The 109,535-nt window shown below is 43.7% G+C and overlaps 2 protein-coding genes across 3 annotated transcripts; both read right to left on the bottom strand.

Annotated features, from left to right (window-relative positions):
- Positions 1 to 10,629: 10,629 nt before the first annotated feature.
- On the bottom strand, positions 10,630 to 69,459 carry LOC137561652 (chromosome-associated kinesin KIF4). Of its 2 annotated transcripts, XM_068272965.1 has the most exons (14): positions 69,373 to 69,457; positions 59,261 to 59,335; positions 55,911 to 55,993; positions 53,451 to 53,549; positions 51,606 to 51,728; positions 41,406 to 41,536; positions 39,849 to 40,060; positions 27,440 to 27,517; positions 23,825 to 23,981; positions 19,767 to 19,858; positions 17,087 to 17,227; positions 13,944 to 14,111; positions 12,397 to 12,547; positions 10,630 to 10,740 (listed from the first exon to the last, which is right to left on the bottom strand). In XM_068272965.1, the coding sequence occupies exons 1-14, from the start codon at positions 69,421 to 69,423 to the stop codon at positions 10,712 to 10,714; spliced, it is 1,590 nt and encodes a 529-aa protein (XP_068129066.1). In that variant the 5' UTR covers positions 69,424 to 69,457; the 3' UTR covers positions 10,630 to 10,711. The 2 variants fall into 2 exon arrangements, with proteins under 2 accessions (XP_068129066.1, XP_068129067.1); XM_068272966.1 differs by lacking the exon at positions 59,261 to 59,335 and having other exon boundaries at positions 69,373 to 69,459.
- A 20,098-nt stretch (positions 69,460 to 89,557) lies between these two features.
- On the bottom strand, positions 89,558 to 106,187 carry CD14 (CD14 molecule). Its single transcript, XM_068272964.1, has 3 exons — positions 106,146 to 106,187; positions 105,311 to 105,390; positions 89,558 to 93,332 (listed from the first exon to the last, which is right to left on the bottom strand). The coding sequence occupies exon 3, from the start codon at positions 93,317 to 93,319 to the stop codon at positions 91,913 to 91,915; it is 1,407 nt and encodes a 468-aa protein (XP_068129065.1). The 5' UTR covers positions 93,320 to 93,332; positions 105,311 to 105,390; positions 106,146 to 106,187; the 3' UTR covers positions 89,558 to 91,912.
- Between the last annotated feature and the right edge of the window lie 3,348 nt (positions 106,188 to 109,535).

The following is a 109,535-nucleotide window of genomic DNA, read 5'->3' as shown; positions in this document are numbered from 1 at the left end:
ATTCATCACATTGTGTGTGCGCAGACTAAATGCCTAAGGCATGTATGATCAGTTGTATTAAGGACTGCAGTATACAGGTATGGCCTGCATTGATTCACAAGTTTAGACCACACCACATGGAAGCCCAACTAAGCCGAAAAGTGAACAAGGAAAATCTGAGGGTCTTTTTATACTATGTCAGTTGTAACTGAACAGACAACTGATGGGCAGTCCAGTGTTCATGTTTCCCTATGGCCTCTTTCACACTATAAGCTGAAAATCTGAAGCAATTTCACAATGCACTGCTATGGAGAAAAAAAAACCGCGTAGCAATGCATTAAGTGTAAAAGGGCCCTAACTAATCACGATAACCAAATATCAACAGTGTAAAGAAGCTAAGTGTTGGAACAGAGACAGTTCTGGTGTACTTAAAAGGACCCCAAGGTGTGAGACCTATAGAGGCTGCCATACTTATTTCCCTTTAATACCAATTGCCTGGCAGTCCTGCTGATCTTTTTGGTCAGTAGAGTCTAAATCTCACACCTGAAACAAGCATGCAGCTAATCTTGTCAAACACATCTGTTATGCATGCCTGTTCAGGGTCTATGGATAAATGTGTTAAAGCCAGGGGATCAGCAGGACAGCCAGGCAATGTGAATTATTTAAATGGAAACAAACATGTCAGTCTCCATATCCCTCTCGCCTCAAGGTACTTTTTAAGGATGAGCAAGCACAGGTGCCCATATGCAATTCACGTTCTCTCCTGAGTTTTCTCCTAGAAGATAATTTTTCATCTTCTATATAAAGTAATTTTTTAGCACTAAGTAATTGAAAAAGTACCAAAAAGTAGGTGAAAAGTACTGTCAACATATTTTGAGTAACTTCTTGCTTGCTGGTGGCTTAAAAGGCCTTTTGTTTTAAGTTTTGAAAATATCACCGAGCAGAAAACTCAGGTGAAAAAGTGAATTGCATATGGCCCCGGGTCTCTTTGTATCCAAGGTAAGGGTTGCCGCAGAGAGGGTTAAATCACTAGGATGATGTCTTCTTGCTGTGCAGCAGGAAGTGTTGGCAGGATGAGGATGATAACCAGGTAAATGAACCCTCTCTGCAGTGGCCTCAGACATGATCCGGTACAGTTTTGCTCCTTGTAAAATGGTGCTCACTCCTCTCTACTCCTAACCAGGTACTCCAATCAGCCAATCAAGATGCTTCTACACCGATACAAGCAAGCTCTGCTGCAAGCCTGTACCCATATACAAAACGCAAATGTGTTTTCAATTGCGTTTCATGCTAATCACTTGGAAGACAACAGAAAGTGGAAATACATTACAAAACTATTTGTTGAAAAGAAATGCATGGAACATGCATGAAAAACGCATATAATTGTGTTTCCATTGACTTTCGTTATGTGCGTTTTTGAATATTATGCAACAAAACCTGTGTTTTTTTTTAAACCGCATGTTTGAAACTGCATATGCGTTTCTTTCCTGCAGCCAATAGACTTCCATTGGCAGCAAAAAAGCAGCGTTTTCTGCAACGCTTGCGTTTCTGCTAAGTGTGCACCTAGCCTTAACCACTTGAGGACCCACCCTTTACCCCCCCTTAAGGACCAGCGCTGTTTGATGGGATCTGTGCTGGGTGGGCTCTGCAGCCCCCAGCACAGATCAGGGTGCACGCAGAGCGATCAGATCGCCCCCCTTTTTTCCCCCCTATGGGGATGATGTGCAGGGGGGGTCTGATCGCTCCTGCTGGTGGCATGTTGCGGGGGGGGCACCTCAAAGCCCCCCTCCGCGGCGAAATTCCCTCCCCCTCCCTCTCCTACCTGTCCCCCCAGTGATCCGGGCTGCACAGGACGCTATCCGTCCTGTGCAGCCAGTGACAGGACGTCCTCTGTCACATGGCGGCGATCCCCGGCCGCTGATTGGCCGGGGATCGCCGATCTGCCTTACGGCGCTGCTGCGCAGCAGCGCCGTACAATATAAACAAAGCGGATTATTTCCGCTTGTGTTTACATTTAGCCTGCGAGCCGCCATCGGCGGCCCGCAGGCTATTCACGGAGCCCCCGCCGTGAATTGACAGGAAGCAGCCGCTCGCGCGAGCGGCTGCTTCCTGATTAATCAGCCTGCAGCTGGCGACGCAGTACTGCGTCGCTGGTCCTGCAGCTGCCACTTTGCCGACGCACGGTATAAGCGTGCGGTCGGCAAGTGGTTAAACAATACCAGTTGCCTGGCTATCCTACTGATCCTGTTTCTCTAAGGGCCAGTGCACACCAAATAGGGCTAGCGTAAAAGCAAAAAGCATTTTCTAATCATGCCTAGCGATTTTGGGAGCATTTTGGTGTAGCAGGTTTTTTTTTTATATTTTGTTACAGTAGAACTGGAACTGAACAGCTTCTACAACAAAAATGCTTGGAAAATCGCTCTGATCTAGCGCTTTTAATGCTGCAGGGCCAGCTTTTGCGTTTGAGGAAAAGCACATCACTCTGGTGTGCTCCATCCCATTCAAATACATTAGCTAACCGATTTGATTTTTGAAGCGCACGTGTTTTTAAAAAGCGCTCTGTAGCTCTCTTGGTGTGCACCAGCCCTCATACTTTTAGCCATAGACCCTGAGCAAGCATGCAGCAGATCATGCACAGTTTTTCTGGATTAGCCATATGCTTGTTCCAGGGTTTTGATTCATACACTACTTATGCCAGAAGATCAACAAGGCTGCCAGGCAACTGGCATTGTTTACAAGAAAATAAATATGGCAGCCTCCATATCACTCTCACCTCGGGTTCCCTTTCAAGGACAACTGAAGTGTGAGGGCTATTGAGGCTGCCATATTTATTTATTTTTAACCAATACCAGTTGCCTGGCAGTCTTTTTGATCTATTTGGCTGCAGTAGTGTCTGAATAACACGAGAAACAAGCATGCAGCTAATATTGTCAAAACTGACAATAATGTCAGAAACACCTGACCAGTTACATGCTTGTTCAGGATCTATGGCTGAATTTATTAGAGGCAGAGGATCAGCAGGACAGCCAGGTAACTGGTATTGTTTAAGAGGTAATAAATATGGCAGCTTCCATATCCCTCTCGCTTCAGTTGACCTTTAGCAGTCTATTGACAGTTGTGCTATACAGACGGTATAACACCAAATGAAGACACTGTTTTTACCCACTGTAGCCTTAGTGGCCTATACTTCACATCTTCCTCACTCTTTTATGAACAATACATCTTTGCTGCCGTCTCATACAGATCTTTTGTCAGAGACAAATAGTGTTTAATAAGCCTGTGTTCAAATTTTACTGCAAAAGCCAAATCTAGTACTGCAACGTTATGTCTGCAATAAAGCTGCGTGAAGGAAATGGATTTTCCTATGAGAATGGGCACTTGCCGAGGAGACTGACGCTATATTTCCACTGTAGTCCTCTGGAGGGATATCGTCTCCAGTGATACACAGAGATGAGCTGTAAGGAAAGCATTCTGGAAGCCGGGCCTCACATCAAAGTTTAAAAGACATCCGAGGTGAGAATAAACTAATGAGATAAACAATTGTATCTATCCTCCATCTTCTAAAAATGACTTTTGTAGTTATCCCACAGTTTTATTTTAAATTCAAATCTACTTTTTAGGTTTTTACAGTTTCATGGCCTCTTCTCAATGGCACATTCATTGAAGCATGCCAGAGCTAAAATCTATGAACTATTGACCATTTTTATCTCTTTCATGCTAACAAAAGCCATTTACCACCAGGAAAGTGTTTTATGGCTGCAATTCCTTATCAGTGAGGGCTACGCTATAGTCCGACCCGGTCCCGACAGAAACTGTCGTTTGCATAACTGATTTTTAACTCTTTCAGGCAAAGAAAGAAAGAAAAGGAACACAGCATAGTTCTTTGTGTGCTTGGCACTGTACATACACGTCTTTCTCTGATGTCACTGGTCTTTTTTTGTTGGTGAGTTGGCCCTAGAGGGGATGTTTTGTGTATCCATATATACTGGTATATATATTTCGCTTGATGAAATGTGTTCTCACACTTTTTTTTTTTTACCTCTTAGATATGGATTGGGGCTTCCCTTTTTTTCAATATTGTTGCACCCCGTCCTGGGCTTCATTCTTTATTTCTTAGTGATTCCCATCACATACACCTTTTTAGCTTGGCTGGTGCCTTGACAACTGTCGGGTAGTGTGAGCCTCCCATCATGGTGCTTTGCCACACCCCCGGCTTTCTATTGGCCCATACTATAGTCAGGGCTGCAGCACTATATAGCGCTAGTAGAGTGGGATTGGTGGCGCAGTCATTGCCTTGGTGTCTAGAGGCTCCCACCCTCCCCTATACAGTTCCATAGTGTTTAGTTATTTTGCAATATAGTGTCCCTGGTGTTCTAGGGTTTAACCTCCAATATAGCTACCCTGGTGGTCTAGAGCAGGCCAAACATAATGTAAAGTGGGGAAACCACTTAATGGCTCGGAGGGCCAGATTTGGCGTGTAGGTTCTATTCCCTTCTCTACCCTCACCCACAAAATGATTATTACTGGATGGAAAAAATGTACTTCCTCTTTGCTTAGCCAGGAGGAACAGTTTGATAACACCTGGTACTCATCATATGTTCGATTCTCTACTACCTACCCTATGTTCCTTATTTGTACTACCCTACTCAGGTTTGAAAACGTATCTATATATGGCTTCATTGGGCCTATTTTTCTTTTATATTATGGCTCCTGAAGGCATTTTATGCGTGTCTTGTATATGGTTCTACTTAATCCTGTTGGATCTCTCAGCGGCTTTTGATACAGTTGACCATGAAATCCTGCTTAAAGAGACTCCGTAACAAAAATTGCATCCTGTTTTTTATCATCCTACAAGTTCCAAAAGCTATTCTAATGTGTTCTGGCTAACTGCAGCACTTTATACTATCACTGTCTCTGTAATAAATCAATGTATCTTTCCCCTGTCAGACTTGTCGGCCTGTGTCTGGAAGGCTGCCAAGTTCTTCAGTGTTGTGGTTCTGCTATGAACTCACCCTTCCAGGCCCCTCTCTGCACACTGCCTGTGTGTTATTTAGATTAGAGCAGCTTCTCTCTTATCTTTTACAAGCTGGATAAATCGTCCTCTGAGCTGGCTGGGCTTTCACATACTGAGGAATTACAAACAAGGGCAAAGCTGTTTGCAGGAAGAAAAGAGCAGCCTGAAACTTCAGTGCATGGGGGAAAGAAACACACAAATGATCTCTTGAGATTCAAAAGGAATGCTGTATACAGCCTGCTTGTGTATGGATGTATTTTTCTATGTGTGGACATACTGTACATCAACCTACTTCCTGTTTTGGTGGCCATTTTGTTTGTTTACAAACAAACTTTTTAAAACTGTTTTTAACCACTTTTAATGCGGCGAGGAGCGGCGAAATTGTGTCAGAGGGTAATAGGAGATGTCCCCTAATGCACTGGTATGTTTACTTTTGAGCGATTTTAACAATACAGATTCTCTTTAACAGACTGCAGGAGTACTGTGGCATCAGTGGATCAGTCCTTCAGATCATTCCTGACTGACAGAACACAGAGAGTATCCCTAGGTCCTATAATGTCCAAACCTGCACCTCTACAATTCGGAGTGCCACAAGGATCAATCCTATCCCCTCTGCTGTTTGCAATCTACATGTTGCCACTCGGTACACTTATCCTACGTCATGGCCTGACGTACCACTGCTACGCCGATGACACACAGCTATACCTGTCCTTCAAACCTGGTGGAACAGACCCTACCCCAAAAATAAACTCTTGCTTAGCTGAGCTACAGGCATGGATGAATGATAACTGTTTGAAACTGAATGCTGACAAAACTGAGGTCCTGTTTGTCCAAAGCCAGCACTCGTCATCAAAACAGCTCTATCCTAAAGCAACACCAATCAGGATTGGGAATTCAGACATAAACAGCTCCAACCTTGTGTGCAGCCTTGGAGTACTGAATATATAAAGTCAGCGCAGGTCTATAGTAATACAGCTTTCATCATTTTTTGGTATACAGGATCTTCGAACAAAAGGGTAAAGAAGCAAGGCTTACCAGATTCCAACAACCCACATTATAAGGTTGTAAACGAGTTTGATAGGTGGTCCGCAGAACTTTCAAATGGTGTCGTTTCACCAGCGATGTTGCACACTACAGATTCCTCCGGAATATAGTAGATATCCTGAGATCGCAGAGACTCACCAAAGGGGAGTCCAGTAGGATAGTGACATGAAAGAGATGTACGGCACATCTAAGTGTAAACCGTCTTTATTACATAACAAGTAAAACAATTAAAAACAAGGATAAAGGAAAACTCACATACGGGGCCCGTGCACTGGGAACCCCGAAAAAGTAGCGCGCATAAAATGGTCAATAGAAGACCTCAAATAAAATGGTGCCGCCTGTCGCCTTCCCGGGGAAGGCGACAGGCGGCACCATTTTATTTGAGGTCTTCTATTGACCATTTTATGCGCGCTACTTTTTCGGGGTTCCCAGTGCACGGGCCCCGTATGTGAGTTTTCCTTTATCCTTGTTTTTAATTGTTTTACTTGTTATGTAATAAAGACAGTTTACACTTAGATGTGCCGTACATCTCTTTCATGTCACTATCCTACTGGACTCCCCTTTGGTGAGTCTCTGCGATCTCAGGATATCTACTATATTCTGGAGGAATCTGTAGTGTGCAACATCGCTGGTGAAACGACACCATTTGAAAGTTCTGCGGACCACCTATCAAACTCGTTTACAACCTTATAATGTGGGTTGTTGGAATCTGGTAAGCCTTGCTTCTTTACCCTTTTGTTCGAAGATTCTGTATACCAAAAAATGATGAAAGCTGTATTACTATAGACCTGCGCTGACTTTATATATTCATTGCTTGTGTGGACTTTTGGACATTGTCCTTCTCGGCTGCGGTCGCCTTCTGCCTTGGCGCTGACACTTGTTGTTTATTTTAGCCTTGGAGTACTAATCGATGGGGAATTGAGTTTCAGAAACCAAATTGGTACTTATCCGTTAGCCGGGCGCATCCGGCAGGTGGCGCTAATTACTATTCCCCCTCCAGGCCGACATGGATAGTAGGGAATGATGTAACTCTGGTGGAGTTTTGTCGCCACCTAGAGGATGCGCCCGGCTAACGGATAAGTACCACCAAATTTCATCTGTAGTTAAATCAGGGCCGGGCCGAGGCATAGGCTGGAGAGGCTCCAGCCTCAGGGCGCAGTGTAAGAGGGGGCGCACAATTCATTCAGCTGTCATTCCTAATTGTGTTTGAAGCAGAAAGTAATAAGAAAAGGGGATACATAGCAGTGACTGCAAGCCAGATAACTAGATATTAAGGTGTTGGGGAGGTTGTGGGCCCTGTGGCACCTCTTAGTCTAATAGCAATCAGTGTGTGATGGCTGGGGTGGCAGGGATGGAGGGGCGCACTTTGGTGTCTCAGCCTTGGGTGCTGGAAGACCTTGTCCCGCCTCTGAGTTAAATCTTCCTTCTTTCATCTGAAGAACATTGCAAAGATTAAACATCTGATTCCCCCAGGGGATCTTCCAACCCTAGTCCACGCCTTCATCACATCACGGCTGGACTACTGCAATGTCCTTTATGCTGGCCTCCCCAAAAAGGACCTGCGTCGCCTGAAATTAGTGCAGAATCAGTGGTCGAGTGGGGCGTGAACGCGGGTGGACGACGTTCACAAACCTTTTCTTCAACGTGAACGCCGTCCACCCTGTCCCCATTTCCTGGTTGGCGGCGCTGGCAGTTGGGCTACACTATGCAGAACAGCCGCAGCGGTCATGTGACCGCTCGGCGCGCTGGGCACTTCTCTCCCGGCTTCTCCCCTCCTCTAGTGGGCGGAGCCGGAGTGGCAGCTGAGCTGCGGTCATGTGACAGCTTAGTCACATGACCGCTCGGCGCGCCGGGCATTTCTTTCCCGGCTTCTCCCCTCCTCTAGTGGGTGGAGCTGGAGCCGCAGCGTAATGACGGCCGCTCGCGTAATGCGGCGTGACGTCTTACCTCCCAGGCCCAGCCCAGCCCAGCCAGGCTAAGCCCAGCCCAGCAGCCCCCAGCGCCATTTTAGCCACACAGGCAGAGAGAGCAGACAGACAGAGAGAGACAGTCTGCTGCTCCTGAGCTCTAGTGCGACACTGCGACTGCGAGTGATCATCTGTTCATTCATTACCTGCTACTAGGCTAGCTAGCCTGCCCTATTTGCTCCCTGAGACGAGTCACTGTCTCTGAGTCTGAGAGTGACCCAGTCCACACTCCTCCAGAGAGTCTTCTTACCGGACTGACTGACTGCAGCACTGTCAGTCACAGAGACAGTGTGTGTGCCAGGCCTGCTAGTACAGACAGGACTCAGCAGGAGACTTAATTTAACTCTGCCTGCCAGTGCCAGTCCAGCCAGATATAATACCAGACCAGTCCATTACCACCCACCAGTCAGACCAGTGTCAGTGTAATTATTTGCCTGATAATATTATTGACCTCCTGCTACCTGCTTTCTCCAGATATTTTTGTCTAAAAAGTGACCACCTGTGACCTGTCACCAGATATATTGTCTAAAAAAGTTACCTGCTGCTGCTGTCTCCAGATATATTGTCTAAAAAGTGACCTGCTGTCTCCAGATATATTGTCTAATAAGTGACCTAATTTCTCCACAAATTTTATCTAAAAACTGACCAGTTGTCACCAGATATATTGTCTAAAAAGTGACCAGTTGTCACCAGATATATTGTCTAAAAAGTGACCTGCTGTCTCCAGATATATTGTCTAAAAAGTGACCTAATTTCTCCACAAATTTTATCTAAAAACTGACCAGTTGTCACCAGATATATTGTCTAAAAAGTGACCAGTTGTCACCAGATATATTGTCTAAAAAGTGACCTGCTGTCTCCAGATATATTGTCTAAAAAGTGACCTGCTGTCTCCAGATATATTGTCTAAAAAGTGACCTAATTTCTCCACAAATTTTATCTAAAAACTGACCAGTTGTCACCAGATATATTGTCTAAAAAGTGACCAGTTGTCACCAGATATATTGTCTAAAAAGTGACCTGCTGTCTCCAGATATATTGTCTAAAAAGTGACCTAATTCCTCCACAAATTTTATCTAAAAACTGACCAGTTGTCACCAGATATATTGTCTAAAAAGTGACCAGTTGTCACCAGATATATTGTCTAAAAAGTGACCTGCTGTCTCCAGATATATTGTCTAAAAAGTGACCTGCTGTCTCCAGATATATTGTAAAATAAGTGACCTAATTTCTCCACAAATATTGTCTAAAAAGTGACCTGCTGTCTCCAGATAGCACCACCTTGCTCTTGCAGGCCAGGCCTGCTAGTACAGACAGGACTCAGGAGACTTAATTTAACTCTGCCTGCCAGTGCCAGTCCAGCCAGATATAATACCATTACATTACCACCCACCAGTCAGACCAGTGTCAGTGTAATATATTGCCTGATAATATTATTGACCACCTGCTTTCTCCAGATACTTTTGTCTAAAAAGTGACCACCTGCTGTGACCTGTCACCAGATATATTGTAAAGGTTTTGGAATGAGTAAAATGACATTAGTGTCCAAATTTATGCACCTGCCTAATTTAGTTTAAACAATTACTCCACGCTTTCTGTAAATCCAATAAACTTAATTTCACTTCTCAGATATCACGCTTTGTGTGTCTCCTAAAGTTTAAAGCTTTCAAGGTTTATATCTAACTGACATTTTTTATCGTATCTATCAACCAATGATTTGTACAATAAAATCCTGACAATTAACAAGGTTGGCCAAATTTTCGAATCCCACTGTATATATCCTTTTTTTGGGGGGGTGGGGAGTATGGGGGGTGGCATCCGTGGCTGGGGTGAGCCCACTCACTACTTTTTCCAGGACTATGGCCCACCCATGACCACGCCCATGACCACGCCCACATTCTGCTGCATGGCCACGCCCATTTTTAGTGTCGGGGTAGAGTCCACCCACCTTTTTTCCCAGGACTAGACCCCTGTGCAGAATGCTGCTGCCAGATTGCTAACAAACCAGCCTCGCCACTGTCACATTACACCGATCCTTCGCTCACTGCACTGGCTACCAGTAGAATGGAGAATACTCTTCAAGATTGGACTGCTGACATTCAAATCACTGCACAATCTGGGCCCCGGATACATGAAGGACCTGCTGAAGCTGCACCACACCTCTCACAACCTCAGATCAGCAAGTTCTATAAACTTGGTCACTCCCAGAGTGCACCTCAAAAAATCTGGAGATAGAGCCTTCTGTCATGCTGCCCCTACTCTTTGGAACTCCCTGCCACACCCAGTAAAGACAGCACCATCCCTGGAGCTATTCAAATCCAGACTGAAAAGCCACCTGTTTAGCCTGGCATTTCCAGACTTATAAAATTCTTTCTCTGTACTACGATGGTCGGAGCCATGCTGATGCGCTTTGAGTCCCATGGGAGAAAAGCGCTTTACAAATGTTATTTGTTGTTGTTGTTGTAAATCATACAATTGGCAAATTTGTATTATTTGTGGATTTTGATACGCTACTCAATAAAACCTTTGTTGAAAAATAAAAAAGACAGGAAATGATTATGGTAACTCCATTACCGAGTTCTTTGTTGGTAACTCTCCAATGAAAATACATACTGATACTAAAAGTCAGATTATAATTCTGCTGGATTTATTGTGACATGTAAATTGTACATGTGAAGCACTGGAACGTGTCTGCCATGGTTTTCTTCTAGTCTTCTCTCCTCAGCTCTGTGACAGCTGCAATCAGAAAAGTATTTACAGATTAGGTCCAGGTGAAGGAGGTTACTAAGACAGTAATATGAGTGACTTCCAGTATAGGAACACAATATAGAGGTAGTAGGTATCACAGACGGTCAGTGAGATGCTAGTAATTCCAGCTCACATGCATATTTTATGTAAACTATATACAGTTTGAAACTGGGCCAATCTTAAGCCTGATACACACATATTTGATTGGACTATTACTGGCTAATTTTTCTATCTATTATACTCCCATAACATGCCGCAAAGCAGAGCCGGGACAAGGTCCTCCAGCACCCAAGGCTGAGACACCAAAGTGCGTCCCTCCATCCCTCCCACCTCAGCTGTCACACACTGATTGCTATTAGACTAAGAGGCGCCACAGGGCCCACAACCTCCCTAACACCTTAATATCTAGTTATCTGGCTTGCAGTCACTGCCATGTATCCCCATTTCTTATTTCTTTCTGCTTCAAACACAATTAGGAATGACAGCTGAATGAATTCTGCGCCCCCTCCCTCTTACACTGCGCCCTGAGGCTGGAGCCTCTCCAGCCTATGCCTCGGCCCGGCCGCAAAGTCACAGGGAACCGACGCCAGCGAGGATAGGGGCAGAAGGACACAGGAGGGAGCGTGACAGCCAGACAGGTAAGTGTGCTCTGCTGCCCCTAGTACTCCACAAGGGTCCCAGAAGGGGGGGGGGAGGGGGGGGGTATTGTGAACAACATACCCCATGCAAGTGTGTCCAGGTTCCTCTAGCCCTCAGATCAGCAGGAAGAATCTTTGTTTAGGTACTTTTTGATGTGTGGCTACAGTACCATTATACTCTCTACAGGGAGCTTATATGACAGCCTTCCACTTGTGGGTTACCAAGTGTTACCATCACCCAAAGCTGTATCCCACAATGGTAAGCATGCCTCTTAAAGCCCTTAGCTAAGATGCTATCATATATTATTGAGAAACACATTGTGGAAGTGCCGATAAATACCCTTTAACACATTAAACGTCCTATTTTTGCACTTTTTAGTGCATCGGTTAAGTGACACCAGCGGCTGTGGGGGGGCTACCCCCCACACCTAACCTTAACCGCTCACCCCCCCCCCCCCCCCAACTAAACCTTAGCTGCCTCCTACCACCAATCTCACGCAATTCCGATAATCTTATGGTGCTGCCATTAGCTCCAATATAAACTACGACTAAACTGTGAAATTTGGGCGCCCCAGTTGCTTGTTAAATAGCAGACACCCACTACATATCGGCCGACACAGGCACCCCAATTTAACAGTTTAGCCGCAATTTGTAATGGCGGCTATGGGGGCAGCCAAGTTTCTGCCGATAGCAGGCCTCCGATTGTCTCCCCCTCAGCACCCTCACTCCACCATCCCAGCCTGCAGTTTGGATTGTGACTGGAACAAACTAAAGACCTCAGTGGGGATAGGTTTCCTCAGGTGATAAATCAGTTGCAGTCGTTGCAATGAGAGTTGTATCCAACCACATTAACTCACAAAAGGTTTTTTTATGTGCTACCCATAATTGGCTTTTGCTTCCCGTTTCTTTTTCCTCTCTCCCCTCTCTAAGGTTCTCCAAATGAAGGGATGAATACAATTTGCAATGCCCTTTGTATTAAACACTATTAAACTTTTTATCTAATTACTTTTCTGCAGCTGCTTGTTCTCCGCCTCCAGCTCCTGATTCCGGGCCGAAAGCTGAATCGCGTCCTGAATGGTTTCCTCGAGGAGTTTCCGGTAGCGATGCTCCTGGGCATCTATCTGTTCCTCCAGCAATCCCCGATAAGCGTGGAATATCTGATCACAGAAGAATTGGGATTATATTGTGACCACAAAGCCAACCAACTGTATTCATCAGTGTTGTTTCCATGTGTTCCCTCCTGTGTCATTGCAAACATTAAAGCACTACTAAATAATATACTGTCCATATAGCCTAAGACCTCTTTTCCTTGGACAGCTGAACTGCTTGTTTGTTGAGCAGTTCAGCTGTCTGGTTGCCATCCATAAGCCCCGTTCAGCAGCAATTACATGCATCCGAATGGCAGCATTTGGTAACATATGATATATCTGGTAATGTATGATACATCCCTGCATGCTTTACTTCAGTATAAAGCTCTAACTTGTTATACTGGCTGTCTATCTGCGGTTACAGAACACACTGCTCCATCAGTATTTAGTTTCTAAGTATAAACATAAAATCTAAATATACAGCATAGTAATAGATCGCATCGGTAGGGTGAACAGAAAACACCCTGGAAGGAAACAAAAAGACACAGACAACTGAAGCCCCGATGGTGAAGTAAGTCACAACAATGGACAATTGAAGTAGAGTAGGTTGAGGCACTCAACAAGGGAGGTTGCAGGGGGCAACCAACCACTGTAGACAGGTGGAGATGCACAAACCTGACTCTTGGGAGTCCAGTCAAACTGGATGCGGTCGCTCTCTTGATGCAAAAGATTCTAGATGGTTGTAGGGGTGGTGTCAGCCACCTGGCCAAATAGAATACCCCTCCTGAGGAAGGGTAGGTAACACAAAGTGGGGGGGAAAGGTGCCCAGGGTATGATAAATCTGCATTAAAGACAGCTAACATGAAAAAAAAATTAGGTAGCTTACCTCATGGATGACAAATTCAAATGGTAAACAATAAACTTTAACATGCAGTTGACTTGATTGATGGTATCGGAAGCTAAAGGTGGCCATACACTGATAGATTTGCATCACATTCGGCCATCAGATAGATTCCTGTCAGGTCAAATCTGACAGGAATCTATCTGATGTGTGCCACACACTAGGAACAGATTTCCAATAGATTTCAGAATGAAATGCATCATTATATCCAACTTTACCATTAAATCCAATGCAACTCTATGGGCCATCCATCTGATGCCAGCACCAGATCGACCTAGATTTTCCATCCTGTCAGATAGATCAAATTGATCGAAATAGGCCACAAATTGATCGATTGGCCGTTTGATCATGCATCAATTTGCAGCCGATCGATCGATGGCTGAAATCAACCAGTGTATGGGCCCCTTAAGACAGCGTTCCCCAACCCTATCCTCAAGGCCCATCAACAGTGCATGTTTGTGGTTTTCTGCAAAATGCGTACTGTTGGTGGGCCTTGAGGACAGGGTTGGGGAACTCTGCCTTAAGACATTTCTGGTCCTGATAGTATGTGAATGTATATCATACCTCCAGTATATGCTGTTTATGAGCCTGTGTTTCTTCCTTATAGAACTGACAAAGTAACTCCAGATCCTTCTCTGCTTCATTTCTTTCTCTCCTCAGAGCTTCCAGCTGCAAAACCAGGAGAGACTTCTCACTTTTCAGCTGCTGTAGTTCCTCCTCAGGACTGATGTACTGCAAGAGAAAATTACATTAGCAATGGTTAAAATTGTGAGAAAATATAATTTGTATTCAAAGTCTCAGTTCTTCTTCCTGGTGTTTACCTTGCTACTATTGCTATTCGACTGCTCATGCTATTATCATATTTAAAGGGGAACTGAAGAGAGAGGTATATGGAGGCTGTCATGTTTATTTCCTTTTAATCAATACCAGTTGCCTGGCAGCCCTGCTGGTCTATTTCTCTGCAGTAGTATCTGATTAAAACCAGAAACAAGCATGCAGCTAGTCTTGTCAGAACAGACTTATAAGTCTGAACCACTGAAACACCTGATCTGCTGCATGCTTGTTCAGGGGCTATGGCTAATAGTATTAGAGGCAGAGGATCAGCAGGGCTGCCAGGCAACTGGTATTGTCTAAAAGGAAACAAACATGACAGCCTCCATATACCTCTCTCTTCAGTTCCCCTTTAATGCAGCTGGTCCAGAAAAGTCAGTCATGTGACCCTGGAGTTCCATGCAAAAAGTATACAGCTTCACTTGACCCCACCCCTTTCCTCCCTCTGCTACTTACTGTGAGAGGAGGCGGTAAGGACCGGTAACAGTAAAAAAGGGCGCAGGAGGCTAGTGGACAAGTCGGGCGCTGCCATTCACTCCCATAATAAATATCGTTTAATGGGCGCCCAACAGGAAAAAAGGGCGCCGGAGAAAAATAACGTTTTAAAAGCGGCGCCCGGAGACTTTTAATGTTTTATAACTGCTTCTCATGATTACACATCATTTAATGATTTATACATTTTTTAATATTATTTTTAAACGAAAAACAGTACAATATTTTTTTTTTACATTATTTTTAAACGAAAAACAGTACAATTTTTTTTTTTTTTTTTACATTATTTTTAAATGAAAAACCGCACAATATTTTTTTGAAACGTTATTAATGCTTATCACAGGGGGGGGTCTTAGGTTTAGGCACCACCAGGGGGGTCTTAGGTTTAGGCACCACCAGGGGAGTCTTAGGTTTAGGCACCACCAGGGGGGGGTCTTAGGTTTAGGCACCACCAGGGGGTCTTAGGTTTAGGCACCACCAGGGGGTTCTTAGGTTTAGGCACCACCAGGGGGGTCTTAGGTTTAGGCACCAATACGGGGGTCTAGGGGTTAGGGGTAGGTACAGGGAGGGTTACTTACTAATTTTTTTTTTTAAACGTTATTATACGTTTCACTTTTTAAACGGAAGATTAACGTTTTCACAATTGCCGATTTCATGAACATTATTTAATGATTTATAACTTTATAAAACATTATTTTTAAACGAAATATAGTACATTATATTTTTAAACGTTTTCCATGTTTATCGTTTAAAACCCCGCGCCCTTTTTTCCCAGCGCCCCTTTTTAACGTACGCGTAAGGACCTGTGCTCAGAGGAAAAGACTGGCTAGAGGTCCCTATCAGTTCCTCCCTGACTATTTCCTGTCAATCATGATGAAATATGGGGAGCAAGTCTCACAGATTGTTCAGTCCAGCCAAGCACCATCTGAAAATACTACAGGAATTTAGAAATTAATAATATATTCCACACAATATGAAAAAAAAAGTCTGAACTAGGGCTTTAAGTGGCCTTGCAAATCTATGATCATGAAAGAAAATCAGCTAATATTTCAAGGAAAAAAAGTACCATACTTTTTATGGCTCAGATGGTAATCCATATTTCCTCAGTAATTCCGAATTTATCAAGGTCTGAGCAATGCCGCTCCCATTCACAGTACTGAGGTAACAGTGATCATTTTATTCTTATATAAGCACATGATGAAGGAAAAGAATGTTTGCCGCCTGCAGATGGGGAATAGGAGTGCACCTTGTAATCTGCCTGTTTTGCTTTAAATTATACCTGAGATGGGCACAATAAAATATTGTGTCCTTACCCGGGGCTTCCTCCAGCCCCATGAGCACCGATGCGTCACTCGCTATCCTCGTGAGTGCCTCGGTTCTCCTGGTATCGCTCCCAGTAATCTGGCTCGGTCGCGCCAGTCGGCTCTTCTGCACACACGCAGAGGAGTCCGACTGGCACGGCTGAGACAGTTACCGGGACTGATACCAGGAGAACTGAGGCACCTGGGAGGACACCAAGGGAAGCATCGGTGCTCAAGGGGCTGGAGGAAGCCCCGGGTAAGAATAAAATCTTTTATTGTGCTCATCTCGGGTTTACTTAAGTGTAACTATATTAAACTGGAGGTCTTTTTTGTGCAAAGGTTCTTCTTTCCCAATCTTACCAGGATTTGGATACCAATTAACAAAAATAAATTGTGGCATCACTACACAGCATAAGGCCTTCCAGCAAAACTTTGATGGGGCTTCCCTATGTTCACACCCCTTCTCCCGTCCACTGTATTGAGCACCGTAGCCATGGTGCCCTTCTGCTAGAGGTCGTATGACAAGTGAGGCCACCGTAACCCCTCCTCATCCACCACACTTGCAGCCACAACAATACCTACTCTGCTGTGGATGTCTCTGTATTTGGAGGAAGAAATTGTGCAAGAATGGGCCAAAAGGTTGAATGTCATCTGTCCAGTGATCTGCCCAGTGTTACAGTTACACAAACAAGAACAACACAGGCTGTACACAGTACCCGAAGCTCGGGTACAAAATCACATACTTACCTAAGAAGAAGGAAGTGTCTGGACCCTATAGAGGCTTCCCGCAGTGTCCTCTGGTCCACCGTTGCAGCTCGTGAACCCTCAAAAGGGCTTGTTGGTAATCTAAGCGGGGTTGCACTCCTCTTCAAGCATGCCACACTCGTGTCAGAAGAGGAGCGCGACACCGATCAGCTGGAGGGTCCTGTGAGTGGCAGGAAGATCGAGGAGGACCCAGGAAGCCTCTATTGGATCCCCAGGTTTCCCTCTCCTTAGGTAAGTATGTGTTTCTGAACCCAAGCTTTGGCTCATGTTCTCAGGATGTATTCCTTTTATATAATGACATGGTGATAGATGGCTTACCTCTTGTTTGCTCTTTTCTTGTTCCAGATTTGTCATCTCTTTATGAATCAGAGCTTTGTGTTGTTCCTTCATCCATTCTCGTCTTGCCCGTGCCATGGAGAATTCCAGCTCTAGGCCTAACCCATCTGACTGCGTTCTTTGCTGAAATCACCATTTACATTCCATAAGATCGTAATACATTGTCACTAGCAGAATGACAACAGTGTGTGCAGGGCTGTATTCATGCCACCCCCCTCCCCAAACACAAAGACAAGACATTTGCCATAACCTGCCCCAGTCCCATGAATACAAAACAAATACCACATCATCACTCATCATGTACGAGGGTCATATGGAAAGTAACAATACAGCCATTTTCATTTAATGAATTATAGAGTACTTCCAGTGTAAAATAGAGAGACTATAGGATCGGTGGGTGGTAGGGTTAATCACTCACCCACTCCCCTGTAATTCATTAATGACAAAAACTCAGAAACCCTCTTACACATTTTTTCTAGAGTCTTCCATAGCTCTGTAGCCACTGCTTGGTGCAGCCCACTGAGTTTCGGAAGACTTCAGGAAACATGGCTGTGACTAACAGATGGCAGGGGGCTGAATTTCTTACCATTAATGAATTAAGGGGGAGCGGGTAAATTGATTAACCCTACCACCTGCCGATCCTTCCAGCAATAATAAAGAGCATTACATTGCAGGCTCTTTAAGTAGTCTTTAAAACCTGTGAGGTTTGCAAACAAACATTTTCAATACTTACCTCCAGAGGCTTCCCCCATCCTCCTCCTCCAGACCATTCCAGCGCTGAGACCCCAGTGCGCTTGCACAGCAGCACGGACCCATTTAGGCTTTGGCGAAAAAAGCCAAGCTCCATCAGGTCTGTGCTGTTGCGCAGGTGCAGATGGCTCGTGCAGTAGCATGGACCTCTTTGGGTGAAGAAAGCTGAGCCCGATCGGATCCAAATACACGAGCAAGCCCTTGTCTTTGGGGGGACACAACGCTGGTATGGCCTGGTGGAGGAAGAGGGGGAAAGTCTTTGTTTTATCCAGAGGCTTCAGGTGAGTACCCATTTGGGGCACTTTTTTCCCTACAGATACCCTTTAAAGAGACATTTTATTTATTTTATTTTAGGCATGCTGGCCTTTATCCAATCAACGTTTTCTCCAGAATTTTCTCCCAGGAGGTCATTCTTCATCTTATCTAAACATAACTTTTCAGTGCTTAGAACTTGAAAAGTAGTAAAAGCTAGGTAAAAAAGTACCGGTATTACCAAACTTCTTTTGAGTATTTTTTTGCATGGTGGGAATCCAGCCAGCTCTTTGCCCACATGAGCGGTTGTGAAAAGTTTGGAATTATCAGATAATGGGAAAACACACAAGTGCGGCCCCAATCTTGAGGGGAGCCATGCTCAGTGACAGGGGACACTGAGGGAAGCTTCACTGGGATCCTGAGGCTTCCCTCTCTTCAGGTGAGTATCTTATTTTGATCCTGAACTTCGGCTTGGGATTACTTTAAGTGGTCCTTTAAACTCAAACATGCATTTTAAAACCTGGTATATGATGGCCGGGTCAAAATTCTGAGGGTTATATTTACTACTTAAGTACCACAGTGATTGAAATCTACGCCCTGTTTTGGTGGGCTCCTGGCTGGCAGGAGCCCACCAATTACTGCCCACAGTGTGCATCCACCATTTTCGTCGCTCCCCGCCGATCGCGCCGCTCAAACCCGATGTCCCGACGTCACTGGCTCTGCCTGTCTCTATGACAGCAGAGCCATGTGAGACGGTCAGGAGCCAATTTCATTGGCTCCTGGCCGTGTCTATCAATGTAAGTCGCTCCCATTGGCTTACATTGGTAGACAGTCAGGAGCCAATGAAAGCGGCTCCTGACCGGCTCACATGACTCTGCACTCACAGAGACGGCAGAGTGGATGTCAGGATGGTCCCGGCAAGAGGCGATGATGGCGATTGCGGCAGGTATGCGCGGCGATTCGTCGGGATTCCGTCATTCTTGTACCAGCGGTCTCTGGTCCTCAAGGGGGCAGAGACAGCTGGTACTTAAGTGGTTAAACAGAAGGCTGTAACAAGACACACACATAACCATTTGCACTTTCCATGCATACGCCTATCTGACCTATAGCCCACAACTTCCCCTAATTTCTCTAAAGATGACACAACTGCCAAAAGTCCTACGGCTAATTGTCTCTTTGCAACAATGATGGCTCAGGCTAGCAACATGCCAACAAATAACAGCAGTACTTGTAATTGTCATTGCTCAGACTGGCGGAATATACTATTTTATTGATGAGGTTTGAAAATATCTCCTAGAAATAAAGGGAATAGGATATGGATCAGTGTATCTTCCTATAATTTCTCCACATAACATAATCACCTCCTTTATTTAAGCATTTTTCATATTTTTTTTAAAGATTTTCAATCCCTTTATTGATGTAGCATCACGCTCCTTATCTATGGGTTGGAAGTATTGAGGAAGGGAAGGGGGGGCTTCATGCTAATGTTGCTCAACAAACAGTTCCCGGCGTTCTGCAGTCACATCTCAAATGGAGCAGGGAGAGAAGAGGTTAATCTGACACATGCAAGTTAAATTACACTAAAAGAAAACCTTGCATAGCAGATAAGAGCAAACAAATGTTACTTTCTGGATGACCCTGGTACTTAGTAGAAACTCACCTTACTGTTACCTATTGGCTGGGCGTGGTGAATTTTGCAGTTGAAATTCTCGGATTCAGTTTCACCACTTTTCGGACTTGAACTGGTTTCCCCTTTGAGAAGAGATTATTATAAACGTATGTATACAATGGATAATGTTTAGACTTGTATCCCAGATTAATTAGTGTGCCATCAGATGGAATGACATGAAGATCTTCATCTTGGTTACATTTATGATCACCAACTATGGCTGATGTTAATGTCTTTTATACAATGGACCCACATATTTGAAATAGAGTGACTCATGTCCAACAGTTTTATGGAGTCAGACTGAGACCAAAGTTTTTAATGATACTCACCCCTTCCTGCCTCACAGAGTTGCTCCTACTGGTCAGTTTTGGCGTACGTTAAAAAGGGGCGCTGGGAAAAAAGGGCGCGGGGTTTCAAACGATAAGCATGGATAAGGTTTAAAAATGTATTGTACTGTATTTCGTTTAAAATTAATGTTTTATAAAGTTATAAATCATTAAATAATGTGCATTAAATCGGCAATTGTAAAAACGTTAATCTTCCGTTTAAGTAGTGAAACGTATAATAACGTTTAAAAAAAAAATTACTAAGTAACCCTCCCTGTACCTACCCCTAACCCCTAGACCCCCCTGTTGATGCCTAAACCTAAGACCCCCCATTTTGGTGCCTAAGTAACCCTCCCTGTACCTACCCCTAACCCCTAGACCCCCTGTTAGTGCCTAAACCTAAGACCCCCCTGTTGGTGCCTAAACCTAAGACCCCCCTGTTGGTGCCTAAACCTAAGACCCCCCTGTTAGTGCCTAAACCTAAGACCCCCCTGTTGGTGCCTAAACCTAAGACCCCCCTGTTGGTGCCTAAACCTAAGACCCCCCTGTTGGTGCCTAAACCTAAGACCCCCTGTTGGTGCCTAAACCTAAGACCCCCCTGTTGGTGCCTAAACCTAAGACCCCCCTGTTGGTGCCTAAACCTAAGACCACCCTGTTGGTGCCTAAACCTAAGACCCTCCTTAGTGCTCACTGTATTGTGTGTAGAATAATGTTTTAAAAACAGTAAGGGATAAAATATATTACAATTTACATTACGTACTGATCGCTTTGTTTTGTGAATAATAATGTTTTACAAACAGTAAGGGATAACATTTAAAATAATGTTTTATTGAAATAAGAAACGTAAATCATCACAAGCAGTTATAAAACATGAAAAATCTTCGGGCGCCGTTGGAAAACGTTATTATTCTCGGGCGCCCTTTTTTCCTGTTCGGTGCCCATTAAACGATAATTATTATAGGAGTGAATGGCGGCGCCCGATTTGTCCACTAGCCTCTTGCGCCCTTTTTTACTGTTACCCAGTTTTGACCATGTCTAGTCATGTGATATTGGTAAAAACATTAGTTGGCATCAATCTCGTGACACTTAACGTTTACCCGAGCCGAAGCTTGGGTACAAAATGGGATACTTACCTAAAGACAGGGAAGCCTCAAGATCTCATTGAGGCTTCCCTCGCTGGTCTGATGTCCCCCGTTGCTGAGCACGGCCCACCGAAGATTAGTGACAAGGCATTGTAGCTAATCATATCGGGGCCGTGCAGCTCCTCTTCCTTATTCAGGGATGCGCAGTAGACGCGCAGGACTATGCATCTTTGCTTATGCACAGTTTTATCTCACATGCACAGTTTCTTGAGACTCATTGTGGGATTACTCTGGGTAGTCATTTCATACAGTATGTACCATCTTTATGCACAATTGCATATGGCCATTTACCTTGAAATAACTCATTTTATCTGGCCTGGCTATCAGGCCTCATTGGATGTCTATGTTGTATAACATTTTTTTGTGACTATACATACCCCGTTTCTTGTTATCTGTGTCTGGGCTTGCATTGCATCCATTTTTATTTATCTTAATTACTACATTACAGTTTGGATGCAATGTTGATTATTGGGCTAGACCTTAACAGACCAAGAACGTACCAGGTAGTGACTTGACTCTAAGATTTATTTTTGTGCAACTTTTTGTGATTACACATATTTTTCATAGATATATTTTGTGATTGACTTTTTGAGCCCCGCCTCTTGTGTTCCGTTTCTGGTCTTGAATTGCATCCATTTATAAACATGATTATTCATAGATCGTTTTGGATGCAATACCAATTTCATGCAAGACCTCAACAAACCAAGAATATTTACGGTAGGTCATTTAAACAACTGTAATGACTATAAACAAGTGTTGTATGTTCACCATTATGTGGCTACACATTGAGCCATAATATACTGTTAATATTCTCTATCTTTTGGCTGCTGAGCATCCATAAAATTACATTTTGTCATTGGACCGCTTTTGGCTGGGGATTGCTTTGGCTGGGGATGGATGGCTTGTTTTTAATTGTTTCTAATAAAGGAATATAATGTTTGTACAGTGTTGCTGTCTCCTGCTCCATGCTCATTTATGTCAGAGATCTAATTATTATTATTATTATTATTATTTATTGTATTTATAAAGCGCCAACATATTACGCAGCGCTGAACATTAATTTAGGTTACAGACAATATTTAGGGGTGACATACAGCAATATGACAATACAGGAATACAAGAAAACCAGATCACACAGCACAGTATTAGTACAAGGTAATGCTTAGTCAGTCACTGGATAAAGCATGGAGATTAGGCAAGTTAGGTTCACTCAAATGCATGGAATGGGTTCACAGTAATGGAGGTGCCAGATCAGGTAGGACACAAAAGGAGGAGGACCCTGCCCAAAGGCTTACAATCTAGAGGGAGAGGTAAGGACACGAATGGTAGGGGACCAGAGTTCAGCTGTAGGTTAAGAGCACTTGTGAGGGGTAGTAGGCCAGAGTGAAAAGGTGAGTTTTGAGGGCTTTCTTGAAGATGTTGAAGGAGGGGATTTGTAGGGATTTTTTCTTTTCTTCTTTTTTGATTGAGAGAATATGATTGTTCACTAAAAATCGCATCATTGCTGGGTACCTCAAGGCTTGGCAGGAAGGAGAGGTGAGGGTGATGTTTGGGGGGTGTGGGATGGGGTGGAAGAAAAGTGGCCACAGCCAGTACGTGTCATGCAAAGACACTGAATACTAATTATATCTGAAAACCTTGCACCCTCCTTCTGGTGTCTGCATACATTTTAGGCCTCATTCACATCATTCGCGCTTCCGTGTACATTTGGAAGCGCGTATGTGCTGAAACGCAAGAACGGCAGAAGGGCATAGACAGCCCATTCTGCCGTTCACATCTACTGCGCTGTGCAGCAGTATGATGCGCTATGAAGTGCTTGCGTACTGCTACTTGCATTTTGCCAACAAGCGCAGAGCTGATCCCATCACTGTCAATGGATGGGATCAGCAGCGCAGCAGGCAGCGGCACAGATGGCATGCGATCATACGCGCTGCGTTGCGATCGCACGGCCATCTGTGCTGAAGAGATGTGAACGAGGCCTTACAGTCTAAATCCTGGGATGTTATATGTAAACGGTGACTTTCTTGAGGAACACTGGGTGTGGTCCAGCGGTGCCACTATGCCCAGGCAAAACAAGCGACTGCTTGGGGCCTCACCTATAGCAAGGGCCTCCCATGCTGCCAAGGCCACCGTGTCTGTGACAGGTACAGCCACCACTGCCTACCTCTTATTCACACAGACCTCAGATCAGTGGCAACATGAACAGAGGGGAGAGCAGCGCAGTGACCACGGAGTACACTTCAGATGCAGTGAGGTCATTGCTCACTTACTGCATCTGAAATGTGCCACATGGTTACTGTGCACTGCTTTCTTCTCTGCAAGCCGCCACATGGCAGCAGGAAGCTACATGCGCAGGAGTCGTCAGGGATCTGAAAGATCCGATCCACCATGACGGTCGTTATTGCCACGCGTCACAAAGCGTGTATTCACCTTGCGAGATCGTGGAAATGATGGATCGCCGGTCAACGGAAACATCACCTTGAGAATCACGTAATCATGTATGGTACAGGCCTTTATGTCTGAGCACTGCCCCTACTGCACAACCCCATCTGCATCCCAGTATTATTCATCTTATAGATACCTGTGTATTTGTCTGATCCGCAGAGTTCATCATCTTCATTGACTTGCTGCTTTCTAGTCTGGTTAATGAGCTGAATAAGACGCTGGTGTGGAGACGATGTTAATTTGGACTCTCGCATCTCCTCTGATAACTTACTGCACATGCAGTGCTGACATTCCTAGAGATCAGAGAGTATAGAAATGATCATAACTTCAGCATTTACTGTCTTCAGATACAGTACTTATACTTGTCACAAGTGGCTTTTTATTGGTGTCAGAGTACTGGTCAGCTGGTCCTGTAAAATAGTAAGGAGTCTTTGAGCAAGGCTCCATAATGATCCTGGTCACCTGTGGAACACGCCTTAAAGGACACCCGAGGCGAAAATAAAATAATGAAATAAATGATTGTATCTATCTTCTTTGTCCTAAAAATGACTTTTAAGATATTCCACAGTTTTATTTTAAGTTTTGTCACAGGAGCCCTAGTGGCTGACCGCACTTAGCCTTCTAAACGGTGCCAGCGCACGGATCGTGCGAACTCTGGTCGCAGTCAATGCGCAGGAACCGTTAAGAATTAGCCGCAGACAACTCAGAAGGGAGCCTGTGAGACACGGGCAATTACAACGTACACACGATTCCACGGTATCTGCCACCACCACTGGTATGGGCCAGTGGACCTGATTTACTGACTGACTAGTCCTGCGAATAAAACGGTTAAACACACGGTATTCTGTCTAGCCAACAACAAACAAACAGTAGCGTATCTTCAGAGACCCGGGATCAGTTCTGTGTGTGCTGATAAGCAGGGTAGTGGAACAGTGAATAACTTGGAGGAAGTCTTTTATTCACAGCAATATAAATAATTAATATATACAGACAATTATTAAAATCAATAATTATTAAAACAGTAATAGCCAGTATAAAAAATAAAAGAAGGGAGAAAAATACTTAGTTCCTGGAAAGATGTCCTTTTTGTGGGAAAAATCAGAGTTCTGGGTTTCAATCAAAGTTCAGAGTTCAGACCAGGTGGATGCCAGCATATCCTCAAGCTGGCACCGATGAGTTCAAGATGTTTTCAGGGTGGAGGACACTGAGTTTGGCTCCTCTGCCATTCTTATGCCCCTGATTCAGTAGGAGGGAGTGAGGGCGGGCCCACACACCCCCTTAGAACATGAGATGAGTCCTCCCCTTGTCCTGGGGGACCAGAAATCATGCCTTAACCATATATGGGCTCTATCTCACAGAACCGTACAGGTCAGGGCAGATTTACTAATATTTTCAGGTCTGCCTCGATGTACCCAGCAGCCTGATACCAAACATGAGGGGTGGGACCCCTGTGGTATCATTAGGGCACTGTTGAACTGCCTAACGGGCAGTCTTTACCTCAGAAGGTTCTGAAATGTTCTCAGAACCAACGCCAGACCGGGCCCTACATGCTCTGTTAGTTTGGAGGGTCTGCCAGCCGGAAACAGTAAATTCGGGCGCCTGAGGCTAGTGGACAAATCGGGCGCCGCCATTCACTTCTATAATAAATATCGTTTAATGGGCGCCCGGTAGGAAAAAAGGGCGCCGGAGAAAACTAACGTTTTAAAAGCGGCGCCCGGAGACTTAATGTTTTATTACTGTTTCTCAGGATTACACATTATTTAATGATTTATACATGTTTAAATATTATTTTTAAACGAAAACCAGTACAATATTTTTCCCAAACATTATTTTTAAACGAAAAACATTACTTTTTTTTTTTTTTTTTTTTTTACATTATTTTTAAACGAAACCAATTACAGGGGGTCTTAGGTTTAGGCACCAACAGGGGGGTCTTAGGTTTAGGCACCAACAGGGGGGTCTTAGGTTTAGGCACCAACAGGGGGTCTTAGGTTTAGGCACCAACAGGGGGGTCTTAGGTTTAGGCACTAACAGGGGGGTCTTAGGTTTAGGCACCAACAGGGGGGTCTTAGGTTTAGGCACCAACAGGGGGGTCTTAGGTTTAGGCACTAACAGGGGAGTCTTAGGTTTAGGCACCAACAGGGGGGTCTTAGGTTTAGGCACTAACAGGGGGGTCTAGGGGTTAGGGGTAGGTACAGGGAGGGTTACTTAGGCACCAACAGGGGGGGTCTTAGGTTTAGGCATCAACAGGGGGGTCTAGGGGTTAGGGGTAGGTACAGGGAGGGTTACTTAGTAATTTTTTTTTAAACGTTATTATGCGTTTCATTATTTAAACGAAAGATTAACATTTTTACAATTGCCGATTTAATACACATTATTTAATGATTTATAACGTTTAAAAACATTACTTTTAAACGAAATACATTTTTAAACGTAATCCATGTTTATCGTTAAAAACCCGGCGCCCTTTTTTCCCATCGCCCCTTTTTAACGTACGCCTGCCAGCCTGGCAACACAGAAAATATGATACATATAGCCGTTTATGGAATATGATCTACATTTGGGATTGATAGCAGGTCATTCCCAGGCAAAGGCTCTTTGAAGTTTGGGCAGCTAGCTAGGTGTCAGCTCCCCTGCTGGGAGGGAGCCGGAGGGTCTGGCTTTTCTCCCAACTAGATTGCTTCTGTCATGGTCTATACCTGATGGATGGGCCATCAGCACAGCTTGAAGCCAGGGACTCTCTGGGCCCAGGCTCATTAGCATATCAAAAGAGCCATCCAGCAGTTGGGCTGGTGCTATCTCTCTGCTGAGAAAAAGACTTCAGCTGCCCCTACACACTCAACCCAGATTGTATCGATTTGAAGCGCAATCGATGCAGAGAATCGAGTGCGATCGCTTTTCTTCACGGGCGGTTACAGGACGCGCCTGCGGCCCCGCAACCGTCCGTGACAAGTTTAAATCTACTTTTTAAGTTTTAACTGTTTTATTGTTTTTGCTCAAACACATTCATTGATGTACGCCAGAGCTAAAATCTATGAACTATTGACCTTTTTATCTCTTTCCTGCTCTGAGAAGCCATTTTCTTTTTTTCTCTTTCCTGCTCTGAGAAGCCATTTTCTGTTAGGAAATTGTTTTATAGTTGGAATTTCTTATCAGTGAGGGTCACACTGCAGTCACTTTCTGTCTTAGTCAGGACTGAGTCAGCCACTTACATACCTGATATTTAACTCTTTCAGGCAGAGAAAAAAAAAAAAAGAACATAGCATAGTTATTTGTGTGCTAGGCACTGTACATACACATGTCTATCTCATCATGTCACATGTCAGCTCGGGTATCCTTTAAAGGATATGAAATGAAATATGAAATGTGACAGCAGTCACTGGATTATCTCCAGCAGTCACAGGATCATCCCCAGCAGTCTCTGAACCCCCCCCCCCCCTCCATGCAGCCCATGGAGAATCCCCATTGCAGCCATAGGAGCATCTCCAGTGCAGCCACAGGAACATCCCCAGCAGTCTCAGGAACCTCTCTCACTCAGTCACAGGAGCCTCCCCCATGCAGACACAGCTGCATCCCCCATGCACATACAGCCACAGCCCCAGGAGTCATTGTACTGTACACACACCAGTAACATGCAGTAATTGAATCTGTTGTAACCATTATCTCAACCTTGATAATGGTCACCAGTGCTCATGTACACTAGGAAAATATGAAATAAGTCCTCCATCCAAGTCTTTCATGGCCTCCTTACCTCATGGTGGCATCTTTTTTTTCCTCCAAGTTTTTTTGATAGATCTCTCTTTTCTTTCCAAGTTTGTCTCTTCACCATCTGCACAGAAAGGGACAACTTCACAGTCAGTGTACTTCCCCGTGTGTCCTTTGGCTGTGCTGCTTGGCTGGCAACAGGCTAGAGATACAATAATAGTACACTACAATAACATTTGTAAAGCGCTTTTCTCCCATAAGACTCAAAGTACGGCCAGATTTAACATAAGGCACTGTAGGCATGTGCCTACAGGCGCCTGATGATGGAAAGATGTCTCACTCCTCTCCCCAAGTGCCTCCCTCCTTCCCTATGCAGAGTTCTGAGAGGAGTGTAAATGAGAGGTTAGTCACCCAGGTCCCATCATTCCTCTGACCAGATCTCCCTTCAGTCAGGGGCACACCAAGCTACCTAGTACTCGGAGGCACCTCTAGCTACTTAATAGTGAGGATAGCTCTGGCTGCATAATACTAAGAGGCACCTATGATGGGCAAGGGAACTAACAGGTAAGGGAGAAGTTACAGCTGGGCCAGCCAGCACACTTGTGCGGTTCGGCAGGGATTTGTTGGTTCATGGAGGGCGAAGTCTAGGGTGCCAGGATATCTGTGTCTATAGGCTGCTGTGATGTAAATCCGGGCCTGACTCAAAGCGCATAGATACTCACCAACACGTTAACAGTGTATCACATTATAGGAAACGCCGTCTGTAGAGACAGATACAGAGTGGCGGCTGATGACACAGGGGAATAGGGCGCTTTGGCGTTAGAGGTGAGCGGAGAGGTGAGTGACTCTCTCTCACTAGGATGGCGGCTTCTAGTCCTCTCTCCTCCATCTGCCGAGCTGCCCCACACTTTATGGGGGAGCTCTGGGGATGCTACGGAGCTGCAGGGGGTTGCTATAGCACCGACAAGCCTCGCCCTGGAGCTGCCCCTGATCAGGTATCAAAGGTGCTTTCAGGAATCCATGAAAGAAACTTGAAAGCTTTTCTAACTGATACAGTAAGTAGGAGGGGCAGCGGGAAAAGGGTAAAGCTGTACGGAGCTCAGGTACCACATTTGACAGTCTCATTGGAAAATTTTGGCCTGACCATTAAACAAAAGTATGCAGTTAGCATTCAGTAAAGATAGCCATACATCAGGCGACTTGGTAGACCATCCGATTCGATTATTATAATAAAATCGGTGCCGCCAAGTGCATGCCCAACTGCCAATGCAACCAATTTTGACCAAATGCAAGATGTTGGGCCGACTTGCTCAATCGGGTGAGCGGCAATAACGGCGTGCAATTTTGGGACGAATCGACAAACACGACGAAATCCCTGGAGCTGTCCCCCCTAATGTTAAATGTCCCTCCATTGCCCAGTGCAAGTGATACATTACCTGTCCGCGGCCTCCGCTGGCTCCAGGCGCACTCCGATCTCCATACACGCGTGCCCCATGTGGTTGCCTAGTAAGGTCGCACGTGACATCAAACGTCACACACAAAGCCACGTTACTAGGCAACCACGTGGCGCACATGTATGGAGAACAGAGTGCACACGGAGCCAGCGGAGGTCGTGGACAGGTAATGTATCACTTGCACTGGGCACCGGGGAGATAATTAACATTAGGGGGATAGCGTTGGGGCAGCAACATGGTCAGATGCCTCAATGCCGATTCTGGATCGATTTCTGCATGAAATCGATTTCAGCATGCGGTATATGGGTAGCAGACAGATCTCTCTCTAATCAGATTCGATCAGAAAAAGATTTGTCTCTTGGTTGAATCTGCCCATCATCGCTACATGTATAAAGGGAGCGGGGACACCAAGAGCCCAATAGTGTGATATTGTATAGATGATAATTAATAATGAGTAATATAACAATTTAATACTCACAAACCAGGGTTACCATTAGGCAACCACTGTGAAGGCAGGTGGGGAGATTAACCTGACCCCACTCAGGATTAAAATTCGCTCTCTGTAGATGGGAAGAAGATGGGTACAACCCTCCACCAAGGGTGGACTTAGCAATATGTAGAAGCTTTCCAGAGGCGCCAATAGAATAAAAGTCACTTAAACGAGCTTAAAACCGATGGGGCAGTGGTGGGCCTATCCCATCCATGCAGACAAAGCAAACAAAGGAAGGACTGTGGCATCAACAGTCAAACAACAATTTATTTCTACTCCACAGTAAAAATAGGCAACGCGTTTCACGGGCTCAATCCCGCTTCATCAGGCCAATCAAAAAGGAGCATACAGCTTATCAGCATCAAAACCACACTGAGCGCCTCTGTGGTTTTGATGCTGATAAGCTGTATGCTCCTTTTTGATTGGCCTGATGAAGCGGGATTGAGCCCGTGAAACGCGTTGCCTATTTTTACTGTGGAGTATAAATACATTGTTGTTTGACTGTTGATGCCACAGTCCTTCCTTTGTTTGCTTTGTCTGCATGGATGGGATAGGCCCACCACTGCCCCATCGGTTTTAAGCTCGTTTAAGTGACTTTTATTCTATTGGCGCCTCTGGAAAGCTTCTACATATCGCTACATGTATGGCTACCTTGACAGTATAGAACAACCATTCTAAACAGTTTAAATTTCACTTCCAGAGTGTAACAAAAGTCTGTACTTGACAGGTTTTCTTTACTGTGAAAATGATATACGTAAGGGAACATTTCCATATCAAACAGTAAAGATGCAGAAATCTCCCACAACACTTCAACAACGAAAACATTCATTATGTTATGTGCGTGTAATTTTATCACCCATTGTTCCATTAAACAGCATGGGGCTCTATATACAGTAATTAGCATGTATAAAGGAATGACAGCCTATGTTACAGAGTCTGTTTAACTCCTAGAGGTGGGATGACATCCTTCAACTAAAGCAATTTTTGTTTGCTGTGTTCTATTCTCTTCAACATGGTTGCCATGGCAATCCACCTAGATGGCCTTTGTCTAAAAACAGTGTTTCTCTGAGGGACGCCAGCGGACCGAGCAGAGTTCCTGCCGTTTAGGATCTCATGCACAATAGCCCTAATTAAAACCTGAGTACTCTGTATTACAGGGACCTGAAAGGGAAAACAGAGGTTATATGTTGGAGCGTACAATAATAAAGAGGCTTTTAATGATGTAAAGATACTCCCCCACTCCCAGAAGTATCAAACAGAGATTTCTCTGCTTGCAGTTCCTTGCTTCTCAGACACAATCTCAGGATACTCCTGCTGTACTTCCTGCTGGTCAGATGAGGCTGTAGCCAAGCCAAACAGTTTAAAGGGGCACTAAACTCAATTTAGAGAATTAAGCGGTCTTCAAACTGCTCATTTGCTGTCTAAATAATTCTTCTCTCTGAAGCAAGTGGATGTGACAGATCACTGCTCCACTTGCCTGTGTTTTGGTTTCTGCCTAGCGAAACAGGCATACCTCCCAACTTTTTGAGATAAGAAAGAGGGACACTTAAGCCACACCCCTAATCACACCCCCAGCACACCCCTAGTCATGCATACCATAAAGATTTCATAAGAAAAATATGTTGTTTTATAATTCAAGCCACACTGGTCCTTTCTATCCTGTTTCGTTTTCCTTCGTATTAAAGATTGAAAATAAGAAATACACTCACCTAAAGGATTATTAGGGCCAACATACTAATATGGTGTTTGACCCCCTTTCGCCTTCAGAATTGCCTTAATTCTACATGGCATTGATTCAACAAGGTGCTGAAAGCATTCTTTGGAAATGTTGGCCCATATTGATAGGATAGCATCTTGCAGTTGATGGAAATTTGTGGGATGCACATCCAGGGCACGAAGCTCCCGTTCCATCACATCCCAAAGATGCTGTATTGGGTTGAGATCTGGTGACTGTTTAGTACTGTGAACTCATTGTCATATTCAAGAAACCAATTTGAAATGATTCGAGCTGTGTGACATGGTGCATTATGCTGCAGGAAGTAGCCATCAGAGGATGGGTACATGGTGGTCATGAAGGGATGGACATGTCAGAAACAATGCTCAGGTAGCCCGTGGCATTTAAACGATGCCCAATTGGCACTAAGAGGCCTAAAGTGTGCCAAGAAAACATCCCCCATACCATTACACCACCACCAACAAGGCATGATGGATCCATGTTGTTTAACCCTCGGCATGCAAATGACTGATGGTTGTAGCCATTGGTTTACAATACTTAAATGCTATATAGTAGCCTATTGGCTACTAGCCACTTGGGCGCCGAAGTGACCACTTACACCCAAATGCCCTAATGCATTAACACAGTGATGAATGACTCTTTGGTTTGATCAGTTCACCATTTTTGGCTCACTTTAAAGTATACCTGAAGTGAGCAGTATATGGAGGCTGCCATATTTATAACCTTTTAAACAACACCAGTTGCCTGGCAGTACTGCTGATCTTTCAGGCATCAGTAGTGTCTGACTCACACACCTGAAACAAGCATGCATCTAATCCTGTTAGATTTTTATCAGAAACATCTGATCTGCATGCTTGTTCAAGGTATATGGCTACAATTATTAGAGTTTTAGGATCGACTGGCCCCCCTACCCATGATTTATGCCCAGGCCCATAATAGAGAATGCATTTATGGATTGCTATACTTGGAAGGGAAATCTATGGGCCAAAACTCTTGTAAAACCATCACCCTCTAATAACCTCCTTGGCAGTTAATTTTTTCTGCAAAAATTGCAGAATTCCATTTTTTTTTTATTTTTTTTTTAATGTTTCATGTAAAGCTACCAGAGTGGTAGCTACATGAAACACCACTAGAGGGCGCATGTGGCCCTCTAGTCCGATCGTCGCCGGCATCTATAGCAAACAGGGGAACGCGTATATAACGCGTTCCCCTGTTTGGATTCTCCTGTCGCCATGGCGACGATCGGGATGACGTCATGGACGTCAGCCGACGTCCTGACGTCAGGCACACCCGATCCAGCCCATAGCGCTGCCCGGAACTCATTGATCCGGGCAGCGCAGGGCTCTGGCGGGGGGGGGGGGGGCCTCTTCAGCCGCAGAGTGCGGCTGATCGCCGCAGAGCGGCGGCGATCAAGCTGTGCGCGCGGCTAGCAAAGTGCTGGCTGCGCGCACAGCAATTTATAGAATGAAAATCGCCCCACCAGGGGCTGAGATCTCCCCCTGCGCGGCATAGCCCGAGCTCAGCTCGGGCTTACCGCCAGGGAGGATAATGTTTCTTCATTTACTGTGTTTACTCTGAAGATCTGGGGGAAAACATGATATAAATATGAGCTACTGTCTAGGGCCCCTTTCACACTAAACCGACAGTATCGGTGTGATCAGATGATCGCACCCCAACACTAAAAACGGCCTTTGGGGATTTCCGGGTTAATACGCAGTAATCCTGCTTCTGGCTGACAGCCAAACAGGAAGCGGTGCTCTCTAGCGCTCACTTCCTGTGGCAGAGATACGAAATGCACTGAAGTGTATTTAAAAAATATGCATGCGTGCCGCAACTCCGGCACAAAAAAAAACATTTTAAAAAAGCTGCATCGCCATAGTTTTCTGGTACGCCGCACGTCGCCGGGCATGTTGCCCGACGACGCACGGATGGTCTTGTGGCAGATGGCTCTTGTGGCAGAGATTCTGGCTCATTGTATTGCATCCAGTGTGAAAGGCCCTATAGATTTTCATTGCCCTAACGTCACCCTGCGTTAAAAAAGGGTAACGCGCCGCAATGAAAACATCCCAGTGTGAAAGGGGCCTCAAGGTTCCCGAATGCCTTAACTCTTTTATAGCCCTGATTCTAAGGTAGGATGCCTTCCCAATTTTACATGGTGGATGTCTGCTGGTTTAGTCACCCTGGGGGATTTTGTGACAAATGAAATATGCTTCGGGAAGAGTTTGGGTGTCCCTAAAAGGGAGTTGTTATAAGTTGAATGTTTTGAGATTTTAATCAAATGATATAAAATATTTGATGACTTGATTTCTGCACTTGGCTAAGGGCCCATGCCATTTACAGAATTAAGTTATTTGTATATAATGTCATGAGATTGAGATATCAAAGCTGTTGTTTAATATAGTGATAATTATACACTATTGGTTAATGGATATACAGTCAGTATATTACTTGGTTTTTCAGTAGTTAGCCGAGCTGAGCTTAGCATGTGTCCTTTCCTTTTGGAGTTTGGGGTCACAGAGGTCGAGACCATCCTCATTAGGAGTGCAAATATAAATCTCTGGCAAGCCTGGTTTCAGGTTGCAGGAATTCTCACCCTGACTTTGATTGACAGGTGGTGGTTGTTGGAGGCGGTGTGTAACTCCACCCTAAGTTATTCTAAGCTAAGAGAAAGGCTTCGTTCATGACATGACCATATGTGTTAGAAGATTCAAAATACGTTAGTCCTGAGTTAGCAAAAGGGGTTTCACACCATATGTAGCAGCATCATTGCTGGTCCAATCATATGGCAAGGCAGTAGAAGACTGAGACCTAAGATGTGTATAAGAACCAGCAGGAAGGTCTGGACAAGTTGGTCACTCACTCACTCTCACACACACATACACACCCATTCATTCACTCATTTTCTTTACATGACAGGCACTTAAACAAATATACATATTGCTCAAAGAAGAATACTACAAACTATAGACTCCATATACAGATTATACTGCAATTTACTCATTCTGTTTTTATTTCTTTTGTAACTGATTTTTGATGTACCAAAGAACTGTGCCTTATTGAATATTGAACATCTACAAAGATTCAATAACGATTAATTAAAATCCATTTTCACATTTTACCATCTCCTGAGGACTTTGTTTTTAAAGGAACAATCTTTCAATTCCCATATTTTTATATTTCAGGAGTTCTTCCAGGTGGTACAAAATATGCTACACACAATCGGGGATGCAGCTACACACTGCTAAGTTACCACCTTGCATTGCCTCAAGCCCAGCCCCCACCAAGATGAGAAGAGCAGGTGGAAAATGGCATTGCGTGTGGCTGCAGCTGATCTGTGCTGCAGCTGGAACGATGCAGGGACAGAAGGAGGAGGATGCAATACCTACACTGCCCACCAAGCTACTCTAAAGGTGGCCATACATGGTACAATTTTTCAATTAGATAATTTAGTTCGATTATTCCGTTAGATCGAATATAAAGATTTTTCCAGCATGTCCGATCATTTTTCCCGAAAAAAACGGGATAATCGTTCGAATTTCTTGATCGAAAAAAAAAAAATATTTTCAACTTTCATTCAATTCGATCATTTAGATCGAATAAACGGGAAAATGGAACGTTTTTATTGTACCGTGTATGGCCACCATTACTTTCACAGGAAGCACGGATTACACCTCAGAACTCCGCCCCTAACTACGAGCCTGCAGCTACCGGACTGGAGCCGGGTGGTGAGTGACATCACCCTCCAGCTCTGCTGACAGAGGGGACATTCGGGAAGAGAGGGGAGCCGCCTCAGCTACATAAGTCGCCTGTAGGCCCACGCCTACAATGCCTTATGGTAAATCCAGCCCTGCCTACAATGTTTCCCTTCAAGTATTGCAATATCCTCCTCCCCATTGCTCAATAACTAGACTCACTACTACAATATACTATGGACACCAACCCTCATATGCTGAGTTGCCACCTTGTACACAGGCTAGATGAAACTCTACCAAGGCAGCTGATAGCGACCATCGTTGCCGAGAATCTACCCAGCTGACCTGCTGAGTTAAATGTTTCAGATAAACAGTTATTACAAAACCTGTTGCTTTTGAAATCAACTCTTAATAAGATTGACAAAGGTAACAAAATGAAAGTAAGGTGTATACTCAGCACTAGAGGCGGAGAACCTACAGTGCACCCCCCTCAGAACAGTGCCCACCCAATATAGGTAGTAAATGTGCCCCCGGTATTGGTTCCTTCCCCAGTACAATAGCCAGCTGGGCCCCTATACAGTATTAGGCAGCCCCCCCAGTAAAATAGCCAGACCTTCTCCCATACAGTATTAGACAGGCCCTCTCTCCCGTATAAACAGATGATCCCCCAAGGAAGAGAAGAAATTATACAAGTATGCCAGGTATTACAGATGTTTAAACAATTTGTACACAGTGTTAATTATTTCAGAGAGGATTCAGAGTTCATCAAGTTTATGGCGGATGGGAAAAAGCTGTCTTTCAGTCTGTTTGTGTGTGTGCGGATTGATCTAAAACGTTTACCTGATGGAAGGAGCTCAAACAAGGCATTTCCAGGGTGAGTGTTGTCCTTGATAATGTTTTTTGCCCTTCTCAAGCTGCGAGTATTATACAAAAGTTCCAGTGATGGTAGTTCAGTGCCAATAATGGCTTCTGCTGTTTTATCAACTCGCTGCAGGGCTTCTCTAGTAGCCTTCGTGCAGCTGTTGTACCAGGCCATCATGCAATTGGTCAGAACGCTTTCTATAGTGCATCTGTAGAAATTAACCAGCAGCTTCTGTGGGAGGTTAGTGCTCCTTAGTTTTCTCAGAAAGTAGAGGCGTTGTTGTACTTTGCCATTTAGAGCTAAAGCATTGTCAGCCCAGGACAGGTTCTCTGCGATGGTGACTCCCAAAAATTTTAAGCTGGAAACTCTCTCCACAGCCTCTGCATTGATCATTAGCGGTAGGTGAGTGGTCTTTTTGGTGGTCCTAAAGTCCAGAATAATTTCTTTGGTCTTCTTTGTATTTAATAACAGGTTGTTAATGTCGCACCATGCAGTCAGGTTCCTAACTTCTTCTCTGTATGCAGCTTCCTCATTGTCTGATATAAGCCCATTGACAGTCGTATCATCAGTATTGTAGTCAAATGTCACCCCTCTCTCCTCCCCAGTACTGTAGTCGGATGTGTCTGGTTAGAGTTAAGAAACTTAACTTGTTGAAACAGGGACAATTCAAATGTACTTGTCCACTTCCATTGATAAGGCAACAAGAACCCTACATAAAAGAACCTTCTATCTAAATGACATAGGGACAGACAGTTTCCTTGTGTGTGTGATCTATGTTTTGTGCCTATGTGGCAGGACTTTGCAGAAGCATCTGTGGAAGTACACATTACTACTTCTGATATCAGTAATAGGGATGGTTAATGAGATGCAAATCATTTCAAGTTGATGCAGGATTGTGCACATTTTGTATGCAGCTTGAAAATGGACCAATCAAATTTTACCTCAGCAGGATAAATTGGTTAATTTTCAAGCTGCATACAAAATTTGCATAATGCTGCATCAACCCAGAATAATTTCCTTCTCATTGACCAATCAGTAATGCTAGAGACATTAAATGGAAATCCTCCTGTGTGGACTTAAAGAGAAACTCCAACCAAGAATTTAACTTTATCCCAATCAGTAGCTGATACCCCCTTTTACATGAGAAATCTATTGCTTTTCACAAACAGACCATCAGGGAGCGCTGCATGACTGATATTGTGCTGAAACCCCTCCCACAAGAAGCTCTAAGGACCGCGGTACTTTTGAAAGTTTGCCACAATGTAACAAGGTTCACAGACAGGAAATAGCTGTTTACAGCTGTCTCCAACGGCCAAAACATCTAGCAGCAGCTACATAACCTGCCCACAGTAAAAATGTCACCATGAAATAAATGTCAGAATGTAAATCGGGGAGAGGAAAGATTTTACAATGAGCAAACACTGACTAAATCATTTATACATAATTATTGTAAAAATGAAGCACTTTTTTATTACACTATTTTCACTGGAGTTCCTCTTTAAGGGTAATGTGAAATAACTGAATGCATACTATAGCTTGTTTTATCTTCATGTACATTGGGGCTATTTGTTAAACTGTTTGTATCCAGAATAAAAAAAATAAAAAGATTTTGTATCAGATGGGAAATGTGGTCTTTCTGCTTCCAGCCTGTAGCTGTTAAATTACGTACACCAGGGATTTTGAACCTTTATCCCTAAAGGCCCTTTTCCAATAGCCGTGATTCGCTTGAATATAAATTTGTTTTCACGGCACAAATACATTGATTGGAGTCAGGAAAGGTGTGGTTTACCAAATAGAACAACTTTCTTAATTTCTTGGTCCATCCTAATCACTGGCATGGATATGACCCTAGAAGCAGTGTTCCCCAACCCTCTCCTCAAGGCCCGCCAACACTGCATGTTTTGTATAAAGCCACAGAGGTAGTTAATCAGCTCTGCTGCAACACTAATTGCACCACCTGTGATTGTGTGTGGTTTCCTGCAAAACATGTACTGCTGATGGGCCTTGAGGACAGGGTGAGGGAACTCTGCCCTAGAGGAATGGAGTTCAACACCTGACATACACCGTACTGTATAACAGGGTTTCTTCTAGCCTTTGCGTTGTTGTTTATCCTAATTGCTAAAAACTGCATGGAAAAACTTTGCGCAACAAACCACTGTTCAATTCATTACTTAGATTTCCAGACTAAAGTACACAGGGTGCTCTTCTCCTCCAGTTCAGTGTCATGTTCCTTGATTGTTCATCTCAAGTTTATAATCTACATTTTTTATGTAATGTACAGCTCTATGTAACATTCTGACAGTTAATAAATACATTTCAATAATTAGGAATTAGGGTGACCGAAGATCACCCTAAAAGTGCAATGGCCTTTCATTCACTTCAACCACACCACAAACTACTCTTCACAAAGGCAGCATACTGAACTGTTGAGGGCTCTAATGGACCCAGCTACCAGTTTAGAAAGACAACAATTACTCATTTAACTTCATTTATTTAGATCAGCACACCTGGCCAATGTTGGCCTCTACAATTTGGAAATGTGGGATATACAGGATCTTCTAAAAAAATTAGCATATTGTGATAAAGTTCATTATTTTTTGTAATGTACTGATAAACATTAGACTTTCATATATTTTAGATTCATTACACACAAGTGAAGTAGGTCAAAGCCTTTTATTGTTTTAATATTGATGATTTTGGCATACAGCTCATGAAAACCTAAAATTCCTATCTCAAAAAATTAGCATATCACGAAAAGGTTCTCTAAACAAGCTATTAACCTAATCATCTGAATCAACTAATTAACTCTAAACACCTGCAAAAGATTCCTGAGGCTTTTAAAACTCCCAGCCTGGTTCATTACTCAAAACCGCAATCATAGGTAAGACTGCCGACCTGACTGCTGTCCAGAAGGCCATCATTGACACTCTCAAGCAAGAGGGTAAGACACAGAAAGAAATTTCTGAACGAATAGGCTGTTCCCAGAGTGCTGTATCAAGGCACCTCAGTGGGAAGTCTGTGGGAAGGAAAAAGTGTGGCAGAAAATGCTGCACAACGAGAAGAGGTGATCGGACCCTGAGGAAGATTGTGGAGAAGGACCGATTCCAGACTTTGGGGGACCTGCGGAAGCAGTGGACTGAGTCTGGAGTAGAAACATCCAGAGCCACCGTATACAGGTTTGTGCAGGAAATGGGCTACAAGTGCCACATTCCCCAGGTCAAGCCACTTTTGAACCAGAAACAGCGGCAGAAGCGCCTGACCTGGACTACAGAGAAGCAGCACTGGACTGTTACTCAGTGAACCAAAGTACTTTTTTCAGATGAAAGCAACATTTGCACGTCATTCGGAAATCAAGGTGCCAGAGTCTGGAGAAAGACTTGGGAGAGGGAAATGCCAAAATGCCTGAAGTCCAGTGTCAAGTACAGATCAGGCGTTTCTGCCGCTGTTTCTGGTTCAAAAGTGGCTTTATCTGGGGAATGCGGCACCTGTAGCCCATTTCCTGTACATGCCTGTACACGGTGGCTCTGGATGTTTCTACTCCAGACTCAGTCCACTGCTTCCACAGGTCCCCAAGGTCTGGAATCGGTCCATCTCTACAATCTTCCTCAGAGTCCGGTCACCTCTTCTCGTTGTGCAGCGTTTTCTGCCACACTTTTTCCTTCCCACAGACTTCCCACTGAGGTGCCTTGATACAGCACTCTGGGAACAGCCTATTCGTTCAGAAATTTCTTTCTGTGTCTTACCCTCTTGCTTGAGGGTGTCAATGATGGCCATCTGGACAGCAGTCAGGTCGGCAGTCTTACCCATGATTGCGGTTTTGAGTAATGAACCAGGCTGGGAGTTTTTAAAAGCCTTAGGAATCTTTTGCAGGTGTTTAGAGTTAATTAGTTGATTCAGATGATTAGGTTAATACCTCGTTTAGAGAACCTTTTTATGATATGCTAATTTTTTGAGATAGGAATTTTGGGTTTTCATGAGCTGTATGCCAAAATCATCAATATTAAAACAATAAAATGCTTTGAACTACTTCAGTTGTGTGTAATGAATCTAAAATATATGAAAGTCTAAAGTTTATCAGTACATTACAGAAAATAATGAACTTTATCACAATATGCTAATTTTTTTAGAAGATCCTGTATAGTGAATTATTAAAGCTATCTTACGCCATATCAGTAGGTCATTGAGTGTGTAGGCCAGTTATACTCCTGAGTATGTCCCTCACCTGAAGTTCCTTCACAGTTTCTGCTAGCTGCCTCACCGCACTCTCTTCCAGTGTGTTGTCAGACAAGAGTTTGGATCGCTGATTCTTAATTTGTCCTCTCAGCTTGCGAGCAGCTTCCTCAGGGTCCCAGCTGTTTGCCGAAACCTTTTTTGATAGTCCTCTAACTCGATCAGCAACTGACAGCGCAGATACTATCTCCTTTCCAGACAATTCTGAAAACATAAGAGAACGTTAATAGTTTTAAGGCCTTGCAATCAGGACAATTACATACTTACTTACATACAAGGTCTTAGACACTGACTCAAGCTTGAAAAAGGAGGACGTTCCTCTGAAACGTCGTACTATGTGTTCAGTGTCTTTTATCCATTCAACTGGATGGTGCCGGTCTTCACTTTCTACAGTTTACATACACGGTATGATTTACAAAGGTTCTCCATTTCTAGAGACAACTTAAGAGAGAATAATAAATCCCGCAAACCTAGTATGAAACTATTAAAACTTGCCTGCAATTAGGTGGCAACATTTTGCAAAACCTCACAAGTGATAAAGGTACAGGGACTGCTAAAAGCTACGAGGATTAGCAACTGAATCCGTGATAGTGAGATTGCAGTTGTACATCCACACAGCAAAGAGAACATTTGATGATAATGGCAGGATAGGTTCATGATATGGGAGGGTTGGTTTTAGCCGGCCTTGGGTGCTGGAAAGTGCAAATCCGGCCTGGCCGGTACAGCTACTAACTAAACCTCCATCCAAGAGGTCATGATGGAGGGTGGCATTGAAAGTACAGCCAATAATCCTCTCCACAGTTGTTATGGAAAGGGAGAACTTACTCTCACTTTTCCTTAAAATTGGAATTGACAGTACAGCCACTACTCCTTCTTCCATAAAGCCTTATGGGAAGACCATACACAGCGCTGGGCCGCCCATGATGCCATGGTATTAGGCGTCAGTGTGGCGGAAGCGGCATCCCACCCTACTCCCCACAGCCTTGTGAGTTGGTGGCTGCCTCCTCTATGAGAGTCACTGGTCCTCCCCTGGCTAATAGACGTCAGTCAGCGGCGACCCACAGTGCTGCTGTGAAGAGGAAGCAGGAGAGCGGTTCCCCTAGTAATGGCAATATACAGGAAGCACTTACTTCCTGTATATGCTACACTACGAGAGCTGCTCTCCTGCTTCCTCTTCAAAGCAGTGCTGTGGGTCGCGCTGATCTGAGGTCTATTAGCCAGAGAGAACCTGGAACTCTAATAGAGGAGGCGGCCGCCGACTCATTTAAAAGGTAAGGAGCCGCGGCCACGGGGAGGAAGGTGGGAGCAGGCTGGCTACCGATTGGGGGCACCTACCTGGCTAACCTTTATATACAGCCACTAATCTTCCCTCCTTATAGAAGGGGTGTATTAAGTGGATGGCCACTAATGCTACCATTGCAAGGTCTAACTGGAGGTGTACAGCCAGACTCCAGAACAGAGCAAGAGGAAGCCTAGCAGTCTGCTACGATTAAATATAGCATTATTTATTCTCTGTGATGTTGAAGGAGGTTCCTTTGGCCACCTTTACCTTCAGTATCGATACAGGCCAGCAGCACAGTGAATGTGTTCCCTTCTAAAGCCTCTTTCAATAAGAGTGGAAGAAGCCTCTCATTCCTTTCCAGATCAGGTTTCTCCAAAATGTGTAATAGGGGTGGAGATCTGGTAAAGACAGAAACAGTGATTATTACTGACATACGGGACCAAGCGCTGCAAGGCGAGAATGCTATCCTTTACACCAGGCTTTCTAAACCAGGGCTCTGTGGACCCCAGAGTTCTGTCAGGACCTTGTAGAGTTTCCTTGGCATTTTCCCTTCCCTTGTGAGATGTAAATTGGTGGAGTGTGAGTTTCAAAAGTAGTTCCTTGGTTGCTCTGTGTCCTCTTCACTCATTGGCCCTGAATGCGGTAATGCAGAAAACAGCTGATTTTACAAATCACCTTTCCAAATTCCCATTCACTAAACCTAAAGTAAAATTACCAACTTGTTCTGTAAATACCTCTAGAAGTGTCAAGAAATTGCAATTCACGAAGATTAAAGCATTTGCTAAATCAAGTAAAAGTGTTCAGTATTTATATCTGTCACGGACGGTTGCGGGGCCGCAGGCGCGTCCTGTAACCGCCCGTGAAGAAAAAGCGATCGCACTCGATTCCCTGCATCGATTGCGCTTCAGATCGATAGAATCTGAGTTGAGTGTGTAGGGGCAGCTGCAGTCTGTTCTCAGCAGAGAGAGAGCACCAGCCTAAATGCTGGATGGCTCTTTTGATATGCTAATGAGCCTGAGCCTAATCTGCCCCGGAGAGTCCCTGGCTTCAAGCTGTGCTGATGGCCCATCCATCAGGTATAAGGTGACAAGCACCATGGCAGAAGCAATCTAGTTGGGGGAAAAACCAGACCCGCTGGCTCCCTCCCAGCAGGGGAGGTGACACCTAGCTGGCTGCCCCAAACTTCAAAGAGCCTTTGCCTGGGAATAACCTGAGTCGCATAGCATATCCATAACTTCCCAGATCTGTCATATTTCTGGGGTTCCTGAGATGGCAGCTTCGCCAAACGTGGGGGAAGTGTAGCATGAGCCCCGGTGCTGGTTCTGAGGAAGTTTCAGAACATTCTGAGGTAAGGACTGCCAGTTAGGCAGTTTGAAAGTGCCCTGATGATACCACAGGGGTCCCACCCCTCATGTCTGGTATCAGGGCGCTGGGTAAATCGAGACAGACCTGAAAATGTTAATAAATCTGCCCTGACCTGTACGGTTCTGTGAGATAGAGCCCATATATGGGTAGATATGATTTCTAGTCCCCAGGACAAGGGGAGGGCTCATCTCATCTTCTAAGGGGGTGTGTGGCTCCCCGCCCTCACTCCCTCCTACTGAATCAGGGGCATAAGAATGGCAGAGGACCCAAACTCAGTGTCCTCCACCCTGAAAACATCTTGAACTCATCGGTGCCAGCTTGAGGATATGCTGGCATCCACCTGGTCTGAACTCTGAACTTTGATTGAAACCCAGAACTCTGTTTTTCCCACAAAAAGGACATCTTTCCAGGAACTAAGTATTTTTCTCCCTTCTTTTATTTTTTATACTGGCTATTACTGTTTTAATAATTGTTGATTTTAATAATTGTCTGTATATACTAATTATTTATATTGTGTGAATAAACGACTTTCTCCAAGTCATTCACTGTCCGCTACCCTGCTTATCAGCACACACAGAACTGATCCCGGGTCTCTGAAGATACGCTACTGTTTGTTTGTTGTTGGCTAGACAGAATACCGTGTGTTTAACCGTTTTATTCGCAGGACTAGTCAGTCAGTTAGTGGGCTCCACGGTCCCATGGTAACCGCGGTGGTGGCAGTTTACTCTGAACCAGTGGGTGAAGTTGTAATCACCCGTGTCTCACAGGCTCCCTTCTGAGTTGTCTGCGGCTAATTCTTAACGGTTCCTGCGCATTGACTGCGACCAGAGTTCGCACGATCTGTGCGCTGGCACCGTTTAGGAGGCTAAGTGCGGTCAGCCACTAGGGCTCCTGTGACAATATCCAACTCTAACCGGTCAGTAACTCACAATATCCATGCAGTAAAAGTTGACGGATGTAACAGACAGCCAACAAGGAGAGCAATACAGCCAATAGGGAGAGCCAGACTGCCCTGCTTCTCACTCCATTTGATCCGATACTCTGGAGGCGGGACTTCAGAACGGCAGAGCAGGAGAAGGTGACATTCAAAATGGATTTTCTGTATCACTTTAGATGTGCATACCGTATATACTCGCATATATGCCGACCCGCATATAAGCCGACCCCCCAACTTTTCTCTGAAAAACCAGGGAAAAATGATTGACCCCCATATAAGCCGGGGGTAGGAAATGCTGGACTGGTGCAGGCCGCGTGATCCCCCCAGTGTGTCCCAGTATAGCTAGTATAGTGCCCAGTTTAGCTAGTAAAGTGCCCAGTATAGCTAGTATAGTGCCCAGTATAGGTAGGTAGTGTCCAGTATAGCTAGTATAGCGCCCAGTATAGCTAGTATAGTGCCCAGTATAGCTAGTATAGTGACCAGTATAGCTAGCATAGTGCCCAGTATAGCTAGCATAGTGCCCAGTATAGCTAGCATAGTGCCCAGTATAGCTAGTATAGCGCCCCAGTATAGCTAGTATAGTGCTCAGTATAGCTAGTATAGTGCCCCAGTATAGCTAGTATAGTGCCCCAGTATAGCTAGCATAGTGCTCAGTATAGCTAGTATAGTGCCCAGTATAGCTAGTATAGTGCCCCAGTATAGCTAGTATAGTGCCCAGTATAGCTAGTAAAGTGCCCAGTTTAGCTAGTATAGTGCCCAGTATAGCTAGCATAGTGCCCAGTATAGCTAGTATAGTGCCCCAGTATAGCTAGTATAGTGCTCAGTATAGCTAGTATAGTGCCCCAGTATAGCTAGTATAGTGCCTCAGTATAGCTAGCATAGTGCTCAGTATAGCTAGTAATGTATAGTGCCCAGTATAGCTAGTATAGTGCCCCAGTATAGCTAGTATAGTGCCCAGTATAGCTAGTAAAGTGCCTAGTATAGCTAGTATAGTGCCCAGTATAGCTAGTAAAGTGCCCAGTTTAGCTAGTATAGTGCCCAGTACAGCCAGTATAGTGTCCAGTATAGGTAGGTAGTGTCCAGTATAGCTAGTGTAGTGCCCAGTAGTGGTCGGTGGTTCTCCCCTCCCCGCTCCCCCCTCCCCGCTCCCCCCGCTGCTATTAGCTGCTTAGGATTCCTCTAATCCGGGTCCCCGTCTCATGTTCCGTATAAGTGATCACAGCAGCGCGCCCGGCGCTGCTGCTGTGATGATGCAGGGGGCAGGAAAGAGCGCGGCTTCCTGTAACGGCGATGTGTATCGCCGTTACCAGGGGACCCGCTCTTTCCTGCCCCCTGCATCGTCACAGCACCAGCACTGCTGACAGAACGATCGATTTCTGTCCGAAATCGGAACCCGGATTAGAGGAAGCCGCTGCCTAAAGCAGGTAATAGCAGCGGCGGCCGCGGGGGGAGCGGGGAGGGGGGAGCGCGGACCACCAACCACCAGTAAAAAAGACTCGCATACAAGCCGACCCCCCAACTTTTGACCCCCTTTTTGGGGGTCAAAATTCAGCTTGTATGCGAGTATATACGGTATCTGTATACTAATACACAGAAAAGTTATCTCTAGTTAGTATGTATGCACATCTAGTATATAGTATTGGTATAGATGCACATTCTATTTTAACTGGCAGAGTTTCAATAGACTGGAGTACAGCCCACATTTTCCCATTATTTAAGAAGGGCAAAAAATCGATCTGGGAAAATATAGACCTGTAAGCTTAACGTCAGTTGTGTGCAAACTATTTGAGGGTTTACATACTTACATAGTTATATGGGTTGAAAGAATACTTACATCCAAGAGATACTTAACAAGACAGCAGAGAATAATCTTATTTCTCAGCATCAGCATGGGTTTACTAAGGACAGGTCCTGTTTGAGTAATATGCTCAGCTTTTATGAGGTGGTAAACGCTAGTGTGGATATCGGGAATGCTGTAGGTGTGATAAACTTGGACTTTGCAAAGACCTTCAATACTGCTCCCCACAACAGTCTGGTACAAAAGCTGAGGATAAAAGGACTGGAGAAAAGTCTGTGTGCATGGACAGGGAACTGGCTAATAGACAGAAAGCAAAGAGTTGAGGTCAATGGTTCATATTCAAAATGGGTGACTGTTAGCATTGGAGTCCCACAGGGGTCAGTACTGGGTCCAGCACTCTTCAACTTATATATTTATAACCTAGTAGATGAAGTAGAAAGCAATGTTGATATTTTTGCAGATGATACAAAATTGTGCAGAATCATCAACTTTCAGGAATACTGTATATTGACATATTGCAAAAGGATCTGGACAGGATTGCTATATGGGCACATAAATGGCAGATAAAATTAAATGTTGAAAAATGTAAAGTCATGCATTTTGATCGTACTAATGGTCTAACCCCATACAAAATAAATGGGATACAGAGGGGACATCAAACTTGGAGAAGGACTTAGGAGTACTGATTGACAACAAGTTAAATATTTGTATTCAATGCCAAGCCACTGTAGCTAAGGCAAATAACATTTTGCAATGCATTAAAGGGGAAATAAAAAAACTAGCTAGCATAATATTGCCCTTTTAACTCTCTAGTAAGGCCACGTCTGGAATATGGAATTCAGTTCTGGGCACAGCATTACAGGAAAGATATTGCATTTTTTTAGCATGTGCAGAAAAGAGCAATTAAATTGATTAGAGGGATGGAAGGTCTCACTTACCAGGAAAGGTTAGAAAAACTGGGCTTATTTAGTCTAGAGAAAAGACGCCTTAGAGGAGATCTAATTAAAATGTATAAATACATCAGAGGGCAATCTAAAAGCTTGGCGGATGAGCTTTTTGTCCCTAGGCTTTTGCAAAGGACTAAGGGACATGATCTGTGAAGAAGGACATTGTTTCAGGAAGGGCTAATTTCCTGTGGGTGGGGTTTTTACTTGTGTATCTAAGTTGTCTGTTCATATCTGTGCAGGCTATGAGTAAGGACACAGTTGTCTAAAACGCGGAAGCCATTTGGTCTGTCCTGTTTTGCTTACAAATAAAAATGGAAGTTTTATTGGAGCCTTTGGAGAGTTGCGGATTTGTTCTGACAGTCTGTGTTTGTTACCCCCAGAAGAGGCCTTTTCCTGCACCTCCAGGGTATGTACGCGGTTTGAGCGGTGTCACCTACTTTTGAATTGCTTAGCGGGAAACACTATTCATGCCACCAACCGAATAGGTTTAGTAACATTGTACAAGCGGAAGTGGTAGATGAAGCAATGCCGGAAGCAGGGCCGTTTCTTGGGCAGTGCGGCAGGGCGACCACCCTGGGCGCAGACTGGTAAGTAGAAGAAGAGGGGTGCAGGCAGAAGGACATAACCACTAGGAAGCTGGTCATGCGTGGTGCAGCCAAATGGAAGAAGAAAGAAGATTACCAGCGCAATCACCTTCCTTGACTCCTCCTGGGCTGCCTGAGTCCAACGTCAAGTTATCATCACATCACCCCCCCGTGATGACACCTGATGTCCTGTAGCGGTACTGCAGGCTGTCAGTGCGCGGCACCCATGGAGGAGTCAGCTTTCCAGGCTTTTCGCCTGTGTGTTTTCCTGGTCCCCGCTTCCTCCTGGATGAGCGGCTGGTCACTAGTATGTAGGTAGATCTACTTGTGACCTGTGACTGACATTAAGAGTAAGGGTTCGCGAGTCCACGGGGGGTTAACTGCTAGACGACCGTCCCATGCCAATTGCCGTGGATGCGGCGGCAGCCCCAGGACCGCTCAACGCTAATTGGTGTGAAGTCCTGGGGCGGGGTTTTGCAGGAGATTGCGCGCCAATCGCCTCTAGGAGACTGTAAGATGGTGAAGCCACCGTCTATTTACACTGTACAGCGCTGCAATCTACAGCAGCGTTGTACTGGGGACAGCCGTGTGACACAGCTGTCTCCCTGGGAGGCACAGAAGTGATTGGCTGTCATAGGCTGATGCCTATGACAGCCGATCGCTGTGATTGGCTGGCGGGGGGAGGGAGGGAGGTAAAAAAAAAATAGGGACATTTATTTAAAAAAATAAACAAATAACAAACATTGTGGGAGCGATCAGAGCCCACCAACAGAACTCTCTGTTAGTGGGCAGAAAAGGGGGAAACACTTGTGTGGTAGGTTGTAGGGCCCTGCAGCGAGGCCTTACAGCTGCAGTGGCCTAATTTGTAAAAAATAGCCTGGTCACTAGGGAGGATAAAGCCTGTGGTCCTTAAGTGGTTAAAGGGGACATCATTTTTACACCCTCGCCCTGGTTGCAATTTATCCTAGAAACTCCCCTGGCCGGAAGCCCATTGTCCAAAATCCCCTGGGGGTGAAGGTCCAGGTGTGCAATCGTAGAGTGTATTTAGAGCTACTGCACCTTCAGGCAGCACAGAGCAGCCATCCACAGAATAGATGAGCTGTTTCCTTTGTGACAAATCAGCTGCTACCCTCTCTGACAGTAGACTTTTATGGAGGGGGAATACAGAGTGCCCGCTGGTCCGTGGCCTGTCTAATACATCAGTATCGGAGGCTGTTACAATGAAAAATACTGTTAAGCCACACCCACTTTTAAATCTCCACTCTCCCTGCTAATTCAGTGGTTCCCCGAAATACAAAAATGATTTGAAGGTCTCCTCTCATCCAAAGTAAAAAGGTTGAGAAAAGCAGCTCTGCTCCACCATTCCCCAATTATATATTTAAAACTGGAGAACAGTAAGGTGGCCATGTGTTCACAGTTCATTGCTTCTTATTAATGAAGCCCAAGATGTTGGCCAGTACGGCCCTCTGAGCGCTGAGTCATTGTGACTGGAGTCACAGGGCTTGTGACATACTGAGCCTTGCAGATCTTCCCTTGTACAGGAGTCTTGCTGCATGTAAACACACTGCCTCTTCAATGCAGCAAGGCTTTGCCCATTGATGAAGTATTGATGAAGTGACCATGCTGCTTTAATAATTAAACAGGTCAATTAGACTGCATTTCCTTTCAAGCTTCCTCATTTATTGTCCTTTAAATAAATGGAACACGGACACAAGGAGAACACATATACTGTCTATCGGATAATATAGCTTCCTCAGCTACCATAGTGTTAGTTGTTAGAATTATCTAGCGTAATCCATGGTGTATAAAGCAAAAGGTCTACAGGCGGGAAGCATGTGATGCAGCCTCCTGGGATGTCTCTACAGTTGTGTCTCCAGTGCAGGAAACCTCTCCTTGACTTCAAGGGCAAACGTGACAAATATCTCATCTTTATTCAGTACAGTCAAGTAACAGTGGACCTGAACTCTTGCACAGGACAGAAGGAAAACAGAGAGAAATGCACCCTGTATGTATTTAGAGAGTTTAGCCTGACTAATTCCCCCTCATCTGTGACTAATCACAATTCTCATTTGACCTCTCTGCTGTGTCAGCTGGCTGCCTCGGCAGAGCAGCTAATTTGTAAACACAGGATGTTAACCCTATGTCTGCTTCCATGAAAGCAGGAAGTAGACACATGCCAGATTTATTGCAAGATAAATGTTTTCTTTAAATGTTTTCTTTAAAGTGTATTATGCTGTTGCTTCCCTTTTAGAGCAGAGAGGAAGTTCTGTGTTCATTTTGGGTTTAATATATTCTAAATTGTATTTCCATCATTTAAATTGATATATTTCTTATTTTTTAATTTCAAAATGAAGGAGAACTAAGCTTTTGTTTTTTCTCTAGCCTCCATTTGTGATTGACATTTATGTGATATATGCTGATTGTCTTTGTACTGTTAATTGCTTGCCCTTTTGTAACCATTAAAACACATATTTTAGGAAAAAAAATGAAGGCGAACTGATGATGACAGAGAGGACCAGTCTGAATTTTCAAACTTTTTATATTTCTTTTATTTCTCAATTCTTTCTGGTAGGACTGAGTAGGGGTGTGGCAGGAGCGTGATTAGGGGTGTTGCAGGGGCGTGATTAGGGGGTGTTGCGGGGGCGTGGTTAGGGGTGTGGCAGGGGCGTGATTAGAGTGTGGCAGGGGTGGTTCTTAAAGCTTCCCTCTTTCTTATCTCAAAAAGTTAGGAGGTATAAAAACACGTGTTACAGAAGAGTTTTTAGTCCAGTCAGTAATTACTAAAATTCTGTACAAATGTGAGTCTCTTGTCTATCTATTTATTTTACAACAGATTGTCAGTTAGGATATTGACCAGAATTGGAGATTTATTTTGTGCAAATTGATTGTGACAGCTGTATTATGGTATGGATTATTGTTATTTGGGCATACTTACCTATCTGAGCCTGCTATATTATTTATATTACAGACATATTTATGTATCTTGAATCTCTTTACCCCTGTACCATCTTGGCAGTACATCGGGTTTTATATTTTTGGGATACGTCCTTCAATAAATTATCATTTTATTTCATTGGTGTTCACATTTGTCATGATATGTTAATCATGGATTGCTTTGCTGGTCTCCGACTTCTCTGTCACTCACTGCGCTTCCGCTAATCAGGAAGCACAGTGGGCGGTGGAGAAGGCGGAGAGCAGTGTCACGTGACGATGACGCTGTGCGCCATCACCTGGAATGCAGGAAGCAGGTGAGTAAGTCCTCTCCGCCCGCTCCTGCCCGCATATCTAAAGCTGCTGCTAATTAGGAGGGGGGAAGCGCCAGAGGGAGGGGACCCAGGTGAGGGAGGTGGGGGGTCCGTCCCCCCTCCCCGCCGCTTTCCCCACCACCCCTCCATTCTGTGTTGCTTTCCCCTCCTGCACAGGCCTCTGTGGGAGGCCTTGGTGACAACCCCTGGGGCACCCGACACCCAGAGCGGGGCGCCCCCTGCCGCTACATGATAGGAGCGCCACTGCGCGGCCCCTCACACAAAGGAAACCAAAGATTGCAGGTGTGTGTGTGTGTGTGTGTGGGGGGGGGGGGGGTCATACACAGTTGGAAGTTGAAAGAAAGCAACGGGTGGACATCACTCATGTGATGAGTACAGTTAGCTAATGAGATACTAATAATTCTGACTTGCAGCAGATTTAGTGCAGATTTCATGAAGCTTGGAATTGGGCCAGTTCCCCTCCTGTCCATGTTAAATGGTCCAAGTTGTAATTATTTGTCAGTGACCATCTCTAGTGTTGAGCTTTACTGAAGGTAGAACAGAAAAATAGATACCGGAAGCATTTTTAATCCCTTTATGGTATACTGCCGTACAACACATTAAGGATCCATTGGTTTTGGTGCCAGGAATTGGGTGCTATGTTTTTGGGTGCAGAGCGTTTTCATCTCATTGGGAATCTTCTGCTCTGTAATAATGGAGTTATTAAACCCAGGTAACCACAACAGTCAACTAGTAGTGCTGTATGTTACTGCACCAGCCCACATATGAATTGAATCTCACGTGCTTGAAATAAGGGTGCAAGAAAAAATGGGCACCGGGTGAAGCTGATAAAAACCTAAACGATAAAGACCGTTGTGAAGTGGGCACCAGGTGTAAGCGAAAAACTATTTACAGTGGTAATGACGATAGAAAAACACGGATGCATTTTACCAATATTTTACTACTAACGCCTAACCCTAAAACCCCCCTTCCTTACTCCTAACCCTAACACCCCCCCCCCCTTCCTTCTTAACGCCTAACCCTAAAAACCCTCCTCCTGACACCTAGCCCTAAAACCTCCCTTCCTGACTCCTAACCCTAAGGCGCCCCTTTCTGACACCTACTAAAACTGCATGCGTCAAAAAAGAAAACACTGTTAAATAGAAAAGACAATTTCTCTATCTATAACGTTCTAATTACATTTGAAATTCAACATTTTCAAAAAAAAATAAATTGTTAAATACAAAAGACCACAAATTTCAATAACCATAGCTTTCTGAATTTTCAAAATGATAAAAACGTAAAAACTGTAACGTTCTAATTTTCACAAAACAAAATAAATTTCAAAAACTATAACATTCTCATTTTCAAAACGATATTTATCGGGCACCCAAATTTCTGCTTTCGGCACCCAATAGCTTATATTTGTATGAGAGCCTATGGCGGCACCAAACCATCCATTAGCTGCGGGCATTAAAAGTAGGATACTGATTTATGTGCAGGTTACCACAGCCTTACTAAACATGTCTGGTAAGGAAATAATAAAGAAGATAATCCATTGCCCTAGGTCTGTAACAAACTGTATACTCACACATTTTCACTGGCCCGCAGGGACTTCTCACTTAGTTCGAAAATCTTCACCACCGAACGTACATATGAAGGTCTTGCGTCATTTCCTATGTCACTTCTTTCCACTGTGACTTTATAAAGCGTGCTGGCAATGAAGAACATACCACCAGCTCACTAAAAACAGTGCTAAAGAAATACTTATCGATTTGTAATTAGAGTTAAGCTATGTACCCCCGGCCAGATGGATCAGGGATCTTCGATGATGAAAGACTGTTTCCCAATCCATCTCGCTTAATCTGCAAGCATTGTTGGCGACCGCAAAAAGGAACAATCGTTTAGACAGTCGCAGCAAATTACCGTAAAAGTTCATCGGGATTGGAACGATCCTCTGTGATATGATCCAACATGGCAGTTGTTCAAAAACGAATGATCGCCGCAGATTTTTGTTAAGCGATGTTACGCAATACCGTGAAAAAGATTGTTTGCCCAGAAAAATAGTCTGAAAATTGCGTCGTGGATATGGACCTTAAAGTGAACCAGAGACGAAGCACCCTTGAAGCACCCTCATGTATTTTACCATATATATCAGTGGGGACATTAGAGAAAACACCTACCCTGCTCTCTGTTTCATTCTGCACTGTTCAGCCTGCTTGTTATCAGCCCTGACAAAATCCCCGACTGATGGTGCTTCATCTCTGGTTCACTTTAAGATTTATGGAAGCAGCAACATAAGTCTAGTTGTTCAAATGGACCCAACAGAAGTTACATTCCAGCCCTCCTACTAAGATGCAACGCTCAGTGCAATTTGTCGTCTTAAAGCAGAAGGTATTTGCCATAATTCAGCTTTAAGTGAGCAACTGTGATTTCCCATGATGCATCACTCCTGAATATGCAAAGTATCTCTTTATGCTCCTTATGCTTTAAGCCAAACTCACATCCTGAACCGCTGGATATATAGCTTATACATTTTACAGAGCCACATTAATTCAACATGCGCGCAGACTGTTTTAGACTTTTTGGTACTCATCAGTGCATGGCATGGATTGATATGACTCTATAGGATCAAGAAGACAGACAGTCAAGTATGTATCAAATTGAAACAAACATGCACAGGACCATGCAATGCAGTCCCGATTAAGAGATATACAATTATGATCAAAGATCTAAGGGGGTACATATCAGCAAAATAAAGGTTATACACATTGATAGCTCAGCTGCATAATAACAACTTGGGTAATTCGACCTAAAACAAATCTAAACCCAAACCACTACTACTACTGCGGAGTCACACCACTGAACAGTCTAAAACCTAAGATCAACTCCAAGGGGCTCCCACAACAATCCTCCCCCATAGATTCAAGTAAACAAGGATGCAAGGTTGGCAAGGTTGGTATCCCCACTACGATATACCATTCAAACTTCTGACTCGTTGCAAATAAGAGAGTAAATATCTTGTAAAGTATAGGCTAATTTTTCAGTCAACATAGCTTGTTCAAGGCGAGATACAAGTAGATACACTGAATGGAGTCTTTCTTCCGGTGCAAAGCAATCAACCAATGGCCCACACTAATTATAGTGAAAATCAAGGAATGAAAGGCCTCAGGCATCGAAGAAGGGGAGACCAAAAGCAAGGCCAGGGATTGGATATTGAGCAAGCTACTGGAAGTATAGAGCACTTCCTCTATATGTTTCCAACATTTCTGGGCCTCCAGACAGTCCCAGAAAATATGGAACAGAGAACCTGGAACATTACATCCCCTAAAACAAGAGTCAGAAACATTTGGAGCTTTTCCCATTGCGACTAAATCAGTTTTAATGGATATTTAGAACATATTGAATTTCACCTTAACTCAATTATTTAACTTACCTGTAATTCTTGTCTTCTAGCTGCTCTCTTCCACCAAGATACAAGCTGTAGGCATCCTCTGGGCCGGTAACAATAATCTCACTGGCTCCATCCACCGACCTGGAAGGACAGTATTTCGTCATTTGTGATGTTACTGTATATTATCAACTAAGGACTGGACCATATTCCCTATAGTGAAATATTATAATGCATTTATCATATAAATGTCAGCTCCCCTCACCATAATGTTATCAGTTAATGTGTTAATGCTCTGAGGTAGCTTACTTTTGGGCAAAAGTAGTCAAGTTATATGCTCTGTTTTTAGGCATAGGCAAACTAGGCAGATGCCTGAGGTGACAATTGTAGGAAGGGCACCATAATGCTAGTCTCTGCACACTGTACTTCATGGAATTCTTATAGCCAACTGTTCCATTAAGAAAGGGATGGATGGTCATTTTAACACCTAAATGGGTACTTTTGAGTCTATTGGTACAACTCTGATTTTACTTTCAGGACAACATTCTAACCAGTAAAAAATCAGGCTGTGCATAAACAGTATAATGTTTATAAAGTGGATACACAATCCTTAAAACCATTATTGGAAGGGATTGATATATGGGCACAATGAGTTTGGGCCAGTGAGATGTACTGTATATGGCCTTGTTAATAATTTGTGTATCTTTTACAAATTTAACAGTCGGGTACAACTGTACCAACCTTTCTTGTTGACAGTGTGTTATTAAACACAACGGGGGTTGTCCACAGACCTCAGGTATCACTCTGTTAATCTCGGGGAGTCACAGATCATCGTAGGAGGTCCATCAAGCCTCCAATCATAATCCAGTCCATACACAATCAATCGATTCCGAACTCAACCCTTGCACGAATAATCTTCAGAATTTATTGTAAATAAGTGCACTTGAGAAAGGGCATGTAGCCCGAAACGTTGTGCTTTTTTGTCTGCTGTATAACAGCATACATTATTACACTAAATTCTGAAGATTATTCGTGCAAGGGTTGAGTCCGGAATCGATTGATTGTGTATGGACAGTGTGTTATTCCCATGTACTTTCGTGTTGTATGAACAACCAATGTATTGTCTGATTTCATAGATGTGATGATTGACTTCAATGGGATATATAATTGTACATGTACACTGTATCCTTGTTAAAGTAATACATTTCAGTTTTTGTTTTAAAAAGAAAAGGACTGGAACACATTAAAGGAATACTGTAGGGGGGTCGGGGAAAATGAGTTAAGCTTACCCAGGGCTTCTAATGGTCCCTGCAGACATCCTGTGTCCGCGCAGCCACTCACCGATGCTCCGGGTCCTGCCTCTTGTTCACTTCTGGAATTTCCGACTTTAAAGTCTGAAAACCACTGCGCCTGCGTTGCCGTGTCCTCACTCCCGCTGATGTCACCAGGAGCGTACTGCGCAGGCCCAGTATGGTCTGTGCCTGCGCACAACGCTCCATGGATGTGACATAACAGACCATCATGAAGACGTCAACGGGAGCCTCTACTATTAACATAGAGGGGAGGAAGAGTGGGAGGTGCCCAGCTGTGGGAACAACAGCATTAGCCAAGGATTATCCAGCTTGGGTTGAATGCTAAAGATCAATGTCAAAGGACATATTTACACACTTTATAGTCTCACCCAAAATGATTGCAAATGATGAACCGTAGCATACAGTGATCTTAAAGGCACATCAAACAAAGCATGTTATTTTTGACACCACCTTATTTCACGGAGCTCCCGCTGCTGGCTGCAAACGGCAAACACGACTTGTGCCCAGGTAATATTCATCATTCCTTTAGATTATAAACTCACAAAGGCACAGGCACAGCTTTCTGACCTATAATTATTTAAATATGCTGTGTTTTGATACATTTAATTAGTCAATTCTATATTATTGTTTTAGTACCAAAATGATTAATTCGTACAGTACTTTCCTTCCAATGATTATTAAGTGAATATGACACAAATGTATCAATCGGACTTAAAGAGAACCTGTACTGAGTACAAATATTTAAAATAAACACATGAGGTAACTTCAAATGAACATTACATAGTTACCTTGCCATCAGTTCCTCTCATAGTTACATAGTTACATAGTTATTTTGGTTGAAAAAAGACATACGTCCATCGAGTTCAACCAGTACAAAAAAAATCGCCTCCGCTTGAAAAAAGGAGGAAAACGCCTGTAATGTGAACGAGCCCTGTGTCTCTAAATAGGTGTTTTTAAGCTCCCAACAAGCTGATTAACAGAATTTAGAGCTACTAGAAAATCAAAAAATGTAGTAACTGATCCAGTTAACCAGCAGCTGTGTTAATTGTTCAAGGATTTGCTAGTCTCAGCTTCCCCCTCCTAGGTGGGCAGAGATAATTAGGGGGAAAAACAGATATTGTCAGGAAATCCCGCTAGTATTACGTTCCTTAACAATACACTAATGCGCTGATTTATGTACGCAAGTACTTACATTCCCAGTTCAGAAATATAAACAGCTGCCAGATCTTCATTTTTAGGATTTAGTAAATCTGTGGCTTTTCCATCTGCATTGAACTGGATAATGGTCAGATGATATATTGAAGGTGTACAGTGAACATACAACTTACATAATGTTTTCAACAAATAATCAGAGCACAATTTATGACATAAGCAACTCAAGACAAAGTGCAAGAAGGGACTCTGAACTGAAGGGACCCTGTCACCATGGTGCGGCAGCAAGGTCATATGTACATTTTGAACATACTTGTGTCACCTCGGCTTTGCTCCCTCCTCTTCACTCTGCAGCATGGCAGCATGTACCAGCTTTTCTCTGCAAGGCGCCTGTGTCACGTGACAGGCATCAGAGCCTTATGAGTGGCTGGATGGTGTAATGGTTAAGGGCTCTGCCTCTGACGCAGGAGACCAGGGTTCGAATCTCGGCTCTGCCTGTTCAGTAAGCCAGCACCTATTCAGTAGGAGACCTTAGGCAAGTCTCCCTTACACTGCTACTGCCTGTAGAGCGCGTCCTAGTGGCTGCAGCTCTGGCGCTTTGAGTCTGCCAGGAGAAAAGCGCGATAAAAATATTATTTGTCTTGTCTTGTCTTATGGAGGAATACTGGCGCACTGTAGAGTGGAGAGGCGGGTACAGAGCTGCGACTACATAAGTATGTGCGGTGAAGAAGGGAGAGAGAGTGACAGGATCCCTTAGCCCCCGGTCCCGGGGGCTATTCTTATCCCCATGATTCAAGATCATTATGCGATCTCGACAGACCTCAGTATGTATGCTAGATTCTCAGGCCGAGATGGTCCAGATCATGTGTATGAGGCTTAAAGGATAACTGGAGTGAGAATATGGAGGCTGCCATATTTATTTCCTTTTAAACAATACCAGTTGCCTGGCAGCCCTGCTGGACTATTCGGCTACAGTAGTGTCTGAATCACACCAGAAACAAGCATGCTGGTAACCTTGTCAGATCAGACAGTAATGTCAGAAACACCTGATCTGTTGCATGCTTGTTCAGGGTCTATGGCGAAAAGTATTAGAAACAGAGGATCAGCAGGATAACCAGGCAACTGGTATTGCTTAAAAGGAAATAAATATGGCAGCTTCCATATCCCTCCTGCTTCAGATGTCCTTTAAGGCTGCTTTCACAGTGGGACGTTACAGGCGCACGTTAGTGCAGCCTGTAACGCAGCCCAACTCACAGTAATGAAAAATCAATGGGCTGTTCACAGTGCCCACGTTGCGTTACATTGTACCGCTGCACGTTATTTAAAAGTGCAGCATGCTGTGCGTTTTACGTTAGACTGTTTGCACATGCTCAGTATTGTGTTTTGTTTTTTTTATTATGAGGAGGAGGGGAGAGCCACATGGCTAATTAATATTCACTGCACTGCCGTGTAGTGATGGGAAGTTTGGCTCGATTCATTGAATCGATTCATTGAAAAGAGCCGGACTTCCTATCTCTACTGTTCAGAATCGATTTGTTGAAAAGAGCCGGACTTCCCATCACTAGGTTCAGTCCTGCTGCTCTGAATCGATTCTGAACAGTAGAGATAGGAAGTCCGGCTCTTTTCAATGAATCGATTCATTGAAAAGAGCCGGACTTCCCATCACTTCTGCTGTGTTTTCTTCCTGAAGCGGCCGCTGATTGGCTGGTGGGACCACGTGATGCGTAGTGTTCCGATCACGTGGTCCCCGCAAGGTATGAGGGGAAAAGACGCACCAACAGCCACACAACGCGGCTCACTCTGGCGTCCACCTCCAACACCACCAGGCGTTGCGTTAGGGGCACGTTATGCGACCATAACGTCCCCTAAAACGCAACGTCCTGGTGGGAAAGAGGCCTAAAGCTGTGGTACAGTTTATTCCTTTCACATCCAAGGCAAGCCAGCAAGAACAGATATATACTGTACTTTTTGTGCCAGTAGGCCATGTATGTTGTGCCTCGCCTTAGGGATGGTCGGAATGCCAATTTCCGATTCCGCGGTAAATCCGCATTCCGTCATGTACCAATTACAGATTCCGCCTTCCGCTACCAATTTCCGCGGAATTTCCGCTGGAAATCACGGAAATTCCGCCCGACTTTAACATCAATTTTCTCAAAAATTATAAGGTCTTTTTGAAAACTTTTTTTGCATCTTGTTCAGAAGATTCTGTTTATTAAACCCTAAAAAATTGGTGTTTCTAGGAGTTACGGGGGCTTTGCGATTAACCGCTAAAGTTGGTGGATTTTTACTGTAATGTAAAATGCAGAAAATAGACAGATGCAGACTTTCTGCATTTTACATTACAGTAAAAATCCGCCGACTTTAGCGGTTAATAGCAAAGCCCCCTTAAGTCCTAGAAACACCAAATTTTCAGGGTTTATTAAACTGAATCTTGTGAATAAGATGCAGAATTTTTTTTTCAAAAAGACCTTATAGTTTTTGAGAAAATCGATGTTAAATTCGGGTGAAATTTCCGCGATTTCCGACGGAAATTTCCGCGATTTCCGGCGGAAATCCGCCTACCGCACTTGTATTACCGATTTCTGCATTCCGATGGTGAAATGCAATTTCCGATCGGAATTTTGGAAATTGCATTTCGGCGAAATCCGAATGAGCATCCCTACCTTCATGTGCAGCAGCGCCCCTCGTATTTAAAGTGTATCCCCTCTTTTATGTGTATCATCCATGTATGCAGCCCTCTCTTTCACAGTTTCCTTGGACATCAATTTCCCTTTTTCATGTGTTGCTAATGAATCCCAAGGCCTGGGCCTTTGTGGCCTTCCCAGAAATCCAGCCCTACAAGCCAGGTAATCAATCTCAGGTAAACAGGCATGTTTAACCACTTCAGTACCAGCACCCTCTGCCCCCTTAAGGACCAGAGAGTGCTGGTACAGTAAACCGCCACTTCCTGACAAATCGCCGCTAAAATCCGCTGCTCCCGCCGGTCACACCGCTCTGTCCCCGCCGCAGGCTCCTCTCTCTGCCGTCTCTATTACGGCAGAGCACTGTGCACCGGTCAGGAGCCACTTTCATTGGCTCCTGACCCTGTCACTCAATGTAAGCCAATGGGAACGGCTTACAGGAATGACAGGGCCAGGAGCCAATGAAAACGGCTCCTGCCCGGCTCACAGTGCTCTGCCGTCATAGAGGCGGCAGGGCAAGCAAATTTCGGTGGGGAGAAAGTGGCGAGAGCGGCGGGAACAGCGGGGACGCGCGGTGAATGGGACGTAGAGTTTACGTCCAGTCAGAACCGCAGCGCCACCTGCCTGCCGTAGAATCGTACTGCGTCGGTCCGCAGGTAGTTAAGTCATGTTTTGCTTATCACATATTATATACAACAAAGACAAATACCTGCATGAATGACACAGTAATAAGAATCTCTGCATTGTTCATAGAATGGACTCCTTGAAACACATGTTCCAAAACCTGAGAAAATAGATCATAGAAATACTGTTTTGCCATCAGGAGTATAATGTATATATAAGCCAATGAAACTTATGGGATACTGATCTGGTCAAGTAAGTAACAGAGGAGGCTGTTTCAGCAGGTGCACTAGATGGGCAACAATCAATAGACTAGTCTAAAATACTTGAACTGAGGCCAATGTGTGCTATTGCGCCCCCCAGCACAGCCTCAAGGGCACGGAGGAGACTGCAGGAGACTTCAGTTTTTTGTCTAGAACACATTTTGTCATTAAACGCCACATGTCTTCTTACTCCTATAACAAATATTGTACATAATCTACCTCTAAAGCCCCGTACACATACTTAACTAAATTCGGCTGATAACGACCACTTCAGCCGATAATTAGGCATGTGTACAGACGCAACTGATCCCCAACCCTTGATGCACAAGCAATCTGCCTGGCGGATCAACTCACCCCTAGGCAGCCGGTAATGGCTGGCAATAATGACTGAAGATCAGGCGTGTGTAGAGGTGCCCGATCCCCGACCCGCGATGTACAAGCAATCCAGCCGGTGGGTCAACTCACCCCCAGTGACAGACAATTCCTTTGTGCCGCCGCTCCCCTATCTACCGCATGACATCACGCATGCGCCGCTCCATTGTCCCTCAGCATAGCAACAGTACACGCGGTCAGCTACACAGGTGACTCTCTGGAAGCAATAAAACTCTTACTCTCTGAAACTATAAACCCATAGTCACAGGCAGTTTGCTTCAGAAATAGGTGTTAACAACAATACTACACTTGTGATATTGGGGAATATTCACAAATCCTCAGTACAATTTACATGCGCAAACAGGGCACAAAAGGTTTACAAGGTCTTACACAATCTACTCAGTAGTGATGAGCAAGAATTTCGCATAATTGTAATTTTGCATCGTAATTCCCAACTACAATGCAAAATCCTAATGTGAAATTTCAGGAAAAATTTGAAATTAATTTGGAATGTAAACGTGATCAGGGATCGTAATTTTGTAATTTTGCATAATTCTTGCGTAATCTTGTGCTGAATTTAGCGGTTAATAGCAAAGCCTCCATACATGTTATCATCACCAAAATTGCAAAGGTAATTTGTTTTTAACCACTTTACCCCCAAGGGTTTTTACCCTAACACACCAGTGCAATTTTCAGATTTCAGCGTTCCTACCTTTCATTCGCCAATAACTTTATCACTACTTGTCACAAGAAAATTATCTATATTTTGTTTTTTCCGCCACCAATTAGGATTTCTTTGGGTGGTACATTATGCTAAGAATTATTTTATTCTAAATGCATTTTAACCTTTCTGGCGGTAAGCCCGAGCTGAGCTCGGGCTATGCCGCGCAGGAGGATTTCTCAGGCCCTGCTGGGCCGATTTGCTCACTTTTTTTTTGCAACACGCAGCTAGCACTTTGCTAGCTGCGTGTGCATTCCGATCGCCGCTGTTCGCCGCGCCGTGCCGCCCCCCCAAGACCCCGTGCGCTGCCTGGCCAATCAGTGCAAGGCAGCGCTGAGGGGTGGATCGGGACTCCCTTAGATGTCAAGACGTCCATAACGTCTGTGACGTCATCCCGCCCCGTCGCCATGGCGACGGGGGAAGCCCTTCAGAAAATCTCGTTCTTTGAACGGGATTTCCTGATCGCCGGAGGCGATCGAAGCTGGGCAGGGGGAGGCCGCTGTACAGTGGCTATCATGTAGCAAACCCTAGGCTTGCTACATGATTTAAAAAAATGTTTTTTAAAAATAGTGCTGCGCTGCCCTCTGGCGGTTTCTAATAGACCGCCAGAAGGGTTAACAGGTATAATAAAGAAGAAATTGAAAAAATTCTTTTTTTCTCAGTTTTTGGCCATTATAGTTTTAAAATAAAACATGCTACTCTGAATAAAACCCACAGATTTTATTTGCCCATTTGTCCCGGTTATTACAACATTTAAATTATGTCCCTAGTACAATTTATGGGGACAATATTTTATTTGGAAATAAAGGTGCATTTTTTCATATTTGCGTCCATCGCCAATTACAACCTCATATATGCAAATATAACAGTAATATACCCTCATGCCATACATAGTAGAAAAGGGGAGTCCCTAACATAACTATTTAACTATTTTATGTATTTTTTTTAAAGAGAACCTGAGGTGGATTAAAAAAAAAACTAGGCTACCTGATCCGTGGGGCTGAGCAGATCAGGTAGTCGCAAAAACCGCTGCTTCCCGCCGCTTCCGTGGGCTGCAGTAGCCCACTTTCACTTTGTTGACACCTGGGTCACGTAGCTGTGCTAAGAGACTGTGTTGTCTCTCGCAGCATGCAGGGAGGCGGGGGAGCGACAGGAGGCGCGGCCAGGAAAGAGAGCTGCCCAACGGCAGCTCAGGAAACCCTGTAAGAACGCCCCTGGCGGGCATTTTAAACAGGGAATTTCTCTCCCCTCTATTTACCTCCAAGTTAGTGACAAATCTTGTTGCTAAACTTGGGGGGCTGCAGAGCGGTGGTTGGGGGACACAAAATCATGTCATTAGGCAGAGGACATAGCTGTGTGTCCCATCTGCCCCCCACATCCCCAACTCGGGTTCTCTTTACATGCTGTCTTTTTTTTTTTTTTACAAGTGTTTTTACTTTGGTAACTATGGGGGTGAGGTGTTTTAGGAAAGGAGGTATTCATTTATTTTTATTTAATTTAATAAGTGTAAAATGTATTATTATTTTTTGTATGTATTTTTTTTTTTTTACCACTAGATGTCCTCACACTCTCTGTCTCTGGGAGACAGATAGGGTGTTGTAACAGCAAAGCTCATTGAAGCCATGATATTTGCTTTCAGGCACTTTGGTTGGTTCAGGGAAAACGTCTTCCCTTTCCCCAATCAAGGCTCTGCGGGTTCCGACGGTAATCACGGTGGGGGCATGATCACGAACTGTAGCGGTGCAGGCAGGTGGCGTTTTAACACATCCTGTGGTCCATTAGCAGAGACCAACAGGACGTTTTTAAAATGCCACATGGGTGGGTGATAGCCGTTAAAGTTTAAAAAACATTTTTCCTTTGCATTTTTAAAATCGATTTTCTCAAAAACTACTTGGTCTATTTGTAAATAAAAAGTTTTATCACTACTGTTCCCCTTAACATACCTAGCAGGTTTGGTGATCATAGCATGTATGTGGACCGTGCTCAGAGCCAGATTTACCATAAGGCACTGAAGGCATGTGCCCACAGGCACCTGACGATGGAAAGACGACTCACTCCCCTTCCTGACTGCCTCCCCCCCTCCCTATGCAGAGTCCTGATGAGAATGTAAATGAGAGGTTACTCTCCCTCCTCTTGGCATTCCACTGGTGAGATCTCCCTTCAGTCAGGGGCATCTCTAGCTACTTACTTAATACTGAGGTTCTTCTATCTACTCAATACTTGGGGGCACCTCTAGCTACTTAATATTAAGCGTACTTCTGGCATTTAAATACTAAGGGGCACCTGTAGCTACGGTACCTATGACGGGCAAGGGGAGTAAAAGAAGAAGTGACAGCTGGGACAGCCAGAACACTTGCAGTGCAGTTAGGCAGGGGTTTGTAGGTTCATGGATGGTGAAGTCTAATGTGCCAGGACATCTGTGCCTATAGGCTCCTTTGAGGTAGACCAGCCTGGAGGTGCTATTAACAGCTACACAAAATTATACAAATATTACACAAAATCAATTGAATGTCTATATTGTAATTACATATTACATATGGCCATAAATGTACACAACATTTTGCATAATTGTAATTAGGTTTACGATCATTGCATTCCACAAATAGTGTAACTTTTGATATGCATGCAATGCCTATGATGCTTGTATAATAGGTGTTGCATGTATAACATGAGTTACATTACATACATTGCATAAAGCCTGGTAAACTTTACATGCATTCTCTGTGCATCATGTACATTTTACCGAGATTTTGCGAATATACCCCATTGTTACTTCTTGTCACATGACTTCTGCTCTACACATTAGACTTCCTATCGTCAGTGAGCAGACCAGATAAAAGATCACATGCATGAGTATTCCCATAATGCAAAGCGGCGGACGTCAGGGAGAGGATCTCTGATCTTTTCATGGAGTAAAATCAGTCATGACAGCCTTATTGGTCCCAGCACAGGCTGGAGATAAGGTACCATAACTTTGTTATACATTCCCTGATTGTCACATGCCCCCTGGTGGCCAGACCGCACAATGCCTTCCAATCAGCTTCAGCACACAGACCATCCAATTTCGTGTTCGCAATCGATGAGCTGAAACCTTTGGAATTTTGGCAGCAGACAGACTAGTAGGAGGCGAGCGAACTATAAAACCAAAATACTAGGCTGCCACCATCTCTATTTTTAAATGGGAAAGATAAGCCCCCTCTGACTGACTCTAAGACCTGCAGATAAAACGGTTAAGACACACTCTATTTTATCTGGCTATGAACAGTAGTAGCGACTCTTCGGAAACCTAGGATTCGTTCTGTGTGGCTGAATAGCAGGTGTAGCTGAGCAAATAAATGACTTTAGAGTCGTTTATTAATAAATGCAATATAAATAATATATACAGAAAATCATTAAAATTAACAATTAGACAATGATAACCCAGTGTAAAAAATAAAAAGGGAAGAAAATAAATGAATACTTAAGTCAGGTGAAAATGTCCCTTTTGGGGGAAACAAGTTAAGTTCCTTTGTTTCCAAATCAGGGGACTCAGCGTCAAAGTACAAACAGGATGGGTGCCAGCATGTCCTCAAGCTGGAAGGCTGTAATCTGGATGATGTTCAAGGTGGAGGACCCCTCCCCCCTGCCTGAAACCTGGTTTTATTTAAGCCAGTTTTGGGGTGGGACCAAACCTGCCCCCCTCCAGTTTACAACCAATCACAGTTCACCTCCTTGGAGAGAGATTTTTAGGTTTAGCTTTGGATCACTGTAAGTCAGAAACGATAACTGCCATATTTGTGCTGATGACAGATTAATACACAGTGGATCTGGGGGATGATACAGAGATCAAGAATCATGAGTCTAGCCCAATTGGTTGCACCAAAATTAATAACTCGGCTTAGGAAAGAGCTAAAGCTTCCATGATATCTTAAAACGTGTGCAATTTCAACTGCGCCTAAATGTGTTATTATCGTAGAGATAGTCAGTGGCATTTTGCTACAATTTTACCAAAATTGACTGGCTATATTTTCACTTTGTGCTGTGCATACTAGGGAGTCATGCTGGGCCGCTGCCGTGGTGCCTGCGGGACTGTAGTTTCTGAATAGGCCCCCTGCTGTAGGTTTCCTGGCTGTTCCTGTGTAGGAGGCCCTGATGGTGTGTATGCTGTCTTTCACAGGTAACTGTAACGAGGTTAATAACCTGGTCTGAGTTGTCACAGGTACATGTGAAAATGTCTTCTGGGCTAAACAACTTGAATAGCTAAGCTTCAGAGACACAAGTTACTCCAAGCTCTGCAGTTTGCTGGGACCCACACATACAATGCAGATAAGGTTAACCGCAATCGGTGCAGAAAACCAATTGCAATTGCATTTTCTCGCGGCTCTTCCATGACACTGATCCTTCCAAATGCAGCTGTGACTGAAGTCTGAATCACATAGGATAAACATTTTCAAAGAAATAATTTTTATGGATTAATTTTTCTGTCCTAAAATGATCTAATAGAATTTTTACAAGGATATATAAGAACTAAAAAGTAGAACTCGGGAAACCAAAAATTTTTTAAAGAATTGGCAAGAAAAGTCTTCACTAGTGATAAATACATCCATCCAATGACAATAATAGGCGAATTAGGCCGACCAAACTTTGAAACAATATAAGGCTCGTATTGTTTCTTTTAGGCAAAGAGAAAAGTACAAGCCTTATTGTTCCAAGCTTCAGTGGGCCTAATTTGCCTATAATTGGATGTATGTATTCAGGGGGTAGGGACTACAGGGAAGCAGACACTGCGACGGCTGGGGGACCCAGAGCTGTAGGGGGGCTCCAACTACTACATCACTTCCTCCGATAAAGGGTCCGTCCGTCAGTTGTTTTTGTGACTACACTTGTTATGGGTATGAAGATCATGATGTCCACACCTTGCAAGATGGCCCCCAGGCTGTGAGGGTCACTAGGGGTTATCAAGGGAAAGGCTGTGAACATTTGGGGGGGGGGGGGGGACCATGATTTATAGTTAAAGAGGAACTCCAGTGAAAATAATGTAGTAAAAAAAGTGCTTCATTTTTTAACATAATTATGTATAAATGATTTAGTCAGTGTTTGCTCATTGTAAAATCTTTCCTCTCCCAGATTCACATTCTGACATTTATTACATGGTGACATTGTTACTGTGGGCAGGTTATTTAGCTGTTTCTAGCTGCTCTGTCTGTTACAGATAGCTAATAACAGCTATTTCCTGTCTCTGAACATTGTTACATTGTGGCAGTTTGCCAGCAGTACCGCGGTATTCAGAGCCTCTTGTGGGAGGGGTTTCAGCACAAAATCAGTCACACAGCGCCCCCTGATGGTCTGTTTGTGAAAATCATTGTCTTTCTCATGTAAAATGGGGTATCAGCTACTGATTGGGAAAAAGTTCAATTCTTGGTTGGAGTTTCTCTTTAAGCCCCTGGATGTATTTATCACTATTGAAGACTTTTCTTGTCAATTTTTCACAATTTTGAACAGGGCCGGACTTACCATAAGGCATTGTAAGCATGTGTCTACAGGCGCCTGATGATGGAAAAGTGGCTCACTCCCCTCCCTGAGCGTCTCCCTCCCTCCCTTTTTGCCTATGCAGAGTCCTGAGCAGGGGCGTAGCAATATGGATTTCCAGAGGAAGTGATCGCATCGGGGCCCTTGGGCCAGAGGGGCCCCGAATGGCCCTCCCTCAACTACAATATTAGCTCTCCATTGGTCCTGTGCTCATAATAATCACTTCTATAGATACTTTGATTAGTGGTAATCATTAACAAGCTGTTCCCCATCCCCTTCTTGCACCTCTGACAATGTAGTTGCCATTGGCAGGTTTTGGTGCGGCATATCAATTGTTATGTATAGAGTGCTTGGGGGGGCCCATTGTAAAACTTGCATCGGTGCCCACATCTCCTTAACTATGACACTGGTCCTGAGCAGAGTGTAAATGAGAGATTACTCACCTGGGTCTCTGTGTTCCACTAATTAGATCTCCCATCAGTCAGGGGTAACTCTAGCTAATAAATACTGAGGTTCCTCTAGCTACCTAATACTTGGGGGCACCTCTAGCTACTTAATACAGAGGATAGCTCTGGCTACCGAATAATAAGGAGCACCTGTAGCTACCTATGACAGGCAAGGGGAGTAAGGGAGTAACAGCTGGGCCAGCCAGCACACTTGCGGAGCAGTTTGGTGGGGGCTTGTAGGTTCATGGAGGTCTTGTTCACATCTAAAATCGCTGACGCCAGCGGTTTGCGATTTTGTGATTGAGTGAATCATGACACAAGTGCTTTTAGGTTTCTTGCACACTGCAAGCGATTCCGATTTAGATTCCGCTTTTTCATCAGTTTTTACATCCGATTCAGATTCCGATTTGCAGTGTGCAGGGAGCAAACTGCAAATCTGAATCGGAATCGGAAGTAAAAACAGATTAAAAAGCGGAATCTGAATCTGAAACGCTTGCAGTGTGCAAGAGGCCTAAGGAGATTTTGAAAATCAGGACATCTGGGCCTATAGGCTCCAGTGAGGTAAATCCGGGCCTGATTTTGAACCTTAAAGGTAAAAAGACTATTTTTGTTTTTTTTAGCTCTACTTTTTTTGTTTTTATATCCTTGTAAAACATTTTCTTGACTTATTGCTGTAGTGGAACACCACTAAGGCTAAACTTGTTCTATCAACCTCCCAGCATTGTTCTATATCTCTTCAAAAGTGATTAGCAGCAAAACGTCCGCATAGTGTTCACACTCTGTCTTTAGTCAGAAATCTCACTTATGCCTGTAAATTAGTTTAAGGTACTTGGTGACTATACAATCCTGGCTACATAATCTTACCACGTCATTGTAATATGAGGGACCACCTGAAGTATCTGCTCAAATGATATTCACTCACATTACCCTTCTGCAAAATAGATTTGGTAAGATTGTACAATCAAGAGTGTATCTTCGATAGGCACCTTAAAGCTAGGTACACACAATGCAATTTCCCGTCAGATTGATGGTAAGTTGCATCATGTGTACATGTCGAAACTACTCCTAATCAATAACGGGATCAATTGTCAGATCATTCCTTTGCAAAATTGATCCTGTTCTCAATTGGGAGCTGATCGGATAAGTCAGAAATAATCAGTGTGAAAAATAGAGTAATTTTTAACTTTTGGATTGCCTGGATAGCATCCTTATTGTTTACCAGGTAAAAATAAAGAATTGATTTTTTATTTTACGCCCAACAGTTACACTTTAAGAACAAAAGACTCGTGTCTGGGAAAACTGTGTTAACATAACAGGAGGTGTGAAAGTGCTCTCTGGCAGGTCACTTAAATAGAGTCCAAGACGCACCAAATTTTCTGGGGCAGAAAATATTATATTTAAATGAAATTTTAAGTGAAAACTTGGCCAGTTACTTACCTGGGGCTTCTTCCAACTTTCTGAAGTCTTCCTGGTCCCCCGCCATCATTCCGTTTAGCTCCATTCCTCTTCTGTCTCCCCCCCCCAATGCTGCATGCATGGCCACATGCCACGCGCCTCCTCCACACGCTTGCGCGGTAAGTAAAATTGCTACTTTTCATGCGCAGAACACTTCCGGACATGGGAGCGCATTTGTGGAGGCTCACTGAGTCGCCCAGGTTATGGAGAGGGTCACTAGGGCAACAGAGCAGCGTGGAACAACAGCGAGGGACCTGGAAGACCTCAGAGGGCTGTAAGAAGAATTAAGTAAATGGCCACTAAAGTTTTCACTTGTGGACCTGAGCTCTTGCACAGGACAGAAGGAAAACAGAGAGAAATGCACCCTGTATGTATTTAGATAGTTTAGCCTGTGTAATATCCCCTAATTTGTGTCTAATCACAAGTTGTAATTTGATCTTTCCCCTGTGTCACCTGACTGCCACGGCAGATAAGTCAGATAACCTAATTTGAAAGGATATTAACAATATGTCTGCCTCCATGAATCGGGACATAGAAAAAGTGCAGATTTATTTCATGATTTGTATCAGCAGTAACAAAGCAATGTTTTTCTGTAAAGGTTATTGTGCTGTTATGTATCTTTTAGAGCAGAGAGGAAGTTCTGAGTACAGGTCCACTTTAAAGAGACTCCGTAACAAAAATTGCATCTTGTTTTTTATCATCCTACAAGTTCCAAAAGCTATTCTAATGTGTTCTGGGTTACTACAGCACATTCTACTATCACCATCTCTGTAATAAATCAACTTATCTCTCTCTTGTCAGACTTGTCAGCCTGTGTCTGGAAGGCTGCCAAGTTCTTCAGTGTTGTGGTTCTGCTATGAACTCCCCCTTCCAGGTCCCTCTATGCACACTGCCTGTGTGTTATTTAGATTAGAGCAGCTTCTCTCTTCTCTCTTATCTTTTACAAGCTGGATAAATCGTCCTCTGAGCTGGCTGGGCTTTCACATAGTGAGGAATTACAGACAAGGGCAAAGCTGTTTGCGGGAAGAAAAGAGCAGCCTGAAACTTCAGTGCATGAGAACAGGGGGAAATAAACACACAAATGATCTCTTGAGATTCAAAAGGAAGGCTGTATACAGCCTGCTTGTGTATGGATGTATTTTCTATGTGTGGACATACTGTACATCAATCTACTTCCTGTTTTGGTGGCCATTTTGTTTGTTTATAAACAAACGTTTTAAAACTGTTTTTAACCACTTTTAATGCGGCGAGGAGCGGCGAAATTGTGACAGAGGGTAATAGGAGATGTCCCCTAACGCACTGGTATGTTTACTTTTGTGTGATTTTAACAATACAGATTCTCTTTAACATTGCCTTTAAGCATCTTTCAAAGCAGATTATAAATCAAAGAATACCTCTTTACAGAGAAATGTAGAAAAAAATTAAATAACCTTACTTGATATACTAATCCAAACTGTTTCCCGTCTTCTCCATGTAAGAACTGCATACCACAGCTATGTGAGCCATATAGGAGAATAGATACGTTGTATCCAGATGTCACTGTGTTCAGCATGGATTGGACCAGCTCTGAGAACAGCTTATCCTGCAACCAACGCATCATAATTATATCACTTATTTAAAGGACACCTGACCCAGATTGAACTTTTAAAATGGAGTACAGAGGTATGTTTGTGAGCAAGGTACATACATCTGTACACTCACATATGTCCGCTCCGCTACCCCACTCACCATAATAGCCACTTAAAAAGATTTACTTTCCATGTAGAACTTAGAAACAAGAAGAGGCAGTCCCGTGTGGTTAGCCTGCACAAACTTGGGATTCTAGTGCTGTAAAGTGAGACTTATCCACAGTGTGCCCAGATTACTGACTGAATCTGCATGATAGCAATTGCCCCACTTAACATGTGTTTGGGAATCCTATTGTTGCATATTTTCCCCACTCTTTTGGTGTGGCTAATAAATGAACTAGACATCTACTTTGACTTGGCCTGACAGGCTTCCAAATATACTGTAAACAACTGATCATAAATTACTATATACCGTATTTTTCAGCATACTAGACACACTTTTCCCCCCAAAATGGGGAAAAAAGTCACTGTGTCTTATATGCCAAATACAGTAACTTACAAATACAACCCACCACGATGCCTGGGACTCCCTGTATTGTCCTCTGTGTTCTCCTCTGCTCCCCTTGAATAAATGAAAGCAGTGGCACTAGGGGAGCAGTAAGAGAGAGGACTCTGAATGCCACAGGCTCTGATGGATAAGGTGAGCCGTTCTGCCACTGCTTTCATTTATTCAGGGGGAGCAGAAGAGGACATGGGGAAGGGGCCCACACGGGGGACAAAATGGAATACATGGGGAACAGAAGGGGACACACGAAGGACGGAGGAGGACAAATGGGGACACAGGAGGACATATCGGGGACACAGGAGGACTCATGGGGGACAGAAGGGAACACATGGGGGACAGAAGGTGACACATGGGGGACACAAAAATTGGGGGAGAACATCTACAAGACTCTGCTGGACCATAGACTCACCAGGTTTAGTACATTTTTAAAAACCCTCGGTTTTTTGCCCTCTAAACCAGGAGCATCTTATATGCTGATACTGATGTTTTAGTTATCACATACGCATAACCAGAAGGTGAGGAGGCACCGTGAGCATGAAGACGTAACTAGAGACTTAAAAATGCACCTATGACGAAAGCACAAGTCTCTACGCTGCAGTCCTTACACAGAGGGACTTAAATGTCCAGGGCCCCTTATTGCCCTGCAGACAAGGTGGGCTTCCATAATGGCTGCTCCCATAATTCTTCCAAAATTGGTGCACGTCAAGACTTCTGATTAGTGTGTTTGACACTTTTATCCCATACATACCAACATTACGTCTTACCTGGCCCATATTATAACTGAAGACGCCATCAAAAGTAAAATGGTATTCCTGGAAAGAAATGAAATAAAATGGACACATTAAAAATTGAACATTCCCCAGCTACCCGTCAATGGAGACAGAGCACATTTATAAATCAAGACAGCAGTGTTATAGAGTTCCTGAGGAGTGCATGTTAGTGTGTGGTGGCTGCAGGGAGAAGAGTGCCCTCTGGTTGCATATTTTTAATGCTTGTATAAGCAAGGTGTGTTTAGGTACGATAAAGCTATTTTAATTCTGGAGAGCTATCAGTTCTCTTTCGAATTCGTATAAATGGATGGTGTTGTTATTGTCACTTGCACAGTGCAAAATCTTTGACAGAGGTGTACAACTTAGTGAATTATGTAAAACACTGATGAATTGAGAATGGAGTTTTATGCTAGGTACACACCATACAATTTTAGATGGTTCGATAGATACATTTTATTATTTTTCGGTTTTCTGGTTGATTTCTCATAGAAATGAATGGAAATTGATAAGAGAATTGAGCTAGAAATCAAGCGGAAAAACGAATCGAAAATTGATCGAACAGAAAAAAAAAATGCATCGTGTGTACCCAGCGTTAATTTAAATAACAAATATCACTTCCTGTCAATTACAGATTATTTTAGGACTGTATAGCTCATGGTTATTCCAGTACAACCATTTACTGTGGAAGCTATCAATTTTGTTGAGAGGGTAAATTAAACTGTAATAAGTTAGTAGTAGGCTATTGATGGTGACTAGGGGCATACTTAGGGAGGTAGCAGCCCCAGTGACTGCAGGGGGGGGGGGGGCACAGGTGTAGGGACCACAATACTAACCTTGCCTTTCTCTGATCTTCCAGATCAGGTGTTTGTGGCTACACCTGCTATGGGTGTGAAAATCATGATGGCCACACCTGTTTTATGAGGCTTGTAAGATGGGCCCCCAAGCTGTGAGGGTCACCAAGAAGAGGCAAAAGAAGGGTTGTGAACAGGAGCCCAGTGATTTGTAGTTACACCCCTTTTGGTGACATCACAACAGGACATCCTGTGGTTAAATATAGTTGAGAGGAAGCCCCACTCGTCAGTTAGATGGTAACAGGTGACAACACAATATTGTATTGTATCTAGTTAAAAATCATCAATACAGAACATTCTTACCTTAGTTTCTGTGTCATTTTTATCTCTAAAGATTAAACTCTTGCAGTCCTCATTTACACAGATTTTCTCTTGATCTGAAAAAGGAAATACTATGATTTACAACCTACAACTCTCTTTCTACAGAGTTGTTGGTAGAAAAATAAGAAAGAGAATCATTGCTTGATTTGTAAAGTGGTATAATATAAACGATAAACTATTATCAGAAAATATCAGGACAAACTAAAGCTTAGGGGAATTGAGGAAAACTAATCATACTCTGCCATGACATGTGTGATCACTTTAGCTATGGGGCCTTGAATAGTGCTGCTCGGATACCCCTTTTCAAAATCCGGATCCGATTCGGATACCGAGATATCCGATCCGGGTCGGATATCCAATTTAAAAATTTTCCATTACGGATCCGGATCGGATATCCGACCTCAGTATCTGGGGTATCCGGCCGGATTCGGATATCTGGATAGAAAACATAGAAGTGGCCTTTAAATTGCTTTAAAAACGGTTTTTAGGGTAAATGAGGCATTTATCATCATTATTTTTTAAAGGGAAACACTAATTGATGATGTGAGGACTTAAAATCCCCCCCCCCAAAAAAAAATGGCTGTCAATTAACATCAGGCATAGGTTCCAGACAGTGGTCGTGCAGCCCACATTGTGTCCAAAGTCCAACCGCACAACTGGGACATGACAGTTTTCAGCCAAGACACCTCCAAAAAATTACGCAGCAATTGTGTTTTGGGTTAAATATAGGTGGTATCAGCACAGCAGCAGTGGCCTGTGGCACCCTGGCGGTGGGAGCTGCACAGGCAGCAGGGCCAGGGCAATGCAGCAGCAGCAGGTGTAACGTGTGCCAGGAGCATGCCGGACGTGGCACGTGTCACGTGGCACTTGGCACGTGTCACTTGGCACGTGTCAAGTGGCACTTGTCACGTGTCCCGTGGCACTGGTCATGCGGCACTTGGCATGTAGCACTTGGCACGTGTCACGTGCCACGTGTCACGTGCCACGTGACATGTGCCAAGTGCCACGTGCCAAATACAAGTGTCACGTGACTCGTGACACGTGCCAAGTGCCACGTGTCAATTGCAGCTTTTGGAGTTGGCAGCTTTCATCAATGCAAATAGGAAAACGCTGACAGTAGCTTTGAGAAGCCAACAGACACTGTTGTCATATTTTAAAGGCGTCCTGGAGGTATGCGCGTGACAGGAAGTGGACCATAATTCTTCACGCAGGAGAGGACAGGAAATGGACCATAATCCTCTGGGGATGTAATAATCGTCAAACGCTTTTAAATACCACAGCCTTCACAAATGCTATTAAAAGCTTTCTGACGACTAACGTCCCTCAATGAAAAGAGTTTGAACCTAACAAAATGCTAGACGACCTCAGACGTCCATGTGAACTGGCCCTTAATCTTATAAAAAAATGAATTCCAGACTGCAGCGCATTTTTTCTCAGGACATGCCAAATGGTAAAAATTATGCTTCTTTACAACCATGGTGGCAGTGCACAAAATAGGGTACAGAACATTCGCATATTCTGATGATTGTGCGATTGAGTTGTGGAGCAGGAATGATCATTTTAAAGCAGAATGAAACCCAGCATTTCTTCTTTGCTCTAATACATTATTTTACAGCATATTATATACTACCACCTTTTTGTTTTACAAGAACAGCATTCAAAGGGTTAAACACAAGAATTAGAAGCTCTGTGCTGGGAAAGCTGGAGGCATCTGAGCTGGAGATAATGTTATCTTGTGTTTACTTAATTGTATCAAGTGAGGAATGTGACACATTCCCTGACACTGCAGACTCTCCTGAACATAGTCAGACAACCAGAAAGCATTGCTGCTTGCATTAGAAGATGAATAAAGCAGTTATGAATAAAATGCAACTCAGCTCTCAGAGCAAAAAAAGTGTACTTTGAAAACTTGTAATTTCTAAATGAATAATAATACTTATGCATAAAAGCAAATATGATAACCGTATGACATAAGTAGGAAAACATGGATTTATTGAATATTATGTCAGGGTTTTATACTGCTTTAAGATCTCTATTAAAGAATTCTGCTACACAACCTTCAGCTGCTCTTGCACAAACTCTCTCAGCTAGAGCTTCCTCTTTGCAGTTCAGCAGAGAATTATGCTGGGGATACACGGTACGTTTCTGTACCGTGTATCGACCAGCTGATCCGGCCAGCTGATAATATTCATACAACGTAAAATCACAAAACACTGCGCTGATATAATACTATAGGGTGATGTATACAATCGGTGGTGCGCTGCTACAATTTCCATAGTTCAATTATTCACACATTAGCTGCGCTCATAAAAGTTCCAACAGACTATTTCTTAACCTCCTTGCCGGTTATCCCGAGCTCAGCTCGGGGTAACCTGCGCAGGAGGATTTCTCAGGCCCCGCTGGGCCGATTTGCATAATTTTTTTTCCCTACACGCAGCTAGCAGTTTGCTAGCTGCGTGTAATACGCGATCGCCGCCGCTCGCCGCCGATTCGCCGCTACCCGCCGCGCCGAGCCGCCCCCCCCGCCCCAGACCCCTGCGCAGCCTGGCCAATCAGTGCCAGGCAGCGCTAAGGGGCGGATCGGGGTTCCCTCTGACGTCACGACGTCTATGACGTCGGTGACGTCATCCCGCCCGGTCGCCATGGCAAGGGGAAGCCCTGCAGGAAATCCCGTTCTCAACGGGATTCCCTGCATACTCTGATCGCCGAAGGCGATCGGAGTGGGTGGGGGGATGCCGCCGCTTAGCGGCTATCATGTAGCGAGCCCTGGGCTCGCTACATGATTTAGAAAAAAAAAAAATTTAAAAAAAGTGCGGCGCTGCCTCCTTGCCGGATTTTTTAGACCGGCAAGGAGGTTAAATACAGCTGTAGTCCCAGGTTGCTCTCCACTCATACACAGGGAGGTTTTGCTGCCCGCTTCAGTGAGGAACCACCACCACACCCCACGCAGTGGCCACCCACCGCTATGTATTGACCGTCCCTCAACTAAGTGGGTCTCCAGCGCTTATGGGGTCATCTGGCCACCCCCTGTCATTCAGTGGAAATCCTCCTCCTGAGATTCAAGCTGTGGTCTGTTGGTCCTTAACACCTCAATAAAAGACATACCAGAGCTCCCATAGCGTAAAATTGTAAAACACTTTTAATTATAAAATGATAGCACACTTACAAGCCAAGCTGTGGTACTTCGCATAGAGTTTTTGTGGGCTCCACCCCAAACGTTGGCCGCCGGGTCGGCTTGCTGCGCTGTCTGTGCCTCCCACCTCTTGCCACGTCTGTTCCCACACTTGCTTGTTTGTAGGCCGCGTGCGCTTGACCAGTTTCATCGCTATATGCGACTCCTCAGAAGCATGTGCGGCCCCTTACTAAAAATTAATATATACCCTATGCAGACACGCTACCCTCCCACCCTAACCCGGACGTTGTATGTCCCATTATTCAATGCTCGCGCCGCTCGAGGATGGAACTTACCTCCCCATCTCCTTGGCTGCCACTCACAGATTCAGGACAACATCCGCCCAACTCGGACGTACGTGAGCCGCCCTGACGTCAGTTGGAACTTTTATGAGCGCAGCTAATGTGTGAATAGCTGATAATATTCAGCTGGCCCGATCATGCCGCTCGACCCACGCACGCTCGATTCCCGGGAATCGATCCGCACGCACGCGGGGACGCGGCGGGGGTCGATCCGGCGGCTAATCGAGCCGCCGGTCGACCCATCTATGCCCACCATTAGAGCCAAACATATCCAGCAAATGCTGCTTATGGTACTGTAAATCTCTTTATCAGCCTGAATACAAAAAAACATAGGAAAACAGCACTGGCATATGAGGTATACATTACCATCTGTTTGCCATAATCCTACGGCCGCCTTTACACACACTTCTTGTCCGGGCTGCATGCAACAAACATTGCAGTTGAGATAAAGGATGCATTTGAACAATATTACATTTGTATCTTTAGTTCAGACACTGAGGCAGCTCCATTCTCCTAACCTTAGGCCCCATTCACACTAGAACGTTTTGCCACACTAGAGCGTTTTGCCACGATTTTGGCAAAACGCTCAAATACTAGTGCTTTTTAAAAGCGCTAACGTTATGAAACCCTATGGGCCCGTTCTTACTTGGACGATTTGTGCTAATCGCCGCAAATCGCCCAAAAGCAGGCAAAAACTCAAAACGCAAATGCGTCGCCTGCACCATTTTCAGGCGATTTCCCGGCAATCGCGTTTCAGTGCTATAGAAGTGCTAGACGCGATCGCGCCAAAATCGCCGCAGTGTTCAGTGATTTTTCCGCGTGAATTCGCGGAAAAATCACTCCTGCAAGATGCCGGCAATTGAAAACGCAAGTGTGAATGGGGCCTAAGAGCCCTTTTACACTTAATGCGTTAGTACGCATTGGAATGCAATTTTTCCATAGCAGTGCATTGTGAATTTTTTTTGTTTGTTAAAGCACATATAGTGGGAACCGTGCCATAGGGTAATATGGGCATTACTTTGAAAATCAGTTTTCTTTCAGTTATAACGGAGAGCAACTGATTAAGTGTAAAAGGGGGCGAAGGCTGTAGACACACTATGAGCGCTTTCTGAGAGCCTTTCTGACCAGCAGAGTTTTTTGAGCGTTTTTTTTTTTTTTAAACTCTCCTATTGACTTTGGTAAAATTGCTGTGATCATGATTTTTCAAAAGAGGCAGTTCAATATTATTATATTTGTAACTTTGGTTCACACACTGAGGTAGCTCCATTCTCTCCACCTTAGAAGGCCAAAATCAGTCTCTTTTTAAAGGATCGCTGCGATTTTGACATTTCTAAATATTGCGGAGCACATAGCAATCTCTAGGCATAAGCAGGAAGATGGGGCATCCCGGAGTTTGAGGACGCCACATTATCTGATGGGGTACAAAACTGTCTCTCCATTTCCTGCTACTACCCTACAATAAAAAAGTGCTTTGTTTAAAAGATCCAGAATAGGGTATCAGTATGGTGCTGCGTGAACTCCAACCCTACTGGATTCACACGCTGGCGTCCACAGGTTCTGACCCCTGGAGTTTACACAGCACCATACTGATAACCTACTCTAAGACTTCAAAACAAAATGTGTTTTTTTTATTTTTATTTTGGGCTACCCTGTGATTCAGGTCTCTAATTGTAAGTCTTCCTTTTAACCAGTTTTTTTAGCCTATTAGGTACAGTTAGAATAAAAGTTTACATTTACATCCTTCTAATTGTATTTCATTCATTACTCTTGCATGCCGCCCCTTACACATCGGGATATCGTGGACAGGGGGGCTACACCGATATTGTGGTTACCACTATACTGTTTATTGTTGTTGATAATCATGATGGAGGATTGGGAGTGTCTTGAGGAACATGAGATCGGGAGCAACTCAGCACATTTTAATAATAATTAGATTGTGAGCTCTGCCCAGAAGACCTTCTGGACCACTACAACAGAAAAGCACATAGTTCAAGTGATCTAAATTTAAATAGGTGCATGCATGGTTCAGAAAACACAGAAGCCAAAAGATCAGAAGCGCTGTCAAGCAAACTACTATTTTAAACCCAGATAGCAAAACGGCTGCTAATTACACTAATTTCCAATTCTCTTTATTCAACCTTCATTCCCCCCCACCCCCACCCCACCCCACCCACCACCACCACCACCCCACCGACCACCACCACCACCACCCCACCCACCACCACCACCACCCCACCCACCACCACCACCACCACCCACCACCACCCCCACCCCACCCCACCCACCACCACCACCACCCCACCGACCACCACCACCACCCCACCCCCAACCACCACCACCACCACCACCACCCCACCCACCACCACCACCACCACCCACCACCACCCCACCGACCACCACCACCACCCCACCGACCACCACCACCACCACCCACCACCACCACCACCCCACCGACCACCACCACCACCCCACCGACCACCACCACCACCACCCACCACCACCACCACCCCACCGACCACCACCACCACCCCACCCACCACCACCACCACCACCCACCACCACCACCACCCCAACCACCACCACCACCAAGGCCTTCCTTGGCTCCCTTCTTTTCCTAATAATGCACCAAAGAAGCAATTGCTGTATATCACATATTATCCACATAGTTCCAGTAGACAGACACAGACAGCCGCACACCTTGCAAACCCCTCATATAACCTTTTTGTTTAGACCAAAGTGTAATGCACATCTCCATCTGTATTTCAGTAACAAAACAAAAAAAAAGCTGACTAATAATGTATTTGTGTTTCTATTTGTCAGATCGATGAATTATTTATGCTTTTAGAAATGTTTCTCTGTTGTCAGCTTTTCTTCTCTAAATTCATCTGAGTTAAGGCATATTAAAAAGCACTTAAACAACTCATTCATTATTAAAGACAAATCTATTTCCACAGATATTTCAAATAGGTAAATATGTAACGAAATATTTTGACATGTGCCCCTGACATCCCATGAGTTGATCATTTCTCATATTTTTATTTACTGTCTTAAAGAGAACCTGAAGTGAGAGGTATGTGAGTGAAGGCTGCCATAGTTATATCCTTTTGAACAATACCAGTTGCCTGTCAGCCCTGCTGATCTTTTTGTAGTGTCTGAATTACCTGAAACAAGCATGTGGTTAATCAGTCAGATTTCAGTCAGTAACACCTAATCTGCTGCATGGTTGTTCAGGGTCTATGGCTAAAAGTATTAGATGCAGAGAATCAGCCACACTGCCAGGCAACTGGTATTGCTTAAAAGCCTTTATATCCCTCTCACTACATGTTTCCCTTAAAGGTGCATACACATGCCATACCCTAGTAAATGACTGAGTGGATCTGTTAGAAACAGTCTTCTCAGTCTGCCAACAGCTGTACACACGTGCTACTGTCGGCAGAACGTCCGCCCAGCGGCAGGGTTTGATGGACCCGTCGTTTGCTACAGTATGGTGTGTGTAGGTACTTTAAAGAGAAACTCCAACCAAGAATTTAACTTTATCCCAATCAGTAGCTGATACCCCCTTTTACATGAGAAATCTATTGCTTTTCACAAACAGACCATCAGGGGGTGCTGTATGACTGATATTGTGGTTAAACCCCTCCCACAAGAAGCTCTAAGGACCGAGGTACTGTTGGCAGTTTCCTGTCTGTGAACCTTGTTACATTGTGGGAAATGGCTGTTTACAGCTATCTCCAACTGCCAAAACAGCTAGCAGCAGCTACATCACCTGCCTACAGTAAAAATGTCACCATGTAATAAATCTCAGAATGTAAATCGGGGAGAGGAAAGATTTACAATGAGCAAACACTGACTAAATCATTTATACATAATTATTGAAAAAATGAAGCACTTTTTTTTATTTCATTATTTTCACTGGAGTTCCTCTTTACGTGGATATCCTGATTTTTCTGTGCTTGTTGCCTAATGCTGGCCACAAATTGGTACAATGCAAATTGATCTGGTAGATCCAAAGAATTTAACCTAGCCATACACTATGGAGATTTGAACAGGTGACAAGGAGAGGAATACAAAGGCACTATAGTACCCAGAGCCTTCTCCCTCCTTGGGTAATTATCTGTTTTTTTAATTTCAAAATTGCTACAGGTTTGCTTTAATTCTGCTTAACACGGTTTATTGCATACACTCCTATGTCTGTTGCATTGCAATGGACGATATCTTTGCATCACACCGTGATCTGTGATATTCCTATGGGGCTATTATGTTGATTGCGGCGTGATGTGGCTGGCAGGTTTTTTATTTCAAAATTGCTTCAGGCTCAGAATGTAATACACTGCATGCAATGTATTGTATTCTGCTCTACTACTCGTCGTGCTGCTTATTGTAGTTTATTGCATACGCCCCATAGTGTGAAAGAAGCCTAAGAGTTCAGAAGATATAGTCGCAGATCTGAGGGCACAGAAAAGTGACTATGGGCTCTGAATATTTAACAAATTTTGAATTCACTCCCCCTTAGATGCCCTTATCACTAACCTTCACTCATTTCTAAAATTCATTTTCTAAATAAACACATGCTTATAAGAGTTTGGAATAAATGACTTACTTTCCCCGTGTCCATTTTCCTGTAGGAGAAAGTCACTTGTAGGCTGGCATGGAGTCCATGTTAATAATTAATAAAGCTATTCTGCATGTGGGGATATCAGGTTTATGCAGTTTTGTTTCCATGCTTAGAGCAGTGCAAGCGTGAAGAGCAATTTGAGCTATTCTCCTTGCAGTGGCGTAGCAATAGGGGTTGCAGAGATAACAATCGCATCGGGGCCCTTGGGCCAAAGGGGCCCTTCCTTAACCAAAGTATTAACTGTTTATTGGTCCTGTGGTGGTAATAACCACTTTTATAGATGCTTTGAATAGTAGATATCATTAACGAACTGTTCCCCATCCCCTTCTTGCACCTCTAATACTGTGTAAGACCTTGGCAGGGTTTGTTGCGCCGTAGCAAGTGTTACGTATAGAGTGCTTGTTGGGGCCAAATGTAAAACTCGCACCACGCCCCATAGCTCCATAGCTACGCCACTGTCTCCTTGCTCTGTTTAATTGGAGAGCCAAAGATACTAATATTTATGGACAACAAGGGCATTGCTCACACTATGGGCCATACGCAACTTGAGGTGATAAGAGAGGGGCTTATCACCTGTAAAGCCCCGTATACACGCTTGATTAAAGTTGGCTAAGGCAGGCAATAATGACCACCTCAGCCGATAATCTGGTGTTTGTAGAGTAGCCCTCAATCACTGCCCTGCAAGCGATCCACCAGGCAGATCAAGATTGGCCGAGCAGTGGCCGAACACCCCACCCACCACTCTGTGGGCCCCATCGCCTCCCCCAAATAGCAACAAAATGCGTCTTCGGGTCTGTACACTGCTGGCCCAGCGATGTAGCCTAAGGTATCAGGTCCTGGTACCTGATGGGCGACAGGTGTGTACGGGCCTTTGCATGTCAGGACTTTGCATCTTATTCCGATTGCTATCCGATTGACAGTGTAAACAGATCCTAAGAATCATATAGGCTAACACAATATCAGTTTACTGTACGTTTTTACGTTTCACTGTGATCTGGCAAAAAGTTTGATTTTACCTAACTGTGTGAACCGAGTCTTAGGGCCAATAAGGCTATTCAGATGCATTTTGCATTTAGGAGCTTACCAGCTATGAAACAGGTGCCGAATAGGCAAACTATTGATTTCTCCTTGGATAGAGATTGAGGAGCAGAGATTGCTTTCCCAGCTTAGGGCTTGTTCCCGTCTTAAAGCTATGGGCAACGCAGGTGGCAATGCACAGCATTGCGTTGCTCAATGGTTTTTCCCTATGCAGTTGCAAAAATGCATGCAACCATGGGCGTGCACTTTCTGATGTCCCTGTGGATCGTATTGCATTGCATTTCTGAAAACATTGCTAAATCGTACAGATGGAAATAAGACCTAATAGCGTGTGATTCTGAAATTAACACATATATTAGATCAATGAGAGTTTAATGGGGATCAATATATGAGTTTAAGTAATATGAAACTCAGCATTTCTTCTTTGCTCTAAAAGATTATTTACAGCATAAAATCTACTACCACAAAAAAAATTGTAGCAGAACAGCATTCAAACAGTTAAACACACCACTTTGTTCCTCAGCGGAAAGCTCCTTGCTTAAGTGGGCAGCTTCTGGCCACGTCATCTGAAGAAGTGATAGCAACTTTTGTTTACATTCCTTTGTCAGATACATTTAATAAACATTAGCAAATTGTGAAACTGTGCTTTACTGAGCAGAGAAGCAGTAAGAGCTGAGCAGTGATCACTGGATAGATTTTAATATATAAATACAGCAGCTATGCAATAAAATCCAATGACAGCTTTCAGAGCAGATAAACTGTACTTTGCGGATTTGTAATTTGTAGACAGATGATATAACTTGTGCACAAAAGCAAATATGATAACTGTATGGGTAATAAAAAATAGGAAAACACATTTTTATTTAATGTTATGTCAGAGTTTTATTCCACTTTTCAATAGAAAAACAAATGTCATTCAAAAAGTAAAAACTTCACAAACCATAAGAGTCAGATAAAGACATTACTCTCAGTGGCATATGGTTATCCACAGTAAGCCACTAGAGATCAGACAATACATTCTCAAACGATTATATTATCCAAGGTCTAGCACTTTCTACCTGTTTTGTGAAGAAACCTTCACTTCCTCAGGAGGCGTTCCACCTTTGGTTGGGCAGTTTTTTTCCTCTATAGGTCCACAGATCAGCGTGGAATATACTTGGACAACAGAAATCTCCAGCTTTGATGTGAAATTACTCCATCCACTATCAATCCAGTCATAAGTATGTTGCTTAAAGTTAACTGTCGGGCACAAAATCAATTCTTTATTTTTATCTAGTAAAAAAAAGTAATAAGGATGCTAACCAGGCAATCGAAAAGTTAAAAATCACTATTACTTTTCTTGTTGATAAATGATCAGTCCCCAGTTTACCTGACTCTTATTTGGTACATTGCCACGCAAAGGAAGTTGCAGGGCATGCTGGGTTGTCTTTTTTTTTTTTTTGCTTCGTTACTTTCCTCTCAGTCTTAGAAACTAATGCAGCCTGATTGGCTGAAGCCTCTTTCCCTCCTGTTTTCCCCTACCACACCTCGGTTCCTCTCTGATTGGCCAATATTTCTCATGCTGAGACAATGCACTTTCTACTGCAGAGCTGGGTGGGAGTGCCTGAAGACAGGGAGGAGGGCGAGCAATGCATACACAATCAGGCAGAGGAGAGTAAGGGAGGAAATTACATCAGGATTGGCTTCAAGATAGACACAGTTAAAACAAGGATTCGTAAGAAGGATTTTCTCTTTTTTTTACTATAGTGAAATCAAAATCAAAATGTGGCCAGTGCAATACATATGTTATGTAAGTAGAGCAAGTATTTATCTACTTATATATGTGTTTTGTTTTTTTCTGAGATAGTATTGCTGACAGCTCCTTTTTAAATAGAACCAGGGAAACAGAGTAGCAAATACATCTCCAAATCCTTCATCACATTTATTAGGCGCTATAACATCAGGGCACAAAGCGTTTCCCTGGTTTATTTCCTTGTAAACAATGCCAGTTGCCTGGCAACCCTGTTGATCTTCTGGCATTAGTGACTGAGTCAAACCCCTGGAGCAAGCACATGCGTTATCCGGTAAAACCTGAGACCTTCCGTGTAAAACTTAGAAACAGGAAGAGGCAGCCTTGTGTGGTTACCACACACAAACTTGGGACTATATCGCTGTGAAGTGAGACTACGAACCAGGGCCGGTTCTAGATTTTTTGCTACCTGAGGCAAACTTGTGAGGATGTGCACCCCCCAGATATGTATAAAGCTTTTATATCCCCCCCCCCCCCCCATCTAGGTACACTTTAAATAGAAACTGAGGTGAGAGCGATATAGAGGCTGCCATACTTATTTCCTTTTAAACAATACTAGTTGCCTGGCAGGCCTCCTGATCCTGTGTCTCTAATACTATTAGCCAAAGACCCTGAGCAAGCATATGCAGATCAGGTACTCTGACTCAGCTGACTCGGGTATTACTGGATTAGCCATATGCTTGTTCCAGGGTTTTGACACTATGTGTGCCAGAAGATCAACAGGGCTGCCAGGCAACTGGCATTGTTTACAAAGAAATAAATATGGCAGCCTCCATGTCACTCTCACATCGGGGTCCCTTCAAATTACTGTAGACTGAAACTGCTATGCATTCTCAACTTTAGCCACAAGATGGTGCCAGTGGAATTGGAAATGTGATTTCTGAATGGTCCTGTGCAGTGAATGTATCTATTTTGCTTCCAGTAGATTAGGAACTATTCGTTTCAAAAGTTAGCTAGCTGATGTCTTAGACTGAGCTAATGTCCCTCCCGCGCTGGTATTTGCTCCTGTTCTATAGGGGTGCCAAGGCTTCCTCTCACAATCATTTCCCGATTCTGACAGATTTATGCTTTCTGAGAAGTGTCTTTCCAATTTCTGCTCTTTTGTACAAATAACCACTGATGTTTTTAACTTTTTATTTATTTATTTTTTTACAGGAAAACGATATGAGACTCTTTTCTTAGCTACTAATGTTCTATTTTTTAGCTGTCATACACATACAGTGCATCATCTCATAAGGTTTGCTTTAAAGCTGGGTGCACTACAGTGCATTTATAGTGTATCCTGTGCAAATACGCTGGACTCCCCGTGTGCTGATTGCAGCCAGTCACACTACTTACATAGCTACGTAGTTACAGTAGTTTGGTTGAAAAAAGACATCTGTCCATCAAGTCCAAGCAGAAAATAAATAAATACATTAAATAATCATCCAGGAACCACTGCTATACCTGTAGGTGACAACACAAGGGAATGCATCGTTTTGTAACTAAGACCCTGGCTTTTTACTTAGCTGTAGGGATAGCAATGGTGCCTGGATGATTGATCCATGTGAATGCCTTTGAGTGAATATATGCATGTGAGTGTGCAAAGAGTTAACTGTCTTTGCCATTTTTTTCGTTGTCTGTTCTGTGAATTGGACAATTCTTCAAGCAACTGTGAACTGACACTGAGCCTTATGGAATCCAATCTAGAGGCTTTGCAATATTAGTTTGTAATGTGTCCTTACATTTTGTATAGTGTATGGATTGACCTGCCCCCTTTTCTCTTGTTTAATTTTATTGCAGTCTGCTGCTGGCGTTTGAAGGAAATTTGTCTATTAGGATTCAAACAGCATTAAATGGTGCCATTTAATGGCGCATGCGTTACATGTAAAAAAAAACATTACCGAGCATGTGCAACACACACAACGCCACAAATGTATTGCTAAACGCACAGCATGCAGCACTTTCTAAATATTGCTCCACGTTACACACAACAAAACGTGTGCACTGTGAATGTCGCACAGACTTAGTAATGCTGTGCGTTAGTCTGCGTTGGAACATTTTCTAAAGTGCGACTTTAACATCGCACTGTGAAAGATGCCTAAAGGTAGCGATATTCTAATACTGGAATTTGATAAAATAATACTTACCAATATTTTATTATGGCTAAACCTAACTGTACTCTCTCACACAGAACCCTTCCCTGGTGGCACCTAACCCTTAGACCCCCTCCCCCGGTGATTCCTAACCCTAAGACACCCCCCCCCCCCCCCCGGTTGTGGCTAGGTGCTTAACCCTAAAACCCCGCCGATGGTGCCTAACCCTAAGACCCCCTCTCCCTGTTGGTGCCTAAACCTAACCCCCCTGGGGGCGCCTAACACTAAATCCCCCTCCTAAAGCTAACCCCTCTCTTCCACTCTGCGCCCGCTATGTAATGCCGCAATTTTGTTATCCAAAAGCCAATTTTGTTTTCCGAAAGCCTGTCTGCCGAAATTGCACCCTCTTGCTCCTAATTGGGCTCCTCCAGGTGCCGAAATTTACCTTCATATCGCGGCTCTTCTAAAAGCTGCGATTTGCGGCAAATAAGGTAAAATTCTGTGCCTGGCCTGCTAGTGGCCGCCACCATGCTCCCCAATTTCCCTTTCCTGCCCCAAAATGTGGCTTTTATTAGAGGCGCCTGTGGGGGAAACCTTTTTCCGAAAGGGCTCCTGTGCCCTTTTTACCTGCTTTGGGCTTATTTACCTGTGGCACAAAACGCGTTGTTTTTGTCCTTATCAACAAAACTGTCTAAACCAATAGAGTACTTCTATTGGTTTAGACAGTTTTGTTGATAAGGACAAAAACAAGCAACACAGAAAAAACAGCAACACAGAAAAAACAGCAACACAGAAAAAAACCTTTCCATTGAGAGACAATATTAAATCACAAAATCAAGATGACTCATTACTTCCTTTATGGCTTCTGTAACCACCCTTTCTTGCACACGTACCTGGAGTTATATTTATTTACTCACCACTTTGCAGTTACCCCAGGTGCTCTGGCATGTTTCTGTGCAGGCAGTAGATGTCCAGTGAATTGAATAGAGAAGCCATCTACTCTCCACATTGTAACAACATCTAGTGCTGCAGTGAGAAGCCCCTGGACCAGAGCCATTAGAGGAGTAATGAGGGCACAACAGGGGTATCAGTTTTCAGGCCAAGGGCCGTATTGCCATTCTTGAAAGTGATAAACCACCAAAATGAAACACATATTTTGCTGATTGCTGTTAGGTACACTATGCCTGTGACATTTTGTCAAATAAAACATTTCCATGGGAAATCACCCATATACTGTGTGCAGTTAGCACTGTGGCAGATGCTAATCAGTGGCTGTTACTGGCATAGTGGTGGCTGATAATCAGTGGCTGCTACTGCTACAGTGATGGCTGATAACCTACAGGCGAGCAATGTGGGAAGTAGAGTGGTGATACAATGCGGCCCCTGCATGCGGCACAGCAGCTATGGCCTGTGAGCTACATGGAATTTATGTAGGAGCTTTGGGGGGGCCCCCAGAAAAGGTTTGGGGGTCCTCATTGGCCCCTGGGCCAGACTTTGGACATCCCTGACTTAGAAGAAGATATATTATAAATACACGTGTGCATTTTTCTCTTTTATATGTGTTAAAATTATGGGTTGTACCTGTAATTTAGTGTTTGTTTACCAAAACAAATCCCATGCCTTGTGTGCAATCTGCAGATCCAGGTGTCACTGGAGAAGTTACATCACTCTCCTATGTAGTAATGAGGCAGGATAGAGTCTTAGGACTTGTTCACACCACAGTACCAAATGCCACTGCCCAGGCTCTTCATCAGATAGTACTGCAATGTTCGCACCACTTACAATGTTATGTGATGCTAAGTGAAACGTGTGTCTGCATGCATTCTAAAGTAGTGATAAGGGGCATAACTAGAAATCACTGCCCCGCCACCCCTTGCACAACTTTGTATGGGGCCCTGTCCTGCCAAGGTCGGGGGCTGTACAGAAGAGGCTGCTGCACACTGAATAGGGACTGTCTATAAAACTTTGAATGATTCCTTATCAGTGGCTGAGCAGATGCAATCATTAGAACAATTGTGCAGAGAGCAGAAAGTTCTTTCTCTCCTTGCCCTTAGTGGTCAATCTCTCAGGACTGGGGCCCCCTGTGGCTTCTGGGCCCACCTGCAGCTACATCCCTTGCAGGGTCTATTGTTACGCCAATGGTGGTGAATCTGGGCTGCCCCATTTACTTGAGACAAATGGTGTTCCGATTCACCATACTGCATTGTGGCCACTGCCAGCAGTTGTGTACAGAACACAGCGCTGCTGCCAGTGTGAAGGGGCCCTGAAACTTGAAGTAATGGGGGGAGGGAGTTAGATACTTAGCTCAGTAGTTGGAAGCCTCTGGATGTTCGAGAGGCTTCTCAGCTCCTTGTAGAGCTTACTGTCCCAGCGCACGGTCCCTCTTCATCTTCTGCCTGCATGTCCATTGTGAATGAGCAAGTTTGAATTGGGCATGTGCAGATAAGGTCTGTACATGCCCAGTAGAAAAAAGGTGCCAAAGCATGGATTTTTTCTTTTGTGCACAATCACGTTGTTCTACTGAGCATGTGTGGACCTTACTCCTGTACTCCCAGTCCAGAGGCCCTTTTCCATAGCTTGCAGCCAGAACAAATCTATTTGAGTATAGAGGGGTCCTGTTCTGAATCAGTTGGCTGTAAAAGAATTTGGGAAGCCTTTGTACCATATAAGGCTTCCCTTTATTTAGCTAGTTATCTAACCTATTTTTTTTATTAGTCAGGTGTACTTTAAGTCAAAGCTGGATTTGCTTTCCATATTCCTCTCACTTCAGGCTTTTTTCAACTCTTTAAAGGACATCCGAGGTGACATGTGACATGGTGAGATAGATATGTGTCTGTACAGTGCCTAGCACACAAATAACTAGGCTGTCTTCCTTTTTTTCTTTCTCTGCCTGAAAGAGTTAAAAATCAGGTATGCAAGTGGCAGTTTCTGTCCGGGTCGCACTGGGTCAGATTATAGCATAACACTCAATGATAAGTAATTACAACCATAAAACACTTTCTTGTCAGTAAATGGCTTCTGAGAGCAGGAAAGAGATAAAAAGGGTCAAAAATTCTTAAATTTGAGCTTTAGCATACTTCAATGAATGTGTAATTGAGCAGAGACAATAAAACAGTAAAAAAACTTAAAAACTAGTCAAATCTAAAATAAAACTGTGGGATATCTAAAAAAAAGTCATTTTTAGGAGAACAAGCATAGATACAATTGTTTTTCTCATCATTTTATTTTCACCTCGGATGTCCTTTAACCTCCTTAGCGGTAACCCCGTGTGTGACACGGGGTAAGCCGCCGGAGGGTGCCGCTCAGGCCCTGCTGGGCCGATTTACATAATTTTTTTTTTGCTGGACGCAGCTAGCACTGTGCTAGCTGCGCCAGCACCCCGATCGCCGCCGCCGCGCGCCCGATCGCCGCTATCCGGTGCGGCGCGCGCCCCCCCCCCCCAGACCCCTGCGCTGCCTGGCCAATCAGTGCCAGGCAGCGCCAAGGGGTGGATCGGGTCTCCCAATGACGTCCCGACGTCGCTGACGTCGGTGACGTCATTCCGCCCCGTCGCCATGGCGACGGGGGAAGCCCTCCAGGAAATCCCGTTCTTTGAACGGGATTTCCTGATCGCCTATCGCCGGAGGCGATCGGCGGGGCTGGGGGGATGCCGCTGAGCAGCGGCTATCATGTAGCGAGCCCTCGGCTCGCTACATGATTTAAAAAAAAAATAATTAAAAAAAAACTGCTGCGCTGCCCCCTGGCGGTATTTTTCATACCGCCAAGGGGGTTAAGGAATACAACAAAATATTTACACCAGATCCTTCCAACCAAATATTTTACAGCCTACTGTGGCTATGGTAGATGAGCTATTTCATTTAAACATGTCAATTAGCAAATTACTTTATAAATAAACCTTAAAATATGAGTGCATTCCACACCTGCTTATGCCACATAAATCGAACACGCTGAAACCAGCGCAGGAGATTTGGGCGCAGCCGGCGCCACCATAGGCCTTAATGGGAATTACGGCTATAGCAGCGCACATTGAGTAACTTCAGCACCGTCATGGCGGCCTGGAGAGGGAATAGTATTTAATATGGCCAGGACTTGTGCGGCAGCAGGATCAGCCATATACCGGCTGAATCCTGCGCCCAGGTCTCCAGCACCGTTCTCTCTCGTACGCACATAAACCCGCTACTGTATTTTTATACATTTTAAAGTTGGGAACTTTTTAATAAACAGCCCCTTTCCCAGCTCCCCTTTAAAGTAGACCTGAACTCTTGCACAGGATAGAAGGAAAAAACAGAGAGAAATCCAACTTGTATGTATTTAGAGAGCTTAGCCTATCTAATTCCCCCCTCATCTGTACGTAATCACAAGTGTAATTTGATCTCTCAGTTGTGTCAGTTCGGGAATCTCGGCAGTTCTGCTAATTTGTAAACACATGATATTAACCCTATATCTGCGTCTATGAAAGCCGGAAGTAGTCACACTGCATATTTATTGCAGGATTTCTATCAGCTGTAACAAATAAATGCTCTCCTTTGTAGGTGTGAAAGTGGGAACGGGCCCTTATTTTGCCAAATATTTTTTATTTTGTTGTCAAAAACAATAAAAAAGTAAACATACAAAACAGTCAAAGTTGAAAGTCCAACTCTGGGCGTAACCCAACATTCTTCATGGAAGTCATAACAGTACATTGCGTTAACATTTTTCAGGTTTGTTCAAACAGGTTATTTAACAATTATTGCCAGGGATGTCTCTGACCAATTTGGTGCCTCAAGTAGAATAGCCTATCACACGCCCCCTTCCCCACACACATGCACCCTCTGTATGGAGGGGAGAGGATACGTGGGGTTTTGTCACCAAGGATTTAACACTGCGCTCCAATAAAATATACTGTGCTGTGCATGGTAGATTGCCAATAACAGAGTTTCATTAATACAGAGTGTGCCATTGCCTGGACTGTCTGTGCCCAGAAACCAACCCTGGTTACTGCTCACACCATCTCTTCTCTTTTTCATTTCATTACAAACATTTTAACTTTAATATCTGTTGTTGATCTATTACAGTAGAGATCCAATGAGGATCAGCTGATGCCGGAAAAGTGTGCTTTCTGGTTGCATAAGACTCAATGTTAAAAATAAGCCTAGCTAATACAGTTCTATACCCAACTTGATATATATACCATGACCTCTGTATTAAATGTTAGAATACAGTAATTGGAAGTATATTAACCTTGGGGGAGCCATGGGACCCAGTCTCTAAGCACAGCAGAGCCCACAAACAGCCTGAGAAGTTGGCCTTCACCATTATGAGTACTGACAGTGGTTTGCACTGGTTGGTTGAGACTGCTGGTTGGTTGCGTTCCGGATAAGCGTAAGTACCTAACGTATTCCTATAAACCTGTAAACTATCATGTCCGTATCGGGAATGTCATGTCTTATTATAGGTCTTTAGCGTTTATTTGTAATTCTTTAATCCCACCAATTAACACCTCATTTGCAATATGAGCCCAATCCAATTTACTTTTTTCTTTTTCCAAAGTTTTCTCCCAGGAGATAATTTTTTATCTTCTGTTTAAAATAACTTTTCGGCACTCCGCACCTGAAAAAAGTACCAACATTTTGGTGATTAAGTACTGAGTATTTTCTTGCTTGCTGGTGGATTAAAGAGCATTTTTATTTATAATGTGAAAATATTACCTAGGAGAAAGCTTTGAAGAAAAAGTGAATTGGATCGGGCCCTATTGTCGGATGTTCTGCATTTTCATACACCAGGTAGCGGATGGGCCAGTTCACATTGACTCTTATCATTTGAGTCCATACCCTGAGCTGATGCCTGTACCCCTCTGTATACATTTTTGTACAAGACTTTGTTTTTTGGATATATATTGTAACCTCCTCAGCAGCAAAATGTGGTGTGCATACATTTACTATGTTTCTATTTTCTGGGGAGACACAATGCCTTGCTTTCATCTCTTACACGTCATTCATAGCAGTCTGTAAAGTGTACCTATGAGTAAAAAAAGCAAAAGATAGATACTCACCTCAGTAGAAGGAGGCACCTGGATAATTCAAAGGCTTTCCTTATCCTTCTCACCCCCACCTGTCCAGCGCTGGGCCCCTAGAACATAATCAACAAGGGCTTGTCAAATATGCTCGCATGCCCACGCTCCCATCCATGTACAAGTGTGAACGCACTGCACAGGCCCAATGATGGCCCACGTCTGCGTAGAAGAGTGGAGACGCATGTGCACAACTTTTTCCTCCGTGCACTAGTAGCTCTGTGCTACTCAGGGCCAGTTCTAGACTTTTTGCTGCCTGAGGCAATCTTGTGGGGAAGCGCCCCACGAATTGGAATGATCGCACAACACCCCAACAATTTGCACCGCACATTATACCTGCGGTCAGCCCCTTAAAAAAACACCCTCAGTATAGGTAGGTAGCCAGGTATAAGTGCCCCCAGTATTGGTAGCTAGGTACAGTTGCCCCCTGTATAGGTTAGCCAGGTACAGTTGCCCCCAGTATAGGTTGGCTAGGCGCTCTCTTCGCTTCCTGTTTCTGCCTGGTGCTGCCCCCAGACTTCTGCCGCCTGAGGAAGTCGCCTCACTTGGCATCATGGGCAGACCGAGCCTGGTGCTACTGTACAGACCCGGGCTGTCATTGCTCCTGCAGAGTGGGCCCACACTTGCACAGATACGGGAATGCATTCAGGAACTTTCCAATCCTGCGGTTAAGTATCTAACGCTTGCTTTTTCTCCTCTCATAGCTTTACTTTAAATACAAGATATAGTGTGAGATGTCACGTGATCTATGAATCTGGGGCAATTCTGTGGAGCTTACAATCCATAGTTTACATTATGGTATGAAGTTTCGCAAATCAAGAACCACCCACTGAAGAGTCATCCAGTTAAAAAAAAGTTCTCTATTGCTGAAACTGGACGCTGTTTGAATTTCCACTTACAGAGCTTTGAGATCTTGTTTTGTTACTCCGATGAATCTTAATAAAGCAAATTATTATTGCTACAGTCAACAATAATATTATGATGCATATCAAAATTATCAAAAGCTCCGTATGACAATCAAAAAATGAACGGCTGACATTCTCAACCAACATATCTCGAAAGGAATCAGGGGAGGAACATGCGTATCCCTCTGGCCACTGTTGAAATGTCCAATCGTTTTGTGAGCTTTCTTTCATTTCACTCACAAAAGAACATGTACAGATGTAAGGGTTATTATCTCCTTTAAGAGTTTTCAGATTTTTAAAAAGTTGCAGTTCATCTTTCTGTAGGGTGCTGATACGATTCCCATCAATAGCTAGGACCTGAAGCATTGGAAAACTCCCCAAACTGGAGAAAGTAGCAATCCTGTTATAAGACAAGTAGAGTTTTTTCAGTCTCCCCAAGGAAATATTGAGAAATTCGATTCTGTTGTGGCTTAAATCAAGTACTTCACAGTTTTCAGGCAAACCACCTTTAACATCTTCCAAGCCAGTGTCGGACAGATTTAAATTAATTAAAGATGGTGGCCACTTGCATAAGAAATCAGACAAGCGAGAGAATTTGTTTTGACTTAGATCTAACTGCATTAATTGGTCATACTTCCCTAGTGTTTGGCACACTGTTTCATAATTAACCAGATTGTTTTGTCGGAGTTTCAGTATCCTAAGAAGGGGAAATGCACCTCTACAAAATGAAGATGAGAGATTTGCATCTTGAAGAAGATTTTCCGATAGATCTAGGTTGAACAAAGAGCCAAATTTCGTACTGATGCTACATGGGATGTCCTTCAGGTTCGATTTCATTACCGTTATCTTGCCCATCGTAGACCTCCAGTTTCCAAAACCATTGAAAGCATTATCTCCTGGCATAAGTGGGTGGGAAGACACATTGATGAACTCCAGAGAGGATATATATGGTGGTTGTACATTCATAGATGTACCGTTGAAATAGCCTACACATGTTGTGTTTTCCAAAGCAAGAAGATTGATTGGAATCTTACGGATCCAGTAGATAAAAGTAAACAAAAGCTCCTCGGACACAACTGCATTGATCAAACTGACTTTGATAAAAGGAAGGCGAAGTTGGTTCAGAAAAAGGTCCAGCTGAACACTTTCCAGATTAACATTTTCTGTGTTCAGGTAACTTCCTCCACTGAATTCAAAACTGGTGGCCTCAATACATGGAAGGATACTAAAGATATTTTCCAGATCAAGGAGTGAACAGGAACAAAGCCCAATGGACTCATTCAAAGAGCAACCGGAACAATCTGAAGAGGGGATGTTCTGAGCAAATAGAAGGAGGAACGTCAACAAATACGGGAACTTCATTATGGAATGTTATCTGGGAAAATAAAAATAACACAAGAAAGATTATTATTGAAGAGAAATAAATGCAGTTCAGTTCCTACCACTAAAAAGATGTTTCAATTAATTGATACTCATACCCTCCATATAGAAACATTTAACTATTACCCAGAGTGCCAAAGTGTGGTAATGGTGTTCATTCATTTAGATATATAATTGCTCCAAAATAGATAAACTTCAATTAATAAAGTGAATAATGGCATGTTATGGTACTCTTTAACATTAACTCATTCTGGACCATTTAAGTTGAAATCTACGTTCTGCAGGTGGTGGCGTAGCTCTGACAGGACATAAATTTCAAGTAGCTTGCTGCGCACAACCGCTGCTACCGCCGACCTTGCCGCTTTGCATCCGCTGCAGTTCACTCACACTGCCATCTATATGACGGCAGAGCTCTGTGAGCCGGTCAGAAGCCGCTTTCATTGGCTCCTGACTGCGTGATCACTGTGAGCCAATCACATTGGCTCACATTGATGGACAGGGTCAGGAGCCAATGAAAGCATCTCCTGACTGGTGCACAGAGCTCTGCCGTCATAGTGACGGCAGAGAGAGGGGCCTGTGGTTGATGGAAGATTGGCGTGACCGGCGAGAGCAGCTGGTATGTGCGGCAATTCGTCAGGAGGCGCTGTTTTGTGGTATCAGCAGTCCTTAACCCTCTCCCAACCGCCTAGCGCTGATAGGTAGTGGGAGGGTGGCAGTTACAGGACCACGTAACACTGATTGGCGTCAGGTTCTGTAGGCAGGGTTTAGCAGGGAAGGCGAATGCGCATGAGCGATCGTTCCCTGTTTGTTTACTTCTGTACAGCGCTGCGATCAATGAGAGGAGGGAAAAGTATGGATCGCAGCCTATGGCCAATTTAGGGGGGGAGCCGGGAAGGGGAACTATAGTAATTTTTATCTTTTAATTAAAAAAATCCCTAACGATGACCACCAAAAGAAAGCGCTACTAGTGACAAGAAAAGGAGGTAAAATTAATTTGGGTGCTATGTTGCATGGCTGTGTAATATACTGTTAAAGCTGCAGTGTGCTAAATTGTGATAAATTGCCTGGTCACTAGAGGGGTGTAAACCTGTGGTCCTTGAGTGGTTAAGGGGCCAGAGCCTGCCGGTATGCAAGAGGTTAATGTAATGCTCAGCACCAGGAATCAGCTATATTTCCACTATGAATGTGCAATGTTCCATGAGACAAATGATAATCATGTCTAGGAGAACTCATGGAGAAGCATGTGATCATTTTTGTCAGGTGATATATATGTAAGTCTCTGATTTGCTGGTCAGTCATGATCTTGTGCTAAAGCAGGATGGGATCACTGCAAATCAGAGCTTTGCAAATCTATCAGCTGAAACAAACAAATCACATGCTTTGAACTGCATGACTTCTCCTAGACATGACCATCACTACATGAGACACTTAATTATGGTAATAAGATAGGAAGGTAGACGGTACACAATATATTTGTAAATATACCAATTTAAAATATTTGAAAGAACAAATAAGATGTAAGGCTGGTTCACAGTCACATTGGGGTTAAATGCATGGCTTATGACGGCTGCGGTGTTTGTTCCTCAAGCACTGTCCATTCAAATGAATGGACACTTTTTTTAAATGACGGTACCGGCTTTTCCCATCATTCACATCGCTGCACTCGATCCCGTCATTCACAACGCTGCACTCGATCCCATTAACTCATCTTGGACACTACATGTAGCATCCAGGATCGGTTACATTTTGCACTTGAGCCTAGGGGGCTCAAAATGCAACCACATAACACTGGTAACCAATGCTAAAAGCGTCTGTGCTCGTTTGCAGATATGCTTCTAGCATTGCCAGAATGCCCAAAAAGACTGTGTGAAGTGCCCCCAAAAAGACCGTGTGAAGTGACCGTGTGAAGTGTATTACATGCCCACTAAACGGCGCACACAGATCGGCGGTTTGCGTCGGTCCTGATGCGCTGCAAACAATATAGCATAGCATAGCGGGACATACGAGCGCATCGGGTTTTTCCGTATGTCCCGTTATGCGGGACATACGAGTGGAAAGGGTTAAAACCTTTTTAGGGAATATCTTTATAAAGAATAAAAGCCTTGCTGAGAATCCCCTATGAAGAGATGGACTAGTCCAAAACCTGTCACTTCTGTCAGATTTCTACTACCTACTGTAAGTGACAGCAACATAGGAGAAAATAAGTTTATGGCTCATTTTACTCTGGAAAAAGTACTTCTTAGTTGTCTATGTTTGCACATATTTTAAATTTTACAATTTTTCGCCATAGTGCCCCTTTAATCATAGCTCATGATTAAGGTCCCTCGGGACCGAAACATGTCAGCTTTATGTGACCCATGATACATCTTTGAAAAAAGTTGGGATCAGTTTGAACAAGTGCGGACCATCTGCTTTGTCGTATTATACATTCAATTTTAACCTCATGTCAACTTACGTGCTTACCTTATAATACTGAGTGAAGCTCACCTGATAATTTTTTTTTTTATTTTTTTTTTAATGTTCCTGATCCTGATTATTAATGTATGTTGTCAACAAGGGAACCATTTTTGTTTCTATAAACATTATTTTGTATGCCTACAGGACACTGTCGCCCAGCAGCAATGGAATTAAGGAGCAAAGCCTGGAACAATGATGGTGCTTAGAAGGTCACGCTTCACACTTGTGCCATAGTGTTTGCATAAGTAGCACAATTGTGCAATGGCGTAGCCAAGGAGCTGTGGGCCCCGATGCAAGTTTTACAATGGGGCCCCCCCAAGCACTCTATACATAACAATTGATACGGCGCACCAAAATCTGCCAATGGCAACTACAGTGTCAGAGGAGCAAGAAGGGAGAAGTTTGTTAATGATTACCACTATTCAAAGTATCTATAGAAGTGATTATTATGAGCACAGGACCAATAGAGAGCTAATACTGTAGTTTAGGGAGGGCTCTTCGGGGCCCCTCTGGACTAAGGGCCCCGATGCAGTCACTACCTCTGCACCCCCTATTGCTACGCCCCTGCATTTGTGTATACTGTTCTGTCATTGAGGATTCTGTCTTGGCATCATTTAGTGCAGCCGTAACCAAGAAACCACAATATTAATAAGTGATAAATCAACTTGCAGAAAATTTCATGGAACAGATGGAGAATTGAAAACTTACAGGACATTGTAACTGAATCATAAAGGAGGTCCATCAGTGCGCCTGTCTAAGTTCCTCTTCAGATTCCATGGCAGGTGTCTCGTGAGCCCAGACTCATTATAAGTCTATCCTGGAGGTGATTAAAAACACCCCATACAGGTGGCTGATTATGGACCTTAGAACATCTGAAACATGTTAGCTGTTTAGCCATGTTCTTGCCACAATGAAGGCCTTTTAAGTATACATTACGGGCATTTTCTCCTGTTTGCGTGCTGGAGGAGTGGACTTGCCTTGGGACATTGGCATAGTAATATGTTAACTTGACTTGAGAAGCATGTAGCCAATGCAAAAAATATATCACAAATGGTTGAAGTTTTACTTAAAGAGACTCTGAAGTCTCTTAAAATTCAGTTTTTTATTTAAAAAATGTGTTTAACATCATTCCCCTAACTAAAACGCTGAATCCCCATGGCTGGACACTAACGAAATCCCCTCAAACTCCCCTCGCAAAATCCCCAACTTTCTTGGTCGTGTATCTTGCTGCCCTGTGCGCTTCCGTGTGAGGCAGAGCTTTCAGCTGCAGCTCTGCCTCTACACGCGTCTGTCAGCGCGTATCTCCGCCTCTCCCCGCCCCTCTCAGTGAAGGAAGAAGGAGAGGGACAGGGGAGAGGCGGCGATCCGGGCTGACAGACCCATGGAGAGGCAGAGCTGATGCTGGAAGCTCTGCCTCACATGGAAGCGCTGCCCGGATTGCCCCCTGGGAGTTTGGGGGGATGTAGTTAGATTCCAGCCGCTGGGATGCAGCGTTTTAGTTAGGGGAATGATGTTAAACACATTTTTGAAATAAAAAGCGGAATTTTAAGAGGCTACAGAGTCTTTTTAAGTTGTTGAAGTCCGACTCTAATAATTTAAAACTTCTCACCTTCCCTGTTGAACGGTCAGGTCACCTGCCACACAGAAGTAAAACTGCAGCCTGGGCGTTAATCGCCGCCCCTTTCTCCCAGTTACACAGTTGTGCACAGTTGTTGGCACCGCCACCATCAGATGTTGGCTGCCTGTAACCAACACTCACTCTTTCTAATTCAGTATCACAGCTCCAGAAACTCTTGACTGATAAGTTAATACTAAAGCCTAGGGTTGTGAGACACAAGCAGTGATGGGATATTGTCAGGGAAGGAAGGGGAGATGGCCAGAGAATAAATGCAGCCCAAAATGTAACTAGTAACTGTAACCCTCCGAAATGTGCAGTTCTAAAAAAGTGGGAGGAGCAATCAATCATGTGGCAACTGACCAATGGATATACAACACAGAGCTACAGACAAGGAGCTTCAGTTAAAGTATACCCGAAGTGACACTGAAAGGCTTATAGGATACCCGAGGTGACATGTGACATGGGTATGTACAGTGCCTAGCACACAAATAACTATGCTGTGTTCCTTTTTTTCTTTTTCTGCCTGAAAGAGTTAAATATCAGGTATGTAAGTGGCTGACTCAGTCCTGACTCATGTATTTCAATATCGTTGGGAATGAGTCCAAAAAAGAAAAAGGACTCTCAGGGTATTCATAGATAATGATCCACGCTTGAGCACACCACTATGCTCAGAATAATGTCAGATTTCTATATAGGAGGATCTTTGTTAACAAGGTGAACAGCAAAAAAAAAATGTTTTGATTCCAAAGTTCACTATCACTTTATTGTATCCAAAAAATCTTTTTTCAAAAAGACAAAAAAAACTTTTTATATTCATCAGTAAGAATTCTTCACAGTACAAATGTAGAAAATCATTGTATTCCAACAGATCGTAGACACTGTGTGCTTTGCTTGATGAAACAGTACATTTCAAATAGTACAATTCAGGCAACGACACTAGTCCGTTTCGGGTTGTTAACCCTTCGTCAGGCCTTTACAAAGCATAAAGTGTATCTCCAAAAAATATCATGCACAGTCTAGAGAATTTTTATCTTTTTGAAAAAAGATTTTTTCGATACAATAAAGTGTCATATTAAACTTTGGAATCAAAACATTTTTTGTGGTCTCACTTTGTTAACAAAGATCCTCCTATATAAAGACAAAAGACAAAGACAAACACTTATATAGCGCTTTTCTCCTGTCGGACTCAAAGCGCCAGAGCTGCAGCCACTAGGACGCGCTCTATAGGCAGTAGCAGTGTTAGGGAGACTTGCCTAAGGTCTCCTGCTGAAATAGGTGCTGGCTTACTGAACAGGCAGAGCCGAGGTTCGAACCCTGGTCTCCCATGTCAGAGGCAGAGCCCTTAATATAGAAATCAGTCCTGACTCAGACAGGAAGTTACTACAGTGTGACCCTCACTGATAAGAAATTCCAACTATAAAACACTTTCCTAGCAGAAAATGGCTTCTGATAGCAGGAAATCGATAAAAAGTGTCAATAGTTCATAGATTTTAGCTCTGGCATACTGCAATGAATGTGTCATTGAGCAAAAACAATAAAACAGTTAAACTTAAAAAGTAGATTTAAACATCAAATAAAACTGTGTAATATCTTAAAAAGTCATTTTTAGGAGAAGGAAGATAGATACAATCATTTATTTCATTAGTTTTAAAATACAAAGTTTGATACTTGCCTAAGAGGATGGCCTCTAGCTCCTCCAGAGGTTTCCCATATCCTCCTTGAGATCACTCCCACTGGCCAAGACCCTCTGTCAGTTGAGAATCAGGGCTGCACTCTTGTTTGTGCACGAGCGCAGTTGTACTGCACCTGCGCAAGTACGGCCCTGCGGTAGCACGCTTCCTGCGCAGGTGCACTACAGCCATGCTCTTACACAGCGGGAAGTGCAGCCACCAGAATATAGCCGACAAGCTGTTGCCGGATATGTTAAGGGGGGCCGTGCGTGGCAATGGTGAAGGCAAGGAAGACATGGGATACTTCTGGACTGTCTAGAGGTTTCCCACTACCTAGGTAAGTATCTAACTCACCTCGGGTTCACATTACACTAAACATGGCAATTTAAAAGCTCTGACAAACCACCGTGGGTTTATTGTAGAAGGGCTTACCATTAACTACTGAACAACCGCCCCCCGCCAATGGGCGTAGTCGCCACGGCAGCCCCAGGACCGCCTAATGCCAATTGGCGTCAAGTCCTGGGGCTCTAATTTGCATGAGAACGCACGCAGGCTGCGCGCGCATCTCCTGCTCGGGGAGCGGAGCTCCGCCCCCTCTTCAGTCACCGAGTGGCTATTGCCGCTCGGGAGACTGTTAGACGGCGTGATCGCAGTCTATTTACTTGTACAGCGCTGCGATCAGCAGCAGCGCGGTGCTTGGGGACAGCCGTGTCACATGGCTGTCCCCCTCGGGGACAAGAGAGCGATCGGCTCTCATAGGCAGAAGCCTATGACAGCCGATCGCGTGATTGGCCGGCTTGGGGGAGGGAGGGGATTTCTTAGAGAAAAAAAAAAAGCAGCATTAGTAAAAAAAAAAACATTAAAAAACGTTACATAAATATTTATTAAAACATAAATAAACACAAGGGGGCCGATCAGACCCCACCAACAGAGAGCTCTGTTGGTGGGGAGAAAGGGGGGGGGGGATCACCTGTGTGCTGAGTTGTACGGGCCTGCAGCTATGCCTTAAAGCTGCAGTGGCCCATTTAGTTAAAATTGCTCCGGACTTTAGGAGGGTTTTCCACTGTAGTCCTCAAGTGGTTAAGCTATATTCTAGCATTTAAAAAAAAAAAAAAACACCTGATGCAGGAAATTACGCTGTAACCCAAAGGCCAATCGCCACCCCTCCCCTCCAGGTCAAGTCAGTGACGCAGTTCCCCGCTCACCTTCCCTCTCTCAGTTTAATTTAAGAGATTGAGCCTCATTTCAGGTATGCTTTAATGACTAGAATGAGGAAAATGTGATCTCAGTGATTGTGGCAAAGACATTATTCTTGTTGCCAAATGGGTTGGTTTGAGTATTTCACTCACGTGGCATATTTATTTCCTTTTAAATTATGCAAATTGCCTGTCTGTCCTGCTGATACTCTGCCTCAAACACTGGCCTTATAGACCCTGAACAAGCATGTAGATCAGATGCTCTGACTGATGTCTGATTGGATTTGCAGCATGCTTGTTTCAGGTGTGTGATTCAGACATTGCTGAAGCCAAAGAGTGTCATCACCTGTGGAAAATGATTATTCCACAGTTCGACGCCGTCAGTCTGTTCAGGGGACACCGTCTTATAACATAAAAAGCAGCACAACAAAAAAGGAATTACTAGCAATGTATTTTATAAATATTTTAGGTAATTAAAGCGGTTTAAAACCCTGACATAATATTCAATAAAAACATGTTTTCCTACTTTTTATATGCCATACGGTTATCATATTTGCATTTGTGCATAAGTATTATTATTCATTTAGAAGTTATAGCTTCCCAAAAGTACAGTTTTTTGCTTTGTGAGCTGACTTTGCATTTTATTAATAACTGTTTTTATTCATTATGTAGTGAAGGCAAGACATGCTTTGACTCTCTGTCTGTGTTGAGCCGCTTCTCCACAGTCAGAGATTGTGTCACATTCCTCACTTGATACATTTCAGTAAACACAAGATAACATTAACTACACTTCGGATGCATCCACATTTCACTACACTGAACTTCCAAGCTCTGTGTGTAACCCTTTGAATGCTGGTCTAGTAAAAAAAAAAAAATGCTGGTTGCATTTAATATGCTGTAAATAATGTTTTAGAGCAAAGATGAAATGCTGGGTTATATTTAGAGATGTCGGCGAACGGTTCAGGAACCGTTCACCGGCGAACACCTCACCCTGTACTACTTCCGGGTCACTATGACCCGGAGTAGTACGGCTGCGCTGGGCTGGCAGTGTGCGTCCTTGATCGCACGCCTGTTGCCGGGCACTTTCTGCGCATGTGCGTGACATCATGAGTGTATGTCTGTATGTGTGAAAACATGCACATTTATCACAGAAGCTAATGTAATTGATAGAAAAAATGCATGCAGTGCTTCACTGCTGTCTGTTTTTATCATACATGGTACAATTTTTTAGATTAGATAATTATGTTCGATTATTCTGTTAGATCGAGAAAAATCGCATAGTTGTTTTTCGAGGTACCATACATGAATGTTCGATTTATTAGAAAATCTGGAAAAAATAATTGAATATAAAGATTTTTTCAACATGTCCAATCAAATTTTATTCGAAAAATTATAATAGTTTGTTTTTCTTGCTAAAAAAAAAAGAAAAAAAAAAAAAAAGATTATTTTTGACTTTCATTCGATCCAATCATTTTGGTCGGATAAATGGGAAAATAAAACGTTTTAATCGTACTATGTATGGGAACCATTATGGTGCCCATGCATGGTACATTTTTTTCAATTAGATAATTTCGTTCAATTATTCTGTTAGTTCGAATATAAAGATTTTTTAAACATATCCGATTGGATTTTTATTGAAAAAAACAGGATAATCGTTTGTTTTTCTTCATCGAAAAAAAGGATTCTTTTGACTTTCATTTGATTCAATCATTTTAGTTGAATAAACAGGAAAATCAAATGTTTTTATTGTACCGTGTATGGGCACCATTAGAGTGATGCAGTGCTTGAGTGATGTCAAGTCATCAGCTTTCCCTGCGTGTAGCTCTGAGATAGCTTCTGTGAATTTGGGATGTACAGCATATTTCAGCTGCCTCTGTAACCACAGGATTATCAACTTAACGTTACATGTTTACACTGGATAAAAACTCATTGATGGTAATGAAATGCAATTTGGAGGACAGTACTCAGCATTTCCATCCATGCACGTCTAACAATCAACACTTGCGTTGGGTTCTCTGTAAATGGGGAAAGTCACACTGCATGTTATTTGTGCATTGCAACGCTTTCAATGAAGCATACAGTCACTGAAAAGTATGCTTCACTGCAACTGTTAATGTGCACATTGTGCAGGACCGCACTTCATGCCCGCGTTAACAGATCCATTGCACCGCAATGCTAATGCGCCAATGTAAATGTACTATTAAAGCATATCTGAAGTAAAAAGAAAAAGATACCCCAGTAGAGGGAAGCTGTTGGATAGTCCAGACACCTCTCAGCTCTTGTTACACCCCTCTGATCCTGCACTGGAACCCTTTGAAAATACCGGTTATTAATGTTGAATATTGTTTGTGGCCACTCCCCCCCTCTGTGTATGAGCACCTCAGTACTGTGCAGACGCAAAATACCCCCGGAGCCGCTCATACATGTTACATGCTCATACATACTCTATGCACGAGTGACTCCATGTTACTGGGCAGGTGTGAACCCGACTAGCAGTGCGGCCACACTCGTACACGGGGGGGCATAGAAAGAGAGCGTCCCAGCAAGCAATGGTGGAGTCGGGGGGTCCTTCAAGAGGCTTCCCACTACAGTAGTGAGTATAACTTTGTTTTATTATTTTGCTTTGCTTTAAAATATAATTGCATCGGGTTAACAATGCGGCTGTATTGTACCTTTACACATGCTAGATGAAACACGGCTGAGGTGGCTGCTATGTCCCCAGAGACTGGCTTCACACCGGAAATTGGCGTCAGCGGCTGCGCCGCACCCCCAAAAACAGGCCTTCGTGGAATACCGCCTTACTATGCGGTATTCCCCTTCTGGCATCCGGCCAAACAGGAAGTGATGCACAATTGCGGTCACTTCCTGTTTTAGCCATACAGAAGTGCATGGAAGCATATTGTAAAAGATATGGTTCCGCACATGCGTGCCGCACCGCCGTCACCGGCTTTTTTCAAAACCCTGTGTTGTCATAGACTTACATGACTTCTGGTCCGACACAGATCGCCGCAGGAGCCGCATGGTAACGTAGGTATTGTAGCGCGATAGGGAACTTCCGGCGCAGCGTACCTCAACGTGGGGAGTGTGAACCCCACATAGACTTTCATTGCCCGAGGGAATGGTGCGGTAAATTTACTGAACTGCAATGCCCCAGTGTAAAAGGGCCCTCAGGGATGGAATGCCAATGCCTGCCAGGTGACACGCCTCGTACGTGTGTTCAAGGCCTACAAGTGAAATACGGAATATTAGAATATCGTGCAAAAGTCCATTTATTACAGTAATTCAGGTTAAAAGTTTAAACTAATATATGAAATAGGAACCCTTTGCAGGTGGTTTTGGATTAATTAGCTGGGTGCACACTTGGCAGTGCGGGAAATGTAGCGTTTTGGTGCACATGCATTTGTGTGTTTTTAGTGTGTTTTCATTGTGTTTTCTCTGCGTTTGCGTTTTTCCCCCGCACATGCGTTTTACTTGCGTTTTAATGCGTTTTGTATGCGTTATACATGTGTTTTAGATGTGTCACTAGGAAGTCAATAGGAAGCGAATATACCTCATCAAACTTGTTTTGTTTTTTAAAAAGCATATAAAAACGCATGCAAAACGAACTAAATTGCATAAAAAAAAAAATTGGCCCTAGACTACAATACATACACTACATGATACATACATAGACATATGACTATAGTAGGGACTAGATTGTGAGCCCCTCTGAGGGACAGTTAGTGACTAGACAATATACTCTGTACAGCGCTGCGGAAGATGTCGGCGCTATATAAATACTAAATAATAATAATAATAATAATAATAATAATAATCACCACTGACTTTCATTATGTGCGTTTTTGATGCACTTTTTAAAAATATGCAACAAAACCAGCGTTTTTAAAAACGCACATTGCAAAAGTATATGCGTTTTTACATGCGGCCCATTGACTTGCATTTTGTGTGTTTTCGCTGAGTTTTACGCAGCGCTACCGTTTCTGCTTAGGGTGTTCCCTGCCTGACACTTATAGACCATTCGATTATTGCAAAAATTCTCAATAGTCTAGGCTCAAATTTTGATTTTGGGGTTCTCAAAAGCTGTAAGCCATAGTCATCAAAATTATAACAAATAACGGCTTGAAATATCTCTCTTTGCATGTAATGAGTCTATTTCATCTACTAGTTTCACCTTTTAAAGAGACACTGAAGCAAAAAAAAAAACTATGATATTATGATTTGTATGTGTAGTACAGCTAAGAAATAAAACATTAAGATCAGATACATCAGTCTAATTGTTTCCAGTACAGGAAGAGTTAAGAAACTCCAGTTGTTATCTCTATACAAAAAAGCAAATATCTCTACAACTTTCAAAGTCTGGAGAGGGCTGTTTTCTGACTTTTATTATCTCAACTGTTAGTTAACTATTTACTTTTCCTCTGGCAGAGGAGAGGTCATTAGTTCACAGACTGCTCTGAAAGAATCATTTTGAATGCCGAGTGTTGTGTAATCTGCACATATTAGAGAATGATGCAATGTTAGAAAAAACACTATATACCTGAAAATAAAAATATGAGAATATTTTCTTTGCTGCTAATCTTCTAGTAATTATTCATAGTACACAACCAATTCATTATATCGTATATTTTTTTCGCTTCAGTGTCTCTTTCAGTTGAATTACTGACATAAATGAACTTTTGCACAATAGTTCAAATATTTGTCTTTTGAAACTGACCAGCCAACAGCTCTGCCCATTATTATCATCTCTGCAATACTAGTGATTATGGTCATTGAAGGGTTACTGGCAAAGCAGTGTAAATAGTTTGCATTTTTCCACCAGAGGGCCAGATCTCCCTGTTTTCATTCCAAGGATCCATCCAGCTGTAACATCTCAGTTATACTTACAGTAGTTACTCATGTAAGCAGCCTGGACCCTTATAGTAGGATTTAACATTTTACGGTTTGCAAAGTAGGTCTCCTGTTTTTAAAACATTTTTCATTAAGGTTATAATGATAAAGAAGCAATAAGCACAAAATGATTGCAAGGACTCACGTTTCAGACTCCAGTACTGTTAAAACTCGTCTGATAGAGCGCTGGTCTCTTCTCCTCTGTGCACTGCAGGGCAGGCTCTACTGCAGGAAGCGAATGGGAGAAGAATGGCAGCAGTTAAAAACAACTGGGAGGGCAGACTTCCTTTTCAGAAATTCCCATTTCGTAACAGCTGTGTTGGAATGAATCATAGACTGCACTGAGGTGTCCAGATTTTTCCCTTTTCAGTAGGCAGGGCTGAGACTTAAAGCTACACACTCTGGATTACTATAATTAGCTTCCATAGCGCCAACATGTTCTGTGGCTCTGCATGGCAAATTTAAAAATAAATAAATAAATATATAAACATACAATCTGCACTAAGGCCCAGTGCACATCAAAACCGCTAGCAGATCCGCAATACGCTAGCGGTTTTGGGAGCTGATTTCAGAGCGATTCTAGGTATGTTTAGAGAGGTTTTCTAAACATACCTAGCGGTTTTGCGTGCGTTTTTGTGCAGCAGATTACACATATTGTTACAGTAAAAGCTGTTACTGAACAGCTACTGTAACAAAAATGCCTGGCAAACCGCTCTGAACTAGCGTTTTTCAGAGCGGTTTGCGTTTTTCCTATACTTTACATTGAGGATGAAACGCTTCCGAAAACCGCAAACGCGCAGCAGGAGGCACGTTTGCGGCTTGGCAAACACCGCAAACCGCCGGTGTGCACCATCCCATTGCAATTCATTAGACAAGCGTTTTTAGAGGCGGATGCGGCCGGCGGATCGCTCCAAAAACCGCTTGGTGTGCACTGGGCCTAAATTTGCATTCAAGTCAAAAGAAATTTGCACCCCACTGACCATCTCTGCCAGAAGAGGGGAAATCTTGATGTTCCAGCAGATGTTGGCTCTGTGCTTCTAGCTCCACGATGACTGGAAGCAGATCTGCCAAATAATACCGCGTTACGCTACAATTCTGCTGTAATAATATACAGGCCTTTCAGACCGCAATGATCAAATAATGGCTTTTCAGAGCTAAAAATAAACAAGGAAACTCCTATGTGCTTAGAAAGTAGAAGCTGCAGGTGAGAAAAGTAAAGCCTTAGCTGTCTGGCATTTAAAGCAAATCTAAAAAAAAAATAAACTTATGAGATAATTAATTGTATTTGTAGTGCAGCTAAGAAATGGAACACCAGTAGCAAAGAAAAGAGTCTCATATTGTTTTCCAGTACAGGAAGAGTTAAAAAAAAGTGTCAGTAGTTGTCTATGCAAAAGAGCTTCTCTGGGCTATTTGACCTGCTGGGTCGAATACAGTCTTGTCACTTAAACAGCCAAGAAGCGGTGGAAGACAGCTTGAGATAAGGTTTTACAGTAGGAAACTTCAAAGGGTCATTATTTCTGCTTTGTTTGATAGCTTATAAGTGTGGTTTCTAAACTGCAAACATGACAGTATGATGCAATGTTATAAAAACAAAGCTGAGTAACTGAAAATAAAAACATCAGACTGTTTTCTTTGCTACTAACAGGGCCGGATTTCTAGCAAGGCCACATAGGCCATGGCCTAGGGCACTAGAAATATAGGGGCGGCTCATTGAGGGACAGTAAAGCTGTTCTATGCAGCCATCCCTATCTACAAGGACAGCTTTAAAGAGGAACTGTAACGACAAAACGGCCCCTGGGGGGTACTCACCTCGGGTGGGGGAAGCCTCAGGATCCTAATGAGGTTTCCCACGCCGTCCTGCGTCCCTCGGGGGTCTCGCTGTAGCCCTCCGTACAGCGGTGACGCAATATTTACCTTCCTGGCTCCTGCGCAGGCGCTCTGATGCCTCTCGGCGCCGAAGTAGGCGGAAATACCCGATCGCCGTCGGGTCTGCTCTACTGCGCAGGCGCAAGTTTCCGGCGCCTGCGCAGTAGAGCGGACCCGACGGAGATCGGGTATTTCCGTCTATTTCCGTGCCGAAAGTCGCCACAGCGCCCCCGCTGGAGCCAGCAAAGGTAAATATTGAACTGACAGTCGGCACAGTCGCCGGCTGTTCGGAGGGCTGCGGCGAGACCCCCGTGGGACAGAGGACGGCGTGGGAAGCCTCATTAGGATCCGGAGGCTTCCCCCACCCGAGGTGAGTACCCCCCAGGGGAGGTTTTTGTTGTTATAGAGTCTCTTTAACCTTTAAACGCTCTGTCCTGTACTTGTGTCATTCCAGCAAGACCTGTAAGCTCTATCCTGCAGGTACACATCAGCCTAACTGGGTCCATCATTAACAAAATGGCAAGCATAACATAAAAGTTCTTAAGGAAAACATACCTTATAATCTATATGCATATTACTAAAATAGCTATTGTCTGTGAAACCAATGATGGAAAGTAAGGGAATTCTCATTGGGGCACACAGAGATAACAACCATACAGACGGTATAGTCGGCCTAGGGCGGTAAAAAGTACAAATCCGGCCCTGGCTACTAATGTTCTATCTGTTATCTAGACTTCACATACAATTTATCATAAAATAAGGGGTTTTTTTTTGCTTCAAGTCTGCTTTAATAACATTTGTGATCAATATTGCCCAACGTATAGCTATTCACAATTGATATTTAAAAAAAAAAAAGTATTGGAAAACCCGAAAACCTCCTACAAGAAATCATACATTCATAATAATCAAAGCATACAATTTATATAACAGTGATATCCACCCCTAAAACTATCCGTCCCCTTCTACACTCCTAACAATGACCTCCTCCCTCTCACCTCTTAACACTAACCCCTCCTCCCCCACTCCTAACATTAACCTCCCCTCTCCTAACACTAACCTCCCCTCTTCACTCCTAACACTAACCTCCCCCTTCTCCACTGCTAACACTAACCTCCCCCTCTGCACTCCTAAAACTAACATCCCATATATATATATATATATATATATATATATATATATATATATATATATATATATATATATATTATATATATATATATATATATATATATATATATATATATATATATATCCCCCCCTCTCCACTGCTAACACTAACCTCCCCCTCTGCACTCCTAAAACTAACATCCCCCACTAATATATGTATATATATATATATATATATATATATATATATATATATATATATCCCCTCTCCACTGCTAACACTAACCTCTACCCTCTCCACTCCTAGCACTAACTTCCCCTCTCTCCACTGCTAACATTAACCCCCCCTTCTCCACTGCTAACATGAACCTCCTCCCTCTCCACTCCTAACACTAACCCCCCCTTCTCCACTGCTAACACTAACATGCCCCCTCTGCACTCCTAAAACTAACATCCCCCCTCTCCACTCCTAGCACTAATCTCCCCTCTCCACTCCTAATACTAACCATGCTTTTAACATCCTCCTATAGGATACCTGGTAGATGATGTCAACAAGCTGGTGGATGGGTATCAGCAGGTCCGAGCTCATGTGCTCCTGCATACATGCAGATGCAGTTTCAAGAGATGGTGTGTCCCACTGTTTCCAAAAGATTCACTGGGTAATGAAAGCAAGACCAGGAGCCAATGGTGCTGTATGTCTGGTTAATCTGACTCACAACAAAATTAATATGAATTTAAACTCACAATGGTGGGTTGTAACCATGCAACTATCAACAGAGCCTGCAGGGAGGTCCCCCGCCTTTACTCAGATTTCCAGGTACTGTGGAGACAGGCACTGGACGGTCGCACTCCTAAGAGCTTTTTAAAGATCAAATAAAAACCACAACCCCACAAATGAGGTGTAGGAATATACAAACAAACTGGTTTAGAGGCGCCCGATTTAATTAGATACTTCTAAACAATTTCATAAGAAGAGGTATATATGTATTGCCTCTCCTGAAGAAAAACAAAGGGGCCAAAGTTATTGGATTAGTAATTTATTTGAGCTCTAAAATGGACAACACATTTAATGGGTCACTCTTTGCCCTTTACATCAGGTCTGTGTAAAAACAATGTCTTAAAGCGGACCTGTAGATTCGGGAGAAAAAAATAGAGTTTCGCTTACCTGGGGCTTCTGCTATACCTCTGCAGCCTCCCTTGCCCACGCGTTATCAAAGGATCCACCAGTCCCCCGCCACGGCTCTGTTTCTTTGCCGCCGACTAAGGCCCCGTTCACACTTGCGGTTCTCTGCCAAACGGACCGGATGACCTGACCGGATCTGGATCGGAACCGTACGGTTCTGATCCGGATCCGATCGGATCCGGTCAGGTTGCATCAGGTGTTCATCAGGATGCGA

This window comes from Hyperolius riggenbachi, chromosome 3 (genome assembly GCF_040937935.1).
Source record: "Hyperolius riggenbachi isolate aHypRig1 chromosome 3, aHypRig1.pri, whole genome shotgun sequence".
Lineage (NCBI taxonomy): Eukaryota > Metazoa > Chordata > Amphibia > Anura > Hyperoliidae > Hyperolius > Hyperolius riggenbachi.
This window is presented reverse-complemented; position numbering and strand designations above follow the sequence as displayed.

Excerpts from the sequence above, each read along its gene's own strand:
- LOC137561652 (XM_068272965.1), bottom strand. The coding sequence starts at position 69,423 with ATGCAGTTCTTACATGGAGAAGACGGGAAACAGTTTGGATTAGTATAT. Across the intron at positions 41,537-51,605 it reads CTGCGGGCCAGTGAAAATGT|ATCTCCACCCCTATTACACA; the intron begins GTGAGTATACAG and ends TGTCTTTACCAG. Across the intron at positions 40,061-41,405 it reads GGCCTGTATCGATACTGAAG|AATTGTCTGGAAAGGAGATA; the intron begins GTAAAGGTGGCC and ends TTATGTTTTCAG.
- CD14 (XM_068272964.1), bottom strand. The coding sequence starts at position 93,319 with ATGAAGTTCCCGTATTTGTTGACGTTCCTCCTTCTATTTGCTCAGAAC.